Genomic DNA, 121,896 nt, shown 5'->3' on the forward strand with positions numbered 1-121,896 from the left:
TATTGGGACTATTTTTGGAAGATTGTTGCAAAGGAAGGAGTTTGATGAATGGGTCAATAAATCCAATATGAAGTGTATGGTTGTCAACTTTACTCAGATCTATTCTTGGAGATTTATCGCATGTTGGAAAAATGCTTGAATCCGTCATCAAAGAAGAAATAGCGAGGCACCTTGAGAAGAATTGTTTGATAGAGCAGACGCAGCACGCATTCATTAAGGGGAAGTCGTGGCTGACAAATTTATTGGAATTCTATGAGGATGTGACTAGTGCGGTAGACAGAGGGGAACCGGTGGATGTGGTGTTTCTCGATTTTCAGAAGGCGTTTGATAAGGTGCCACACAAAAGGTTGCTTCAGAAGGTTAGAGGGCATGGAGTTGGGGGTAAGGTGGTAGCGTGGATAGAGGATTGGTTATCTAATAGGAGGCAGAGTGTTGGTATCAATGGGTGCTATTCGGATTGGCGGTTGGTGACTAGTGGAGTGCCCCAGGGATCGGTGCTGGGGCCTCAGCTATTTACCATTTATATAGATGATTTGGAGGAGGGGGCTGAGTGTAGGGTGTCGAAATTTGCTGATGACACGAAGATAAGTGGAAAAGCAAATTGTGCGGAGGGTGTGGAAAGTCTGCACAGGAATCTAGATAGGCTGAACAAGTGGGTGAGGACCTGGCAGATGGAGTACAATGTTAGCAAGTGTGAGGTTATCCACTTTGGCAGAAATAATAGTAGGAGGGATTACTATTTAAAGGGCGAAAAGCTGCAGCACGCTACGGTGCAGAGGGACCTGGGGGTCCTTGTGCATGAGTCGCAAAAACCCAGTCTGCAGGTGCAGCAGGTGATCAAGAAGGCAAATGGGATGCTGGCCTTTATAGCGAGGGGGATAGAATATAAAAGCAGGGAGGTCTTGCTGCAACTGTACAGGGCACTAGTGAGGCCGCAGCTGGAGTACTGTGTGCAGTTTTGGTCGCCGCACTTGCGCAAGGATATTTTGGCCTTGGAGGGAGTGTAGAGGAGGTTCACTAGGCTGATACCGGAGATGAGGGGGTTGGACTATGAAGAGAGGCTGAATAGACTGGGTCTGTACTCGTTGGAGTTTAAAAGGATGAGGGGGGATCTTATAGAGACGTATAAAATAATGAAGGGGATGGATAGGGTAGAGGTAGAGAGATTCTTCCCGCTCAGAAAGGACAGCAGGACTAGAGGGCACAGCCTCAAGATAAGGGGGGGACAGTTTAGAATGGAGTTGAGGAGGAACTTCTTCACTCAAAGGGTGGTGAATCTCTGGAATTCTCTGCCCGTTGAAGTGGTGGAGGCTACCTCGCTAAATATATTTAAGACACGGGTAGATAGGTTTTTGGTAGGCAAGGGAATTAAGGGTTATGGGGAGAAAGTGGGATAGTGGAACTGAGCCACTTCAGATCAGCCATGATCTTATTGAATGGCGGGGCAGGCTCGAAGTGTTGGATGGTCTACTCCTGCTCCTATTTCTTATGTTCTTATGGCCTCCAAATATCAGCCTTTCTACCCCATTCAGTCTCCAGCCCAATATATATTTGTCTATTATATATTAAACGTAGTTTGCCTGCATGCACCTCATTTCAATTTCATTATGTGTAACTAAGGAACTTTTGATCCTGTAACTGGTGATATGATGTGCATTTTTAATATTTCAGGCATCACAATGTGCACCAATGGTTTCTAAATTTATAGTGAGAGTGTGTCACATTGTGATTGTACAATCTAACCATCGGGTTCCCACAATTTGCTTAAAATGTTTTCCAAAAATACTTTTCATTCATAATTCTTTCCCTCTGCAATTGAAACACCTGAAGTCTAAAATAGACCTTAAAAAAGTAAAACATCAAAGAATGATGTAGTTCCAAATAATATGATAAATATTATTTTTCGTGTCTTCTTAGACAGTAGTTTTTACCTAAAGGGCTCAGCATCTCCCAAAACAATTTTATTTTTCTCTCACAACTATGGCTCTGAGCTTGACTTTGGATTATACATTGTGAATATGTTCAATATGCCTGATTTCCTATGGTGGATCAGTATTGTTCACTTGGCTGTAACTCAGTTGGTAGAATATTCACATCTGAGAAGCTTGTGGGTGCATGTTCTATTTCAGAGGCTTGAGCACATAACCTCAGCTGTTCCAATGTTGCAATACTGAGGAAGTGCTGCACTGTCAGATATGCTATCTTGATGTACTTTTCTTGGAATTGGAGATGGCACCAAAGAACTGCAAACAGATGCTGATGTTTCTAGGCTAAGATGTTATTGGGGAATTTCTCAGAGAAATCAGCAATGATTGATGTAGAGTACTTAATACCAGAAGTACCAGTACTTTGATGAGCCATCCATTCAGCTTTTCTTCTATGTAGAGTTTGCATGTTCTCCACATGAATGCATGGGTTTCCTCCAGGTGCTCTGCTTTCCTTGCAATGATGTGCAGACTAGGTGAAGTGGCCATGATAAATTGCTCCTTGATGTCCCAAGATGTGAATATTAGGGGGATTAGTGGGGTAAATATATGGGGTTGTGGGCATAGGGTGGGTGGTGGACCTGGGGTAAAATGCACTTTCGGAAAGTCAATGCAGATTTGATAGGCTGAATGGCCTTCATCAGAAATGTAAGGATTCTATGATTCAATGATCCTCCTTCAAATGAGGTAGGCATTGTGGAATGGTGTGTAATTAAAACATTTCTGAGTGTTCATTGGAAAATGATCACTGATATGGGTGATGGTGTCTTTGTGTTCAGCTACTACGTGAACCTTAACTGGGTGGAAACTACTTTTCAGGAGGGCCATAGAGTTGATGTAGATCCCTGGTGTCAACATGGGGACAACTTACGAAAGCTGAGTTGCCTGCTCAATTGTTGCTCCTAATTCACAAGAAAACTGATCAAAATTTTCCTTCTTGTAGCAATAGTGGATGTCAGTTCCCTGAAACATAATTTTTGCTTCTGTGAGGACTGCCATCCATGATCTCAATGTTTTTAGTCCATTGTGCAACAGACATTTTTTTATTCAACCAGGGAAATATAAAAAAAGATAAAATAATTGGGAAATTGCTTAGTCATATTTCCCTTATTATGTTGTCCTTTCTGTAACTCCTTTAACCCTTCCATATAAGTTCAATGTACATCTATTGTTCTACACATTTTTTAAAAAGTTTATTTATTACTGTCACAAGTAGGCTTATATTAACATTACAATGAAGTTACTATGAAAATCCTTAAGTGGCCACATTCCGGCACCAGTCTGAGAACACTGAGGGAGAATTTAGCATGGCCAATGCACCTAACCAGCACGTCTTTTGGGAGGAAACCGTAACACCCAGAGAAAACCCACGGGGAGAACATGCAGACTCCGCATAGACAGTGATTCAAAGCTGGGAATCAGACCTGGGTCCCTGGTGCTTTGAAGCAGCAGTGCTATCCACTGTGCCACTGTGCTGTCCAAAACAGAAAATAATGTCCAAATGATACCTATCCTTCAAATTAATATTTGGATGATTCTTTCATTGCCACTTGTCCCCAATCCCTTGGAACCATGCTGTGAATGAAATGAATATAGTTCCAATAGGATGGAACACCAGTTCATTTCCCACTCCTGGATACTGGAGGAGACTAAGCAATGATGAGCAGAATGTATAGGATTCTGTGGCCTATTAATGCTTCAAAATGTAAGTGCTGTTAAGCATATGCTGGATGGGACCAGAATATAAAACTTAAGGTCAGACACAGTCTTTTTTGTAGGGGTCATTGAGGACCTTAAGAAACTCTGGATCATCAGTTAGGGAAATAGTTTGAATTGGTGGGGGATTTTGTTACTTCCAAATAACTCCATCATTTCACTACAAAATGTGACACAGAAATTTGCAGTATTATACTTGAAATGTGATGAACAAATACCATGTGATGAATGCATTAAAAATTTCCTTCCAAATTTCACCCAATTTGTAAGAAAACAGAATATGCAGGAAATACTCAATGAATCTGGCAGCATCTGTGGAGAGAGAAACAGCGTGAATGGTTGGAATTCTCCGATCAATTCCAACTACACACATGGCTGTGATTCTCTGGTCCCACTGCAGTGAATGAAGATTTGGCTGAGTGCCAAATTCTTCATTCGCGCCGGCTAGCATTGATAGTGGGACATACTTCAGAGAATTCTGGCCAACTTTTTCGAGTTAAATATGACTCCTCTTCAGAACTAAAGGAGGGTGGAAATTTGATGGGTTTGATGCCATTGAAAAGAGGAATGGTGTGGAAGGAAGGTTTGGGATAAGGTAGAGGGCATGAGAGATTAAATGACAAAGATGGCATGGACCAAAAACAATAATTGTAGTAAAGAGATAAAATGTGAAAGCTAGAATAATGGACAGCTCTGGCAGAAATCAAAAGTATGAAAAACAAGATTCAAGCCTCACATGGAAAAAAAAGAATGAAAATGGGAACAGAGTTCACGGTGTGAAAATTTTAAAACTCAAATCCAGAAGGCTGTACAGTGTCTAATTGAATGAGGAGGTGCTGTTCCTCAAGCTTGCATTGAAGATCAAAGGAACACTACCACAGGTCAAGGACAGAAATATGAGCATGACAGCAATGAGGTGAATTAAAATGACAAGCAACTGGAAGCTCTTAGTCATGCTTGTGGATTTATGTTCTGCAAAGTGGTCACCCAATCTGCATTTGTTCTCCACAAGTTAGAGGAGACTGTATTGTGACGAAAAAAAAAACAAGTGAATTGCTGCTTCACCTTAAAGGAGTGTTTGGAGCATTGGACAGTGAGGAGAAAGGAGGTAAAAGGGCAGGTGTTACACCTCCTGTGATTGCATGGGAAGATATCATGGGAAAGGGGTGAGATATGGGTGGGGTGGAGGGGAATTGAGGAGTGGAATTGAGGAGTGGACCAGGGTGTTATGGAGGGAACAGTCTCTTCCGAATGCCGTCAGGGGAAGGGAAGATGGTGTTCGTTACTGGCATTATGTGGACGTGGCAGAGGATGATCCTTCAAATGTGAAAGCTGTGGAGTGTCAAGGGAGAACAAGAGCAATCCTGTTGTGGTTCTGATAGGGAGGGTAAATGGTGAGAGCCAAAGCGTGGTAAATTGGTCACAGTTGAGTGTTCTGGTGGGTGGGTGGGGATTGTAATCTGTGGATGGGGAATTAGGTTGTGGCAGATTCAGGGTGAGTGGGACAGGTATGCCTTGTGTCACATCCCTACCTGTGAAGAATCTGCATAAAATTTCCTTCAATCATACTATAGATAGTCATGGACACTGATCAGTATCTGATCAAAACTACATCTTAATGAATCTCTAATGCTTGTCTCTCCATTTCATTCCACTAATGTCTATAGCTCAGTCCTAAAAAGCATATAAATCTAAGAAACATGCATATAAGGGAGGGGAAACATCATACAGTAATGTTAAGGTTAGGATTTTGAACCTGCGCAAACTTCAGATTTCAGTTTGAATTTCATTACTTTTTCCCTCTTCATCTTTCTGAAAGTAGAGTAGATGACACTACCATAAATATATGTAATATTCAAGAACATTGTATGACAGACACTGGGGACTGTGTGAATGTGCAATTCTGACCATAAGATTCCAACAAATTACTCAGACCACTTTCTGAACTTTTTTTGTCACTCAAACTTTCTTTTCAGCAACTGATTTTTTTAATGCTCAAAATAGCGGTTTAAACAAAAGAAGAAAATCCAAAAACCAAATGGGTGTAAACAGGTAATGAGTTAATTGTGGGTCAGCATCCTGGATATCAAGACCAGCTTATTTGGGGTTCATACAGAAAGATGGCATTTTCAAAAGGGAGATTGCAAAGTTACAGAACAAATATAAAGGACACTATTTCATGCTGCAGAATTCTACTGACAAATAGAGTTTAAAATCAAGCTAAAATTGAAAACAAAAATCTGGGCACACGTGTAGGTATGATTTTTAAAAATGTGGGTAAAGATGAAAGGAGAAAAGTCAAGGAAAAGAATCTCAAAAAATATTTTTTGAAGAAACAGATAACGTGCACACACAATGTCCCATATACAGCAATGAGGCTGTGGTCAGGCAATCTATTTCTGTGATACTAGTTGATAACTAAATATTGGACAGGGCAGCAGGGTCTTCTTTGAAACAGAATAGATTTTAGTCACCTGTGAGGGCAAAAGGTGTCAGTTCAATATGGCGCTCCCAACTGTGCACCAAAAGTGTCACATGTTGTGGTCATGTCTTTGGAATAAGACTGAAACTCATAACCTGTTGGCTTAGAATTGAGTGCTCTACCAACTGAGCCATAGCTGACAACAATATAGATCATGTTATATGGTAGGAGGAGAAACAAAGAAAAAATTGAAAAACTGGAGCTGTTTTTGTTACAGTAAAATAAATCCAGGCATGATTTGATAGAAATGATGAACTTGATAAAGAAGTCAAATAGAAATAGATTATTTCCAGTAGCTGACAAATCTAAAAGCATTAGGACAGAAGGAAGGAGAAACTTATAGAGAGGATTGTGATTCTGTGAAAAGCACTGCCCATATTACAGACTGTAGTAGAAATCATATTAATATTTAAGAATAGCTGATTGAGGGAAAGAAAATTAAAGTTGTGTTAGAAAAGATCAGGCACCTGTGATGAAGTCTTTGCTCATGTGGAAAATACACAGACTAATTGAGCCAAATGGCTGGCTTCCATTTACTATTTCAGAACTAGTTCTAACAGAGAGGTGCAGACAAATTGCACAAATAAGTAAATGTCTTCACTCAATGAAAGAAAACAAAGTTTCTTGAAGGAATAGATGGGGGGAATGGAGTGGAGGGAGGTGGTAGGAAAAAAGGGAAACTTTGTTGAGGTTGGGATTGATGGAACTTCTGATGGGGCCTTTAGCTACTGACCCTTCTGTTGGAGAGGATTGAGGTTTAGGCTGAAATGATTGGTAAATGCTGTAAGGAGGAAAGGGAATATGGAAGCCCAACATGCAATTCAAAATGGAAGAGGTATGGTGAGTAGTTGAACAGTTAGAAAGGGAAATTAAGATGGCAAGAGAGGCAGCAAAAGCCACAAATCCTCCACCACCCTCACCCCAAATGCTTCTTGCAGCCATCGGTGCTTCCTTTCTTCACGCACTAATAACATGCCATAGTCACGCAAAGGGGAGTAGGAACGAAAGGGGGTGAGAACGTGACTTGAGGCGCAACAGCAGATTGACAGAGAAATTGAAACGTGGAACGAGGCAGGTAAGGGAATGGCAACATTCTCTGACGCAACTCAATTTTACATTTGTGATGAAGCAGTTCCAAGTAAATGTTCACTTAATCAGCAACTTGGGGGAACAAAATGTAGGTGTTGGGAGAGTTTCTGAGTGTTGGGCCAACAGTGACAGAGAATAGATGTGCATTTCTTCCTTTCTCATGGAGGCGGAAAGTGACATTTTGCAGTTGCGACTGACAAAACGACTTGCAGCAAATCTGCCTGAATGCTTGCTCCACCTAGAGTCCAGTGGCTGAATGCACAGAGAGAGAGAGGGGGTAAAGAGAAGAGAGAGAGCTGTGTGCACAACTTCACAGCGCCCGCTGTTCCTCCAGGACGTTTGGGGATCCTGTGGAAATGGATTAATAGTCGGACACAGCTCTCGCTGAGGATTTTATATTGCAGCAGCAGCAGCGAATGTTCGTGGCCGTAAGTTGGGAGATCAGTATTGTGTGCAAAGTAAATCAAAACGGCGGCTGTGTTGACAGCTGAGCCCACAGCAAACCGTTGCACACCCACTGTGTGGGGTAGAGGGAAGGAGGCTGAGATCTATCTCTGAATAAATGGTTACATTCTTGTCGTTGCCATTTCTTCCTGAAGCGGGGTCGGGTCTATTTGACGGGACTGTGGGGTGCCCAGGCCTCGACTCAGGGTTGAGTTATTGACAAGGATTATTTATTTTGATTGTTGCGGAAGTGGGTTTGCTTTCCTTTCACTCCTGTCTGTCTCTTTTTGTTTAGCTCCTCGATTTCTTTGCCGTCTCCCTCTCAGCGGAAGTTTTTGATCTTTACCTTTTGGGAGCCGGGTGTGCACGTCTCTCAAACAACAACACCCCCCCTCCCTAAACTCCAACCACCCCCAACCCCCAACCCCCAACCCGCTCCTTAAACTCGTAGACACATATAGAGCAAAAACTTGGCTAATACCATGGGAATACAGTAATGGGAGGGGAAGGAGTGGCCAATAAGAGGGGGAAAGTTGCACGTTGCCAATGTGTTTGCTGAATGCGGTGGATCCATGTCTTAAAGTGGCCTCCCTACAGCAGAAAGTTTTTGACATGTCAACTATTTTGAGGTGTCCAACTTTAATCCGCTGCTGTCTCGATCGTTGCCCTCAGTGCAATATCAACAGCGGATCTTCAAACGTAAAGGTTTACAGATAGATTGAAGGCGTTTGAGATGTTTTGGGTTTTTGTTTTGCGTGTAGGGGGAGAGGGACCCGGCTTTAAGCTCGCTGACCGTCACCGAGGCCGGGGGGGGGTGGCGGCCGCGTTAGGGGACGTGCTGGGTGATTGGCTGCGCCGGTCGCGCGCTCGTTCGGAGGGCACCGTGACCGCGCGTGCGTATGCGCGTACGTAGGGCACCGTGACTGCGCGCGTGCGCGCAGGGCAATGTGACCGCGCGCGCGTCCCCAGGGCAGAGAGTCTGTTGAAGGGAGGAGGACATTTTAGGATCTGAAAGGAGAGCGAACAGCGGCGGCGAAGAAGAGAGAGAGAGAGGGAGAGGGAGGGAGCGACTGTCCGGCGCCGCGGGGAAGACAAGTGACAACATGAGGTCTGCAGGGGGCTGGGGGCGGCTGGTAAAGTAGGCGGGTACCGTTGGGCTGTCACTGGGTTCGGGGGCTGCGATCCAGGGGGCAGCCCACCCCCACCCCTTGTTCTTCCTCCAGGCCCCGGCCGGGAGGTGTTGGTGGTGGAGAAATACTAACAGAGGCAAGTTTCACACCGGGGTGGGGCGGGGCACCCTGAGAGCTCGACCCGGTTCCTGGGCTGGGGGGGGGGGGGGGGGGGGGGGCAGGCAGTTCCTCCTCCTCCTCCTTCTCCTCCTGTCAGTGTCCCTCCGAAGACGGTGCATCAAAACCTGATTACCCAGAGGGAGGAGTGCAGGCACTTGTTTCACAAATTGGTGAAATGAGCGGCATATTAATTCATAGAATAATAAAGTTTATGGACAGAAGGGGAGAGAGAGAGAGAATCAGTGAGCTAACCAGCCCCCACTGACTGATATAGAGTGAATTCACTTCTTAAGGCATTTCTGGGATTGTGCCTTTCTTTGGCAATTAGTAATCCCATCCACCTCCCCCCTCCATCGCACCCCCCCCCTCCTTCCCCCACCCCACCGTGGGTTTCTGTCATTTAATGTGTGCATTGTTAGTGCTACAGGTTTTTGATTTGATTTATTATTGTCACATTTATTAGTGTACAGTGAAAAGTATTGTTTCTTATGTGCTATACAAAGCATACCGTTCATAGACAAGGAGAGAGCGCAGAATGTAGTGTTATATTTGTAAAGTTTTAGAAGCATAGAGCAAGAGTAAAAGATAGAACTGGGCACAGCTTGCATGAAGTTGCCATGCTCTGGCACCATCTTGGAAAATCTGGCAAAAGGTGCCAGGATGCAGAGCTGTTGGCAGCATTTGAGCCACAGAGAAGGGTCTCCTGTCAAACTTTGAAATCTCCTTGCACTGTGGGCAGCATTTTCTAAAATAAAAACAGGAAATGCTGGAGAAACTCAGCAGGTTCTGACAGCATACGTGGAAAGGAAATAGAACCAGTGTTTCATGTCATGATGACCCTTCGTCAAAGCTGAATGTTGGCTGTGAAAATCACTCAGTAAATGCCTTGGTAATCAAAGTTCAATGCCAGGATACGTGAGTTGAATGCAACGTAGGGATAGGAATTTGTACAGTCCTCTCTCGCTCTTCTCTCTCTCTCTCTCTCTACCCCCCCAGGCTGGAAAACTCTGCTCTAGTTTCAAATATTATGCTCTCTTTTTGGAATTTTACCATTTCAATATTTTGACATTTTAATAGTGACTAAATTAAAAAAATTAAGTTATTCTCCCCTGTTAGGCATGCTCTCTTCTGAGTAGGTTTGTTTTGAAATTCATTAAAAATCTTTTGTTTCGTGGAATTCATAGAGAAACCCTACAGTGCAGAAGGAGGCTGTTTGGCCCATCGAATCTGCATCGAACAATCCCACCCAGGCTCCATCCCCTCTTAGTATCCTGCTCAATCCCACTAACCTATCATACCCCAGAACGCTAAGGATTAATTTAGCATGACCAATCAACCTAACCCACACATCTTTGGACTGTGGAAGAAAACTGGATCACCCGGAAGAAACACATGCAAACACTGGGAAAATGTGCAAACTCCACACAGACACTGACCCAAGTCAGGAATCGAACCTGGGTCCCTGAAGCTGTGAGGCAGCAGTGCTAACCACTGTGCCACCATGCCGCCCCTTGAGAGGGTGAGATTAGATATTTTTTCCCAGTTGCCTATTTAAGCAAAAGCTAAATAATTTACAGAGATAGACAAAAATGTCTCGTTAGGAAATGCAAATTTAGATAGTACATAGAAATGTAACCAGAAAATCAGAGCCATCTGTAAGGAGGCCACAACATACACCACCCCCCCCCCCAAAAAAAAGAGAAAGAATGGAACATAGGGGATTGTTTAAAAATACACCAATAGATGATGAAAGATTGTTCCAATAGCTATAAATAAATATTTTAGCACCAGTATCTATTTGTAGACTATTTGCTAGGTACAGAATGGTAGGATAGAAATAGAAAAGTTAACATAATGTATACATTATAACTGAAGCATTGACCATCCCAGACAATTAAGAAACATTATAACATAAGTTAACCACAGCGTTGTTTCCTATTGCAGATGACTGATGCACTTGCGTGTAAATTCAGTAGTAAACACTTGGCGTTGAGCAATTACCCAAAGTTACTTGAAGAACTTTCTTTATGTTATTCATTAAATATGCTTGCTGGTTCGGACCAATATTCTATCAACATAGCAGTTGATTTGATTGGGGATTTTGAAGTGGTTTGAAACCTAGTTAATTTTTAAAAATAGTTTAGTCACTCATATTTGCTGTTTTGTGCTGAGATGCTATACATATAGACCAAACAGTTCACCAGACAGAAAACATTGTTGGGAAAAGAATTTCAATAATTTATGGTGAAAATTATTACCATCATTATATTGCAGTTTGGATTTCAATTCTCTCAATATTGCAGTAAAAAAATACAAGTTTGAATGCTTGTAATTTTTTAAAGGTGACAAGCACAGATATGGACATTGGCTCCATGGCTATGCGGGATCTTGCTGATGGACAGCATGTAAATAAGAAAGGGGGCTCTCAGGAATGGAATTTGGGCTGCAGTGAGGTCGAGAGAATTTCATTTCATGAAAGCAATTTTACTGCTATGGCAGGGAAGTATCAGTTCTGTTCCTTACAAGTCAGAGGTTATAACAGATGGAGTGGAATTGTGTTAATGATTTTTCAGACTACATGTGATTAGTGGGAAATTGAATTTACATCTGAGATTGGTATGTATCATTGCAAAAGACTGGATACAGTTTGAAGTCTTTTGGAAGATGCTGACAGCTAGTGCTTATTTAATTTTCTTGGTTTAGTTTGTGATGTTAAGTGCTCCAGCTGAAATGTCATTTTCTTTGTTGCAGGTTGTGCTGTGAGTGCCCAGCTTGGTGATGGCGAATTTGGCAGAGGATGAGAAAATGAAATCAGGAAAACAAATCTGGAATGTGGTTGCTGGCCTAAATGAAGGGAGTGGCAGTCTGAAAGACTGTGAAGGAGTAATGGAAGGTGGGGAGATGGTGACAGCCATGCCTGGGTCCATAATGCAGTTCCGACCACATGACAGCAACAATAGTAACAGGCAGCAACTTGATGGAGTTGGGATCACAAATGGAGCTAGTGGCCAACAGGAGCACCTTTCCCAGGCAGCCAATGACTTGTCTGAGTTGGAACAGAGCCTTGCTGCCCTGAATGAGTTGCAGGATGCAGGGAGTAGAGTAAAGAGTGACACAGATGTCGGCCTGTACACAACTGGTTGTGAGGATGATCTACTGGGGGTCCTTGAGGATGGCGGCTCAGTGGACTTTCTGCCTGACCTTGAGTTCTTCCCATCTCCAAGGGAAGAAAAACAGCAAGGCAGTCCCTGGAGCCTGACTGCTTTCTGTGGAGATGAGGGGTCAGCTTTGCCGTCACCTCTGTCTTCTGAGCCTCCGCTGCTCAAGGACGGTCTGGTGGATCTGCAGACGATTGAAGAGTGTACTGCTCCTTGGCCAACTTCAGAAGGTAGGCCTACTGAGAACAAGGAGAATATTTGGGCCCCTCTTCCTGCTGCAAACATTGTCCCCATAGAAGTGAAACAAGAACAAGAGAGCTACATTGAATTGGTTACTCCTGGAGTCATCAAACAGGAGCAAGTCAACAGGGGTTTCTGCAGAGCAACTAGTGGGGCAGCAGGAGCCCACGGTGCAGGCAAGGAGCCCATTTATCTATACAGCACAAAATCGGCGCAAAACAGCAGTGATCAGAAACCCATCTTTGGCTTTGTTCCGCCTTTTACAGCGGTCTCTCAATCCTGGGAAATATGCCAACACCCCAGTGCAAATCTGTCTGAAAACAGAATGGGGAACATCTGTTCTGGGAGAGGCGTTTTACCAGCCAAGTACAATAGGTAAGCATCATTTTTGCTTTAAATCTACAACCAGACATTTTTTTGTGCTACTGGTATTGGTCATTGTGAGAGCAGGGCATACTTGGTGGCAGAAATGCAACACAGAAGTTCCTTGGCTATGAAGTGCTTTGTGACATCCTGGGCTCATATAAATTAAAGTTATTTTTCTTTTTTCATTTTATCTACATTTAAGATTGGTAATAAGATTTGTTGTACTGTAATTACATTCAGTGTCTCAATTATGCCTGAAAAAAATCTTTATTTTCCACCTTGCCCTAAACTTTGATACATTAAGGAATAATGATAGAATATTTGGCATCAAAATTGAGCTGAATTATGGCAGCATTCCTTAGCCCAAATACCCTTGTAGACTAATCTCTTTACAGCAAAAGATTACACTTTTCCAATATGTAGATGCATTGACATGAGGGAACGGTGAGTATGGGTTGATGGTTTTTATATTTATGATTTTAGAAAATTGAGAAATTTTTGGGTAAACTTCTGTATTTAGTTTATCTTACATCAGAATCGGTATTTAATGTTACTTTGGGTGTATTAAGTTCACTAGACCAAAAACATTGCCCTGTTGAAGATGAAAATGATTGATTTTGACCCAAAAAAACTTCAAAAATTCCACTGTAAAAGATTATAGGATCAGCTGAGCCCACTGACTAGTAACAAAACCTCTCCGTTAACTTGATTTTGAGAGCCATCTTTGCAGGTTTAGGTTGGGGTGGGTGATTCAATCAGAAGTGATACAACAACCATAGATTAAAATTTGCTGAGAAACTTAGAGGATTTGTTTTCTTCGTTCCTGTCCACAGTTATGTAGTTTGATTTATTTTGCAGAAATAAGTTTTGAAGTTGAGCCAGAGTCCAGGCTTCTTACCATTACTTTGAAAACGAAACTTGATGTGGGGTTACAAAGGTTAATTTTACAAAATGCAAAAGTTGCTGCGTTAATTTTGACAAGAAATACCAATATATAACATATTATTGAATAGTAATCCATTTGCGTTTTAATATTCGTAACAAAGTGCTATTTCCAATTGGGGACGGGGAAATATTTTTCTAGTTTGCAGTTTCTCCAGTTAAAAATAAATGTTGCTGATTATTTGAGTATAGAATTGAAGTACGTTGCTGGATGTTGACAAGGGAAAACATTGTTTTTGTTGCTGCAAATGAGAAATCAGTTTGACGGAGTTGAACATCAATGATGTTTCATTTAACCCTTAAAAAATCTGTTGGAGTATGAACACTGAAACTGTAATTCAGACATAAGCTGTGCTTTAAAGTAGATACATTAGCTAATAATTATATGATTGCACTCTTTAAAATGTTTCGTTGACCTCTTGTTAGTGACTGGTAAACGTGTGCAGACTTGATTGATTCACGTTTGGTTGGCAATAAAACCTCTGGCCGATGCCAGTAAAGGCAGACTAGATTGGAGTAGGGGTTTGGTGTTTACATATCCAGAGTAATATTGATTAGTTCCTTTCCAATTTGCATTGACTGTCATGGAAGCAAAATCAATGGATAGCAATAATTAAAAACATTTTACAACTCTGAACACTTGCAAATCACACTGCAAATCTCAGCACTTGTTGTCAAGGGCCCATCATTGCTGTATTCAGAGGCTGACAGCAAGCTCTAATTTAACGGCCGACACAGGAACTAATTGATGAGTGGGATGAGTTACAGAGGAGAAATACTGTCAACATCTGAATTTACTGCTCAACTGCTGCAAAGTGTTTCAAGTGGGTGCACAAATGCACATAACATTGGACTCTGCAGATCAGCTGATTTCCTGAGAATGGATCTGTTCAGGAAATCCACTAATCTGGCAGTCCCTGAGAGAGTGAGCCTGTATATCTGCCTTTCTTAAACTCAAATCTTACTTCTGCTCTGAAGGAACACAGACAGTGAGTGGCATTTTGATTTTTTTAAAAATTGGTAGTTTAATTCCTTCAAGAATTTGCATTTGGAGAAACTAGAGTGCAAGTCCTTCAGTGGCAGATTGTGATTCTGATTTTTACTTTGTGCTTTTTGGGAGGTTTCAATAAGACCAGCTGTTTTTGTTATTTCCTTCCATTAGAATTACAAATGATTCCTGTTAAGGGATTCCTTTTGCTTGGTTTGTGGCTAAAGATTTTCCTTTTCATACTGAGAAAGGCAGAAGAAACACTTTTACAGTGGATATGTATGCAAAGAATTAGATAAGCAATTTCATAATATTGGTTCTATTCTTTTTTCCCAATGCATTATTAATATTTATTTTATGGTGTCCATCCTCCGAAGAAGGCAACTCACCACAGCCTTCTTAAGGGCAACTAGAAATGGGCTATAAAGATGACCTTGCCAGCAACATCCATGCCCTATGATTGAATTTTGTAAAATTTGTATTGTTTCACTGAAATAGTGAGCCTGTTTTGCAGGAAAAATGTTTTACAGATTGTGACTATCACAGGGAAAATGACCTAGATTTCATGTTCAGTGGCAAACTAGCGTTTGCTTGCCCACACAGATCTTGACTGTCTCTTTGCCATGGGTTTTCTCTTTGCTGATGTCAGTTTGAATCTGATACAGAGTCAGGAGATGTACAGGAGTCCAACAACAATGATGTTGACAAGAAGGATGTAAACCCAATTGCAAAAGTACTTAGGAGTAGATAGGTTATATGACTTGAGAGGCCATTCAACCCAAGTGGTTTATGTTCCACTTGAGCCTACTCCCATCTTTCCTCATCCAGATCCATCATTGTAACTTTCTATTTCCTTCACCCTTGTATTTGCCTAGCTTCCCCTTAAATGAATCTTTATTTCACTTCAGCCACTCCCTGTGATAGTGAGTTCCATATTCTCACCACCCTTTCAAGTATTCTCACAGACAGCAAACCAGGAAGTGAAATGAACTGAACTTTTCAGTTTTAGTTACCACCTTACAGCGAACAAAATAAATGAAGAATACACTTGAGATAGAAGCTGAAATACTTAAAAAAAAAATCTAATCTTAAATTTGTGGATTTTTTAGCACAGTGGAGAAATTTGACATTTTTCAGATTAGCCCTTCAGAGTCAATGAGGTTATTTAACAGTAATTAAGAACTTAGTACACTATTAAAGATCCATTTACCCTTCATTCGACTAGTGTAATTCTTTTCAAGGAGTAACACCAAATTGAATCAGTGGCAGTGGTACAGATCATGGTTGAGGCCAAAAGTGATGTTTTTATCTTTCCAATATTTATCTGGAGGAAATTACATATTGTTGAAAACTGGATGTCAAACCAATAATCTGACCACAATAGAGTGAAAGGGTTGAAAGAGGTGGTGAAGATGTAGAACTCAGCATTTTCAGCATGGATGTGCAGCCTGCCTCAATGTTTTCATTTTCCAATGGGAAGCATGTACATAAGAAGGATAAAGGTATATCAAAGTCAAGTGGAGGTGAAAAAATATATATCTGGGATAACGAGGTGAGGAAAGAACAGTCAATGCTAAATGTGTGTCAGCTGTGACGGAATAGGTAAGAGCGCAAACAAGAGAGGGAAGTATCATTGATCTGGACAATGGAAGAGAAGTTTTAGAGGGGGAGAATGTAGTTGATGATGTCTGAAGTTCAATTGGTTGTAGAGGGTAAACGCACCATGATTATATGGGTATGCCCCTGTTTCATCAATGCAGACGAAACAGAGATGGTTGAGAGCTTCAAGTTTTAAGATGTCGAGATCACCAACAACCTGTGTTTGTCCATCCATACTGACACAATTGTTAAGAAAGCCACCAACACCTCTATCTTCTTAGAAGACTAAGGAAATTTGGCATGTCCACTACGGTTCGCACCAACTTTTGAAGATGCACCATAGAAAGTATTCTTTCTGGTTGTTTCACAGCTTTGTAAGGCTACTGTTCTGTCCAGAAATTACAAAGGGTCACGAATGAAGCCCAGTCTATCACTCAAACCAGCCTCCCACCCATTGACACTGTCTACACTTCCCACTGCCTCAGAAAAGTAGCCAGCATAATTAAGGATTCCACGCACCCTGGACGTACTGTCTTCCACCACCTTCCATCAGGAAAAAGATACAAAATTCTGAGGACACATACCAACTGACTCAAAAACAGCTTCTTCCCTGCTGCCATCAGACTTTTGAATGGACCTGCCTCACAAGTTGATCTTGCTCTGCACCCTAGCTATGACTGTCACTATACATTCTGCATTCTGTCCTTCCCTTCTCTATGAACGGTATGCTTTGTATGTATGGTGCGCAAGAAACAATACTCACTGTATACTGCATGTGAAAATGAATCAAATTGAATGATTGAGGATGTGATCTGACTTAGCATTGAAATGAACTCAAATCAGTGGCAAAGGGTGAAAAGTAAGGTGGACCCAAATTTGGGACATGAGAACATGTTTATGGATTTTAATGAGAAAAGGGAGGTTGCAGATAGAGTGGTAGTTTGCAAGGGCACAGAGTTTGAGGATACAGTTTTTCTAATCTAAAGAAATGAAGTTTATTTGTAGGGAAAAGTACCTGGGAAGAAACTGTCATGCTATTTGTACCTTCACTTAACGTTTTTAGTATTCTAATTTACACTATCACATTTGAAATTGCAAGCATATTTGCATTCATTGCGCTGTTTGGAAAGTTATTTGTGCTAACCATGTTAAATGCACTAATTAGCTGTTTGTTTTGCTGAATCTGTAAATGTTGTTTTGGAAAGCAACTATGTTACATGTGTGAATGCCTAGATGTGGGGAAGAGTACTCTTTCAGTTCAGTTTTAACTTGTAATGCTTCCAGCTAATTCTTAGGACCTGCACAATGTTCTCTGCGTACATTCATAGAATGAATTTATTTAAGTATTTAAAGAAAATTAGATTGTCTTTGCAGCAGGCTTGAGGGGTTGAATGGCCTACATCTGCTCCTTGTTTGTATATTCCCTGAATAAAGTTATTTAACTTGCAATAATTAAACTTGGCCTTTTAACAGTAATCTCTGGCTTTGAGTTTCTCTTTGTTCTTTGAATCCTTGCTATATTTTTCTTATTATAAATAGGGTAAGTGACTAAAACTAGGCTTAATGCCTGCCTATCACAAATGGTTTTTGCTGTTTACACCTCATTTTGTCTTGAATGGATTTGCTTGTGTACCTAAACTGTTGACACTATATCGTTATCAAGACTGACTATAAGATTAACAGCTCTTGTTATAAGTGGTTAAAAAAAATTTTAATGTCCAATTAGGACTCAAATTATAGATAGCAAATGCAAAATTTGACAATTTATTGGTCCACATTAAAACATTTCTAAATGAAAAAAAAATATTATTCCTGTGGTTTTAATATTTGGGTGTAAATTGGAGATGATTTGCAATCTAGCAGTACAAGTTTTGTGAATGAGGGAATGAGCTGTAGGGACCTCTTAGAGGCACATTGTTGTACTCACTCAGATTAATCAGACTCCTGGTCTTTAGTCCTCATCTTAATGTTGGACAAGTATTCATTTATTGTTTCCCAAATGGTTACTTCAGGAGAAGAGTTGCAATCAAAATTCAGGATGCTTTAGGCACAACTTTCCGTCAGGTGAAATTTGTAGCTAGTCTTGAATGTTCCAGGCTGCTGCAAATGACATAAAGGAGGGAGAATATGAATATTTTTAAAGATTATACATTGGGAGATTTATCTCATTTTAAGCTGAAATCGAAGAACCTTCCAGGAAATTAACGTGGGAAAACTGTTAACAATAAATAACGTTGGATATGAGTCCTTAGATGAGGCCTGACTGCCTATACTGCTAAGGTATAGGATTTGAAGCTGGAATATGATTTGTGATGTTGGCTTTATTAGTGAGCTCAGTTAAATAATAAAGAATGTTTTGCAAAACAATAACCTCACCTAAAGAGGGTCGTCAAAGCCTGTGGGTGTATTAATTAGCTCAAGTTTTCTGTTTGAGGGATTAACATCTTTTTTTAAAAAAAAATTCTTTAAGGTTTGTAAGTGGGAGAAAGAACACTTTTTCCCAGAAATTAAGTGATATCCAAATATTATCTTTGAAGTGAGAAGGACAGAATATTTGCATAATTAAAATGGAAACAAAGTTGTTTGATTATTTTTCCCTGCATTTTTTTTTTCATTTTGAAAATATTTATGAACAAAATGCTCAATGTTCTCCTTCCAACTGGTAAAGCAGCATAAAGGCATTGTTATTCTTTCCAGACAAAAGTAGTAATATACACTAAGCTCAAAAAAGGGCTCATTTTGTTCACCATAGCAAATTGGTGTGGATAAAAGTGGAGTGGTTGGTTGCCACCCTGCCTTGGCACAATATATTATGTAGGCATGTATAACCCATGTGCTATTCTTCAGCTTTTATGTTTGCTTGGACATTCATATTAATTGCCACATGGGCTTTTGTTCATGGCTCAACACAATGGTTCACACATAAATAAAATTGATTTTCTTTACCTGATTGTAAATCCTGATTTTGTTGGTCTATTTTTCTTCCTTATGTACTCTATGAATGGTGTGCTTTACGTAGGGTGCAGGAGGCAGTGCTTTACACTTTATCCCAATGCATGTGACAAATCAAATCAAACGCGCAAGCGACTGCAGAGAAGCACCTTTGCATTGCAAATACAGTTTGAAAGACTTGTGCATAACTATGCAAATTCAGGACACAGGTCATAGAGTCTGGCAGTAAAGTGGCAAAATACTGCTGGTGGAACAGTGATTAGTGCTGCTGCCTCACTGCACCAGAGACCCGGGCTCAATTCCAGCCCGTCCCTTTCTTTGCTATGGTCAAATAGGCTAGTACCAGTCACAAACTGAATAATAGCAACTTGGGTATGGTTGCTAAAGGACACCTGCCACCTGTCATGCCCTTGAGAGGAGAAAATAACAAAAAAGAGATGGATTGAAAAAATCTTGTTTCTCTGTTATATATATATGTTGAGGGCACGCAGTTCCCTTTCAGAGAATGATGTAGTGCAGAAGTAGCTAAATGATATTGCCATTCTGTAACTTTGTGATGGGGCTTTATTGTAAAGGAACAAATGAAGCAATAATTCCAATTTTTCTGAATTAGGTTTGTAAGCTTTCAGACACAAGTTTAATTTTCCAACTCATTGTAAGTATGCACTACGTACAGCATAAACAATTTTGATGACGTTCTGTGATATTCATGCTGAAACTGACCTATAGTTTGCACAATTAATTTCAATAGATTTCATTTACTGTGTTAAAAGTATTTGCAGATTTGTAGTGAATTCCTTTTGTTCTTACTGTCAGTTGATGCAGCTAAAGCAGTTGAGGTTAAAGAAGTGCACTTAACTGATTTGGCGCTAAACATAGTGTTCTGAGTCATTTTTATAATCTTCTACATTTCAACAAAAATCAGTGTTTAACTACATCAAGTCCAGTCATTTTCACTGCCAGATATGGTACAGTAGCGCAATGTAAGCTTTTATCATATTGGAGGCGTTTCCTTCTGACAGGAATTCCATAAGTGCATCTGCAGTATAGTATAGCTTTCTGCATTGTTCATTATTTTGACATTATATTGATCATTTACAAATATTGGTTTAGCATTAGAAATGTCTAAACATGATCTGTTTACATAAATAAACTTTATTTGATAATGTATTGTAGCCATGAAGGTCCTTGCAGAATGTATGTAGTTCCCAAGAAAAAATACTTCTGTCTTTGAATCCACTTAATCTGTGTCAACAATAAAAATAAATATTTCTCTAGTTAGAGCCATACACTAATTTAAAATATATCCAATGGAGTACAATATCATGTTTACCTTGAAACATGACTTATATCTTATTCAGTCTGTTTTCTGCCACTACACTCTATTTACTAATTTGTTAAACAATGGGCCCAATTTTACCATCAGGTTGCTCCTGTTTCCAGGCGCATAAACTTGGTAAAGTCGGACATGAGGCAAATACTGCCATCCATGACTGCCTCAGCTCCGTGCTCCCTTTACCAAGCGCCTGAAATAGCCATGATGGGGACCATGCTCGAAATGGGCATGACGGCAATTTAAATGCATTTGCATGCATTTAAATTGACTCAACTTACATCCAATTTACCGGCATTTCAGCCTTTACCACTGCGTTCATCCGTCCAGATTTGGCGCGAAACAGACATGGTCTGCAAAAGTCCAACTCGGGGCTCCAACTTCTGAGGAGGTAAGTTCGGAACTTCCCACGGCCCTCTGCCCTGATTGGGGGTGGGGTTGAGGGGGAGGAAGGTGGGTCAGATGGCTCTCTGGTACAGGGGGAAAAGGTGGGTTAGATGGCTCTCTGGTGGGGGGGTAGGGAGGCATGTCAGATGGCTCCCTAGTTTGGTTGGGGGGGGTGGTGTCTGCTGCCACTGCGTGCAATCAGTGGGAGGGCAGAGGGCCACAATCTGGGTAACGGCAGGTGGTGGAGGAATAAGCGGGACAGTTATGTTGTAGGGATGGGGCAGTGTCTGGGGGCATGGGGAGGCATTATCTGCCCTGGGAGCGCTGTGGGAGTATTTTATTTACTGTGCATGCTCAGTTGAAGGCTGCAATCAGAGCTGCAGTTTTTCAGGCGGGTTAAGCCTCATCCACAGGCGTTTGCAGTGCAATTCTGAATCTCTGCTTTTATTTCAGGCAGAGTGTCTATGGGGGCACCTGAGAACAGGTCTAAGGTTGGATCTCTAACTCTCCCAGATTCAGCACTTAGAATCAAAACGGTAAAATCGGGCCCAATACGTTCAGATTATATTTTAATTCATTCTTTTTTATATTTGTTTATTGGATGTGGGTATTGCTAGATAGGCCAACATTTATTCCTGTCCCTAATTGCTGGTGGTGAGCTGGCTTCTTGACCTGCTGCAATTCGCATGTTTTAAGAACACTCACAGTGCTGTTGTGTCAGTGGATATTAATAACGATTTGTAAATAAGATTCAGATCTAGTGAGATGCATGTACAGTCATGTAATGGACTAACAGTTATACATTGCTTTTAAAATTAGAAAACATCTCAAGGCAGTTTATAGTATAATTGGACAAATATTGGCACCAACCCATACAAGGAGAAATTTGGCAAGGTTATACAAAGAGGGTTAATAGAAGGGTCTTGCAGGAGGAGGAGAGGGAAGTGGAGAGGCACTGAATGGAAGTGGAAAGCTTTGGTGAATTCTAGAGTTTGGGGCCTAATGATTGCACAACTGCCAGTGATGGAATGAAGGGTGTGGTGGATGTATATGTGGCCACTTGAATCTGGGAACTCTTTGAGAATTTTAGCATTGGAGAAGGTTACAGAGATGGATGAACGAGGTTCAAGAGCCAGTGTAGTCGGTCAGCACAGAAGTGATGGGTGAACAGGAATCGACCTGAGTTAGGATACCGGAAGCAGAGTTCTGGATGAGCTTAAGTTTACAGAGGGTGCAAAGTGAGAATCTGGCCAAGTGCATTGGACAAATCAAGTCTGGAAGTCACAAAAGCGCATAGGAGGTTTCAGTAACATGTCAGTTGAAGCAGCAGTGGAGGTTTGCACTTTTATGAAAATAGAAACATCGACATAGAAACATAGAAGATAGGAGCAGGAGGAGGCTAATTGGCCCTTCGAGCCTGCTCCACCATTCATTACTGATCATCCAACTCAGACTACTCCTGCTTTTTTCCCCATAACCTTTGGTCCCATTTGCCCCAAGTCCTATATCCAGCCACTTCTTGATTACATTCAATGTTTTGGCATCAACCATTTCTTGTGGAAATGAATTACACTTTGAATTAGGCAGTCTTTGAGAAGACAGAAGGTGCAAAACTCAACTCTGAGTCAGATAGGATGCTGATGTTGTCACAGTCAGTTTAATGTCCATGGTGGGAAAGCTTTTAGAAATGATAATCTGAGACAAAATTAACCAGTTATTTGAACAAATGAAGATTAATTAAGGAAATTTGTTAAGGACAAATCATGTTTCTCCAATTTTTTATGGAGTTTTTTTGAGGTAATCAGAGTTGCTCATTTAGTTGATGTGGGAAGCAATGGACTTTCAGAAGTTTATCATCAAAATTGAAGCCCATGGAATAAAAGGGACAGTGACTGCGTGAATATGAAGTTGGCTAAGTGGCAGCAGATGGAGAACAGTGGTTTTTCGGACTGGAGGAAGAAATACAATTGAGTTCCTCAGGGATCAGTAGTAGAACTATTGATTTTCCTGATAGTATATTCATGTGCTAGCCTTGGATGTGCATGGTACAATTTCAAAATTTGAAGGTGACAAAGAAATTGGAAGTAGTTTGCAGGGTGAAGAAAGTGAATAAACTTTAAAAAGTCATAGGTTAATGTAATGCGCAACACGTGGCAGTTGAAATATAATGAAATGCAAAGAACAAAGAAAAACAGTAAAATCTGAAGGGTACAATTCTAAAAGATCTGCAAGAACAGAGAAGTGTTGAAGGTGGCCGGGTGGATTGAAAAAGTGGTTAATAAAGCTTATTGAATCTTGGGCTTTTTAAAAGAAGGTCTAGAGTAAAAATAAGGAACTTATCATGAACCTTTACAAAACACTGGATTACTGTGTTCAGTTCTTTAGGAAAGATGTGAAGGCTTGGACTGCAGGAAAGATCTCGGAAAATGATTCCAGGAATGGGTGACTTTAGTTACATGGATAGATTGAAGAAGCTGCAGAAAGTGCCTTCAATGTTTCCCAACATGTTGAGGCAATTGCAGCTTACTTAAAATCAAGGCAGTGCTGTGAGGAAGAGAGCTGGTGATGAGATAGTTGGGTGCGGTCAGAATATAAATGGAACCTAATCTCATGTGTGTAAATAATGTCGCTGAGAAGCAGCATGTAGGGACCAAAGATAGATCCCTGGATTGCTCCAGGTAATAGTACAAGGCATGAAGAGAAGCCATTGCATGAAATTCTTCAGTTATTACTGGGTAGTTAAGAATAAAACTAGACAAAGGTGATTTTACTCAGCTGGATGATGGAGGGAAGAAATCTGTTGATGACAATGTGGCCAATAGTGTCAAAAGCAGCAAACTGAAAGGATAGCGCACTGTTGCAGACAGCAGAGAGAGAGAGTCAAATTTCACTGATTTTTCTGTTACCTTCTGCTCACAGGTGGTATTTTGAATTTGCTTTTAAAGAATAGGAAATGCCTTGTTTTCCCAATATCTTTGAGGTTTTTAATGTGATTCAATTTTACTGATAATCCACAGTGAACTTGAGTTAAGATTAACTCCCAAAAGTTAGTTTATTTTCCACATTCAAAACCTGGAAAAATGAATTTTAGCAAATTCAAACTCCACACATACAAGTGAGTGTGAAGTAAGATGGCAGGGTGGAAGAGCTGGAAGTGGAAGGATAGAAAACTGCAGTTTTACAATACAAGGGCCACAGAAAAAGAATGTTGGTTCACGTGAGTTTGAGCCCAAAGTCAGAATCCAATTAAGAATTCTTTTGTGTGGGTATTTGAGTTCAGCTGGGGAGTTGTAGCATTCACTTTTCAGTTGGTGCTAATTCTGCAAGATGGAGTGGATATGCAGAGATTAAGTCAGTTCTGTAGACGATAGTACCAGATCTTCCAGCAGTGCCATGCTAGTTGGGCTTGGAGGATACCATTTCTTGGCTCACCAGTTCCATATTAAAGTAGCAAACTGACTGTGAAGTCCAAAGATGTGCTGTTAAAGCTATCCAAAAAAACCTGAAGTTTGTGTCATGTAACGTTGCAGCTTAGTAATCAGTTTTATTCAGTTTTGGCCAAAATGCCATTGCTTCTCTCTTGGGAGGGGGGGGAGGAGAAATGATTAATAGCATCTCCCAGTTTGAGTTCTGGTCTCTTTTGTAATTGTTCAGGATGAATGAGCCAATTTCTGTGCTTTTCTTGATCACAGGAGATTTGTACAAAGGACTAACCCTGTGCTCAGATGACGTGCAGCAGCCATCTTGATTTTATTTGTTCATCAGGCAAAGTCTAGTTTAAAAATGCAGTAAGGATGAAATTTTGAATGTACTGTGTTGGGTTTCATTCTGTGCTGTAGGAACCCAACAGCATCAATTTCACACAGAAATATGTCATTAATACTTTTATGTTTCAGTGGCAAGATGAAACCTTTGAGAGGGTTAAACATGGAGTTGTAACAAAATAGGTACTGATTTGGATGGTGCCAACATGTTGAATGATTTTGGAGAGGAAAGGGAAATTGTAGATATGGTGAGAATTTGCATGGACTGAGGGATAAAAGCTGTTCGGAGGTGGAGTTGCTGTGAGGTCATGATAGCATGATGTCAGCCAGCATGGGGGCGGAAATCGTGGATAGCATGAGATCAGAATGGGAATGTGTCTGTTCAGGATAGAAACTAGAGAATGACGTTGCTTTAGTATTAAGGTGATGTTTAGTATAGTTGGCAAGGGGAAAGAATTGACAAAGAAGCTACTGACCAGATGATTTTGATCTTGGTGACATGCAGTTGTTTGAGGATTAATATGTATGGTTAAGAATCCAATAGTGGAGAGAAGAAAATAGAGAATTTTCTTTGCATATCCTTTTATACTGAGTAGTTTCAGCAGAGAGGACAGGGCTCAAAATCTTTTACTACAATTTAATATTTTGACCCATATTGGAAACTTTCTAAACTAAATAGTGCAGTAGCCTATTTCTGAAGACGGTTCATATTCAAATTGTTTATGGTGCAGTTATTATTTGCAGTTGGTCAAGTGGATGCATCCATCTAAACATGTTAAATTGTGAGAAACAGTTAAAAATTAAGGATGCTGGAAATATTTTTCTTTACAAGAAGAACATCTGACCCTCAGGAGATTGTTATGTCCCATCTATATTTGAATAGCTTTGTTGTTAGATACCTAATTATGTATAGTTACCCCCTTGAGTTCTGTAACTGTATATTTCCACCATATCCACTAAAATACTAGACATTTATTTTCCAGTTCCACTTTTTTTAAAAAAAGAGATGCTTGGCCGTACAGTGATAAAGGCATATAGTGCATTTTTATTTTCTAAGCTTTGTATTTGGATTGACATTGTTCAGTGTTCTGTCATGAATGAATTTATTATCCCCAAATGTATGCACCTAGTAAATGTCACAAAAACACATTATAAATTGATTAAAATGTACACTGTATTGTGTCTGAACAGAAATTATGTGGTACCTTGAAATGTAATGTTGCTTGCAGGATGTGGCAACATATGCTCTGAATTACACCAAAATGGAAACAGTTTATAAACCCTGGATGGCAGCATTGAAATAGAGTTAACAATTTCTGAAATAGAAGTACCTTATAGTTGAATGAGGTAACTGGTCAGTTAAGAGGTTGAACTACCATTGGGACATAATTTGCTGTGAAATTATGATGAGACTCACAATGCTTTTCATTTTCATGTACAGATGTTACAAATGCTTCAGGTGTGAGGAACATATCCAAAGCATATTGTAGATAAAAGATTGCAGATAGTCCAACTATAATATTTCAAAGCCCTTCAGATTGAAAATCACATATTACTCCATTATTTAAGGAATGTGAGAGTAAGAAAATGGGGACCAGCATGGATTTGCGAAGGGCAGGTCATGCTTTATGTATCTGATCAGTTTTTTGAAGAGGCAACTAAAGTATGGAGCAGGGGAATGTCTGTGGATGGATTTACTAATGTCCCTCATAAACTGTTAACTGTTAGCCTCGTGAAATTGAAGGCAAGATCTGGTGAAGAAGTTGGCAGAGAAGCAAGAAACAGAGTAGGGATAATGGGTCAGTATTCTAATTAGCAGGAATTGATTAGTGGTGTTCCACAGGAATTTGTCTTGGGCTTCAACTTCATGAGATTTATTAACAACTGGAGAGCCACATATCTAAGTTTTGCATAACGTAATGGCAGACATCATTGTAAACATGTTGATGGAAACATAATATCACAAACAGATATTAATTGAGTGTGAATGGGGAAATCTGTGGAAAATGGATTGCAATCTCTGCAAATATGAGACCATCACTTCAGATCAAGAAAGGATAGCACAGAGTGTTTTCGAAATGGTAAAAAGTTCAACATATTGGAGCTTCAAAGAGATGAAGGGGTCTATGTACGTTAATTATAAAAATGAACAGAAATGGAAAACAATCAAAAGGGCTAATGGAATGTTGGACTTCATATCTAAGGATTAGAATACATTGGGGTAGAGAAATCCCTAGTTACACCACAGCTGGAGGACAGAGTATTTCTAGGCATCACACTTTAAGAAAGACATACCGGCCTGGGAGGGAGTACAGAATGGTTTGCCAGAATGATACCTGCATTCTAATGATTAAATTAAAATACAAGGTTACACAATTTAAATTCCAGAAACTGGAACTATAAAGATTTGAAAGTTGATTTGGTTGGGGTTTTCAAGATATGACGGGGAAGAAATATAGTAGATATAGATAAACTATTTTTGCTGGATGGGAAGACGAGAACCCAGGGGTGCATAGTCCAAAAATTAGTCAAAGCATTCATGAGAGAGATTACGAAACACTTCGTATAAAAAATGGAAGAAGTGTGGAATTCTCTTCTGCAAGTGATGATTGATACTGGATCAACTGTTAATTTTGAAAAGGAGATTGATTTTTGTTAACCAAAGGTATTAGGGCTCTGGGGGCAAAAGCTAGTATTGCAACTAGTTGCAAATCAACTTCTGTTCCTGTGTTTAAAAAAAAATTGTCTGTGTTAGCTTTGAGAATACAGATCTTGTGGTATACTTCACCATTGAAATTCATTGAATGGTATGACATTGCTGTATTTGTACAAACATCATTTGCTACAGCAAGTTAAGCTTTGTCAATTTCAGTCTAGGCATTGTTTTAATTTAATGATGAATACTAATTACTACCAGTTAACCTTTCATTGACCGAATATTGACCATTTCAAATGTGAATATCTATTTCTTTCTGTACCTGGTTTGACACTGAATTTATCCATTATACAATTGCTTCTCAGTCCTTGTAACATTACTGTCACAATCCTTACGTCGGATTGATTAAGATCACTTGGGTCCGGAATCCTGTTCCTCTCATCGACATTATCAACTTGTACTTTCAACAACTCGCAATGCAAAAAAATTAAAGCCGAAACAGACAAGGTCAAGTCTAACTAATGGAAGATGCAATAGGAATCTTTGCTTCAGCCTGTTATGGTCCATTGTTTTAGAACAGGATGTTGTATGTTATGTTGTGTACATTCTTCTGGAAATGGTGTGAGCGAAAACTTCAGCACGGAGGATAATTCACGTACTTGCGTGTATTGTTTAGTGAAGGCTTACATTGTCAACGCACAATCATTAGCACTACTGAGTCATAGCACCAGGGACCTGGGTTTAATTCCAGTCTTGGGTGATTGTATTGAGTTTCCTCCAGGAGTTCCTGTTTCTACCACAGCCCAAAGGTGTGCAAGTTGGGGACAATTTAGCATGGCCAATTCACCTAATGTCCCAAGGTGTGTAGATCAGGGAGATTAACAGGATAAATGTGCAAGGTTACAGGGTTAGGGCTGGGAGGCAGGGCAGGTGGGGTGGTGGTGCGGTGATAGTGGTTGTGGGCCTGAGTAAGATGCTCTGTCAGAGAGTCATTGCAGATTTGATGGGCTGAATGCACTCCTTCTGTACTGTAGGAATATCTATGAATGAAATTTGAAAGGACCTTTCTCCAGCAGTGCACTCACCAGGCAACCAATGCCTTGGAGAATTTGTAAAAGTAGATGCTTCTACCCAACAGTTTTGGTTCTTCCGATTTTCTGTCTGCGTAGATGCTGATTTGTACTCTGGGGTTGTCCTATTGACATTTGTAGGCCTTCAGCAACTATAATTGATCTTTGTTTGTGAACCTAGATGGTGATGCAAGGTAAAGAGATGCACCTGATCTTAACCTTTCCAGGAAAATTCAAAAGGGCAATGCTGACTTTTTGTTATTTAATCCTACCCCCAGCAAGCCAGGGATGTTGTAGCTGATTTTCAAAATCTATCACTATTGTTGCTGAAAACAGCCAAATTACCTACAGACCAGGAATTGAAATCAGGACCTTTCTGATCAGTGTAGTTTAATTCACACATCAGACTGCTTTTTTTCACTGATCCGTTGGAGTACTAAGTAGTAATTGTAAATTGCATAACAGAGTAGTAGTGAGATGACAAGAGACATTAAATATATTCTGATTCTTAAGGGAGTATCGCTAAATGCTAAGTTCTTAAAGTTTGTTTATTAGTATCACAAGTAGGCTTACATAATTGCAGTGAAGTTACTGTGAAAATCCCCTAATTGCCACATTCCAGTGCCTGTTCAGGTACACAGAGAGAATTTTAGTACGGCTATGCACCTAACCTGCATGTCTTTCAGGCTGTGGGAGGGAAGCGGAGCACCTGGAGGAAACCAGCGCAGACACGGGAAGAACATGACCCAAGCCAGGAATCAAACCCGGGTCCCTGGCACTTCAAGCAGCAGTGCTTGCCACTGTGCTGCCCTATCTGGTGCTATCAAGTGATGCATTTGCATATAAAGAACAAAGAAAATTGCCACCCCTGATCTCCAGAAAAACTGTCACCAGTCTACATCCTAAGATGCCTTTATTACCTTATTGTTGGTTTCTGCAGTCTCTTGCATTTGTGATGCACTTACTTTGATTAACTCTTGCTATTACTTTAATCTAGCATGTTGTTGGCTATTTTTGCACATATTGCCATCTATATTTTACAAGTTCACTCTTTTCAAAGCGTTCTATTACAGTCATCTATCCTGTGGAATTAATAGGTTCCAGGGGTTCAAAACTAATTTTAAATTCATGCCAACATCCAAAAAACTGGAAAAGGAAAAGAAAAAGATCTTGCGGAGGAGGTTGTCGGGTTTGGCTCTGCGTGGCCTGGACGTATGGGTCATCCCGTCGGCTCACGCAGATGACGTGCTCCTCGTGTTCACAGGCCCGGCTGACCTGCGGAGGATGCAAGAATGTCAGGTGGTGTACTCTGCCGCATCCTCCGCCAGGATCAAGTGGGCCAAGTGCTCCAGACTTCTGGTTGGTCCATGGGAAATAGACCCCCTTCCAGAGGAGCTCAGGCCTTTCATCCAGAGCAGGACCAACCTCCTCTACTTGGGGGCCCATCTCTGCCCAGCCGAGGAATCCTGGCCGGTGAACTGGTGGGAGCTGGAAGCCAAAGTCACTGCCCGCCTGGATCGCTGGACAGGACTGCTCCGAGTGCTGTCTTACTGGTTGTGAGTTCTCATAAATTAGCTGGTCCCCTGGCTTTGTCGCCAATGTCCGGAGAACCCTCCTGCGTTTCTTTTGGGACAACCAATTGCACTGGGCCCTTGCCACGGTCTGCATCTCCCGCTTGAAGAGGGCGGTCACGGTCTGGTGTGCCTTCACACTCAGATAGCGACCTTCCGCTTCTAGACCTTGCAGAGATACCTTTTACATTGAGCCCTCTCCACAGTGGTGCACCCTGGCGACGTATTTCTTCAGCCAGTGGCGCGGCCTCAATCATGACATGCAGCTCCTGCATATCAATTTGGGACATGTTTCGATCTCCTTGCAGGAGTTGCCCGTCTTTTACCAGGACCTCCTCACTGTCTGGAATACGGTCGCCTCGCGACACAACTCTCCCCCTCTTGTGCGAGAGCCACTGCTCAGGAATCCGCTCCTTCAGCCATATAACTTCAGGTGGCTGACGGAGAAGGAGGCTGTGGATGCCGGGCTGACCAGGATCGGGGACGTGCTGGATGGCGGAGGGGCGGGCTGGCTGAGCCCCCGGGGGCGTCTGTCCGGTGCACAACCAAAGCCATCTAAGACCTTAAGACGGTCGTGCTCGGCCCTGAAAGTGCATGCTGTCTTGACGGCGCAGGCATGCGGTGGGATCCTGCCGAGCATTCCCCTGATCAGACGGAATTCCACATTGGCCGAAAGTCTCAGCCCCCCACCCTCCTTGAGTCAGGTGCTTCACAGCATGAGCCGCCTCGTGGAAATGTCCTCTGTCTTTTTCCAGTGCGCAGAGGCATTTCCTGTATGGGCTGCTGCTGCACACCTTCCACTACTGCATCCTCGCCTGTCACCCGGATAGACCTTGGCGGGCCTTGTTGCCCTCGGGTGGCAGAGGTCCCCGGTGGAGGTCCCTTTTATGGAGGGATCTCCCCCAATTACATCAGGGACCTGGGGCTGAGGGTAATGCATGCAGCAGTCCCTCATAACTGTAGGATTCACTGGTTCACGGGCTCCAAAGCTTGCCCTTTCTGTTGCCTTGTGGAGTCTGTGGACCATGTCTATGTTTCATGTCTTAGGTTGCAGTCCCTTTTTGTTTTTCTGAAGAACCTTTTAATGTTTTGTTTGCACTTCAGTCCTACACTCCTGATCTATGGACACCTGATGCGGAGGGTTGGGATGGCAAACTCCTCGTGAACGTGAACCTGACCCTGGGCCTGGCGAAGCATGCCATTTACAGATCCAGACAGCAGGCATTGAGGGGGCTGTCCATCCTGACTGTCAGCCCCTGGAGAGGGAGCATGCGATGTCCACGGGTGCAGTTGATGCCTTCCGCGCTCGTTGGGCACTGCAGGGGCTGGAGTGCATAATTGACCCTATTAATCATATTTTAATTTGATGTTTTCAAGTTTCCTTTGTACTTTGATTTTGTTCAGGCTGTTCCCCCTCTTTTTGGGGAGCTGCCCCTTTTACTTTGTCCGGATTTTGATGGTAAAGAAGGACTGTTGGAGAAGGGATGACCAGCCGTGGTTATCGAAGGAAATAAAGGAGAGTATTAAATTAAAAACTGATGCGTTCAGAGTGGCTAAAAATAGTGGGCGATTAGAAAATTGGGAAAGATTTAAAAATCAACAAAGAATGACTAAGAAGGTGATAAAGAAAGGAAAGATAGAGTATGAAGCTAAACTAGCTCTAAATATATAAAATGACAGTAAGAGTTTTTACAAATATGTAAAGAAGAGGAGGCTGGCTAGAGTGAATGTTGGACCCTTGGAGGATGAGAGGGGGGATTTAGCGATGGGCAATGAGGACATGGCTGAGGCTTTAAATAAGTGTTTTGCCTCGGTCTTCACGGAGGAGGGCACGAATAGTTTGCTGGATATTAAAAGATAGAAGGATGGTAGGAGATGAGGGCCTTAATACGATTACTATCACTAGAGAGGTAGTGCTTGATAGACTAAAGGGACTGAAGTGGACAAGTCCCCAAGACCGGATGGAATGCATCCCAGGGTTCTGAAAGACATGGCAGAGGTGATAGTGGATGCCTTAGTAATTATTTATCACTGGACTCCAGGAAAGTGCCGGAAGATTGGAAAACAGCTAATGTTACGCCGCTGTTTAAAAAAGGTAGCAGGCAAAAGGCAGTTTAACATGTGTAGTTGGAAAAATGCTAGAATTCGTCATCAAAGAAGAAATAGCGGGGCACCTAGAAAAGATTGGTTTGATCAAGCAGACGCAGCACAGATTCGTTAAGGGGAAGTCGTGTTTGACGAATTTATTGGATTTCTATAAGGATGTGACTAGTGCGGTAGACAGAGGGGAACCAGTAGATGTGGTGTTTTTAGATTTCCAAAAGGCATTTGATAAGGTGCCTCACAAAAGGTTGTTACAGAAGGTCAGGGTGCACGGATTTGGGGGTAAGGTGTTAGCATGGATAGAGGATTGGCTGTCTGATAGGAAACAAAGAGTTGGTATCAATGGGTGCTATTCTGGTTGGCAGTTGGTGACTAGTGGAGTGCTGCAGGGATCAGTGCTGGGGCCTCAACTGTATACCATTTATATAGATGATCTGGAGGAGGGGGCTGAGTGTAGGGTGACGAAATTTGCTGATGAAACGAAGGTGGGTGGAAAAGCAAACTGCGTGGAGGGTGTGGAAAGTCTGCAGAGAGATCTGGATAGGCTGAGCGAGTGGGCGAGGACCTGGCAGATGGAGTATCATGTTAGAAAGTGTGAGGTTATCCACTTTGGTAGAAATAATAGTAGGAGGGATTATTATTTAAAAGGCGAAAAGCTGCAGCATGCTACAGTGCAGAGGGACCTGGGGGTCCTTGTGCATGAGTCGCAAAAACCCAGTCTGCAGGTGCAGCAGGTGATCAAGAAGGCAAATGGAATGTTGGCCTTTATAGCGAGGGGGATAGAATATAAAAGTAGGGAGGTCTTGCTGCAACTGTACAGGGTACTGGTGAGGCTGCAGCTGGAGTACTGTGTGCAGTTTTGGTCGCCTTACTTGCGGAAGGATATTTTGGCCTTTCAGGGAGTGCAGAGGAGGTTCACTAGGTTGATATCGGAGATGAGGGGGTTGGCCTATGAAGAGAGACTAAATAGACTGGGTCTGTACTCGTTGGAGTTTAGAAGGTTGAGGGGGGGATCTTATAGAGACGTATAAGATAATGAAAGGGATGGATAGGGTAGAGGTAGAGAAATTCTTCCCGCTTAGAAAGAATAGCAGGACTAGAGGGCACAGCCTCAAGATAAGGCGGGGGGGGGGGGGGGGGGGGGGTGGTGCAGTTTAGATTGGAGTTGAGGAGGAACTTCTTCACTCAAAAGGGTGGTGAATCTCTGGAATTCTCTGCCTGTTGAAGTGGTGGAGGCTGCCTGGCTAAATATATTTAAGTCACGGGTAGATAGGTTTCTGATAGACAGGGGTATTAAGGGTTATGGGGAGAAAGCAGGAAAGTGGAACTGATCCACTTCAGATCAGCCATGATCTTCTTGAAAGGCGGAGCAGGCTCGTAGGGCTAGATGGCCTACTCCTGCTCCTATTTCTTATGTTCTTATTTAACTTGTTTGTTTATTTAGTTTGACCTTAAAAGAGGTCAAACAGGAACCAAACCTGTTCTGTTCTGAAGATGTGCAGCAAATCAGAACTTGATGCATGAATGGCAACTTGTTCCATATATCTAATAGCCTGTGATATCTAACAGAGTTCCAACCATGAATAATTTAAACATGTGATCCTGTACCTTCTGAATCTATCTAATTAAAAAAAACTGTTTGCAGCCTCAACTCCATGTTCATGTCCATCCCAATAATGCTTGACTCCCCTGTCCATTAAAAATATATCTCAGTGTATTCGACTGTATTCAGTGACTCAAAGTCTCCACTGCTGTTGACGTTTCCGGTCAGAATTGTTTTATATCTTCTGTTTCAGACTCTGCTCTGTTCTGCTCATTAATAATTATTCATTATGATTATGAAGTTGTAAAGTCGTTTGCTCTGTTTGTGCAAGTCCCTGACTCCCTACAAAGGTTAAAATAAGCAAAGTACTGCGGATGCTGGAATCTGAAAAAAACAAAGGATGCTGAAAAACACCAGCAGGTCTGACAGCATCTGTAAGGAGAGAAAATAGAGTTAACATTCAGCTCCTTTTTTCCTCAAAGCGTGCATAATATATTTAATATTGAGAATGTATAGTTATTCCCTTTCACAGAATCCTCCAGTACGAAATCATTACTATCCAAATAATTATCCCTTTTGTTCCTTTTAAAGTTATGATTTCCTTCTTGCGACTAAATTTTTATAGTAATTGAGGAATGTTTATAAAACTAGTTTCCCATTTTGTTATATTCCTTTCTAAGTTTGTCTTAGTACTCTGATCTCTTTTAATCTCTTTCTATATTTCAGTATGGCCAACACTTCTCCGTACCAGTTCTATTAACATCATTTTACGTTTCCTTTCAGCTCATTTGAAGCAATTTTATTTCTTTGTCAGTGCTGAAGCTTTTTATACACACATCATACATGTCTCATATTTTTGGAGATTGACGGATTTATCCTTATGGTGCCCTTCCCCACTAGCCTATAATCAAACTTGGTGATCTCCTGTATCGTTTTATTCCTTAAAGTGAATATTCTGCTTGTGTTCTGCAATACTTGAGAGATCAGCATAAATTATAGAATCGCTACTGTGCACATGGCCATTCGGCCCATCAAGTGCACCAATTATCTGACAGAACACCTTATCCAGACTTTATCCCTGTAACCACACGTGTTTACTCTGCTAATCCCCATAACCTACACATCCTGGGATACTAAGGGGCAATTTAGCATGGCCAATCCACTCAACCTGCACAATTTGGATTGTGGAAGGAAACTGGACCACCCTGAGGAAACCCAGACAGGCATGATGAGAATCTGCGTACTCCATACAATCACTCACCTAAGGCTGGAATCAAAACTGGGTCCCTGGTGCTATAAGATAACCGCGCTAACCACTACACCACTGTGCTGACCTATATCTAATGTCTATTTGAATGTGATGTTTGGCTGAGTGGTATGTATCTCGTCTGAGTCAAAAGACGAACCACACATTCCAGAGACATGAGCTCATAGTCTAGGCTAAAACTTCACTGTAGTACTGAGAAAGCACTACACTGTTTATATGGCACATTGAACCTCATCCTTCCTTCCCCGACCGACGTCAAGATCTCATTGCAATATTGGAAAGAGATTAGTTGAGAGTTCTCCTGGTCAATATTTCTCCTTCAACCAACATCACAAAAAAGTTATCTAGTGATTTATGTCACATATAGGACATTGTTGGGAACATGTTTACTGTTGTTGTGATTACACTTCAAAAATACTTAATTGGTCATGGAAGTTGCTATATAAGTGCAAATTTTTATTTCTTTCATTATAAAAATAAGACTGTTGTGAACAGCTTATATCTCTGTAGTGGAATAGTTCTTTCTGTTTTGCAAATGGATCGTTGGATTGACTATTGAAGCCCTTGAATTCTCTTACAATGCGAAATAAATTTGGTTTGCTTGGCATAACTGAGGAATGATGATAAATCTATGCATCTATTTTGGGTTACAAATTTTTAAAGAAGAAGAAATATTAAAAGTAGCAATCTCCCCTTTCAGCATTTGGATTTTCATAGAATCCCTACAGCGCAAGAGGAGGTTGTTCAATCTATCGATCCTGCACCGTCAACAACCCCACCCAGTCCCTGTCCTGTAACCCCACGCATTTGTTCTGTTAATCCCCCTGACATTAAGGGGTAATTTAGCATGGCTGACCAAACTAACTTGCACATCTTTGGACTGTGGGAGGAAACTGGAGCACCTGGAGGAAACCCATGCAGACAAGGAGATTTGTCTTGCTGCAGCAGTTCTATTGCATCAAGAAGCCTAAGCTGACAGCAAGGATTTTACCAGTTACATCCATGCACATGACACAGTAGCACAGTGGTTAGCACTGCTGCTTCACAGCTCTAGGGACTTGGGTTCGATTCCTGGCTCGGGTCAGTGTCTGTGTGGAGTTTGCACATTCTCCTCGTGCCTGCGTGGGTTTCCACCAGGTGCTCTGGTTTCCTTCCATAGTCCAAAGATGTGTGGGTAAGCTTGATTGACCATGCTAAAATTGCCCCTTGGTGTCCTGAGATGTGTACATTAGAGGGATTAGTGGGTAAAATATGTAAGGATGTGGGGGTAGGGCCTGGGTGGGATTGTGGTCGGTGCAGACTCGATGGGTTCTTTCTGCACTGTAGGGTTCTATGACTCCATGACAACGTTTTCATTGAAAGTCTATCATTTGAGTCTCTTGCAACTGTTTTTCATTTTCACATTTCTGCATCCTCGGAGCATAGGAACGGAAGTAGGCTATTGAGTTCCTTGAGCCTTTTCCGTCATCCAGTGAGATCATGGATGCTTTGTGACCTAATTCCATATGCTGTGTACATCCCCTCCCTAAACGAAAGCATACACACTTTTGGCATAGTTTTCCAAAAGGAAAATGCCTGTAAAATACTTTGTGTTAAATATTTATTTCTGTTAGTTTATTGGAGGTTTTGGTAATCTAATATTTACTTGAATTATCAGTAAAATGATAAGTTTTGAGCATTAAGGTGCTATGTGCTGGCTTTTTTCATGACTCTTTTTAAATGGTCCTTTCTTTCCGACCCAACCCCCGTCAATTTTGGCGCCAAAATGTTTTCAAGTTTCTATTTTGGTGTTTCCCAGACATGTTTAACTCACTGGGAAGTGAAAAATGCTGCTGACGGTTTCCAGGGCTCGCAAACTCCTGCAATTGATAACTTGCCAAGACCTGTAACCACCATCAGTGTTATCAGTGGAGAAGTTCCGAAGTTCAAAATAACAACCATGCATTGACATAGACTGAAATGCTATGCTGAGTCCCATTGTTGGGAGGTTGCAGAGGAATCTTAGATGAATTTTAAGGTAGTGAGAGCTTACTGAGCACCAAATGGTTTCCAACTTGTAGGATTTGCCAAATGCAACAATTGCTAAAATTATTTACCTTCATCTTGTTAATTCTAGATAGCTTTTTTAAATTACTTTTTGAAATCCAAGAATGTTTCTGGTAGAGGACACAGCACTTGTGAATAAAGGGACATTGATCAGCAGTTTTATTCTGGTGTTTCTCCAGCTCTCATTATTAAACTGTAAATATCCAGTCACAGATCAACAGATAAGGTGTCTTTTCAGATTCCGGAAGTAACTAAGAGGAGAGAAAGTAGTAGAACAATGAACCCTGTTTTATTCTAGCTAGATTTACAGGAAAAGAATGATACCAGTGTAACTGGACAAGGGCAGTCACATAGCAGAGAATTTTTCACGCCAATGGACTGATGCATTTTGCAAATCTTTGAAGGTGGCAGTGTACATTAATAAATGTTACTTTTTTAATATGACGTATCATAACCTGGGTCTGACAAAAAATATACTGTGCCAATAGATTGTTGCATTTTTTCAGTTTGAATTATTTCAGTAATTAGTGGAGTTAGTTTGAATCCATATTTCTGTTTGAAATTGATTGTCATGCATTTAAAAATGTCACGTGGCCTCAAAAATGATGTGTTTTGGTTGTATTTCCAAAGTTATCCAACAGCGCATGCGAGTATGTAGAACTGGTTTGGGGCCAAGGTTTTGTAGTCAGCTATATAGACCAAAAAATTCCCAAGTTACAATTGCTGATCTATATTTGGTGGTATTTATTGCATTTGACTTCAGGGCACCATGGTTGATGCTGTGAAAGAGAAGTCAGGAAAGGTAAAATCCGTGTAGTTCCTGCACAGATCAGTTTTGATGGAAAGTTGTCTGGGGAAGGATTGGCCTTTGCCATGATACCATTCACTCGATCTACAAATGAAGTTCGAACACTTGGGTGCTATACAAGATGACTGTTGGCCTTTAAATAATGGTGTAAATACAAGTTACAGATTTTAAGAGTTTTGTTTTGAATTGTACTACAGCAATGCATTGGCGTTCAAACACTGCATCTTGAAGCATTTGGGTTATTTATTTGTGCTCTTGATCCTTTCTAAACAAGTTCCCAATCTCAGATACACTATTTAATTATTTAAAAGAGACTAAGAATGAAGGCTGTCAACTGTGCTACTCCTCCCCTGCTGTCTGTACACATCCAGGCAATTGTGATCATGATCAGGAGTGCGAGCCCTGCTTTTTCATTTTTTTTCCCCTTTCCTTTCTAACTTGAAGTGCTGAGGACAACTGTTGCCCTGGCTGAACTGAGCAATGTGATCATAGACCAAGAATGGCCAAACCTTTTGAACCACAGCCTCATACAATAATCTCCAAACAAATGAGAGCTGCAAAACATGGAAAACCTTTTACTGACTTTTTATTACTGGTGCACAATTATTTGCCCTCCCTCCTTATTTAGGCTCCACACACTCACGTCTTCTCCTCCTACTCCACCCACCTGCTATGTCTTCACCTTGCCTGTGTGTGGGAACACAGAATGGGCCCTTCAACCCCATTCCTGGGCTTGGGTACCATTCTTGGCCTCCCTGGCCCCATCTACAACCTAGTCTGGCTGCAGGAGTTGCTACCAAATTTTAGAAAGTGGAATCAGGGAGATGATCCAGTACAGAGAGGCACCCTACATGTGCAAGCAATAGGGACTGGGGCATGGCTATAAATCACCCAATCACAGAAATTAAGCTGTAAAAGTAAGGATAGAGCTGAGCTAATGGATGCAGTGGCACCATGTGCCCAGCCAGGGCCCTGCACAATTATTCAGAGTGATCCAGATTAAATCCCTTGCCACACGTTACCTGTAATAGAGAGGAATGTGGCCTGTGAACATAGACCATGGATTAAAAGTTGGACTTTATACCAATTTAATTGGTAACATGCATTGTGAATGTCAGGCTGGGTTGAGTACCATTAATCCCAAAATTTGAGATTTGAAGCAATTTTTGATTGAGAGAAATTTCTGACCTCAGTCAGGTTTCACAAATATTGTTCACAGCTGTTGTTAAAGTCTGTCTTCCTTACCATTGAACATAAGAACATAAGAACTAGGAGCAGGAGTAGGCCATCTAGCCCTTCAAGCCTGCGCCGTCATTCACTTTCCCGTTTTCTCCCCATAACTCTTAATTCCCTTGTCTGCCAAAAACCTATCTACCCGTGTCTTAAAACATATTTAGCGAGGTAGCCTCCACCACTTCAACGGGCAGAGAACTGCACACAGTACTCCAGCTGCGGCCTCATCAGTGCCCTGTACAGTTGCAGCAAGACCTCCCTGCTTTTATATTCTATCCTCCTTGCTATAAAGGCCAGCATCCCATTCGCCTTTTTGATCACCTGCTGCACCTGCAGACTGGGTTTTTGCAACTCATGCACAAGGACCCCCAGGTCCCTCTGCACCGCAGCATGCTGCAGCTTTTCGCCCTTTAAATAGTAATCCCTCCTACTATTACTCCTGCCAAAGTGGATAACCTCACAGTTGCTAACATTGTACTCCTCTGCCAGGTCCTCGCTCACTTGCTCAGCCTATCTAGATCCCTCTGCAGACTTTCCACACCCTCCACACAATTTGCTCTTCCACTCATCTTTGTGTCATCAGCAAATTTCGACACCCTACACTCAGCCTCCTCCTCCAGATCATCTATATAAATGGTAAATAGCTGAGGCCCCAGCACCGATCCCTGGGGCACTCCACTAGTTACCAACCGCCAATCAGAATAGCACCCATTGATACCAACTCTCTGCGTCCTATTAGACAACCAATCTTCTATCCACGCTAACACCTTCCCCCACCTCCATGCCCCCTAACCTTCTGAAGCAACCTTTTGTGCAGCACCTTATCAAACGCCTTTTGAAAATCGAGAAACACCACATCCACCAGTTCCCCTCTATCTACCGCACTAGCCACATCCTCATAGAATTCCAATAAATTTGTCAAACACGACTTCCCCTTAACAAATCCGTGCTGCGTCTGCGCTATCAAACAGTTCTTCTCTAGGTGCCTTGCTATTTCGTCTTTGATGACGGATTCAAGCATTTTTCCAACAACAGACGTTAAACTAACTGGCCTATAATTCACTGCCTTTTGCCTGCTACCTTTTTTAAACAGCGGCGTAACATTAGCCGTTTTCCAATCTTCCGGCACTTCCCCAGAATCCAGCAAAGTTTGGTAAATAATCACTAAGGCGTCTACTATCACCTCTGCCATTTCCTTCAGAACCCTGGGATGCATTCCATCCGGTCCTGGGGACTTGTCCACCATCAGTCCCGCTAGTCGACTCCGAATCGTTTGTAAGGTGCATCCAGTCCTGGATGCACCTTACAAACTCTGCCCCATCCAAACCCCTAGCATTAAGTGACTCCTACTTATATATGACTCACTTTTTATCGAGATCAATACAGGTTATCTGCAAAATGCCAAACCACAGCGTTCAACCAGAAACATCATTGTTGATCACTTAGTGCTTAATAAAGAAATCGATGAAATTGACTAAAGTTGCAAAGAGACTCGTACAACTGCCAATGTTAGAGATCTTGGCTGAAAATTCAGATAGATAGATGAAGTTCAGACAAAAAGTCAGCTGGGTTGAACAAGCCGTTAATGATGGAACAAAGAATTAAGATACTGCAGTCAAATGCAACCGAATCAGCCAGAATTTCTGGATCTCTTTAACTCATGAGTTTTAAGGATGTTCTGCTTTATCATCTGTACAGTGTTGTTTTGAACTTTGATGGACAGATAGCATTCTGTATTGATGTACTGCAGTCTAAACGTGAACTAAGCAGTAACATTTTTTCTTTCCTGGTGGTTGTGCATTTAAGTCCAGAAACACAAGTACAAAATTCATACTGACATTTCATTGCAAGAAGACAACGCTCTGGGAAAAATCTCCTGAGCTACAGACACTGCAACACGTCAGGGAAGGGGAAAGTTACCTGGATACTTGTAACAGGAAGCAGTCACGTCTCTGAGGACAGGGTCTTCTGACTTGGTCAGGGGCAGGAGAGTGTGACTGTTAATGAGGCAAGTAAAGTAACCCAGGAGCACATGAGCCTTAGCCTCTGCTTTTGTACAACGATTCTGAGGTTCTTTTGGCTTGTTTGGATGAGTGTGGGGCCTGCAAGATGGATGAGTTGGCCGATCATGGCACAGTGGTACAGGGAGTCATTCAAGTCAAGGGAACAAAAAGGAATGTAGTGGTAGCAGGGGACAGTATAGTGAGCGGGACATACACTGTTCTGTGAGCAAAGAGCAAGAATTGGGAAGGTTGTATTTTCTGCTTGGTGCCAGGTTTCAGGACATCTGAGAGTTGGAGATGAACTTGCAGCAACAGAGGGAGGATCCAGTCGTCGTGGTCCATTGGTAGAACTAGGAAAAAAATTCTGCATAATCAATATGAGGAGATAGGTACCAAATTAGGAAGCAGAGCCTTGAAAGTATTAATCTCTGGATTATTGCCCAAGCCACACGCCAATTGGAATAGGGCAAACAAGATTAGAGAAATGAATGCGTGACTCAAAAACAGAACCTGGAGAAGCGAGTTCCAGTTCACAAGCATTGCCACCAATACTGGGAAAGTGGGGTGTCTATCTTTGGGGCAGTCTATACCTGAAACCTGCTGTCACTGGTGTTCTTGCAAGCCACGTAACTCGAGGGGAGAGAGGGTATTAAACTAAACAGTGGGGGCACCGAATCCAATTTGGAAAGATGTGGTAAATCAAAGTGTAGAGATTAGGCATAAGAGAAAGGTAATGATTTGGGAAATGATAAATAGACCATGAGAGGAAAGGATAGAGGATACAAAACTAAGAGTACATCAGATTAAGGTAGAATTTACAAACATAATAAAGACACAAAACTAAAGGCTCTGTATCTGAATGCATTGTGCATTCATAACAAAGCAGATGAACCAAGACATAAGTAGAAATAAATGAGCATGATCTGATAGCTATTATTAGAGACATGGCTGCAGGGTGAAATAGAATGAGCCCTGAATATTGAACAGTATCTGACATTTAGGAAAGACAGGAAGTTATGAAAAGGTTGAGGGGCAGCTCTGTTAATTAGTGATGGTAATAACACAATAAAGAGGATGATCCAAGTTCCAAGACTAGCATTTTAAACATAAATAGGGGCAATTATGAGGCCACAAAAACAGAACCAGCTAAAGTGAACTAACAAATGAAGTAAAGGAATATGTCAGTAGAGATTTGATCTCTATTGTGGTAGACATTTAAAAGGATGTTTCAGAATACTGAAAATAAATGTATTCCAATGAGGAAGAAAAAGTCCAGGGGAGTCTGGCAGAGCTGACTTGATTTTGTGAAAAGCAAATGTTTGTAGAAGGATCATTTCAATCCAAAACATTTACTTTGTTTCCCTCCACAGATGTTGCCTGGGAGCTGGGGAATCTGGCATTGAACAGGCTATGCATACAAGTGCTGCTTTAAACATGCTTTCGACCTGTGGTTTGCACTAGTAGTATGGGATCAGGATGATTGCAAAGCGTTTGGCACTAGGCTTGAAACCGATTTTTAGGCCTGTGTGTTTTCCGGGATTGGCATGATCTGCACCAGGCATGGTGAGGTCATAAAAATCACTGCTCAATATTTCTTATTTGCAGATTTAAACATTGAGACCAGTAAGTCATGCAAAAGTAGAAACATACTCATTACACACAATCCTACCACTGCACTCCGGATGTTCTTCTATTTTGCATATATGCGCCAAAAAGTTACGACCTTGCCCGCAGCTGGGATTCTCTGATGACACTGCAGCGTTGAATGCCAAATTCGCCAATCTTATTGGCAACGAGGTGGGAACAAACAAGATGGGAGAATGCCACCTACAGTATCTGCGATGCCATTAATAAACTAACACTAAAGCTGAGTCACAGGACCTGACAGATAATCTAAGGAAAAAATACTCTCACCTAAAAAGCAATTTTAAAGATTCAATTTCTTCATTTTGAAAAGTTGACCTACAGAAAAGCAGAACGTAAAATGGAAGCCACACTTGCCGAACAGAAGAGACTCTTTTACAGTTGTTATGTAGTGATGAAAGCTTTACATTCATGTGCCACACGTGATCTTCATAGCATCAAAAAAAAACAGTTTTGTTACTCAGGACTAACATTCATTATCCGCTTGAACACTTCCATACAATCAGATGGCATTGGAGATCATTCAATTCTGTGCTCATTCGTTAAAAGTATTCAAGTTGTCCCGCACGCTTGCCCTTTCCACAGCAAAAAATTTTCCTTTTCAAATAAATCCAATTTCCTTTTGAAAGTTAGCATCAAATCTTCTTTCTTCATCCTTTTCGGTATCACATCTCAGATCATAATAACTCATTGTTTTTTAAAATTCTGATTCTTTTGCCAAGTATCTCAAATCTGTGTCCTCTGGTTATTGATCTTTCTACTCCTAAAAACAGTTCCTCATTTACTCTTGTAAAACCATTCATAATATTAAATTGTCTGGTAATCAGCTCTGCTCTGATCATTTCTCTAGTCTTTCCATATAACTAAGTCCATCATTCCTGATGCGATTCGAGTAAATCTCCTCCCATGGCCTTGGGCAACACTCCAATTGAATATTTTATAAAGATTTAATATAATTTCCTTACTTTTGATCTCCATGGCACCATTTAGGGTTACTACCAAAGCAAATAACCTCACAATTCCCTACCTGCCACCTTGTTGGCTGCCCACTTAGCCAGTCGATACTTCTTTGTAGTCTCTTTAGTTTGCATTCCACCTTGCCTTACATCTTTAGCAAACCCTTAGATGTATTTCCAAATCATAAATGTAGATTGTAAATCGTTATGATCTCAACAATGATCCTTGCAGCACTCCAAGTCTACCAACTTTAAATGTCATACTGTTTGCCAGTGCATTAATCAATCATCCATCCATGCTAATAGCTTACTATTACTCCAGGATCAAGGGATGTTTCATGTCAAGCTTTTGTCAGGCACCTTATTAAATTTTCTTTTTTGAATTCCAAGTATTTACTGGTTCCCATTTATCTATCCTACTAGTAACATCCTCAAATAAAATTTGTCACGATTTCCCTTTCATAAAACCATTATGACTTAGTTTGATTATACTATGATTTTCTAAGCACATTGTTAGGGAATCTTAATAAGTCTCAGCATTTATTTTGCATCCGACTTTACAAAGGAACATGCTGCCCATGTCATTGTGCAAGAGGAGGTAGGTGAAACACTTGATTGGCTAAAATTAATATAGGGGAGCTATTGGATAAGGTGGTTGGGATGGGGGCAGGGTTTGATCCTGGTTTTGACAATGAGATCCATAGTACTTGAGGGAACCATTTACAATGTTAGCTAACATGAGGGTTAGGAAGGGCGAACAGCAATTCATTAGGAATGCATTATTGGTACATGAAGTGTAACTTGTAAACAAAATCAGTTTGATGAGTTTGTGAGTAAATTGGAGAGAAACTTAAGAAAGATGCTGATTCAAGGCTCAAGTGTAAGTCTGAGGAGAATAAGTAGAAGGCTCAGTAAGGTGCAGGAATGGTTGGAAAGTTATGCTATTTTACAAACATTCTTGTCTACTCTTAACAGTCCAAATGGCATGTGACTTCTTCCAAAAGGCATTTTACTGCTCCCAAAGTCATCCTGAGACTTATGAATACCCTACTTCTCCAATGAACTTTCTTAAGTTTAGATCTTATCCTATCAGGTTTGAAGTGCACAAGCTGTGTTCTGGATATCTCTGTCAATGTGAAACTTCAGGCTACATTGTCCAATGGAATGAGTTTGTGCATCCTGTCCGACTCCTATATTCAACTACTTTCAGTACAATAAAACAAATGAATTATTTATTTATCAGTAGTTAAGTCTGTAAAAGTTGGAAAGATGCAGGTAATAACACATCCCAATTATACATAAGCAAGTTAAATGAGCTGAGGTTCATTCCTTGAAACGTTACTTTAGAAAGCGCAAGAAACTTGTTATGAGAGAAGGTTTTGGTTTATAGTATTTTCTTCACCTTTCTCACAAATCTCAATGTGAAGGTTATCTTTCATATATTAAATCACATATCTGCAGGCCATTCTCCACTCGGCAGTCTCTGACCTTTCGACCGCTACTCCCAAGGTCTTAATCAGTTCTCAAACCAGTTGTCCTGACCCCCTTGAAAATGCTTCTTTCAAAACTCCTAAACAGACACACTCATTACTACAATTGCAGGTCAATGTCAGGACTACTCTGTCTTCCTTACTTACGAGAAATCCCACACAAGAAGAGCAGTTAGTAATAATTGCAAATATTGCAGAAGGTCAGGGGACATGGAGTTGGGGGTAGGGTGTTAGCGTGGATAGAGAATTGGTTGTCAAATAGGAGGCAGAGAGTGGGGGTCAATGGGTGCTATTCGGATTGGCGGATGGTGACTAGTGGAGTGCCCCAGGGGTCGGTGCTGGGGCCTCAGCTATTTACCATTTATATAGATGATCTGGAGGAGGGAACCGAGTGCAGGGTGTCGAAATTTGCTGATGACACCAAGATTGGTGGAACGGCAAATTGTGCGGAGGGTGTGGAGAGTCTACAGAAGGATCTAGATAGGCTGGATGAATGGGCCAGGAAATGGCAAATGGAATTTAATGTTGGCAAGTGCGAGGTTGTCCACTTTGGTAGGAATAATGGTAGGAAGGATTATTACTTACGTGGCGAAAAACTGCAGCAGGCGACGGTGCAGAGGGACCTCGGGGTCCTTGTGCATGAGTCGTAAAAACCCAGCCTGCAGGTGCAGCAGGTGGTCAGGAAGGCGAATGGGATGCTGGCCTTCATCGCGAGGGGGATTGAATATAAAAGTAGGGAGGTCTTGCTGCAGCTGTATAGGGCATTGGTGAGGCCGCAGCTGGAGTACTGTGTGCAGTTTTGGGCGCCGTACTTACGCAAGGATATTTTGGCCTTGGAGGGAGTGCAGAGGAGGTTTACTAGGCTGATACCGGAGTTGAGGGGGTTGAGCTATGAGGAGAGGCTGAATAAACTAGGCTTGTACTCGTTAGAGTTTAGAAGAATGAGGGGAGATCTCATTGAGACGTATAAGATGATGAATGGGATGGATAGGATAGAGGTGGAGAGACTCTTCCCGCTTAGAAAGGACAGTAGGACTAGGGGGCACAGCCTCAAGATAAAGGGGGGGCGGTTTAGAACAGAGTTGAGGAGGAACTTCTTCACTCAAAGGGTGGTGAATCTCTGGAATTCTCTGCCCGTTGAAGTGGTGGAGGCTACCTCGCTAAATATTTTTAAGACGCGGGTTGATGGGTTTTTGATAAGAGAGGGGATTAAGGGTTATGGGGAGAGGGCGGGAATGTGGAACTGAGCCACGACAGATCAGCCATGATCTTATTGAATGGCGGGGCAGGCTCGAAGGGCTAGATGGCCTACTCCTGCTCCTATTTCTTATGTTCTTATGTTCATGGCTGTTGTCTATTTTGGCCACGGTTCTCTTGTAATGCAAGGTGAAGATGAAGCTGTAACATTGCGATGGATAAATATGTTTGAATAAAAACCACAAGAATCTGCCAGGAATGAATTCGCAAGCCAGCAAAAGACCTGGTTTCAGATCATTTTTTCTTGTAATACAATTTCCCAGGTTGAAGTAACTATAGTGACATTAGCTTTTCTATGATTGGGAACACACTTCTACTAACCCAGCCTATTGATCCAGTGTCATCATGTGGATTTGCTTACGCACATTCCAAACAGCAGTTATGATAAATCAAGTAAACAGCCAATAAAACAAAACAGGCAAGATATTCATGTTTTTCAGAAACTTTAGGGTTTGCTATTTTTCTCCATTGCAAACACAAATGACAAATATCCCAGAACTGAAAGTGGTCATGGTCTCAGATGACCATAGAACTGCTCTCCCCTTTGAAAGAGAGAGTTGACTGGTGGTGATTTAACCCGAGGATTACCAGGTTACTGGAATACTGTCAGAGCCCATGGCATTTACAGTATCCAGTCAGAGGGGCAAGTTTAAGAAGGCGGGGCCTCCATGAATAACCTCAGCCCAAATGGGAATTGAACCTGCACTATTGGCACTGCTCCACATCACGAACCAGCTATCCAGTCAACTGAGTTAACCGATCCCCCAATTCCAGAATTATATCCTCACTAGAGGATGCAGGTTCACAAATATCCCCATCCTCAATGATAGGAAAGCTAGCACATCAGTGTAAAAGATAAGACTGAAGCTTTCACAATAACCTTCAGACATAAGTCCTAAATTAATGATTCAACTCGGCCTCCTCCAAATGCCCCAGCATCACAGATGCCAGTCTTCAGCTAATTTGATTCATTGCACATTACATCGAGAAATGGCTGAAGACACTGGATACTGTAAAATGCCATGGGCTGTGACAGTATTTCAGCAACTGTTGAAGACAGAACTTGCTGTTCCCCTATCCAAGCTGTTTCAGTAAATCTACAACATTGGCATCTACCCGTCAATGTAGAAAATTACCTTGGCGTGCCTTGTGTGTGAAAAGTAGACAAACCTGACCTATCCAATTACCATCACATCAGTCTACTCTCAATCATTAGTAAAGTGATGAACATAACATAAGAAATAGGAGCAGGAGTAGGCCATCTAACCCCTCGAGCCTGCCCTGCCATTCAATAAGATCATGGCTGATCTGTCGTGGCTCAGTTCCACATTCCCGCCCTCTCCCCATAACCCTTAATCCCCTTGCCTATCAAAAACCTATCAACCCGCGTCTTAAAAATGTTGAGCGAGGCAGCCTCCACCACTTCAACGGGCAGAGAATTCCAGAAATTCACCACCCTTTGAGTGAAGAAGTTCCTCCTCAACTCCGTTCTAAACCGCCCCCCCTTTATCTTGAGGCTGTGCCCTCTAGTCCCACTGTCCTTTCTGAGCGGGAAGAGCCTCTCCACCTCTATCCTATCCATCCCATTCAATATCTTATACGTCTCAATGAGATCTCCCCTCATTCTTCTAAACTCTTAACGAGTACAAGCCTAGTTTATTCAGCCTCTCCTCATAGCTCAACCCCCTCAACTCCAGCATCAGCCTAGTAAACCTCCTCTGCACTCCCTCCAAGGCCAAAATATCCTTGCGCAAGTACGGCGCCCAAAACTGTACACAGTGCTCCAGCTGCAGCCTCACCAATGCCCTATACAGCCGCAGCAAGACCTCCCTACTTTTATATTCAATCCCCCTCGCTATGAAGGCCAGCATCCCATTCGCCTTCCTGACCACCTGCTGCACCTGCAGGCTGGGTTTTTGCGACTCATGCACAAGGACCCCGAGGTCCCTCTGCACCGTCGCATTTTGCAGTTTTTCGCCACATAAGTAATAATCCTTCCTATCATTATTCCTACCAAAGTGGACAACCTCACATTTGCCAACATTAAATTCCATTTGCCAGTTCCTGGCCCATTTGCCCAGCCTATCTAGATCCTTCTGCAGACTCTCCACACCCTCTGCACAATTTGCCGTTCCACCAATCTTGGTGTCATCAGCAAATTTTGACACCATACACTCGGTTCCCTCCTCCAGATCATCTATATAAATGGTGAATAGCTGAGGCCCCAGCACTGACCCCTGGGGCACTCCACTAGTCACCAACCGCCAATCCGAATAGCACCCATTGACCCCCACTCTCTGCCTCCTATTTGACAACCAATCCTCTATCCACGCTAACACCCTACCCCCAACTCCATGCTCCCTGACCTTCTGCAATAACCTCTTGTGAGACACCTTGTCAAACGCCTTCTGAAAATCAAGAAAGACCACATCCACCGGCTCTCCTCTATCCACCGCCCTAGACACATTCTCGTAGAACTCCAATAAATTCGTCAGACACGACTTCCCCTTAACGAAACCGTGTTGCATCTGCTCTACCAAATAATTCTCCTCAAGTTGCCTCGCTATTTTCTCCTAGATCACGGATTCTAACATTTTTCCTACAACAGACGTTAAACTAACCAGCCTATAATTCCCTGCCTTTTGCCTGCCACCCTTCTTAAACAACGGCGTAACATTAGCCGTTTTCCAATCTTCCGGCACTTCCCCGGAATCCAGCGACGTTTGGAAAATAATCACCAAGGCATCCACTATCACCTCCGCCATTTCCTTCAGAACCCTTGGATGCATTCCATCTGGTCCTGGGGACTTGTCCACAATCAGTTCCCTCCAGTCTGTCGAGCACCGCCTCTCTAGTAACAATAATGTCATTCAGGCCCTCCACTCCTACCATCTTTCCATCGCTAACACCCGGCAAATTACTCACGTCCTCCTCCGTGAAGACCGAAACAAAAAAGTTATTCAGGGCCTCAGCCATTTCCCCATCCCCTACCACTAAGTCCCCCCTCTCATCCTCTAAGGGTCCAACGTTCACCCTAGCCAGCCTCTTCCTTTTTATGTATTTATAAAAACTCTTGCTATCCTCTTTTATATTAAGTGCTAGCCCAGCTTCATAGTTTATCCTATCCTTCTTTATCAATTTCTTTGTCATTCTTTGTTGACATTTAAACCTCTCCCAATCCTCTTCTCGCCCACTACTCTTAGCTAATCTAAACGCATCCACTTTTAATTTAACACTTTCCTTCACCTCCTTCGTTATCCACGGCTGATTACCTCTCCTCCTCCGATCCTTTTTAACCATCGGAATAAATTTCTGCTGAGCACCAAGAAAGATCTCCTTAAAGAGAGCAGAAAGGTAGTGCTAATAGGGGACTCCACAGTGAGGGGGGCGGACAGGCGTTTTTGTGGACGTAGACGGGAGTCGCGGATGGTGGTTTGTCTCCCTGGGGCTGGGATCCGGGATGTCTCTGGGCGTGTCCCAGACATCCTGAAGGGGGAGGGTTAGGAACCAGAGGTTGTAGTGCATATAGGTACTACTGACGTAGGCAAGAAGAGGGAGGCAATCGTGAAAAGGGACTATAGGGAACTGGGTAGGCAGCTGAGGAAGAGAAAAGCGAAGGTAGTAATCTCAGGATTGCTGCCTGCGCCACGGGAGAATGAGGGAAGGAATAGAATGAGGTGGAGGCTGAATGCGTGGCTGAGGGACTGGTGCAGAGGGCAGGGATTTTGGTTCCTAGATCACTGGGACCTCTTTAGGGGCAGGTGGGACCTGTACAGTAAAGACAGGTGGCACTTAAATCCCAGGGGGACTAATATCTTGGTGGGAAGACTGGCTAAGGCTACCAGGGGGACTTTAAACTAGAAAGGATGGGGGGAGGGAATTGTGATGGGGAGACTGGGACGGAGGAGGTTAGCTCCCAGGTAGGGGAGGACTGCAGGCAGTATGAGAGGGAGGTTAGACAGGGGCTGGAGAAGGGAAATGCCCAGACTGAGGGGCTGAAGTGTATATATTTTAACGCAAGGAGTGTAGTGAATAAGGTAGATGAGCTTAGGGCGTGGATTGCTGCTTGGGAATGTGTTGTGGTGGCCATTATGGAGACTTGGATGTCTCAGGGACAGGACTGGGTACTTCAGGTGCCAGGTTTCAGATGCTTCAGGAAGGACAGGGAGGGTGGCAGAAGAGGTGGTGGAGTGGCACTCTTGATCAGGGACAGTGTCATGGCTGCAGAGAAGGAGGATGCCGTGGAGGGACTATCTACAGAGTCTCTGTGGGTGGAAATTACGAACAGCAAAGGGTCGAAAACTTTGCTGGGTGTATTCTATAGGCCGCCCAATAGTGACAGGGAAGTTGAGATGCAGATAGGGAAACAGATTCTGGAGAGATGTAGTAATAACAGAGTTGTCATGATGGGAGACTTCAATTTCCCAAACATCGACTGGAATATCCCTAGGGCAAGGGGTTTGGATGGGGAGGAGTTTGTTAGGTGTGTTCAGGAAGGTTTCCTGACACAGTATGTGGATAAGCCTACGAGGGGAGAGGCTGTACTTGACCTGGTACTGGCGAATGAACCAGGGCAGGTGACGGATCTCTCGGTAGGAGAGCATCTTGGGAATGGTGACCATAATTCTATCTCCTTCACAATTGCATTGGAATGAGATAGGATCAGGCAGGCTAGGAAGGTGTTTGTCTGGAGTGAGGGGAGATACGAAGAAGTCAGGAAGTTACTTGGACAAATAAACTGGAAGGAGGCGTTCTTAGGGAAAAGTACCGAAGGAAGGTGGTGGATATTCAAGGAATGTTTGTCTGGAGCTCTGCATGACAACGTTCCGATGAGACAAGGGGGTTTTGGTAGGTTGTGGGAACCGTGGTGCACGAAGGCTGTGGTGAACCTAGTCAGGAGGAAAAGGAAGGTGTACAAAAGGTTCAGGGAACTAGGAGATGTTAAGGATCTTGAGGAGTATAAGGACTGTAGAAAGGAGCTTAAAAGGGAAATTAGGAGAGCCAGAAGGGGTCATGAGAAGACCTCAGCGGGTAAGATTAAGGAGAATCCCAAGGCCTTCTATAAATATGTGAAAGGTAAAAGGATGAGAAGAGAAGGGATAGGACCTATAAAAGGTGAAGGGGGAAAGGTCTGTGTGGAACCAGAAGAAATGGCAGAGGTGCTTAATGAGTACTTTGCCTCAGTATTCACAGTGGAAACTGATCTGGGAGATTTTGCTACAGATTTGCAGCAGATGGAAAAGATTGAGTATGTGGATATTAAGGAGGAGGATGTGTTAGAACTTTTGAATTCTATCAAGATAGATAAGTTGCCGGGACCAGATGGGATGTACCCCAGGATACTGTGGGAGGCGAGGGAAGTGATTGCAGAGCCCCTGGCGATGATCTTTGCGTCGTCAATGGAGACGGGAGAGGTTCTGGAAGATTGGAGGATTGCGGATGTAGTTCCTATTTTCAAGAAAGGGAACAGAGATAGCCCGGGAAATTACCAACCAGTGAGTCTGACTTCAGTGGTTGGTAAGCTGATGGAGAGGCTTCTGAGGGACAAGATTTACGAGCATTTGGAGAGGTTTGACATGATCAGAAATAGTCAGCATGGATTTGTCAAGGGCAGGTAGTGCCTTACAAGCCTAGTTGAGTTCTTCGATAATGTGACTGAACACATTGACGAAGGAAGTGCAGTGGACGTGGTGTACATGGACTTCAGCAAGGCGTTTGATAAGGTCCCCCATGCAAGACTTCTTGAGAAGGTGAGAGGGCATGGGATCCAAGGGCCTTTGGCCTTGTGGATCCAGAACTGGCTTGCCTGCAGAAGGCAGAGAGTGGTTGTGGATGGGTCTTTTTCGGCATGGAGGTCAGTCACCAGTGGAGTGCCCCAGGGATCTGTTCTAGGACCCTTGCTGTTTGTCATTTTCATAAATGACCTAGATGAGGAAGTGGAGGGATGGGCAAGTAAGTTCGCTGATGACACGAAGGTCGGTGGTGTTGTGGATGGTCTGGAAGGATGTCAAAAGTTGCAGCAGGACATAAATAGGATGCAGGACTGGGCGGAGAAGTGGCAGATGGACTTCAACGCGGATAAATGTGTAGTCGTCCATTTTGGCAGAACCAACGGGATGAACGAGTACACTATCAAGGGCAGGAGTCTTAGTAGTGTTGAAGAGCAGAAGGATCTTGGGGTCCGGGTCCACAGGACTCTTAAATCGGCCTCGCAGGTGGAGGATGTGGTCAAGAAGGCGTATGGTGTACTGGCCTTCATTAATCGAGGGATTGAGTTTAGGAATCGGGAGGTAATGCTGCAACTTTATAAGACCCTTGTCAGGCCTCATTTGGAGTACTGTGCGCAGTTCTGGTCGCCTCACTATAGGAAAGATGTAGAAGCTATTGAAAGGGTACAGAGGAGATTTACAAGGATGTTGCCTGGACTGGGAGGCATGCCTTATGAAGTTAGGTTGAGGGAGCTGGGACTCTTTTCCCTGGAGAGACGAAGGTTGAGAGGCGACCTGATAGAAGTTTATAAAATGTTGAGAGGAATAGATAGGGTGGATTCTCAGAGGCTATTTCCCCGGGTTGAAATGGTCGCTACGAGAGGACACAGATTTAAGGTGCGGGGAGGAAAGTACAGAAGTGATGTTAGGGGTAAGTTTTTCACTCAGACGGTGGTGAGCGAATGGAATCGGCTGCCGTCAGTGGTGGTGGAGGCAAACTCGCTGGGGTCTTTTAAAAGACTTCTGGATGAGTATATGGGGTTTAATGGGATTGGGGGTTATAGATAGGTCTATAGGTTGGTAGGTGTTGATGTGATCGGCGCAACTCGTGGGCCGAAGGGCCTGTTTGTGCTGTAGTGTTCTATGTTCTAAAGATCCTCCACTGTTCCTCAGCAGACCTACCTTCCAACGCACTCCCCCAATCAACATTTGCCAATTCCTCTCTCATCCTACCATACTCCCCTCTGTTCAAACAAAGGACACATGTCCAGGAACCCACTTTCTCCTCCTCCATCTGCATCAGAAACTCCACCGTACAATGATCACTCTTCCCAAGAGGATCCTTCACCACAAGGTCCCTAATTCTACCCGCCTCATTACATAACACCAGATCCAAGATAGCTCGCTCCCTCGTCGGCTCCAACACACACTGTTCGAGGAAACTATCCCGGCAGCATTCCAAGAACTCCTCCTCAAGCCCACCACGTCCAACATGGGTCGACCAATCAATATGTACATTGAAATCCCCCATGATTACCGCCGTTCCATTCCTGCACGCCGCATTTTGCGCGTTAACAGCCCGCCCCACCTCCAGATCATTATTTGGGGGCCTATAAACGACACCCACCAGCGTCTTCCTCCCTTTGCTGTTCCTAATCTCCACCCACAAGGATTCCACGTTCTGCTCTTTGGTTCCTATATCATCCCTTACTACCACCCTGATGCTATCCTTAATCAGCAGAGCTACGCCCCCCCCCCCCCCCCCTTCCTATCCTTCCTAAACACTTGATACCTCTGGACATTCAGCTCCCAGTCCCTGTCACCTTGCAGCCACGTCTCTGTAATGGCCACCAGATCATATCCATTTGTGCTGATCTGCGCCACCAGCTCATCCACTTTATTTTGAATGCTTCGTGCATTCAGATAAAGTGCCTTCATCCCAGCCTTCACCTGTACCCTATTTGCCAGAACGCCACCAACCATACTCACGCCTCCTACTCCTTTTATTATTGGGACATCCTTGGCCTCCCCCCTTACCTGCACCCTCTCCTTTACTTTAGACCCCGTAATGTCACCTACCCTCGCACCCTCCCCCCCATAATTAGTTTAAAGCCCTACCTACAGTCCTATTTACACGATTAGCCAAAGGGGGTTATCATAAGAACATAAGTAGTAGGAGCAGGAGTAGGCCATCTAGCCCTTCGAGCCTGCCCTGCCATTCGATAAGATCATGGCTGATCTGAAGTGGCTCAGTTCCACTTTCCCGCTTTCTCCCCATAACCCTTAATTCCCTTGCCTACCAAAAACCTATCTACCCGTGTCTTAAATATATTTAGCAAGGTTGCCTCCACCACTTCACCTGGCAGAGAATTCCAAAGATTCACCACCCTATGAGTGAAGAAGTTCCTCCTCAACTCCGATCTAAACTGCAACCCCCCCTCCCCCCCAATCTTGAGGCTGTGCCCTCTAGACCTGCTGTCCTTTCTGAGCGGGAAGAATCTCTCTACCTCTACCCTATCCATCCCTTTCATTATCTTATACATCTCTATAAGATCCCCCCTCATCCTTCTAAACTCCAACGAGTACAGACCCAGTCTATTTAGTCTCTTCATAGTCCAACCGCCTCATCTCCGGTATCAGCCTTGTGAACCTCCTCTGCACTCCCTGAAAGGCCAAAATATCCTTGCGCAAGTGCGGCGACCAAAACTGCACGCACTACTCCAGCTGTGGCCTCACCAGTGCCCTGTACAGTTGCAGCAAGACCTCCCTGCTTTTATATTCTATCCCCCTCGCTATAAAGGCCAGCATCCCATTTGCCTTCTTGATCACCTGCTGCACCTGCAGACTGGGTTTTTGCGACTCATGCACAAGGACCCCCAGGTCCCTCTGCACCGTAGCATGCTGCAGCTTTTCGCCCTTTAAATAGTAATCCCTCCTACTATTATTTCTGCCAAAGTGGATAACCTCACACTTGCTAACATTGTACTCCATCTGCCAGCTCCTCGCCCACTCGCTCAGCCTATCCAGATCCCTCTACAGACTTTCCATACCCTCCGCACAATTTGCTTTTCCACTTATCTTTGTGTCATCAGCAAATTTCGTCACCCTACACTCAGCACCAATCCACTAGTCACCAACTGCCAATCCGAATAGCACCCATTGATACCAACTCTCTGCGTCCTAGTACACAACCAATCCTCTAACCATGCTAACACCTTACCCCCAACTCCATGCCCCCTAACCTTCTGAAGCAACCTTTTGTGTGGCACCTTATCAAACGCCTTTTGAAAATCAAAAAACACTACATCCACCGGTTCCCCTCTATCTACCGCACTAGTCACATCCTCATAGAATACCAATAAATTCGTCAAACACGACTTCCCCTTAACGAATTGTGCCATTGGCACATTATCATATTTTTGTTGAAAATTTTTCCATCCTGTCTATTTTGTGGAGTTGAGAAAAGAATGGACTTGCACTTATATAACTCCGGTGTAAACAGCCACCAAATTACTTTGGAATTGTAATTATTGTTGTGATGACATAACTGTATTAGCCAATTTGCAGACAGCAAAGTCCCACAAAGAGCATTGACATAAGGCACTAATACAAAGAATAAAGAAAATTACAGCACAGGAACAGGCCCTCCAAGCCTGCACCGACTATGCTGCCCGACTAAAGTAAAACCCCCTACCCATCTGGGGACCATATCCCTCTATTCCCATCCTATTCATATAATTGTCATGACGCCTCTTAAAACTCACTATCGTATCTGCTTCCACTACCTTCTCCGGCAGCGAGTTCCAGGTACCACCACCCTCTGTTTAAAAAAATTTGCCTCGTCCATCTCCTTTAAACCTTTCCCCTCTAACCTTAAACCTATGTTTCCTAGTAATTGACTCTGCCATCTTGGGAAAAAGCTTCTCAATGTCCACTCTGTCCATGCCCCTCATAATAGTGTACACTTCTATCAGGTCACCCCTCAATCTTCGTTGTTCCAGTGAGAACAAACTAGGTTTTCCCAACCTCTCCTCTTAGCTAATGCCCTCCATGCCAGGCAACATCCTGGTAAATCTTTTCTGTGTCCTCTCCAAAGCCTCCACATCCTTCTGATAGTGTGGCAACCAGAATTGAACACTATATTCCAAGTGCAGCCTAACTAAGATTCTATAAAGCTTAACATGACTTGCCAATTTTTAAACTCAATGCCCAGGCTGATGAAGGCAAGCATGCCATATGCCTTCTTGACTACCGTTGCCAATTTCAGTAACCTGTATAGCTGTACACCCAGATCCCTCTGCCTATCAATACTTCTAAAGGTTCTGCCATTTACTGTATATTTTCTAACTTTATTAGTCTTTCCAAAATGCATTACCTCACATTAAACTCCATCTGCCATCTCTCCGCCCAAGCCTCCAACCTGTCTTTATCCTGCTGTATCCTCTGTTGGTCCTCATCGCTATCTGCAAATCCAATCTTTTGTCGTCTTCAAACTTATTACTCAAACTAGTTACGTTTTCCTCCAATCATTTATATGTATATATTACAAACAGCAATGGTCCCAGCACTGATCCCTGAGGAATGCCACAGCCCTCCATTCAGAAACGCATCCTCCCACTACTACCCTCTATCTTCTATGACTGAGCCAGTTTTGTATCCACCTTGCCAGCCCACCTCTGATCCCATGCGACTTCACCTTCTGCACCAGTCTGCCATGAGGGACCTTGTCAAAGGCCTTACTGAAATCTATGTAGATATCATCCACTGCTCTACCTTCGTCAATCATCTTTGTCATTTCCTTGAAAAACGCAATCAAGTTAGTGTGACATGACCTCCCCTTTACAAAACGTGTTGCCTCTTGCTAATACTTCCATTTATTTCCAAGTGGGAGTAAATCCTGTCTTGAAGAACCGTCTCCAATAATTTCCCTACCACTGACATAAGGCTCACAGGCCTGTAATTACCTGGATTAGTCTTGCTATCCTTCTTAAACAAAGGAGCAACATTGGCTATTCTTCAGTCCTCTGGGACCTCCCCTGTAGCCAGTGAGGATACAAAGATTTCTCTCAAGGCCCCAGCAATTTCCTCCCTTGTCTCTCTTAGTATTTTAGGATACATCCCATCAGACCCTGGGGACTTGTCTAAGAACATAAGAACATAAGAAATAGGAGTAGGAGTAGGCCCTTCGAGCCTACCCCGCCATTCAATAAGATCATGGCTGATCTGTTGTGGCTCAGTTCCACATTCCCGCCCTCTCCCCATAACCCTTAATCCCCTCTCTCATCAAAAACCCATCAACCTGCGTCTTAAAAGTATTTAGCGAGGCAGCCTCCACCACTTCAACAGGCAGAGAATTCCAGAGATTCACCACCCTTTGAGTGAAGAAGTTCCTCCTCAACTCTGTTCTAAACTGCCCCCCCCCCCCCTTTATCTTGAGGCTATGCCCCCTAGTCCTACTATCCTTTCTGAGCGGGAAGAGTCTCTCCACCTCTATCCTATCCATCCCATTCATCACCTTATACGTCTCAATGAGATCTCCCCTCATTCTTTTAAACTCTAACGAGTACAAGCCTAATCTATTCAGCCTCTCCTCATAGCTCAACCCCCTTAACTCCGGAATCAGCCTAGTAAACCTCCTCTGCACTCCCTCCAAGGCTAAAATATCCTTGCGCAAGTACGGCGCCCAAAACTGCACACAGTACTCCAGCTGCGGCCTCACCAACGCCCTACACAGACCTTAATGTTTCTCAAGAACTCCAATACCACCACCTTTTTGATCTCAACATGACTCAAACTAAATACACATCCTTTCCCAGATTCATCATCCACCAAGTCCTTCTCTTTGGTGAATACTGATGCAAAATACTCATTTAATATCTCGCCCATTTCCTCTGGCTTCATGCATAAATTTCCTCCCTTGTCCCTGGCTACCCTCTTGCTCTTTCTATATGTATAAAAAGTCTTGGGATTTTCTTTAATCCTGCTGGCCAATGATTTTTCATGGTCCCTTTTAACCCTCCTTATTTCTTGCTTAAGTAGATCTGCTTATACTGACTTTGCTTGAAGGGTATGTGTCAGCTGGCACTTTATATGTTGCAGTGCAGTGAGTTGAATCTCTGTTGTGTTCTACTATTGAAGACATTTGCTCTTCTTAGGAAAGGCCCCTGTTATGATCTCCTTGGTGACCGGCACCTTCTCGGAAAAAGTGTGTTGTGGATCAACATTTTTTATTTGATTTCCAGATTGCAACTTTTTTTTGTCTTAATGGTGCTAGATAACGCACTGCCTGTGACCTCCAATCAATGTGAATTTTGATTTTGTTAATAAGGAATGAAGTTAAATCGATAGCAAGAAGGGATATAGCATCAGAAGGCGTAGAATCTCTGTAGATAGAATTGAGGAATCGCAAAGGTAAAAAGACCCTGATGGGAGTTATGTACAGGCACCTACCAGTAGTCAGGATGTGGGGCAGAAAATAAATCAGGAGATAGAAAAGGCATATAAAAAAAGCATAATTACAGTAATCATGGGGGACTTCAATATGCAGGTGGAGTGGGAAAATCAAGTAGGTAGTGGACCCCAAGAAACAAAATTTGTGGAATGCCTAAGATAGTGTTTTTTTTTGGAGCAGCTTGTGACAAAGTGTACTAGGGAACAAGCAATCCTGGATTTGGTGATGTGTAATGAGGCAGATTTGATCAGGGAACTTAAGGTGAAGGAACCCTTAGGGAGCAGTGACCACGATATGATAGAATTTACCCTGCAGTTTGAGAGGGAGAAGCTGGAATCATATGTAGCAGTATTGCAATTAAACAAAGGTAACCACAAAGACATGAGGGAGTAGCTGGCCAGAATTGATTAGAAAGGGAACCTAGCAGGGAAGACAGTGGAAGAGTAATGGTAGAAGTTTTTGAAAGGCGGCACAACAGAAATTCATCCCAAGGAGGAAGAAACACGCTAAGGGGAGGACAAGGCATCCATGGCTGATGAGGGAAGTCAAGGACAGTATAAAAGAAAAAGCACACAAAGTGGCAAGAATTTGTGAGAAGCCAAAGGATTGGGAAGCCTTTAAAAGCGAGTAGAGGACAACTTAAAAAAAGCAATAAGGGGGGAAGAAAAAGACGAAATGAGCTTAAGCTAGCTAGTAATATGAAAGAAGATAGGAAGAGTTTTTTCAATATATAAAAGGTAAGAGAGTGGCAAAAGTAGCCATTGGACCACTGGAAAATGAGTCTGGAGAAGTGATAATAGAAAACAAAGCAATGACAGAGGAACTGAATAGTTACTTTGCGTCATTCTTCATGGTGGAAGATACCAGTGGGATGCCAGAGCTCCAGGAGAGTCGGGGCGCAGGTGAGTATAGTGGCCATCACAAAGGAGAAGGCTCTGGATAAACTGAAAAGTCTGAAGGTGGATAACTCACTTGGACCGGGTGGACTACACCCCAGGGTTCTAAAAGAGATAGGAGGAAATTGTAGAGGCATTGGTGGTGATCTTTCAGGAATCACTGAGGCAGGGAGGGTACCAGAGGACTGGAAAGTACCTAATGTAACGCCACTATTTAAAAAGGGAGGGAGGTAGCAGACAGGAAGTTATAGGCTGGTTAGCCTGACTTTCGGTGACTGGCAAAATTTTAGAGTCCATTATTAAAGATGAAATCGCAGAGTACTTGGAAGTGCATGATAAAGCAGGACTGAGTCAGCACAACTTTGTCAAGGGCAGGTCATGTCTGTCACATCTGTTAGAATTCTTTGAGGAGGTAACAAGGAAGTTAGATAAAGGAGAATGAGTGGACGTGATTTACTTAGATTTCCAGAAGGCCTTTGATAAGGTGCTGCATTGGAGACTGTTAAATAAGTTAAGTGTCCATGGTGTTAATGATAAGATCCTGGCATGTATAGAGGATTGGCTGACTGGCAGAAGGAAAGAGTAGGGATGAAGGGGCCTTTTTCAAGATGGCAGCTGGCGACTAGTGGTGTGCCTCAGGGGTCAGTGCAGGGACCACAACTTTTTCACGATGTACATTAACGATTTGGAGGAAGGAACTGAAGGCACTGTTGCTAAGTTTGCAGATGATGCAAAGGTACATAGTATTGTGGAAGCAGGGGGCACTGCAGAAGGTTTTGGACAGGTTAGGAGAGTAGACAAAGAAGTGGCAGATGGAATACAATGTGGAAAAGTGTGGGGTTATGCATTTTGGAAGGAGGAATGGAGGCATAGACTATTTTCTAAATGGGGAAAATGCTTAGAAAGTCAGAAGCACAAAGAGTCTTGGCAGTCATTGTTCAAGATTCTCTTAAGGTTAATGTGTAGGTTCAGTCAGCAATTAGGAAGGCAAATGCCACGTTAGCATTCGTGTTGAGAGTGCTAGAATACAAGAGCAGGGATGTACTCTTGAGGCTGCATAAGGCTCTAGTCAGACCCCGTTAGGAGTATTGTGAGCAGTTTTGGGCCTCATATCTAAGGAAAGATGTGCTGGCCTTGGAAAGGGTCCAGAGGAGATTCACAAGAATAATCCCTAGAATGTTGTGTGAAGCTCATTGTATAAAGAATGGTTGAGGACTCTGGGTTTGTACTTGGAATTTAGAAGGATGGGGGGGGGATCTTAATGAAACTTCAGAATACTGTGAGGCCTGGATAGAGTGGACGTGGAGAGAATGTTTTCAGTAGTAGGAAAAACTAGAACCAGAGGGCATAACCTCAGGCTAAAGGAATGATCCTTTAAAATAGAGATGAGGAGGAATTTCTTCAGCCAGAATGTGGTGAATCTGTGGGACTCTGCCACAGAAGGCTGTGGAGGCCAGATCACTGTCTTTAAGACAGAGATAGATAGGTTCTTGATTAATAAGTGGATCAGGGGTTATGGGGAAAAAGGTAGGAGAATGGGGATGAGAAAAATATCAGCTATGATTGAATGGCGGAGCAGACTGGATGGGCTGAGTGGCCTCATTCTGCTCCTATGTTTTATGGTGTTATGATGTAGGATACCGAACCCTGCTGCTTTCAGTCAGTATGTTACTGAAATAGGATACATTGTTTATACTCTTGACATAAAAAGTTACAGCATAGGAGTAATGCAATATGCCTAATGTGTCAGGGTAACAGCTTCATTTTTGCTTCCAACAATAGATTTCAGCTTGCAACAAATTGCAATTATTTTGCATTTTTAACATAAAACTTCCCAAGGAGCTTCACAGGAGTATTTTCAAACAAAATTAGATACAATGCTACAAAAAGAGATAATAAGGCAGATGAATAAAAGCTTGGCCAAAGAAGTTGTGTATAAGGATTGTCCAAAAGAAGGCGAGAGCTAGGAAGGCAGTAAGGTTTAGCGAAGGTATTCAGAGTTTAGCGACTTGGCAACTGAAGCTACTGGTGTTTGGGATCTGCAAGATGCTAGAATTGGGTGATTGGCTGATATCATGGAGAGTTATTAGTTTGGGGATGACAGAGATAGGAAGGGAAGGCTACAAAAGGTACTTATAGATGAGGATGGATAGTTTGCCACTGTTGCAGCCATCTTTGATGCTGTTTGTGACTTGACTGTTTTGTGCTGTGGCAAAAGTGGAAGATAGATTAGAGGAATTCCAAGAAAGATATACGCAGATTTTGGAGTTACCAGCATATTCAAGGATCTTGGAGAAGAAAGGGATGTTGAAGATGGACTGACATTTTGCTGGGGTAATGGGTTGGTTTTTGAGGAAAGGGATGATAATGGTAGATTTGGGTAGGAGGGTGACAGTGTCACAAAGGAAAGAATGGTTAACAATATCAGGGTAATATGTGGGTCTGAAAGGAACTTGGATAGTGGCAGCTTTGTGGGAATAGGATTGAGTGAGCAGGAACATGGTCATTAGGACAAGGTGAGGTTTCATAAGTATTACAGATGTGGCAGGGGAGCAAATATGAACGAACTCCTTTATTTTCTAGTCATCTGTCCATAGGCAGAGGTTGGGTGTGATAATTGTTTTGTAATGGTCCTGTGAAGTGCATTGGGATGTTTCATTATGTTAAAAGTGCTAAATAGATGCAAGTTTTTTTTCATGTGATCGGATTAAGCCCTAAAAAATTCTGACATCAATTGTAGCGACAGATCGGTAAGACAGAGGAGAAAGAGAAAAAAAACACAAGCCAAATGATAACAATTATCATTTATCATTCATTCCTTACCAGTGGTTGGAAAATCCACAGTGCTCAGTGTAACCCATTCAGATTAATTTGTTGCACTGTTTCAGCAGAACCAGTGCAAAATATTTTCATATGAAGCCAACCGCTAGAACAAATCAATTTTGTATTGATAGTTCTATCCCAATTTTCACTCAACTCTGCTTTACTTGAATTTCTGGAACAGTTTTCAGTTAGAGACTATTACTGTCTCTTTGTTACTGTTATCTACTACTTGTCCCAATTTATGTTAGGACAACATAACGTAATGAGTAGATATTGAAAACATTGGTGTACTTCGCTGTAACATTCTAAAGCAGGAGGCCAAAGAGTATTAAAATGCTGAGTTATGAATACTGACTAGTTCAGCTACAAGTCCAGATGTATATGTGTTTCTCAGCTGTATTTTTAAAAGGATCACTTTCTATTTTAATGGCAGCTTATTTACAGCAATGCTTAATCCTGTCTATTTCATGTAGCAATATTGGTTAGTCTGCAGGCTTCTAAGTGACAATTACATATTAAATGGTCAGTATACTGAGTGTTTCAAATTAGAGTTGTGCAAAGCATAGTTGGATTACATAATTATTACTGTAGGATTACATAATAAGTTATTATCCTTGTTCAGCTAATGGAACTGTAATGCATATGCAAAGCAATTTATTGTAGTAACAACTAAGCCTCCCATGCAAAAGAAAATGAGCAGAAGTTGTTGATGTTGCTGGAGCGTGTGAATTGGAAGATGAGTTTTGAATTGCAACTCTGACCTTTAAATTAGAATTTTATCACCAGCTTTCTGTCTAGTAATATCGTGATTGCATCAAATATGTTTTTGCACCATGCATGTTATCCCATTGTGAGAATTTCTGAAAGAGGAATGTTTGGGACTCTCAGCTAAAAGACCACGAGGAAGTTTGCAATTTGGACTTTAACTCCTGTCATTATTGCAACAAAATTCTGATTAGTTTACAGCTGTAGAAGGGGAACTGGTGTAAGCTAAACAGCCATCTCAACGAATGGACTAATTGCTGAATCATAAACATGCAATACTCAACACTCCTATTTCCCAAATTCTGACATTAGTAACCCTTTGAAGATTTTAGTAACTCATATATTTTATGTGATGTAATTGTCTATTCATGCGCCTTTAGTATGAAATTAAAGCCAAAAAATCTTGAAATAGACTTCCAGTCAGGCTGCATCTGTGGAAAAACATAGCAATCCACGTTATAAGACTTAAAGCATGTCTGCAAGGCACAAAAATATTACAGATATGCAGCACTTGTGGAAGGCAAAAAGGGAATATCACACAAAAAAAAGGCCTCATGTTTTTAGGAGGAGAACAGGAAATGATTAGTGAGAAGTCAAAGAAATGAAAGATCCAAATAATGTACAGCAGTATAGAAAGTGAAACTTGAGAAACTGGCAAAGCACAACTTCCAGTGGGCTGGGATTTCCATGGAAGAAGTAAAAAAAGAAGCGCGTCAACATCATGGTGGCAGGCTACCTCAGCTTTAGTACTCCAATAGAGGTGCTCATCCCAGAAACTTTTTTTTCCCCACTTCCCTCCTCTCGTTCCCAGAAATGCCATCTCATCCAGCATTGAAAGTTACAGTTATAGCCAAAAGGCTGAAAAGTGCGGCATAGTAAGGTCAAATGCCGATCATCATTTGAGACTCATTGAAGTTGTGTAAAAGGTCTAAACTAGAGTGGGATAGAAAATTGAATTGACAAGTAATGGAGTGTTTGAGTTTAACATGCAAATAGGAATGAAGTATTTAACAACGCAATCGCTGTCCATTAGTTTTATATTTTTCAGGGTAGAGGAGACTACACTGTGAACTGCCAATATAATAAGTTAAATGAAGTACATATAAATTGCTGTAAATTATTTGTAAAAGGGAATGTTTGGAGCACTGGTTTGTATTGTGGAGAGGGTTGAATAAACAGGTGTTGCACTTTCTGTACCTGCATGGGAAACTGCCAGGAGAAGGTCATTGGGAGTGTCGGAAGATTCATGCTGGAGGTGGCAGAAATGATGATTTATGTTAAATGTGGTGGTTTGTGAGATGAAAAATGAAGACAAAGGAGACCTTGTCACCATGTTGAGAAAGAGGTAGAAGAGGAGAGGACAGAAGGAAGGAAAATGGACAGACTTGGCAGAGGGCCCTGTTGACCACATTGGAGGAAAATCTCAAAAAGGGAAAAGAAGGTTTGTTTTGGAATATTTCAAAAAGAAGATGGTGACCTCAGAACAAATGCATGGAGGTGGAGACACAGGGAGCAGGAAATAGAGCTTACTTGAAGTGTACAGAAGTATAATCTTGGTAGTAGGACAAATTAACAAATTCAGCTCTTCAGTTGACTCCTCAAAAAAGACAACAGAAATTTCATCTGGATTGGCAGTGGAGTCAGAGTATAATGAGATCTAGGACCTCGGCTTCTGATAGATCACTTACTTCTGCGACAGCTTCCTTCTCATGAACCCTGACCAAGATTTTCCAGCCCTGCCTGCCACTGGGATTTTCTGATCCTGTTGAAAATCACTGGACTTTGGCTGTCCCCCCATATCCCATACAGTGGGTCCTACCATAGCAGAGCTGGAAAATCCTGGCCTTTGTGGGAAAAAAAACAATCAAGGTCTGTCCATGCTGGACAGTCTTCGCAGCAGTGTTGTCTGTTGGAACATTTGAATGTGAATGGAAGCGCTCACCCTCCCCTTTGGTGACTTTGGCAAGCTTTATCATGGGCTTTTTGGTGGACAGCACTCCTGACCTTGGGCCTCTGTACTGGATTGATCCCTTTCAAGCCTGAACTTCACCCAAATTAATGTCTCAACTCTGCCTGTCTGGTGATCTGCTCAGCTTTCACTCGGGTTAGAATTGGATTATATCACATCCTGCAGCACATTGTCAAGAACACAAATTACAATGCAATCTTGAATCAATTTGTGTTTTCAGGCTTTGTAACAGTAGGTACTTGCCAACTAATATAAATAATTAATGAATAATCAATGGACTCCGTTGATTTAATTTTGCTCTTTCTGCTACCAAATTCCTTCTGGTGTTGAAATATTTCTCGAAGGTCTCCATCACTTCATAGTATGATGCTGAATAATCCTCAATACCTTGCCATACAAGGACATCATCAGCTGTGGCTCCCATAGCACATATAAGTGTACAGATCTAGTGTTTCTGAGGTTTCCTTGTAAACCTGAAGTTATTCAATACTTTTAAAACTCTCTTCCAGAACTACCATCACTGTCTTTGCTGTGGACCTTTGACATGTTTGAAAGGGTATGGAAGGGGTAGTGGCTGCTCAGTGGCTATCGGCATCATGTGTCTCTTACTGTCCCCTCATTTTGGATCTGATTTTCGTTACTATGAAGTCAGTTTTGTTCTTCCACCCGTCATCTCTCCATGAGCCGATCTGTGGCTGCAGTTTGCTAGACTGGCCTTGAGCGCTGCCACCATGATTCAATGTTGTTGCTGATTTTAGTGAGGTTTTACTAACACCATGCATTCTAGTCTTACCAAACCTTGATGAGACTTTGCTTCCCCGTTACAGTGTTGAAATAGTCAGTTTAACTTCAAACAATTCATTAAGACTGCTTTGCAAAGACCTCGGGGTAAACACATGGTATTTAGGACAGAGACTATTCTGAGCCCAGCTCTCTTGGCGCCTCTAAGTCATCTGACTATTAATGCCCCAATTATATCATTAATATACTCATGATCTCATTAACATATCTGAACCCATTACGCCACTGAAAAGAAGAGTTATAATTATTTGCTAAATTGTGAAAGTGAATTTCCTCCAGATTCTCCGTTTTCTTCCCAAAGTCCAAAGATGTGCGGGTTAGGTGGATTCGCTGTGTAAATTACCCCTTAGTATCAGGGGGATACTAAGGTAAATGCACGAGGTTATGGAAATAGGGCCTGAGTGAGGTAATCAGTGCAGACTCAATCGGCTGGATGTCCTGCTTCTGAACTCTAGGATTCTACAATTCTATGATAGAAAATGAAGTAGAACTGAGAATCAGGCAAGCTCTGAAACTGTGATTTGGAATTGCTGAAGAGATAGGTGATTCTTATCTGCATTATATGGTTGTTGCTTATTGCCCTCAAGAAATAGAGATGGACAGTAATTGCTGTCTGTGTCATTCATTGCAAGATTAAACATTCAGAGAAAAATGCTACTTTTTTGGTTAAATGGTCTTTTTCTCTTATTTCCCCTCATTTGAGACCTAATTTTATGTCCTACTTTCAATCTAGAAATCAGTGCACTCAGTTCAGACAGGGGATTGGGGCAGGGGGGTGGAGGAGGCTCAGTGTGGTTTTAGATACTCATACAATGTGCAGTATTATTCCAAATGAAAATGCATGAAATACTGATAACTAATAGAGATTGTTTTGTCACCTGTTGGGTATTCATAAAGGCGCAGCAAAACGTAATGATTAAAAGGACTAACTCTGCACAAGGCTAGGGACTTTGGGAGCAGCAAAGAACACAATGTGCGTTTATGGAACAAGCACGGGAGTTGATTGGATAGTGGCTGTTGCTATGCCTTGAACAGAAATGATTGAACACAGACCCTTGTGTGTCATGTTCCTCAACCCATCAGAGGCACAACTAGCATTTGTGACCAAAAAGACAGTTATTGATTAGTGTCCATCTTGCATGTGACTGGAAGTATGATCAGTGCAGCAATAGCTGTATAAGAAGGGTAGATCTGGCGACATCAGCAGCAGTAACCCAGAATTACTACTGCAGAAGAAGCAGTGTAACTCTGAGTCTGGGACTTGGAGACGTCGGAAGGAGGTCCATCAGCAGGGAATCTGATCGTTCTGCCTCACCAAGGGTAGTATTTCTAAGTCCAACTCGAGAGTTTGGATATTTTGTGAAGTTTTGATACATTTTGAATACTCTTATGTATAACAAAGTAGAGCAGAGCTTAGTTACTTGGTGTAGAATGAAGTAAAGACAAAGGTTGAATACTTTGTGTACCCTAAGTAAATGCCTTGGTTGAAATGTTAAAGTTTTGTAGTAGAGTTTGATACTTTTGTGGTAATTTGTTAGAGTATGCTAAAGGAGATTTGTTGTACAATAATTTAAGAATTTGAGTGTCTTTGTCCACAGTATCGTTGACCTGAGTTTGAGGACAACAGCGTAGTAATTTTGAAGTCTCTGTGTAGATTGTAAAGCAACTCAAGTCCAGGTTTCCCTCAGTTTATCATTGGATCCAAGAAAGTATATACATTTCTAAAAATAATTCTCAGTGTTGATGGTGTGAAGCAACTTATTCCAAAATGAACCAGATTATGTTTGGTCGCGACCACGATTGCCTTTCTGACGTTTATTGCTGAAGAATCTTGTCCCTGTTTGCTTTACAGTAAGAACCAATAGGAAGAGTCATTGATTACTGTTAATTGGCCTATTGCCAGCTAGCCCACTGGAACCTTCAAGGTTTTGAATATCAAAGTTATAAAAGTGCATATTGTTTTCCTGTGTTTGTCTGTTGCTTTTTGCTTAGTATACTGAACAACACGATAGCGCCACAAAGTGCATTTGAATCTAAGAGTGAAATGTTTTCCAAATTTGGTCTCCGACAGTTAAACAAAAATATATCATTTGGTTCATGTGCAGTGGCTTTGCAAACTTTTCTGAATGTACTTGTGCACTTCACACATTACACAACTTCTGTTTCTCAGAACGATATCACGTGTACACAGCAGAGAAGGGAGTAGCAATATGCTTGGATTTAGCTGTAGTTTCTAACAAGCAGACACATCAACTTGCAAAGCAGAAATTTCTCTCAGTGCAATAACTGAATTTGGTGATGCCATTGTACTGTCACTGGTACTTGTTAGTGTTCATTGACATTCAAAGTTCTACTTTGATCAAGATTTCAAGTGTCAATTCCCATCAAGGTTTTTTGTGTTTTGAATTGCATTAGGAATTTCTGGTACGCTGCTGTCTCATTACCAGAGGATCAAACTTGTCTGTACCCCAGTAGGCATCCTCCATTTTTGGATGGGGGGGTGGAGGGGGAGGATGGTGTGGGCATTGGCAGATGCATAAAGGGAAAGAAAGAGAATCACAATCTTATTGAGATTCACGTGCCAATGGAAGATTGGCATGCAGCGTGTTCTCTCTGTGTCAGACTTGGTAATTTGATATCTGAACCAGGCAGATCAACAGTACTCCGCAAACACTGTTGGTAGGCTAGATCAGCGGTTCCCAATCCTTTTTGCATCATGGCACGCCTTTGTACTGGGAAAGAATTTTGAGGCATAGTTCCTGTTTTCTGTAGAAGAACTCTCCTCGTGCAAGAGCCTTTTATCTTTACCTCCTAAAAATACGTCAACCCACCATTTAATACAATTTTCATTTATTTAAATATTTACAATGACTGCCTTATCACCATTTGAATGTCAAATACAATATTGGATCCTGTTTCTCCTTTTTTTTAAACTTTATTGGTTCCTTTTCTTAACTTTGTCTTCTTCCCTTACTGGGAACTTTTTAAAAAAACTTGTTCATGTCTTCTCTCTCTTTTTTCAACCTCTATCTGCCTCCTTCACTTCTCCCAGATTTTAACACCTATTTTGTGTTCTAACTTTTGTGTAGGTGCATGGAGCCTTTGTCTTCAACTCTATTGTTGGCATCTCCAATTTCCAAAGAACCTGGCATTTCCTCTGTGTGCATCAGCCAGGAAAGGACTGCATGTGTGCGGTTCAGAATGCTTGATATTGGTTATCTGAACCATGCATGCAGTGAACAGGAAAGGACCACACCTGTACAGTTCTGATTTTGACCTGACCAAAGATTCGAACCATGCAGGTGACCGACTTCCATTGGGTGCATGCACAGATCAGATTACTAACAAAATAATCCAAACTTTGTATGTGCAGCCCATTCCCAGCTGGTGCATCCGTGGGAGGCCTGAAGCTCACTGGGACTTTGAGGTGCTAACCACAAAGATGAAAACGACGCTTGGATTGAATTTATTTACATTAATGTTTAATCATTTTAATTCTTATTTTGCAGCATACTTTGGGGCGATGCCATGGTACAGTAGTTGGGAACCTCTGGGCTAGGCACCAAACTCAGTTATAGATTTAGTGTTCCATATGTTACTACTGAGGACTGGATTTCTTTCTACTCGATCTAAGCCAATGCAGAAATCTTATTAGTGCTCTGTCATTGTGCAGATTTGTGAATCCTTTAGTTATATTTTATTTTATTAATCTATATGTGGCCCACGAACAGGCAATGAGGAATAAGTGTTGATGACCACATTCTGGAATGAAGGAAACTTTATGTTTCAACAGCATAATAAAAACTTACCATCAAGTTTTACCTTGTCAATAATACTATCCTTTTCTGACTTAACTTATTCATTATGAATGAACAGGTTAATTACACATCAGGCCTTTTGCATGTTTGTTTTTTTTCAGTTTGAGGTTGCCAAGAAACTGCTAAGTTATATGGCTACTCTGAATGTGCTGAGCATGCAAAGTTGTGTTGCATAGTTGTGATTGGCTGACTGTTTAAACAACACCTGTCAGCTTTAAAATTAAAATTCACCAAAGGGGCAGACCAAGGCTGTTCCATATTTTCAGCTGCTTCTGCTTTTGTCACCTTCTCTTCTGCCCAATAATCCCTGCCCCCATGTTCCTTTGAGGCCTTTGACTAATTTGTCTCCATTGTCACTGCTTAATACCCAACTTCTCTCCTAGTTGTCCAGACTTCTGACATTATAAATTATAACTTCTGCTTAGGTCCTGTCCCTCTGCTTTTAAAAATCACATTACTCACCCCCTCAAAAATGCCACCCTTGATCTCTTTTGTCTTTGTTTTACCCAACTGATGATATGTGTTCTTGCAATAGTAATCCTGCTCAGTATGAGAGAAACTGCAGGTTCAGAAATCCTCAATCTCCCTTTAGTCAAAGTTTTTAAGCATGTGGCTCAAATTAATATCCAAGCTTCCTGCAGCTCCCTGTGGGAATCTCTTCAATCAGGATTTCGGCCAGTATTGAAACCACTCTAACTAAAGTCTCAAATTATAATCTGTTATGGTCACCATTGTGCATCATCTTCATCTTTTTGTTAAGAGGGCTACACAATCCACTTTCAACACTGTTCTCTTGTCCAGCTTGAAGCGATTCTCTTTGCTTAATCTCACTCTTAGCTCTCCAATCAGTTACAATGAGTGTCTTCAATAATCGTTTCTTGTCCTGCACTGCACAGTTACCTCAGAAGGCACTAAGGGATCAATTCTTGGCATCCTTCCCCACAATAACGTTATCTGCAGAAATTGAACCATCTTCTACAGAAAAGTTGCTCACACTGTGTTCTGCGTGTCCTATTATCTATCTTAACTCCTGCAGTCTCACTGTGTATCAAACATCCATTCTTGGATAAAGTGCAATTTCTTACAACTAAACATTGTTGAGGTCATTGTCTTCAGCCACTGCCACAAGTTTGTACTTTAGTGAATTATTTTCCACTCCCAGGCATGTTCTCAGGCTAACCCATACTTTTCATAACCATGGCACCCCATTTGAGCCAGAGCAAAGTTTCAGACCCCAGATGCTCTATGTTACATAGGTCACTACCTTGTACTTCCGTAACATCACCTGACTCTACCTCCATTGCTATCCCTTCACTGCTGAAATCCTCATCCACTGTCACCTCCAAGCCCAACTAATGCAATATTCTGCTGGCTATTATCAATCTCTGGGTTCTATAAATGTCAACTCATCCAAATCTCTGCAACCCTCGTCCTATCACAAGCAGTTTCATTCAGCCATCATGTAATCTTTGCTGACCTACATTGGCTCACATCCCCCAATGTCTCAATTTTAAAATTCTTACCTTGCATTTCATCATGGCTTTCTGTTTATCTCCAACATTCTGCAGCCTCGCATAGCAGTCTCAGCTGTTTTGTTCCTCTCAACATTACTTCATGGATATTCCCCCATTCTTTACTCCACTATGGGAGTATACTATACTGTAGCCTTTCCTTCAGCTGCCTAGGTTTTGCCCTTAGGTTTGGAGTATCCTTCCTAAATGAATGGGTCATATCTGAACAGAACTAGGATCAATGTCCTTGTGTTGATTGACTAGAGTAGTTGACAGAGTCTAACCAAAATTGTCAGGAGGATGGGAAACAACATGTTGATTTAGAATCGAGAAATAAAGTACATTAAGTGCAATAGAGTTGGTAAGCACAGAAGTAGGAAGTAGCTCCATAATACATAAAAGACCAAGAAGGGCTAAGAAGCTTGCAAAAAATGAATTTCAAGTAAAGTCATTCAGTGAGGAATACACAATGTGATGAATAACGTTATTGAGATGCAAACACAGACAACTGACTTTAAATTATGAAATAGTGATAATAACTTAAATGCCTCTTAAAATGGTGAGGACTAGGTCTTTATTATTCAAGGGTGTAAGGTGTTCAGAAAAGACAGTGAAAAGAAAAATGAGGTGGAGTTGTAGTACTGATTAGGAAACAGTGTTGGGAAGAGAGGATGTCCTTGAATGGCCATGGACACGATCAATTTGATTAAGGCTGAGAGCAAAAAAAGGATGGATCATGCTACTGCAGATATTCTATAGGCATCTATATAGCGTGAGAGATGGGGGAGCATATCTGTCGAGGAATCGGATATGTGCACGAACAATAGAGTGATGATATAGGAGGATTTCAATTGCCCAAATATTGACTTTTATGTTAAAGAGTAAGAAGTATGCTCAGGAGAACTTACTTGACAATTACTTCACCAAGGTGACATTGCTGGATCTGGTGCTTGGGAATGAGATGGACCAATTGTCTGCGGGGGGAGTACTTGGATAAAAGTGATCTTTGTATCATAAGGTTTAGATTAATAATGAAGAAGTGCTAGGTACAGTCTTATCTAGAACTTCTAAATTGGAAGAGCACTAACTGCATTTGGATAAGAATAGATCTAGCCAGGGTAAAATGGAAATAAACTCTGAGCGGGAAATTGTAATAGAACAATAGAGAAGAAATGTTTCTGGTACAGCCTAGGTACATTCAAAAAAGAGTGGAAAGTAGATGAACTAAAGCTGAATTAAGATTTCAATGGTTATTAAACCAGCCAGCCCTACGACTGTGGGATTTCAAATAAAGTCATTCAGTGAGGAAGACCATAGCTGGAATGTTAAGATGTCAGATGTTTTCCCATTGTGTGTTAATTACATCCATGTCAACACATTGTGTGGATAATGAAGTACATTTTATAATGTCATCACAAGGCTAACTGGCTGAAAAGGTTGCTGATATCTTATTGACCCACAAGGGTAGCCCAGCAAGGCAGCCCAGGGCCAGCACCTCAAAGTGAAATTTAGCCCAATAAAAGGAAAGAACCCTGCCTCAAAAAGAAATTCATCTTAGCAATGAAAAGGGGCCATTTGTTTTGCCTGCAAGATTTGACTGCACTTTTGACTTAAAAGCCAGAAACTTCTAACCTCCACGTGCCTTTAATTAACCAGGACGTAATATTTCCAGCCTGCAACATTTTCAGCCAACGTCTTAAGGGTGACAAAGAAGTGACTTTTGTTTTGTTTTACCATTCTAGTAATTTAACCATGCTGCATATCTAGAAATCCTCTTTTCTTGTGTGTGTGCCTGTGTGTTTGGGGAGTATTTGTTGCATTAAAATTTTGGGTGTTGTGGAAATCAACATTTTTTTATCTAAACTTAAAAGGAAACCTGTTTGCATCAGTTCTTGAAAGCCACAGCACTCCAGGGGTTAAAACACTGCTCTTAAAACAGATGTTATTGCAGTTGGCCAAGAGAAAAAGGAAGAAAATTAACACACACCTTTCCCCATCTGTAACAGTCCTATCTGAGACAAAGAGAGTGACAGATACTTAGAGGCATAGGGCAAGGCAAGAAAACCTAAAGTACTTTAAACTGTCAATAGGATGCTGACAAAATATTGGAGAAAGTGGAAATTCAGAGGCAAGATGTGTTGGAAAAACTGGCTACAAATGGAATGGATAAGTTGCCTGACCTGGATGAATTGCTTCCCACGTTGCTAAAGAGAGAGAGATGGAGATAACAGGAGAGTTTGCCGGAGTGGGGTGTACTTGGAGAATGGAACAATAGCAAGTGTGATACAGTCAACTCCTGTTATTTGCAGGGATTCTGTTCCTGCGATTTTCCGCAAACTGTGAAATTATGAACTGCCAGCTTGTACATGCATAGAGTTTGTGCGTGCACAGAGTGCTGTTTCTATACAGGAATGATGTGAGAAAGGTGAGTGTTCCACATTCGAAACCGTGCAAGCCTGAAGATTTGGGGCTGTGAACCTCGATTGTGTACATTCGTGCAGTAAGCAAGTTCACAATTGATGGGAGTAAATAAACTTTCAGGGCTGTGGGATGGAGTGAAAAGATGAGACTAAGTGGATTGTCCTAGAGAATGGGCTTATTTTGTGCTGCAGTTATTTTATAACTCCATGACTGCACTAATTCTTTCTTGAACCCTAAATGTGAATCTTAAAATATCGCCTAAATTATTTGAAAGATTTCAAAAATGATCTCCAGCTTTTCAAAACGTTGTGTGAGGACATGTGCTGGGATTAATAGATGGGTTATTCGGAGGCTTCTTTTTTGTGGTTACTATTTATGCCAATTAAATTGACTCAGCATAAAGCAGATACGATGTTAGAACATGCTCATGGAATTTTCCAGGATTTTACAACCTAAAAGTTGACTGAGGCCAAGTTACATCACGTGCATATTGAGGTTAATTTTGCATGAGATATTTGCAGCAATCTGTTCTTGCTTGATTTTTAAGAATACAGTGCCAGCAGAGCATTTAAACTAAATAAATGCTAAAGTGTTCTGTTGATTTTGAAGCAGCAGTCCTGTTAGGATCTGTTTAGTTAATTGCTATTTTTATCTTTAAATTCCTGTTTGTCTTTCCACAATAATGATGCCACTAATAGAATCATTTAATGCACAGAAAGAGATTATCTGACCAGTTCTACTCGAGCAAATTATTTGGAAAAGCTGCCCAAATTAATGGCAAACCTCAGCCTTTTTCTTGGCAAATGAGTAAAAGTTACTGTGCAATCTGATTCCACCACCCTTTTCAAGTAGTGCATTCCAAGTTTAACAATGCTGTGTGAAGAAGTTTCTCCTCATTTCCTCTAGTTTTGTTGGCAGTTATTTTAAATTTGTCCCTTCTGGTTACTGATCTATTTACCAATGGAAATAGTTTCTCCTTATTTGCTCCATCAAAGCTCCTCATAATTTTGAATACCTCTATTAGGTCTTCCTTTAATTTTCTCAGCTGCAAGAACAAAGCCAGCTTCTTCAGTTTGTGTGATTGAAATAATTTATCATCAGCTAAGTCTCCTTTGTAACCTCTCCAGGGCTTTGACATCATTCCTAAAGTGTGATGTGCAGAATTGCATGCAAGGATTGTGCAATTCTAAAATCATAACATTAGAGGTCAAATGCACTACCTCCTTTACCTGATATTTAAGCATTGAAAATATAAAGTTAAATAGTGATTTGCAAAGATGTCGTATTGTTTCCTAGTTTATTTTTCATTAAATGCCTCCAATTAAAGAGCCACATATTTCATTATGATTTTTTAATCATCTTATCTAGTTCTTTTCAACTCGTTCTGCCATCTTCAAAGATTTGTGAATATGTGTGCATATGTTCCTCTGTTCTTGCACCCTTCCTGCAACTATTACCAAAATAGCACATTTAGATTATATTATTCCTGTTGTCTCATTGAAAATGCACCACTTCATTTTCTTTAAATTTGCTATACGTTTGTCTGTTTCAGTCTATGTCCAGAAATCTCTCACTTCTGCTTACTATTTACTACGTGCAAAGTTTTGAGCCGTCCATCTTCATTTCACTTGAAAACATGAGGTTCCATTTCCTTAAAGGAAAAAAGTTCTCACAAGAAGAATGTAGCATATAATTTTTTTGGCAAGTAGTGTTTGTTCCCTGCTGTTTTCTGATTGATTTCTAATGTATTTTTGTTAATCTCTGTTGTAAATGCTCTACCTGAGGTTTCTGCAGAATAATAGATACCATATTAATATTTTTACATTAGTGAAAAGTAATTGTGCAATCTGCATATTCTGTTGTTGTACTCCAGTTATATAAAATGCAATTCACAGTGATAGCTGCGTTATATCTACTATAAAATTGTGATAGGTAACGTGAAAGCACAAATAGAATATGTTTTGTTCCGTAAGTCGTGAGCACACCAGAGCCTTGGTGATTGACAACATATTCAGTTCGATATTCTAGGTCCAATTTTTGGATGAAGTTTGGAAGATTAGTTGCTGCCAATTGAAGATGATTTTTCCTCTTATCCATGTTTCATTTGAGCACATAATGGGAAAGTGTGGTTTTGCACCTACGATTTTGTCCAGGTTCCTGATCTCAAAATTTGATAGAATCCCTGTTGTGCAGAAGGAGACTGCTTGGCCCATCACATCTGCACTGACTCTCCAAAGGAGCATCTTAACTGGGCCCGGAGTATCTCTTTGCTCATTTTCCCTTTCTGATACCTGACATTGGTTAGAATACTGAAAAAAAAAATAGAGTAAGCCCCAATAAAGACTTCTTGCTAGTTGCTTTGTCGTTAAATGTGAATTTTCCATCAACCAGTGGATGCTAAATTGCAATGTGGAACAATATAAAAGAATGGCAGAGAGTTAAATGTGGTTCAGTTGTTGTTGCAGTGACTGGATATTAACATAAGTGGCAACTGATCTTGAAGTAGAGGAAAGTTATTATGGTGAAAGGGTGCAAACTGATATTAAATTCTAATAAGAACTGCCTGTTTGAAAGTCTATTTTCAGCATGCAATTTTGGTCCTAATTAATGATTACCATAAAATGAACTTGTCTGGAGATGCTAAAACATACACCTACAGGTTTAGTACCAAGTGCAGATTAGAAGTAGTTTTCATAAAACAACTCCTACAGCATTGTAACAATGCCAAAGGGGGCCATGAGACTCATCACGTCTGCACCATTTTTGTCAGATGAGCAATTTATTTAGTGCCATTCCCCTTCTCATAACTGGACGCATTTTTTTTTTACAGATAACTGTCTAATTCCCTTTTAAATGCCCCAATTGAACCTGCACTCACAGGCAATGCGTTCCAGACTGTAAACGCTCTGTTCGAAAAAGCTTTTCATGTCACTTTTGTTTTATTTTCACCAATTGCTTTGAATCTGTGCCTTTTTGTTCTCGATCCTTTAACGAGTGGGAACAGATTTTCCCTATCTTATCTCATGATCTTAAATACCTTGATCAAATCTCCTCTCAGCCTTCTCCAAGAAAAATTATCTGAACTTTCCCAACCTACTTGCGTAGCTGAAATTCCTCATATCTGAATCAATTTGTATGAATCTTTTTTGCACTTTCTAATGATGTCAGGATGCTGGCGTTGAACTGGGATGGGCACAGTAAGAAGTCTCACAACACCAAGTTAAAGTCCAACAGGTTTATTTGGTATCACAAGCTTTCAGACTGCTGCTCCTTCATCAGATGAGTGGAGTGTTGGGTTTACAAACAGGGAATATATAGACAATGACTCAACTGCAAGATAATGGTTAGAATGCAAGTCTTTACTGGTAATCAATTTTTTTTACAGGTACAGACAATGGGAGTGGGAAGAAGAATAATCACAGATTAAAGAAGGGTGAATTGTCTCAAGCCAGGGCAGTTAGTAAGATTTTGCAAGCTTAGGCCAAATGGTGGGGGTTACACATAGTGTGACATGAACCCAAGATCCTGGTTGAGGTCATTTTCACGTGTGCGGAACTTAGCTATCAGTTTCTGCTCAGGGATTCTGTATGTCATTTGTCTTGAGGTGTTGAAGAGACAGCAAATTAATTACTCACCTTCGGATTCCTAGCCTCTGACCTGCTCTTGTAGTCCATCTAGTCCAGTTCAGTTTTGATTAATGGTAACCCTGTCCCAGGATTCAGTGAATAGGAACGCCATTGAATGTCAAGGGGTGGTCGTTAGATTCTTGCTTGTTGGAATTGGTCATTGCCTCGCACTTGAGTGGTACTACTTTTCAGCCCAAGCCTGGATATTATACAGGTCTTGCTGCATTTAGACATAGACTGCTCCAATATTTGAGGAATCGTGAATGGTGCTAATTATTGTGCAATCATCAACAGACTCCCAACTTCTGATCTTATGATGGAAGGAAGGTCATTGATGAGGTTGGGCCTAGGACACTACCCTGAGGAGCTTTGCAATGATGTCCTTGAACTAACATGATTGACCTCAATCTCCAAATCATCTGTCTTTGTGTCAAATATGTCTAAACCAGGTCAACTTCAATGAGGGTCCCCCCCCCCCCCCCCCCCCCCCCCCCCCCGATTCCCATTGGCTCCAGCTTTTCCAGGGCTCTTTAATGCCATGCTCAATCAAATGCTGCCTTGATGTCAAGAGCAGTCACTTTTACCTCACATCTGGAATTCAGCTGTATTGTCCATGTTTGAACAAAGGCTGCGATGAGGTCAGGAGCCAAATAACTCGCTGGAACACAAACTGAGCATCAGTGGGCAGGATTTGCTGAGCAGGGGCCGCTTAATATCACTGTTGGACCCTTAGAGGATGAGAGGGGGGATTTAGCGGTGGGAGATGAGGAAATGGCTGAGGCCTTAAATAAGTTTTTTGCCTCGGTCTTCACGGAGGAGGACGCGAATAGTTTGCCGGATATTAAAGATAGAAGGATGGTAGGAGTTGAGGGCCTGAATGCGATTACTGTCACTAGAGAGGTAGTGCTTGATTGACTAGCGGGACTGATGGTGGACAAGTCCCCAGGACCGGATGGAATGCATCCCAGGGTTATGAAGGAAATGGCAGCGGTGATATTAGACACCTTAGTGATTATCTACCAAACTTCGCTGGATTCCGGGGAAGTGTCGGAAGATTGGAAAACGGCTAATGTTACGCTGCTGTTCAAAAAGGGTAGCAGGCAAAAGGCAGGGAGTTATAGGCCGGTTAGTTTAACATCTGTTCTTGGAAAAATGCTTGAAACCGTCATCACATAAGAAATAGCGAGGCACCTAGAGAAGAATTGTTTGATAGAGCAGGTGCAGCACGGATTCGTTAAGGGTAAGTCGTGTTTGACAAATTTATTGGAATTCTACGAGGATGTGACTAATGTGGTAGACAGAGGGGAACCGGTGGATGTGGTGTTTCTCGATTTTCAGAAGGCATTTGATAAGGTGCCGCACAAAAGGGGCTCTGCAATCACTTCCCTCACCTCCCACAGTAACCTGAGGTACATCCCATCCAGTCCCAGCGACTTATCCATCTTGATAGAATTTAAAAGTTCCAACACATCCTCTTTCTTAATATCCACATACTCAATCTTTTCAGTCTGCTGCAAACCTGTAGTACAACCTCCCAGATCACTTTCCACCGTGAATACCGAGGCAAAGTACTCATTAAGCACCTCTGCCATTTCTTCCGGTTCCATACAGACTTTTCCCCCTTTGCCTTTTATAGGTCCTATCCCTTCTTTTCTCATCCTTTTACTTTTCACATATTTGTAGAACACCTTGGGATTCTCCTTAATTTTACCCACCAAGGCCTTCTGGCTCTCCTAATTTCCTTTTTAAGCTCCTTTCTACAAGCCTTATACTCCTCTAGATCCTTAACATCTCTTGGCTCTCTGAACCTTTTATACGCCTTTCTTTTCCTCCTGACCAGGTTCACCACAACCTTTGTGCACCACGGCTCCCGCGACGTACCAAAACCTCCTTGTCTCATCGGAACATTGTCGTGCAGAGCTCCAGTCAAACATTCCTTGAAAATCCGCCACTTTCAGTACTTTTCCCCAAGAACACCTCCTTCCAGTTTACTCGTCCAGTTGTCTGCCTGATGTCGTCATATTTCCCCTTACTCCAGACAAACACCTTCCTAGCCTGCCTGATCCTGTCTCCTTCCAATGCTATCGTGAAGGAGATAGAATTATGATCGCCATCCCTGAGATGCTCTCCCTCCGCAAGATCCGTCACCTGTCCTGGTTCATTAGCCAGCACCAGGTCAAGTACAGCCTCTCCTCTCGTAGGCTTATCCATGTGCTGTGTCAGGAATCCCTCCTGAACACACCTAACAAACTCCTCCCCATCCAAACCCCTTACCCTAGGGATATTCCAGTCGATGTTTGGGGAATTAAAGTCTCCCATCATGACAACTATTATTACTACATCTCTCTAGGATCTGTTTCCCTATCTGCACTTCAACTTCCCTGTCACTATTGGGCGGCCTGTAGACAACACCCAGCAAAGTTATCGATCCTTTGCTGTTCCTAACTTCCACCCACAGAGACTCCGTAGACAGTCCCTCCACAGCATCCACCTTGTCTGCAGCCATGGCACTGTCCCTGATCAACAGTGCCACTCCGCCACCTCTTTTGCCCCCCTCCCTGTCTTTCCTGAAGCATCTGAATCCCGGCACCTGAAGTACCCAGTCCTGTCCCTGAGACATCCAGGTCTCTGTAATGGCCACCACATCACATTTCCAAGCAGCAATCCACACCCTAAGCTCATCCACTTTGTTCACTACACTCCTGGCGTTAAAATAGACACACTTCAGACCCTCGGTCTGGGCACTTCCCTTCTCCATTACCCGTCTAACCTCCCTCTCATACTGTCTACAGTCCTTCTCTACCTGGGAGCTAACCTCCTCGCTCACAGTCTCCTCATCTCTATTCCCTCCCCCCAACCTTTCTAGTTTAAAGCCCCCCCAGTAGCCCTAGCCAAGATATTGCTCCTCCTGGGATTCAGGTGCCACCCGTCTTTACTGAACAGATCCCACCTGCCCCTAAAGAGGTCCCAATGATCCAGGAACTGGAATCCCTGCCCTCCGCTCCAGTGCCTCAGCCATGCATTCACCCTCCACCTCATTCCATTTCTGCTCTCACTCTCCCGTGGCACAGGCAGCAATCCTGAGATTACTACCTTCGCGTTCCTCTTTCTCAGCTGTCTACCTAATTCCCTATAATCCCTTTTCATGACCCCTTCCCTCTTCCTGCCTATGTCAGGGGCACCTGTATGAACCACAATCTCTGTCTCCTCACCCTCTCCTTTCAGGATGTCTGGGACACGTCCAGAGACATCCCGGATCCCAGCTCCAGGGAGGCAAACCACCACCCGCGACTCCTATCTGCATCCACAAAAACGACTGTCTGATCCCCTCACTATGGAGTCCCCTATTAACACTGCCTTGCTGCTCTTTTTTGGAGTACTGGGTCAGGCTCAGCTTCAGAGACCTGGCCACTGCTTCCTCCCCCAGGTGAGCTGTCCCCCCCAGCAGTACTCAGACAGGAGTACTTATTTTGAAGGGGGACATCCACCAGCGTGCTCTCCATCACGTGAGCTTTCCCCTTCCTAACCGTTACCCACTTGCCTTCTTCCCATTGCCCCAGTGTGACCACTTGCCGGTCAATTACCTCCTCATTCTCTCTAATGAGACGAAGGTCCTCGAGCTGCAGTTCCAGTTCCTTAACCTGGTCCCTTAGGGACTGCAGCTCCACACACCGAGCACAGATATGGATGTCTGGGAGACCAGGAGCCTCCAGGACCTCCCACATATTGCATTGGCAACAATATACTGGCCTCACACTCATACTTGCCCTTTTTAGAAATACAGAGAAAAAAGTAATAAAAACTTATAAACTTAACTTGCCTCACCCTTTTTGCTTAGGCCATGTGAGTCAAAGCTCTTCCAGCTCACACAAAAAAAACAAGCTTACCTGTTCTCACTCCAAGCCCCTCTCTCTTTTTAGATTAGAGGAGGTGGGAGGGTGGGGTACTCTACCTGTGTAGAGTATCGGGATTCCTCACCACTCCAATTTATGATAAGGAAGAAAAAACTACCCAAGTCCCTTTGCAAACTACCTCCGGTTTCTGGAATAAAATTTTAAAAAAGAGCAAAGTTAATTTTAAAAATCGCTTTAACTTAGCCACAAGCTCTCCTCTTACAAATCACTGCCTCTCTTCAGTGCTCCCAAGGACCAATTTCATTAAAATTAATTTGAAAACCATATTTTAAAAGTTCTTACCACATCTGCCCTGTGATGCAATTAACATTTTATAAAGAAATCTAACTGTATCAAGACAGATTTTAATGTACAAAGTTCAATGAAATTATTTACTCAATTCAGACTGGTATGTGTTGTATCCACACGTAAACTGTTAAATATGGAAATCAGGACATTGCTGCCTAACTTGTGCAAATATTCCAAAAGCTCCACTAATATGATAGCTCGCTGAGAGACTATGCATTGAATTACATGAGAGGGTGTGAGGTTGCAGAACTTTTATGATATCTATCCAATAAACTCATCAGAAAAGGTTAGGGCTTGTTCATTGCAATGCAAGTACATTTTTAATTGTGTGTTTATTACAAAGCAACACCTGTGACACTGAAAATGATCATTTGCAAGTGTGGGGTCTGTTCCTTCAAATTTTAATTATAAATTTGGGCGGCATGGTGTCATAGCAGTTAGTACTGCTGCATCACAGCGCTCGGGATCCGGGTTGAATTCCAGCCTTAGGTCACTACCTGTGTGGAGTTTGCACATTCTCTTTGTCTCCACATGAATTTCCTCCCACTGTCCAAAGATCTGCAGGTTATGTTGATTGGCCATGCCAAATGCCCCTTTGTGTCAGGGGAACTAGCAGGGTAGATGCATGGAGCTACATGGATAGGGCCTGGGTGGGATTGATGTTGGTGCAGGCCTATTGGGCCAAATGGTCCCCTACTGCACTATAGGGATTCTATGAAGATTTTTTTAAACTAAAAATTAAACACCAATAACATTTTCTTTCTGTCTTTCTTATCTCTCCTAATCCTTTCTCCCTCCATCTACTTTGATTTCTGTATCTGAATTGGCATTGAATAAAATAAAAGGTTTCTTCCTCATTCAGGAACCATTCTTTAGTTGGATTGGTTAAGGAAATATGATTAAAGAAATTCATAGCTAACTGCCCTGTTCATACAAATCCATTCTAAAGGTTGTTGCACCAAAATAGCTCTCTAATTACAGTAAGTTCTACTGCAAAATAGCATGGAAAGTCTGTGGGTATAATGCATGTCTGGAACCATTTGTTCATCACTGAGAAAAATCAAGCCCATACTGTTAACCATCATCTGAATTCGGGTATTCTTGTTGCATTACAAGTTTTCTTTCTAATCAGGAAGATTAATTTTTTTGCCAAAATTTAATGAGCTGTTTATGATTGCAGGAGTCATGGAGTGAGCTTGCAGGGTTATCAAGAGAACCCAGTTTTTGTTTTAAAATCTCTGTAGCTTTATTCATTCCACAGCTGGCACAAACATTTCAATAAACCAAGTGTAAATATACAGTTTGCAGTGAGAATCCTTTGAATGGAGAGTCTCGTGTCAACTGTTCAAAATACTACTGTGATTCTTCTGTGCTGAAGAATTTGATGTTTAATGAGCTGTGAACGGTAAAGTTATAAAGATGTAATGAGATGTTTATAAGTTGCATGGTTATTCTGTAGCGTGACATCTTTGATTTTTGACCAGCTCAAACTAATGATCTATAGCCATTGCTTAATATAATTGTTAAGGATGAAATATGGAATACTTGTAGATACTATGAAATAGGTGGTCATATCTATTACATTTTGTACATAGAGCCTAGTGGTCGCTTTGTATAATGCCCAAATGCAATGTGTGATAAGATCATATTTAGATTCTAGTAAGTAGGTTATCTTTCTTTATATATATTTTTCAAATAACCCAATTCAGAAACAAAAAAGCATAGATTTGTTTTTATATAGCTCAATGGACACTTTTTTTAAGAAAAACGTCTCAAAAACTTGAGGTGAAATTCTGAGATGCTCATGAGAGAAATAGATTTATGTTCATTTAAAAGCTTATCATTACCCATGTCATCTTAATATGCTGCACAGTGTCCTGTTCTGTAGTGGCCGGGCATCGGGTTCTCTATCTGGTCTGTTCTGGAGTTTATACTACTAGAACCTCCTACCTGCCTGCTTCTGCTGTGATCTTGTATTCCTTGTGTTCTTTTCTCCTTCATGTGCCTACCTAGCTTTCCTTTAGTTTATCTATGCAATTTGACTCCCCTGATCTGTGGTAGCAAGTATTACATTCAAAATACTGAGACAAAATTTTGCTCCTGAATTTTTTACAGGATGTTTTTAGTGACTATCATATATTTATGACCTCTACTTCTGGATTCCCTAAGTGAACATATTACCTACATCTACCCTATCAAACCCTTCATAATTTTGAAGACTTGTATTCAGTCTCCTTTTGGCCACCTTTAAAGAGAGAAAAGAGCCTCCACTTATTTAGTCTTTTGTGATGCTTAGAACCTCCTCAGTTCAGATATCATCTTTGTAAATTTTTTTTCATCTGCCTTTTGCAACTTTCTTGCAATATGGAAACCAGATCTGTGCACAGAAACACAAGTATGGTTTAACCAAGGTTAATTTATGTAGCTGGTTTCTTATTGGCCTTGTCTAGTCTCTGTAGCCAGTTCTTTGACACTCTCGTAGAATTTTCCTGTTTTTCAGTTTGGATAAAAACCAAGAATCTTCTCATAATAGGCATGCAGAACTAAAGCTGCTTGGTTGACAAAGGAAATAGAAGTTAAAATTCAGCAAAAATCAAAGGTTAATAACTAAATATGTACAGAATACAACTGAAAGCAAGGCAGAATACAATTGAAAACAAGGCAGAATGCAGAGCTCAGATAAATTAAATAAAGACAAAAGATAATTTGAAAAACATTGGATAATGAAATAGAACCTTAAGATGTATTTATGAACAGAAGAAGTGGAAGGATCGTGAAAGGAATGGTGACGCTTATTAGGGAAAAAATTAGCAATTCTTTAGTGGGCAGAGGACATGACTGAGGTACTAAGTGAGCACTTTGCATCTGTCTTCACAAAGAAAAAGATGACATTTTTAAAGGAGAAGGGCTTGAGCTATGGGAGAGGATGAAAATCATAAGCAAGCAGATGCAAAATAGATTGACATTACTCACTGCTAACAAGCTTTTGTTTCAGGTGGAATGCATCCTAGGTTTCTGAGGGAAGCTAGATTTGTAAGAGGCAAATCATTAACCAGGTTAAGTTATTTGAAGTGATAGAGAGGGTTAGTACAGGTAGTGTTATAGATGTTAATGTATGGACTTTCAAAAAGCATGTGATAGAGTAGTCAGGAAGGCGAATGGGATGCTGGCCTTCATAGCGAGGGGGATTGAATATAAAAGTAGGGAGGTCTTGCTGCAGCTGTATAGGGCATTGGTGAGGCCGCAGCTGGAGTACTGTGTGCAGTTTTGGGCGCCGCACCTGCGCAAAGATATTTTGGCCTTGGAGGGAGTGCAGAGGAGGTTTACTAGGCTGATACCGGAGTTGAGGGGGTTGAGCTATGAGGAGAGGCTGAATAAACTGGGCTTGTACTTGTTAGAGTTTAGAAGAATGAGGGGAGATCTCATTGAGACGTATAAGATGATGAATGGGATGGATAGGATAGAGGTGGAAAGACTCTTCCCACTCAAAAAAGACAGTAGGACTAGGGGGCACAGCCTCAAGATAAAAGGGGGGCGGTTTAGAACGGAGTTGAGGAGGAACTTCTTCACTCAAAGGGTGGTGAATCTCTGGAATTCTCTGCCCGTTGAAGTGGTGGAGGCTGCCTCACTAAATATTTTTAAGACGCGGGTTGATGGGTTTTTGATAGGAGAGGGGATTAAGGGTTATGGGGAGAGGGCGGGAAAGTGGAACTGAGCAGCGACAGATCAGCCATGATCTTATTGAATGGCGGGGCAGGCTCGAAGGGCTGGATGGCCTACTCCTCCTATTTCTTATGTTCTTAGATGTTCATAAAATAGAAGCAACTGGTGGTAAAGAGACACTGGTAACTTAGGTATTTAATTGGTTATCGGATAATAGGCAGAGAGTAATGGTGACCTGACATTTCTCTGACTTGTGCAGTGGGGTCCCTCAGAGGTTGGTAATAAGACACTGTTTTTCTTGCCGTGCATAAATAACCTGAATTTCAATGTAGGGACTAGAATTTTGAAGTTTGCAAATGATACAACGCTCATCAAGGTAGTTAATAGTGAGCAGGATGGTAGAAGATTTCAAGAGGACATAATTAGTGAAATGGACTGACGCATCAGATATAATTTAATGAGGATGTGTGAGGTGATGCACTTTGGGAGAAATAACATGGTGAGAAAGTATAATCTAAACAGTACAGTTTTCAGAGGATGTGAAAGCAGAAGGACATGCAAGTGCATATTCATGGTGGCAGGGAAAGTTAAGGTAACACAAAACTTATGGGGTTTATAATAATTCATTTGTGGGATGTGAGGGTCGCTGGCTGGGCCACATTTATTGCCCAACTCTAATTACCTTTGAGATGATAGTTGTGGTGAGCTGCCTTCTTGAACTGTTGCAGCCTGTGAGATGTAGGTACACCCACGGTGTTGTCAGGGAGAGTTCCAGGATTGTGACTCTCCAACTGTGAAGGCATGGTGATATACTTCCAAGTCTGGATGATATGTGGCTTGGAGAGGAAATTCCAAGTGGTGATGTTTCTGTGTCTGCTGTCCTTTTCCCTCTAGATGATAGTAGTTGCTTTTTTAAGGTGTTGTCCAAGAGTCCTGGTGCATTTCTGCAATGCATCTTACAATTGTATAGCATCTTCATGTTGATGGTTCAGGGAGTGAATATTTGTGGATGGGATGTCAATAAAGTGGGCTGCTTTATCCTAAGGTGGAGTCAAGTTTCTTGAGTGATGTTGGAATTGCACTCACCCAAGCAAATGGAGAGTATTCCATCACACTCCTGACCTGTGCGTGGGCTTAAGGAGGTAAGTTACTGACCAACGCCTGGCCTTTGACCTGCTGTTGTAGCCACAGTATTTATATGGCTAGTCCAGTTCAATTTTTAGTTAATGGTAACCCCCCAGGATGATGTTAGTGGGAAATTTGACAATGGTAATACCTTTGAATTTCAGGAGGCAATGGTTAGATTCTTTCTAGTTGGAAATGGTCATTGCCTGGCACTTACATAGCATAACTGTTACTTGCCACTTGGCAGCACAAGCCTAGTTACTGTCTAAATTTTGCTGCATTTGGACATGGGCTGTTTCAGTATCTAAAGAGTCATGAATGTTGCTGAACATTGCAGTCATCAGTGAAGATCCATATTTCTGACTTTGTGATGGAGGGATGTTATTGATGAAGCAGCTGAAGATGGTTGGGCCTAGGACACTATCCCAAGGAACACTTTTTAAATAGGGGCATTGAAAATAAAAGCAAGGAAGCCATGTTACACCTTTTGTAAGTCACTCATTAGACCTCAGCTTGATTATTGTCTGCAATTTCAGAAGGATGGCAAGGCCTTGGAAAAACTGCAGAGGACATGTGATTAGTTAAAAGATTTTTTCTCTCGGGAGTGTGGCATGAATGGCAGGTATGGTGCCTTTAGAATTTTTCCAGGCTAGATGCAGAATATACAGTGGATGTGGGTGATAAGAGAAACAAGAAACAAGGAAGTTTTCAGAAATGGCCTGGTCTCTGAAAACAGTGTTTGTGGAATTAGCAACAGATATTTACTTCTGTGCTGAAGTTGGACAGAGGTAATGTTTTGCCCTTGTTTGGCAGTCTGTTTCTCTGTACACATCTCAGTACTGAATGCCCTCTTCTTGCATGTGTCCATCCAACTTCAATTTGAAGACTAACTGGTATAATCTACATGAAGTAGCCATATATTTTCTGTAAATGTTGGTACATATTCTATGATCTCATTCCTTTTTTTTGCCTTTTATGATATTTAGATAATTGAGGATTTTTAACAGTTTGGCTGCAATAAATTTATAGCTGTTACAGAATTCTCCAGTTCTGCTTTTCATTTAAAGTCGGCTTTCAAGAATCGGTCGGGAAAGAAATGTGAACTTGCTGAAAGGCATAGTGCAGACAGAATGGAATGTCAGAGAAATGAAATGTATTTTGACTCTTAATCAGTCGATAATTTGGTAAAAGAGAATTAACAATAGGCCTTAAACGCTCGATCAGGCGCCAGAGTTTGGCGACTAGGGGAATTTCACAGTAATTTCATTGCAGTGTTAATGCAAGCCTTACTTTGGACTAATAAATAAACTTTAATTTTTAATTGGTGCTGGGGTCACTAGATAAAGCAAGTATTCATTTAACACATTGAAAGCAGAAAAATGATGCAACAGCCTGGTCTCCCTTAAACAGTACTTGTCACAGCTACTGAAACTTTGAAAAAGAGATTCTCAAAATGAAAAGTCCGATGTTTCATTAGTTTTATAAGATGAATTGTAATGCTACCAGCAAATTCCCAGTAATAGTTTGGTGAAATTTGTACAAGACTTTTGTGTTTAAATATTAAAATTTGGAGTGATCCTTTCAGGAACTAAATTGAATCAGTGCCAGATAAGATGTCATTGGCATGTCATACAAATTTGACAGGAAACAGTTTAAATTGAAACATTTATTTGAATATTTCTGTTTGCCAAATCTGACTTTTGATTTGAACCGAACACCCTTTCTCTCCCAGTACTGGTCTGAAATCTGAAGGAAGCTCATCAACAGCGTCCACCTCTACTGCCTCCTCAGGGCCACCTGCCAAAGTCTGTCTGGTTTGCTCAGATGAAGCATCTGGGTGTCATTACGGTGTTCTAACATGTGGCAGTTGCAAAGTTTTCTTTAAGAGAGCTGTGGAAGGTAAGAAATGAATCGTTTTCTTGTATGTCCATACACTTCAAATGTATGCTCTTATCTGTCTTATTTTGTTATCACTTGTTCAAAAAAGGACTGAAGAGAAAGAAATAGCCAGTTGTTTTAAATCCATGCTGACCAACTTTGTATGTGTAAAAGCAAGTTGTTGAAATGCAAGTCCTCTTTTAATTATTTTGTGCGATTGTGCAACGTAGAATGAACATTTTCCCTTCTGTGCTGTCCGCTGAATGTTCTGAACTGAGTGGTCCCAAGCTTCCTGATTGTAAAGCTTGGAAATTCACCCATTCACAGTTTCTTTCACACTCTTCCCCTCCTCCAGTCTACCCAATCTATCGATATGTGCGTCTCTTTTATCTCTACCTTTGGTTTTATCACAAGTTTTTATTATTTATGGGTTAATGGCTCACCCTGCAAACCTTGAAATTAATAACCTTGCCAACTACAATCAAATCTGAAAACATTTCTACTTTACAAAATTATTTTAATAGTTTTTCCTTATTCAATCAAAGCACTTCAGAATTTTAATCACCAATTATTATCTCCCCTAACAATCCCTTCCCAGAAGAAAACAACACCAGTCTCTCGTTTCTCCAAATAACCAAATTCCCTCATGCCTGCTGTAATTCTGTTAAATCTCTTCTGTATGCTCCCCAAGGCCTTGACATCCTTCCTAAAAATGTGGTGCCCAGAGTTGGACACAGTACTGCAGCTGAGGTGGATCCAGTGATTTGTTAATTTTAGTATAATGTCTATTTATAAAACCTAACATCCTAAATGATTTTCTTAACAGCTTTACAACTAGCTGTTTTCAAAGATTTTTATATGGGTCCTGCACCTGCATTAAAATTACACTATTTAGTTTAAATAGCCTTTCCTCGTTCCTTCTTCAAAAATGTATTTTTGTGTGCTTTTCTGTATTAATTTTCAGTTGCCATTTTTCCGTTTGTTCTTCTGAGATTTGCTACTATACTCTCCCCCTCACCTGCTGTGTTTAAAAATTACAGTTGATCTGGATTTACACTGCTTTCTGTCTCTTACCAATTTCATATCAATGTTGCCTTTGCCTCTAATTCCATGGCTTCAATTTTTCGAACACGTCTAATACGTGGTACTTTATCAGACTCCTTTTGTAAATTCACATGAAGTTCATCAACTGCAGTACACTTATCAAGTCTCTCCATTACTTCATCAAAGAGCTCCTATCAGATTTGTCTAATAGCTTTAGCAAATCCATATTAGCAGTCAATTTTTAATTCACATTTGTTCAATTGACAGTTAATTTTATCTAGAATTATGGGCTCTAAATGTTTCTCCAAAACTGACCCTTTATAGCCTAGGTTCATGAATATAGAATTGCAAGGTTAACTTCACCAGGTAATTGGTGATTTTATAATTAGTTTGTTTTATATTTATTTCTACATTGAATTGAGGTGTATAAAATTGTGTGGAGCCTGGATAGAATGGATAGGGAGGAGAGCCAGTGCAAACATGATGGACCAAATGGCCGCCTCCTGCACCATAACAATCTGTGATTCTGAGATCACTAACCCAAAGAGCATAGATTTAAGGTAATTGGCATAAGGATCAGAGGGAAGTTGAGGGTTTTTTTCGTACAGAGATCGGTGGAAATCTGGTATTCACTGGAATAGTAGTAGAGGCAGAAACTGTCATCACATTTAAAAACAAACATAGGGTTAAGCACTTGAGCTACAAGGCTGTGCACCAAGAGCTGGGCTGCATGGCTCTTCAACTGGCACAGACATGATGGGCTGAATGACTTCCTTCTGTGCCATATCTTTTCTATATTTTCGTATGGAAATTCCAGTTCAGCCCTTTTTGGGTTTAATCACATTAAGCAAAATGTGTTTGGGTACCTTAAAGACAGCAAAGATTCTAGTGTTGCTGAAAACCCATTGTCTGCTTTACCTAGAAAGCACTTAAATGCGCTCCACCTCCTTATTTCTGAACTGCAAACAGCTAACAACAAAACATATTAGAAAATTGTGTGAAAATGCATTTGTTCAGTGGAGCAATGGTGTGCTTACTTATAAGATTGAGCATTCCTTTTATTTGTGAGCAAGTCTGTTTTCACTTTGACTTAATTGTTTTCACACAGACAGTAATGTGTTACTGGGAAGCAATCAATTAACATGCATATTTAATTGGAGATGAGAAATCAACTTTTAGAAAATGGCTGCATTGGGACAACTTCAGTAAACCAGGTGTTCAACCAGACTTCTTTCTTGAGTGATTGTTGGCACCAGCTCTAAGGAAACAGATGGGATTTATACTGTTAGTGGTAAAGTATGTTGGTGTATGTTATTAATATCAATTATAACAAATTATCAGTTCAAAGTAACAAAAAATAAAAATTGTCAGTTGTTTTTGCTCAGAGTTAGCATCTGGAATGCACTGCCAGTGAGTGTGGCAGAGGCAGCTTCATTTGGGCTTTCTGAAGGGAATTGGATAATTATCTGAAGAGAAAAAAAAATTGCAGGGCTTGAGGAAAGAACAGGAGAGTGGGACCAGATGAATTGCCCTTGCGTTGGTAAAAGCAAAACGCTGCAGATGCTGGAAATCGGAAAAGAAATCAGCATTTGAAGAGAGTTGGCACAGGCATGAAAAGCCATATGGCCTTCTTCCTGTTATGAAGCCATTCTTTGATTTTAGTTAGCCAGTTCATTGTTCCATTGTTGCTGTCATGGGGGAAAATACCTACGAAGCTTGTGGTGAACCAGAATCCTGGAACATGAACTACTTGAAATCAAACCATGATTTGTTGTAGCTTGATCTCAGTATTACAGAGTAAAACCATTGTGGAGAGCTCCCTTGTCCTCTGTCACTGCACTTAGAATTCTATTTATTCTACTATTTCCATTTTGTTGAAATCAAAAAAGATTATTTTCTGAAGTTCTGCTGCTACCATGAAATGTATGTTTCATAAACAATCGTGTTTTTTGAATCGAGTGTAAACAATCAAACTTGTGTCTGAAAGAAAACAATACTGAAAACTAGTAAAATAAATTGAACAATAAACAGCTCACATTTGTTTCCGTGAAAAGTCTTTGTGAAAAATTCTTCAAAGTAATGAATTAAATAGTTTAAATTTATTGTCTGTTTCAATGTTCTATGATTTCCAGTTGTTGATTATCAGCAAAAGCTTCTCTAAGGTTGGCTTGAGACAGAATAGTGCTTAAAACTAGCTTCTATTGACTAGTCTTCTCAAACTAATTGTTGGGTAACGTTGGGGAGGGAGGTCCTCGTCCTCGTCCTCGCCGTGCCTCCACCCCATCCCTGATGGCCAACAGCTTCACTTCCCATGACCATCCATTGGAAACCCCTGCTATCTCATGTCCCCATCCATTTCCTATAGCCCTTCATGCCCACTATACTAACCCATGCTCCATGGCCCTTTATAGCCCCTCTGCTGACCTAATGCCAGTTCATGCCAACCCAGTGCCTCACCTTTGCCCTTACGCCCTCCATGCAATTTCACTATCATGGGTAGACCTGAGGGGCCTATGGATTAAATAAAAATCTTAATTATCTATTGATGAATTCCAATTGAAAAATATGCACTCATTGAACCCATTCATTATATTTAGCATCATTTAATCCCACACAAGAATAATGACTGTATTTGTAGTTCCACTTCAAAGGCTTTATACGCACATGAAACTGTCAATCAAACTGAAAACATCCCATTGCCATACTGATATGTTGTGAAATCAGTCGTGCAGCACCAATTTTGTAATGGCAGCCCTCAGGAATATGAGAAGCACTGATTTTTTTTTTCCCAACATTGCTGGCAGATTTTAATGCCAGTTCTAATGCATTTATCTATTTATTACACACATTCATGTCTACTTCTAACAATCCCAAAGGAAACCTTGCCTCTCCCAAAGGGCACTTGACCTTTCCCAAAGATGTTTCGAGGCCATATCCAAAGGATGCCATATCTCGTCAAAATGTCTCCGAGCACAAATCTTATTTCCCATTCCGTCCTTGTAAAAAATCGGATCAGACTGAAGGCAGCTGTAGTGTAACAACTGCAGCTGCCTCCAATATACAGCTACCTTTGTGAACCACAGAAAGTTCTGCTGAAAGTTCAACCTGCCTCCATTTCCACTCTCCCAGCACCCCTCTTGTGATAAAAGGGTGGGGACTTCCAGATTCAGTGTTCACATGCCATTTTCACAAAGACTGAGATCCTCTCCGCCTCCGTACCAAAGCCTCATCTGAATCCATGTTTCGTGACCCAATTTCTCATTTAACGCTGTTAGCTTTGATTTTTGTTTTCCTATTCTGTTTTTGCAGCTCTTGCTAACTTCTAGTGTCCCTTTGTTGATTTTTATACCTGGCCTTTTTTCTTGTATTTGAGTACGGTGTTTTTTTCGCTTGATGTCACAGTTTGCATCATTTATTCACTGTGCTGATTTACTTATACAAGTTAATCCTTTGCCTGTTAGGGATGCTGGTTTTGTAACACATCAAATATTTATTTTAGCACTTCCACTCCTTTTGTTTGTATCATTGCCTATAATTCAGCTTGCTACTGCAATTGATTTATTAATTAGCCCTTTGAAGTTTGTCTTATTTAAATTTAAAATCTTTTTTTGACATTCATCTATCTCTCAAACTTGATATTAAATTCAAACATGTATGGTCAGATTTCATAAGGTATTTTGAGAATGTAACTAGTAGAATTGACAGAGGAGACTAAGTGGATGTGGTTTATTTAGACTTTCAGAAGGCTTTTGACAAGATCTCACATAACTGACCACTATGTAAAGCTAAAATACATGGGATTGCAGAGAATGCCCCAAGATGGATAGAAAGCTGGTTGGCAGATAGGAAGCAGAGAGTTGCATAAATGGAGCTTTTTCTGTTTGGCAGTCAGTGACTAGTGGGGTTGCGCAAGGATCTGTGCTGGGACCCCAATTGATCACAGTATATATTAATGATTTAGAACAGGAGAACCGAATGTATTATATCCAAATTTGCAAATGATATAAAGTTGCGTGGTAGGATGAGCTGTGAAAAGGATGCAGAGATACTTCAGCGTGAATTGGATAGGCTAAGTGTATGGGCATCTGCATGGCAAATCAGTATAATGTAGATAAATGTGAGGTTATCCACTTTGGTAGCAATAACAGGAAGACATTATTATTCAAATGGTTGTAAATTGAGAGAGGAGGATACTTAACCGGACCTTGGAGTCCTCATGATCAGTCGCTGAAAGTAAGTGTGTAAGTACAGCAGACAGTAAAGAAGCCAAATGATATGTTGGCCTTCATAGCAAGAGGATTTGAGTGTAGGGATGGGGATGTTTTGCTACAATTGCACAGGGCATTGGTAAGGTCATACCTGGAATATTGTGTACAGTTTTGGTGTCCTTATCTGAGGAAGGATGCCCTTGCTATAGAGGGAATACAGTGAAGGTTTAACATGCTGATTCCAGGGAGGGCAGATCTTTTCTGTGAGGAGAAACTAAGTCAGTTAGGATTATATTCACTGGAGTTTAGAAGAGTGAGAGGGGATCTCACAGAAACTTATAAAAAAACTGACAGGATAGACAGGGTGGATTCAGAAATAATGTTCCCAGTGGTGGGGGGTCCAGAACTAGGGGCCGTAGGTTGAGAATAAGGGGTAAACCTTTTAGAACTGGGGTGAGGAGAAATTTATTGACCTAGAGAATGGTGAATGTGTGGGAATTCACTATCACAGAATGTTTTGGCCTCAAATACATTGTCTGATTTCAAGAAGAAATTAGATATAGCTGTTGTGGCTAAAGGGAGCAAGGGATATGGGCGGGGGAAGGGAGGATCAGGGTATTGAATTTGATCAGCCATGATATCAAAATAATCAGGCTCAAAGGGCTGAATGGCCTACTCCTTCTATGTTTTACCATTAGCTTGTTAATGAGCTAACGATTTATTATTTGTCTCTAAAACCAGTATAGCCTGTTCTCTTATCAGCTCAAAAACTTTTCTTAGTTCACAGAATCCCTACAGTACAAAAGGAGGTCACTCAGCCCACTGAGCCCACACCAGTAACAATCCCATCCAGGCCCTGTACCCGTAACCTCACATTTTTATTTGGTTAGAACCTCTGATACTGAGGGAGAATTTAGTATGGCCAACCCATCTAACCCCTGCATTTTTGGAGTGTGGAGGAACCCCATGCAGTCATGGAGAGAATGTGCAAACTCCACACAGGAAATGACTGAAGGCTGCATTTCAACCCTGGCCCCTACCACTGTGAAGCAGCAGTGCTAACCACTCTGCCATTGTGAAAAGCTGATCCCAATATTTGCTACATACCTCCCTAATCTTCATATTTAGATAGCTGTCCACCCTCCCACAATCCTTTGCTATTTGTTAATTCTGTCCTTTGTGCCTTCACTAGCTGATCACCATTGCTGAAAATAATTACTTTTAATACAGCGATTGGGTCATTTATCAGCTTTGCTATTTCTCTTCCTCTCCAAGTTTTCCTGTCCTTCCTCAGGATCTTACAGCTTGGAATTTTAAGCTCCCAATCATGTACAACTTCAAGCCAGACCTATAAGGTCCTGTACAAATTGTTGTAGGTGTAATTTGTATTTGTCAGAAGTCTGTAGCTTCTTCCCTTTCACCCAAATTCTTGCGTTAATTATGATAGTGGTGTACTCAAACATAATATTTTCCTGTTTTTATTGTAGGACAGCATAACTACCTCTGTGCTGGAAGGAACGACTGCATCATTGATAAGATTCGCCGGAAGAACTGCCCAGCTTGCCGTTTTAGAAAGTGCCTCCAGGCTGGAATGAATCTTGATGGTAAATTTAATTAAATCTACATGAATGTTCATACCATAGTAAAGTGCTGTGGTCAAATGGATAAAAAGTTATTTACACAAACTCTGGACTGAATTGGCCGGAGGTATCAATGTTTGTTTCTGCTGGATGAGTCAGCAAGTGCAATGCAGCATGATTTGAACTTGAAACAGACGTGGGTGCTATTCTATATATGCCAATGTTAACTTGCTCAAAATTAAAGGAGCAGCAGCAGCATATTTGGGTGATGACCTGTTGAGCAAATACACTCAGTACTCAGTAGGCTCCTTGACGATTCCAGTTCAGTGTTGCCTTGTAAGCTGTATACAAGATATAATCTGCTTTGCAGAATTTTATGCTGCAATTGGGATAGATTGGGAGCTACTGACAGAGCTTGGATTCATTGAATGAAACAAGGAACATGATGGGAGAGAAGTCATTTTAACCAACCACTGCAGTGGGAACATTGCAGAACAGTAGGAGGAGTGAGATCTCAAGGCATAGCTAAGAGGGTACAGTAAAAAGTCTAACAAGACCAGGTTAAATTCCAATAGGTTTATTTGGTAGCACAAGCCACTAGCTTTCGGAGCACTGCCCCTTCATCAGGTAAATGGGAGTTCTGTTCACAAACAGGGCACATGAAGACAAACTCAACTTACAAAAAATTTACAAATTAAGAGGATTAAATGAATTGTATTTTAATGAAGTGGTACAACTGTAGCCCCTTCATCAGGTAAGTGGGAGTTCTGTTCGCAAACAGATCTACAAATTGTAAATTTTTTGTAAATTGAGTTTGTGTATTTATGTGCCCTGTTTGTGAACAGAACTCCCACTTACCTGATGAAGGGGCAGTGCTCCAAAAGCTAGTGGCTTATGCTACCAAATAAACCTGTTGGAACTTAACCTGGTGTTTTCATACTTCTTAAAGTGTTACCCCAGTCCAACGCTGGCATCTCCACATCTGAAAGGGTACAAGCAGAGCACTAGTCAAACACTTCGCAGGAAAATAGTGGGGCCAAGAATTGAAACACCCATTTTGTTCTGTCCACTGTGGGCAGTATTAAATGTGGATTTTTATTTTTGGGCCATTGAAACCAAAATATTTGACTGCTCGTTGTTTTTGGTATGCTGATACCTTGAGACAACCTGAATTCTGGGTAATAAAGATCGAACAGAAAAAGGAACAATAGTGCCATCTATTGTTGAGGGACTTTCAATTACAGCGTGTCTGGAATGTTGACATAGAGGTTTTCCATTATTAGAGTGAGCATAAAGCATCAGCCAAAAATCTTCACACACAAGGTTACAGAGTTGTATCTGCAGCAAATACACAGCATTCACAACTTTTAATGTATTAATGATCTTCTTTGTCATATATTAAACATCTTGCATTTGCATGCATCTTACCAACTTGGCAATTAATTCAATCTGTTTCTGTCATGGTGCTACAGTTGTACCACTCCACTAAAATACCATTCATTTAATCCTCTTAATTTGGCCTCCAGCTTAAGTGGCACAACAGCATCAGTCTTCTTGATGGTTGTGTTGAGAACAAATCGTGTTTCTATGATTTCCCAAGCCTCGAACTTCAGTTTAGTAAGGCTTGCAAACTCTACTAGTTTTCCACCTTCTCACTCACTTATAACCTTTACTCTATTTATCTGCTGCCTGAGCGGGGACTTTCAATGGCTGTTCCATGAAAATTTGAAGCTTAGGACCACCAGCTATTCCCAACACCCTACAAACTTTAACCTTTCCTTATCTCTTTTGCATCCCACTGCTCCCTCCATTTCTCCATTTTGCAGCCTCAGGTAGTCTGCTCTACACTTCATAAAGGGTCAACAAGATGGAAATATTGAACATCACTGTATTGGCCATAGCTGAGCACCATAAATCAATGTACAAATTGTTTTATATGATATATTGTATAGCATAAAACAACGTGATGTGCCAATGCTACTGTCACAAAAAATGTATTTTGTTTCTAATTGTCATCTATTAGTTCGTCATGTATTTAAAAATGTAAAAAAAATGAGCGAATGTGAGTTGCTTACTGTTGTGTTAAATTTGGGGCAAAGCTAGGAATTTACAAGCCAATTAATGGAAAAATTACCCCAGCAATAGTAAAATAAATCCTCCTATTTATAGCATCCAAACATTGTTTATACGCTTAATTGAACATATCTTTTCTGTTGCACACACTGGTCCCAATCAAGAACTGGTTTTGTTATTTTAACACAGTCCCATTTTAGGAGCAGATGGTTACATAATGTCTCACATGAAGGATGGAATTCCCATCCTTATAAAACACTGCATGTTATTCTTGATCAATGCCATTAGAAATGCACTAATATGAAATAATTATTCAATAATACTAAAATACACTGAATTGGTTCATGAAGATACTAATCCAAAATATGTGTTTCTTCATTATTGAAATGTATTTTTGGGAATTCATGCTTATCTTCAATTATGTTATGCCTAACATCTGACTAAAAGCATTTCTGCTTCATATTATATCAGACTACACATAGTCTTGGTTGTTTCTTTCGTGGTAGTGTTCTGTTTCTTGAGCATTGTTCAGTAATTTTATAGTTTTCTATTTTACTGTAATAAGAACGTGCTAATTTATATTGCTGTTAAAAAAAACTAATTCTGTTGAAAATTTACAATACACACTGACCATCCTTAATAGTTTCCAATAATTTTTTTCTACTAAGCCATGATCTATTAACATTATTTAATCAATCACAAAAATGGGCTTTCTGGTCAGGCTTGAGTTTTTTAAACCAAAAGGGAAAATGCTGGAATATCTCAGCAGGCTTGACAAAGGATCACCTGGACTCAACGTTAGCTCTTTTCTCTCCTTACAGATGCTGCCAGACCTGCTGAGATTTTCCAGCATTTTCCCTTCTGGTTTCAGATTCCAGCATCCACAAGTTGCTTTTACCCTGAAATTTTTAACGTTTATTTATTAGTCATAAGTAGGCTTAGACTAGCACTGCAACTAAGTTACAGTGAAAATCTGTGAATTGTGGTTTAGATGAGTGTTTCTTCCAAATGACATTCTAAACTCTGTCAGTAAATTTATGATATTCCTTACAGCTCGGAAGACAAAAAAATTGAACAAGATGAAGGCACCACATACCACCACCTCAGAAACTGCAACAAAGGCACCACCACAGGACACTTCTTTAGTTTGTTCTCCATTGCCCACATTGAATCTTCCCATTACGTCGATCCTTGAGGTGATTGAGCCAGATCTTCTATATGCAGGATACGACAGCTCACTGCCTGACACCCCCAACCGGCTCCTTTCAGGACTGAATAACTTGGGTGGGCTACAGATGGTGTCAGTTGTGAAATGGGCAAAGGGTCTACCAGGTAAACAACAAAGCACTATGCCTCATGAAAGCTTTGAAAATTGTGGTAAAAGGTTTTAAAAATATTCTTGTTGGGCAAAAATACTTTCATTTTTAATTATCTACCATGCCTTTCTTAAAATGTTAAGTTCTGACTGGGGTACATTTTCATGGGTATCTGTTGTCCTTTTGTAGTTTGGAAAGTATTGATATGCTATTCAATCACAAGGAAGCTCTCAACTATGTTCGATGCTGCCCTTCATTTATTTCAAAATCTATACTTAAACAAATCAGGATCAGGAGTCTTAGACCAAAATCAGGAACATGAAAGTCATTTGTAGGAAATCCCAAGAATCTATATTCTGATGTGTATAACTCAGTCTCCTATGTCTTTCTATTGTTAATTATAAAGGATACTGGATAAATTAATACCTTGCCCCTAAACTCTCTTTTTTGCATTAGTGCAATAGCGATCTTTATTGCTATTTAAGGCACATCATGAGAATTGTACAATGTGGCGTTTACTTTGCATCTCATGCGATTTTTATTTTGAGAGGGTATAGTGCTGACATTGTGTGCAAAAATTTTCTTTTTGTTTACCAGCATTTACACCTCACACATATTCACCAACAAAAATAAATATATTCTCTTGTGTCCTCCTAGAAAATGAAGTCAAGTTGGTTTTTAAGTGTGTTGATAAATAAATACTTTTTAAAATCCTGTAGTTGCAGTCTAGGTTAAAGAACTAATGTATGAGCATAAAACTGAACAGATGTGGAATAGGGAAAGCCATTCAACATATTACCCCTGTGTATTATCATATGCTGTATCTCTGGCTCTGGCCAATCCAAGGCCTCCTAAGAAAAGCTCAAAGCATGTTTGTTTTATTTTAGTTCTTGACACAGATAGCAAGAAAAATTCCAGGCTACTTGTCCAGGCATAAAACCTTTATTTACCACCGGGGTTAATTAACATAGCATAAACTTCAGCTGGAAACCTGGACCACATATTCAGCAAACCCCCAGTATCATGCGGAACATTTGTCTGTGAAGGTGATCTACGTGCCTTTTAAAACTGTTAAATATATTTTAGTAAATGCACAGAGAATACTAGCTGCTAAAATGGACTGGTGAAAACTTTTCAAGAGAGACCAAATAGGCTCGTAGTCACACAATAGTCGACAAAGTGGGCAGTGGAGAACATCTACTTTTGATGATGGGGAAAACATAGCAGGGAAAATAGATACTAAACTGTAGTCATGCAATGGCTGTATTTTGAGATTGCCTCGGAAATTTTGCTGGAAATTATTTGAAAGGCACACCTAAAACTGTGTTTTTGAGCTTTCCTTTAATACTTAAAATTCTTCAGACACATTGGGATTCTAGGTTTATATACAGTAGAAAAAAAAGTTCATTCAGTTCTCAAAAGGCACTGTGAATCAATTCTTCCCAGATGTGGAGTAACAGTTCTTGTAAGAGATGGTTAGACTTCTTTTAAACAAAATTATACCCAAGATGAGGAATGCACTCTTGTCTTTCAATAACTTTTGCTGGCATCGAAGTAGAACCATACTGATGAGTATTGATCTGCTTCCACAGGATTCAGGTCCTTGCACCTGGATGACCAAATGATGTTGCTGCAGTATTCCTGGATGTCTCTAATGGTTTTCAGTCTTGCCTGGAGATCATATCAGCATGTCAATAGCAATATGCTCTATTTCGCCCCAGACCTAGTCTTCAATGAGTGAGTATTACATACCAACTTTCCTTCAAAGGTTCATGGAAAATGTTTGCAACCGCAAAAGCTATGAATGTGAGGAACTCCAAATGGCCACCTACGCGTTGACTTTCTGAGAAGAAAGTTTATTGTTGTATCACAGGGCCCAGGTGGTTATAAAAAAAAAAGTTTTATGTTTTGTCTCACACGGCAAAGAACAGAAATCTGAGTCAGGAGTAATGTGTTTTTATTTTAAATAGAGGATGTGAGTTACACTAAACCACATTATAAATGGTATCAATAAGTTATATACCCACTAGCGATGACATTGAACTGAAGGCAGAAGGTTCAACTTGTACTTCTGATTTAATGATACGCAGAGATTCAAATCATTTTCAGTTTTCCTTGGGCATAGTGTTTAGTACTTTTAATTGACCATCTTCCTGTATTATATGAAACTGGTGCACCTTAATACTCATCCATTTCTATTTATTGGAGTCATGATCTTTAACTGTAATTTCTGGTGCTTCATGTATCATATTAACAAATAGTTGGAAGGTTGTGGAGTTTTTGTTAGAACAATGCTTTGAGTTCACTTGATGGAAGTTTTAAATTATGAAAGAATGGAATAGTGTAAATAAAAGCAGATCTGTTAGTTCATTCATTCATTGAATCTCTAGACTGCACAAGAGGCCATTTGGCCCATCGAGTCTGCACTGACTCTGACAGAGAATCTTATCCAAACTTTCTTCCCATAACCCTGACGTGGCTAATCCATCTCATCTACACAGCTTTGGATGCCCAAGGGGCAATTTAACCTGGTCAGTCCACGTAAGATGCACATCTTTGGCATTGAGAGGGCACAAGATTAAATATGATATTCTGTGTTACTCTGTGATTCCATTTAGAACTGAGGGCAGCAAAAACGTCTTTATACAAAGAACTGGAATTCACTTCCAGGTCCAGTGGTTGAGACAGAAGCCATGTCAATTTATAAGATTAGATTGGCTAAGTGGATGGAAGATAAGGAGTTGAAAAGATATGGGAATTTGGTGATTAAATGACCAATTAGATGTTTTGGGCTGAATAGTCTGTATCTCCTTACTAACCTCTAATTGCTTCTGTATTCACAAAATAAACTCCATAATATGATGAATGTTATGGTCACTGTTCTCTTCTTACTTTTTACCTGCCTGTAATCCAACTAGGACCTAAATAGTCTCATTGACATGGTCATAATGTGAAACAACTCTAGTTTCATAAATTGCTTATCATATACTTTTCAGATTTTATGTGAGCCATAACTAATATATAATCTGACAGTAAGGCAATATCTTGCAAATAATTTGATGATTTAATTGAATTTAATACAAGGCTTAAAAGACAAATAGGCAAGATATGAGCCAGTTTTAGATTTAAATAAACTTTAATGGGATGAGAAATAAATGGACTAAAGCAAACTGAGTTGAACCTTTTTAATGGATAGATCTGCAGTAGCAAATATTCAAAAAAATCTTATGATTAATCAGTATGTACGCCTCTAAGTGCAGTTGAATTCTTTGATCAGATTGCGTAAGAGACAATATTATGCCTGTGTTGAAACATTGCTGCAATGGGAATGATGGGAAATGCTTATGTTCTCATTTTTGATATATAGTCAATACTACTAAAGCTACTCCTCGTATCCAAGCCACTTTATTTGTGTAATATTATTATTTTCTCATGAGCTGAAAATATAATCTTAGATCAGGGAGACTGGCATTTCCTGGGAATGCCAAGGGTGTAAGGTAATAATTGCTTCAAGATTTGAGGTTTTCTTTCTCCAGAGTTTGGCAGATACTCAGCAGAATTGCTATTTCTCCCATTATGTGTTTTATAATGGAAAGTGAGCTTTATTCAGTTGCTATAACGTGGAAGAGACAGCTCAGAAGAGTAGTGTTCACTGTTATCTCCCTGACTTGAACTCTTAGTTTACATTTGAAATTTTTTGCCTCAACATTTCTGCATTATTTTTGTCTGTGATGTTGAGTCATTGTCATTCTAACGGTCAGTTCTTTTGTTTCATGTATCACATTTTTTCTCGTGCTTATTCCATTATGTGGTTGAATGTTTTGTTAATATCTATAGCCATTAAGTAGGTAAATTTGTGTAGAAGTTATTTGGCACCATGAAAAAGAACTGCACAAGTGGACATTGCCCAGAAACATGATTGATTATGTTTAGATGAGTACATATGAAGCAGAATGTATTGATTCCAGACTCATGGCTAGTGTACGTTGTAGCTCATCATCAGGTGTACACTAAAGGTTAAGGGCACATGGTGGAGATGGAAAAATGCAAAATTCTCCCAAATGGCAAGCAGATTGAATACATAAGAACTCCATTATATTTACACAAGTCATATAGCAGGAACGGTTTCAAACAGAAGTGCAACCAACTTGGGAAAGATTCTTATCTGTTTTGGAACTGCGTTGCATGAAATAAGTCCAAAAGCTGAGACTGGCAAGAAGCCATGGATAACAGCGAAATGTCTGAAGCTGATAGAAGAACGTCAAGGAAGAACGCATATGGGCCATCAAGGAGTGGTTACCAAAATCTGTAAAAGTGAAAAAGCCAAAAGGACTGTGCTTAAAGAAAAGGCCCAGACAGCTGAAGATGCACCATCTCAAGAGTAATTAGGGATGCACAATAAATGCTGGCCACATCTCATGAAAGAATAAAAAGAACAGACCAAAGTATATAAGGTTGCCACAGGTCTGTCAGAGAAAAATGTAATAGCTGGCATTAGTATGAAAGGGGTAGACTGAAATATGAGGCACGAAGTTGATCAGATAAAGGAACGGTGACAGCAATACTGCACCCAACTCAATGGATCAGATCTGAATGCAGGAAGTATGCAGCCTGCAACTTGAGAAGAGATGAAATTGAAAGTGCTGATTGGTGAAAGTAAACATATGTAGAAACATAACATACGTAGAAAACAGATGTAGAAATAGGCTATTCAGCCTTTCAACCCTCACTGCCATTCATAATAACCTGGATGATTATCAAATTCAGGACCTTGGTCCTGCCTCCCCACCCACCCACCCACCCACCCATCCTTTGATCTGTTTAGCCCCAAAAGCAATGTCTAATTCCTTCTTGAAATCTCACAAAGTTTTGGCCTGAACCACTTTCCACAGATTCATCGCTTTCTGGGTGACAAAATTTCTCCTCACCTCAGTCCTAAAAGGTTCATCCCTTATCCTCTAGTTATGACCCCTACTTCTGGACCCTTCCACCACTGGGGACGTTCTTTCTGAATCTAACCTGTCTAGTCCAGTTAGAATTTTGTAAGTTCCTATGAGATCCCCTCTCACTTTTCTGAATGCCAATGAATATAATCCTAACCAACTTAGTCTCTCTGCATTTGACAGTCCTGCCATTCCAGGAATCAGGTTGGTAAACCTTTGCTGTACTCCCTCTTTAGCAAGGTCAGCCTTTCTCTGATAAGGACACCCAAAACTGCACACTAAACTCTAGGTGTGGCCTCACCAATGCCCTATACAATTACAGTTAAACATCCCTATTTCTATACTTAAATCCTCTCCCTATGAAGACCGGCATACTCTTTGCCTTCTGCTATACTGACATACTTACTTTCATAGAGCATAGAACATTACAGCACAGTACAGGCCCTTTGGTCCTCAATGTTGCACCGACCAGTGGAACCAATCTAATGACCCTCTAACCTAAACTGTTCCAATGTTATCCATATGCCAATCTACTGACCATTTGAACACCCTTAAAGTTGGCAAGTCCACAACTGCTGCAGGCAGGGCATTCCACGCCCTTACTGTCCTCTGAGTAAAGAACCTACCTCTGACATCCGTCCTATAATTACCACCCCGTAATTTAAAGCTATGTCCCCTCATGTTAGCCATCACCATCCGAGGAAAAAGGCTCTCACTATCCACCCTATCTAACCCTCTGATCATCTTGTATGCCTCAATTAGGTCACCTCTTAACCTTCTTCTTTCTAACGAAAATAACCTCAAGTCCCTCATAATCAGCCTTTCCTCATGAGACCTTCCCACCATACCAGGCAACATCCTGGTAAAGCTCTTCTGCACCCTTTCCAATGCCTCCACATCCTCCTTATAATGTGGCGACCAGAAGTGTACGCAATACTTCAAGTGCAGCCGTACCAGAGTTTTGTACAATTGCAACATGACCTCACTTCCAACTCGATGGTACACTCTGTGCCTACCATGATTACCACAGGTGACGGGGAATCAGGGTTCGATTCCAGAGAGTGAGCCTGAGAAACGGCTACCACATCCAAGGAAGGCAGCAGGCGTGCAAATTACCCACTTTCAGTGACATACAATTAAAAAGCCAGAGAATGGAAAAGTGACAGGCTTAGTTACCACATCTGCTGAATCTCTGAAGGCTAGAGGAATAACAACAGTAAAAACCGAGAAAAAAAATTTGTTGACCTATTAGAAATAAGTGGAAATTGGTCAGAAGATTGGTCAGTTTTAGAACTGGTGATATTGCCAAAAGTTCATAATGCCCAAGACTGCTCAAAGCATAAAACCTTGAAAAGCCATACCATGCTCAGACAAAGACTCTCATACTTCATCAGACCAGAAATAAATAAGAAACCATTCAGTTTCACTGTAAGCAAAAAAAAAACACCAGATGCCATTCCAGTGCTTTGCAACATAATTGAGACGCATGTCAAAAAGCAAAATGACAAAGAATTGTGGGTACTCTTTGTAGACTGCACAGAGATCTTTGACTCAGGCCACTATGCAGAGCTGTGGAAAACCTGAGTGGGGTTGCAATGCCACATCACTAATCTGGTTAACTTAGAGAGTTTATAAACAGGTAAAATGTATCGTGAGTGTACTTGAAGTTCTTAGTTTTGGGAATGGAATCAACCAACAATGACAAAAGGTGGAAGTCAAAAGAAAAGTCAATTCTGCTCTTCCAGAGCACTTTGGGAACAGTATTAATGGTCATGGCATCTGGAACATCAATATCCTAATGGCAGATTGCAAGCAAGAGCTATCCATGATGACTGAAGAACTGAGGAAGCCAAGTCTGAAGGTGAGGTAGAGAATTATAACAGCAAGATATGATAACTCATGGTGAGAGCAGTGTGACAGTCAGTTCCCAACCACTGCAAACTTAGATCAATTTTGATTTTTGAGATTAAAAATGATCACGGTGGGAATAGCTGCACTGCTAGGTTAGCAGTTGCCACACTATACTTATTCAGCTAAACAAAATATAGAGGACATCCAACATCAACCTGCACTTGAAGAGTAACTTGCAAAATCACTGGTGTGGAGTATTCGCTGTAATGCATGTAAGAATCTCAATAAAACTGACAAGAAGAAGGTTACAGCTTTTGAAATGTGGTTCTGGCAAATGGTCCTTAAAATCAACTGGGCACAACAAAGAACCATTGACCTGGTGAAGAAGTGGAAATTGAGAAAGTACAACCACTAGAAAATGTAGGGTAAGGGTCTGATGTTGACAACAATAGAAGGTGAAATATCAGGGAAGAACAGGTGAGGTCATAAAAGAATCCAATGAAATGGGCAACATCAGAAACTGGACTGAGGGAGGAATGACAGTGGCGTGCAGAGTAACAGGGAAGAGAGAGTTGCTTACAGTCTCTCATGGACTGTTGTTAATTATGAATGGTTGGTATACAGAACTTAAAGGGACAATGATTTCCTCCTATAAATTTTTCCTAGCAGTCTGGTGAAACTCAGGTAGCATTTCCCTTCTTGCTAAGCTGTTCTGGTATCTATGTGTGTCCTACAGCATGTTAATTGCAAACTTAAACTCACCTGAAATTTATTAGACTTCTTAGAAGAAAATTTTCTTCCGTAAAAGAAGATTGTGCATTTGAGCATCCCTCGGTTATATCTACTTCACTTAATTTAATGTTTTCAGCTGTAATTGTAAAGGAATTCAACTCCCATATGCATTTAATTTGTTGACATTTTTCATTTTAATCATGATCAAAGGGATCGGATGCAGCAGTCATCAATGTACGGCTTATGCAAAGGAATGAGCAACATTGCGATGGATTTCAGAAACCTTAAGGTTGCCTATGAAGAGTATGTATGCATGAAGGCATTATTGCTGCTTGGTACAAGTAAGTATTCTGCTTGAGGATAATAAATAGATTGGACATATCGAATTGTTTTCTGTAATTTGTAGATGTTAGGCTCAGTATAATGCCTGTTAATCATTGTAGCAATGTGGCACAGCACCTCAGAGCTTCATGCACTGTGCCAAGGAATAAGAACATAAGTGATTATAGCTGAATTCTCAATGGATGACTTTTCAATTTCAATCATCTTGTTACACACAGACAAAAAGAAACTGGAAATTTGCCTACAGGCTGGGAGAAGAATACTAAAAATCTACTCAAAATATATTTTAATTTGGCATTGAATTATGGCAAAACAGTTAAGTACAGATGCAAAATGGTTATTGATTATCAAAATTTTAATCTTGACTATTTGACACTTATACATTCAATCCACAATCAAATAATATAAAAGATAACTGAATGCAATTGTACATAAATAGACAGTTTAGATATTTATAAAATCTGTTCATGTAGTCAAGTATCACCTTAGCTCAGTGGTAACAGTTTAGTCTCTAAATCAGCAGGTCATGGATTTGAACCCTATTTCCAGACTAAGGCTAACATATCATTGCAATACTGCAAGAATGCCTGCTGCATCAAGTACTCAACTGCATGTTCAGGAATATTTGTTTCTCTTTTGAATAGTGCAAAGGGGCCATGCGTATGTACACTTGATGGCCTGACCAATGTATGAACATAAGAATAAGAAGCAGAAGTAGGCCATCTGGCCCCTTGAGCCTCCTCCGCCATTCAATAAGATCATGGCTGATCTTTTCGTAGACTCAGCTCCACTTACCCGTTCACTCACTATAACCCTTAATTCCTTTACGGTTCAAAAATTTACCTATCCTTAAAAACATTTAATGAGGTAGCCTCAACTGCTTCACTGAGCAGGGAATTCCACAGATTCACAACCCTTTGTGTGAAGAAGTTCCTCCTTAACTCAGTCCTAAATCTGCTTCCTCGTATTTTGACGCCATGCTCCCTAGTTCTGGTTTCACCTAGCGGAAACAAATTCCCTGCTTCTATCTTATCTGCACCTAATACTTCATTGCTCTGTTGCAGTACCAGTAGATGGTTTGAAGAGCCAGGCTTTATTTGATGAAATTCGGACCTCCTATATTAAGGAGCTCGGGAAAGCCATTGTGAAGAAAGAAGGAAGCTCAAGTCAAAACTGGCAACGTTTTTATCAGCTGACCAAACTTCTGGATTCAATGCATGATGTGAGTAGAATTCTAGGGAATTTCAGTCCTGCAGTAAATGTATCATGGGTGAAGGTTTGCCTGTTAAATGTAATTAGATGTCAGTACAGTAACATCCAGCTTGTTCAAATTAAAAATTTTGTCATGATAAAAGATTGGACTGATAAAACAAAGACTTGCATTCATCATTTGTATTTCATAACCACTTGATGTCTCAAAGCACTTGACAGTTGAAGTGATTTTTGGACACGTAGCCATTGCTGTAGGAAACATGGCAGCAACAGCAAACTTGCAAAACAGCAATGTGATAATCACCAGTTACAGTAAAATTTCTGTTATCCAGCATTTCACCAACAGAAAATCTCTATCATTTGAAATTCTGGATTTAAATCTGTTTTTTGATCGGACGTGTCAAACTTGCCAGTGATAGTCAGGAATTCAAGCAGCCCTGTGTTATTTCCAAGTTCTTAATTACTTAATTTACAGTGTTTTCAATAATAATGTAAAGGAACTCCCATAAACAGTATTTTTTTTATTTTGATTATGATGGAAGGGCTTGTGAAAAGGAATGAGAACTATTGACCCTGACACTGGGGATACCTTTGCCAGTTCTTCTTCCAGATAGTGTCATTGTGCATTTTGCATCCACAAAAGCAGACAGATAAGACCTTGGATTAACCTCTCACCCAACAGTGCAGTGCTCTGTTAGTACCGCATTGATGTGTCAGCTTTGATTTTTGTTGCCCTGGAATGGGTTTGAACCTTGAACTTTGTGATGCAGAGGGAAAAATGCTACCAACTGAGCCACAGATTGTAGTTGGAGAGCAAGGACTGCAGTTGATGCTCAGTTCACAGAGGAGTTGGAGCGTTTCTTTAAAGTCCTAAATATCAATCTTCTGATAATGAGGCTCTCGACATTCAAGTACTAAACAAGCAGCAAGCTTGCAAGAACCTTTAGATGTAACTTGTTTCTTAGCTGCATAGGGATGAAACATAAAAGGTAGTTGCTTTTCCTGTCGTTCCAGCTGTGATTGGAATCTTGACATGAGAATTAGTCATATTCTTCTGCTGTGTTGTGTAATGCTAGCCTATCCTTGTGCTTAGCTTTTAATTAAAGTTTGTGTGTTGGTCAGACCAACTTTAAACTATGCAGTAGTAGAATTTTATCATGTGATGCGCTCCAGATCATAATCTAAACAAAAGTGAAATCAATATGGGCTGTTATTAAACACCTGCCCTGTTAGCTGGTTGCAGCTCCAGATTGACAGTCATGAAAGCAGAACAATGATGTACTACAAGGAAGAGATTAGGCCAACAATGGGTAAAATTTGCTGTTGAGCTCTGACCTGCCAGAGATCCCGCTGGAGCCTCCATTAGAGAAGATCTCCCAAAATTAATGCCCATTGGGCAGTTAACTGGCCAGCTTTGGACTTTCCCCAATCAAGGAAATACCATCAGCCCCCAAATAGCTGCTAGCCAATCAGTTCTCCATTTTTTTTCCAAAAATATACTTTATTCATAAAAAATTCAAATGAACTATTGCAAATGTACAGAGCTTTGAACTGCAAACAATGCAGAATCAAGACATTCTTTCAGGTCTATACAAATTACAATGACTACATTTCAATACTTAAAACTATATCCATGCCTCAATATTTACAGATTTGTACTAATTACAATGATTACATTTCAATACTTAAAACTATATACATGCCTCAATAAATTACTGTGTGCCATTGTTGCTCAGATTGGCACACAGTTACGCAGGTCGAGGGTATTCTGCAGTTCCCGGGCCCTCGGTCTGCCTCCATTAAAAGGCCTTACAGTGTAGCCTTTCTCCATTGTGCCTTTGCGGCGGCTGCCCCAAGCTTCAGCGCGTCCCTCAGCACGTAGTTCTGGACCTTGGAATGTGCCAGTCTGCAACACTCAGTCAAGGACAGTTCTTTCAGCTGGAAGATCAGCAAGTTTCGGGTGGACCAAAGTGCGTCCTTCACCGAGTTGATGACCTTCCAGCAACAGTTGATATTTGTCTCGGTGTGCATCCCCGGAAACAGCCCATAGAGCACAGAGTTCTGCTTCATCGAGCTGCTCGGGACAAACCTCGACAAATACCACTGCATCTCACTCCAGACCTTCTTTGCAAAGGCACATTCCACAAGGAGGTGTGTGACCGTCTCATCAGCCCCGCAGCCGCTTCGAGGGCAGCGTGCAGTGCTGTTGAGACCTCGAGTGTGCATAAAGGATCTGACGGGGAGTGCCCTTCTCACCACCAGCCAAGCCGGATCTTGGTGCTTGTTTCTCAGTTCTGGTGATGAGGTGTTCTGCCAGACGACACTGACAGTCTGCTCAGGGAACCATCCAACAGGATCCGCCGTCTCCTTTTCTCTCAGGGCCCCAAGGACGTTACGCGCTGACCGCTGCTTAGTCGCCATGTGGTCAACGGTGTGTTTGCGGAAAAGTTTCTCCATGAAGGACAGGTGCTGCGGTACGGTCCAACTACTTGGAGCATTCCGCAGCAGTGTGGCCAGACCCATCCTTCGCAACACTCGGGACAGGTAGAACCTCAAAAAGTAGTGGCACTTGCTGTTAGTGTACCGAGGAATCAGTTCTACATTGCCCATGATTGCCAGCGTGAGCAGCGGCTGCTGCAGATAATGCACCCAGCAGAGGCCTACAGTTGATGTGGGACCCAAGTCACAGTTAAGTGAAGGTGGGTTAGGAGTCACAGGGAGTGGTTCACTAAATGGAGTTGGCTTCACCCTCCTGATTTAATGCTCCCCTGCCTCCAAACTCACTGCCAGAAGGATTGCGTTCTGCCCAGTGTGCGAAATACCCTTAAGTAAAGTTTTGCATTCTCAACTACACCAAAGGTGGGCATTCGTTGTAATCTTCAGGGTCGTCAGCCTCCTTGGGCTTCATGATTTTGTGCTCATTTCCTTGGGCTCGATTATTTTGTGTGGTCCAATTCTGCTCAGATTGCTTGGCACTGTCATATAACCAGCTAGACAAGTTTGTCTAATCCAGAATTACCAGTGTACAATTTCAGTTTATCATGGGCATTGTTCTATGGAATTTGCTATTGACAACTTTGACATAGCTGAAATTTCACATCATCTGGGTTTGACTCATGACCACTTCACTGCATTGCTGGAAGATCTTTAATGTCCTTCTTGACAAATGGGTGAATGTAGGCTCAGCTTTATATTGCATCAGAAGGATGGCATCTGCATTAAATAATCTATTCAATTCCTGGACTGAATCTCAAACACTCAGCCTTCTGACTCATAGATGCTAGTGTTACAATAGGTTCAGGAAGAATCATTAACAATAGTGCAACATAAGATTTTGAAAAATAAAACTGGAAAAAAGAAGCAATGCATGGGGAAAGAAAGGGTATAAAATAAAATTTGGAAGGTGTAGAAGTCTGAATCTGTAATTTTTCACACAGCAAAATCCTGATTTTAGACTATGATAGAATTGGAGAGTGCTAACAAGATACCTCTTACAAAAATGGGAACCTAAATGCCTCCATGAGCAGTGTCCAAAAATTTCTAGCACAGTTAAGATAATTGGCTATTCAACCACTAGGGAATAGTGGGTAACCTCGGAAATTTCTACTAGAATACATCAATAATATATTTATTATATAATAATGATGATACAAAGATTGGAGGTGTAGTGGACAGTGAGGAAGATTTTCAAAGCTTGCAGAGGGATTTGGACAAGCTAGAAAAATGGGCTGAAAAAAGGCAGATGGAATTTAATGCAGACAAGTGTGCAGTATTGCACTTCGGTGGGACAAACCAAGGTAGAACATACAAGGTAAATGCTAAGACACTGAAGAGCGCAGTAGAACAGAGGGACCTGGGAATACAGATATATAGTTCCCTAAAAGTGACGTCACAGGTAGATACAGTTGTAAAGAGTGCTTTTGGTACATTGGCCTTTATAAATCAAAGTATTGAGTATAAAACTTGGAATGTTATGGCGACGTTGTATAAGACATTGGTGAGGCTGAATTTAGAGTATTGTATGCAGTTTTGGTCACCTAATTACAGGAAGGATATTAATAAGGTTGAAAGAGTGCAGAGATGGTTTACAAGGATCTTGCCGGGACTTGAGAAGCTGAGTTACAGAGAAAGGTTGAATAGGTTAGGACTTTATTCCCTGGAGTGTAGGAGAATGAGGGGAGATTTGATAGAGGTGTATGAAATTATGATGGGTATAGATAGAGTGAATGCAAGCAGGCTTTTTCCACTGAGGCTAGGGGAGAAAAAACTAGAGGACATGGGTTAAGGGTGAAGGGGGAAAAGTTTAAAGGGAATATTAGCGGGGGCTTCTTCATACAGAGAGTGGTGAGAGTGTGGAATAAGCTGCCAAATGAAGTGGTAAATGCAGACTTACTTTTAACATTTAAGAAAAACTTGGACAGGTACATGGATGAGAGGGGTGTGGAGGGATATGGTCCAGATGCAGGTCAATGGGACTAGGCAGAAAAATGATTTGGTACAGTCAAGAAGGGCCAAAAGGCCTGTTTCTGCGTTGTAATGTTCTATGGCTCTAATAATGTCATTTTTATTTGTAATTTCTTCATATTTCATTGATTTTTACTGCCTACAGAAACAGTGTTGGCTGTACAAATCTATGCTTTACTAATATACTTGTTTTCTCTTGTAGTTGGTTGAAGGATTGTTGCAGTTTTGTTTCTACACCTTTGTGGAATCAAAGACTCTCAGTGTGGAGTTCCCTGAAATGTTGGTGGAAATCATTAGCAATCAGTTACCAAAAGTCATGGCTGGCATGGCCAAACAGCTCCGGTTTCACCACAAATGACTGCCTTAAAACAGGAAAAAAAATGCCTTAAAATTATCCTGCATAGCTTTTTGCAAAGTGATCGGGATTTTGGAAATGCTTGTCCTGCAAATGCTTTGCCATTATGTCATATGCACTACATACAGTTTACAGAGAAGATCGGGCCTGGGCTGAGGAGAAAAGGAGATGAAGTTTTACAGCCCAAGGATTGTACATTGGAAAACATAGGTGGCAGAAAATCTGCATGTGTTTTGTTTGTAAACTTTATTTTTGTGTATTGTGATACAGATTTGATTTTATGCATGCATTCTAATGAGAAGTTTACAGTGTATATCAGAAAAGGGAAAATTGTGCCTTTTTTAGCTTTTTAAGTCTAATGTAGCCAATTTGGACAGTTTACTGTATTATTAATGCAGGAAAACTGCTAACTTAGTTTTTTTTCTCTCTGTACGCATTTTTTATATTAAGTGGAATTTGAGCCCGATAAAGTTTTCCTTTATAGCCATCATTGAATTCTGTGTTGTACAAGTGAGCCTGCTCATAGCTCTCATGTAAATATGCAGAAACTGGCCATTTTGAAAGAGACTGATCAACTATAGATGAACAAGCTGGTATTTGAATTACTCAACAAAAAAAAGGACAAACCTCTAATTTCTGGAGAGCGTGGATAAATGTTTGCAGCCCACTGCAAGCTTATGACCTGGATTAGATAGCTTATAGGAACATACAATGGCCACGTCTAAAGAAGTTGCAAAATTTCTGCCAATTATTTGCCCTTGGCATCCAAGTCACATTTTAAAATTTACTTTGTTTGATTCCGATGCTTGTTGGTTCATCATTGCTGTTAGATTTGTACCCATGCTCCATAATGGAGTTAGCACAGCTTCTGTAATAAGCACCTGGACCTTTTTTTTTAGGAAAATCCCCTCTCCGCTTCGACGGGGTTGATGCATTCCTTAATGTAAACATATTGTAAAGTTTAGACTGACAGAAGCTTATTGTGGTATAGGCTAATTCTGGTGATAAAAGTTTCTATTTTTTAACTCTTAACCTAATTGCAATCTACCTTTGTATTCAATACATTTCTAGTTGATATCAGTCATATCTATGCTTCCCTCTGGTGTGCGGTTTGTAATATGTTAGAGGACAATATTGCCATGGAATGGGAGTTCTATTCATGTTCACAATTGCAGTGTTGCGGTGGTAATTCTGGTTATTATTGTAGTTAAATGCAAATAATCAAAATGCACCTGCTGAAAGCAAGAAGGGCTGCTTTCAAAAAGAAATCAGGGAATGTAGAAGCAGTCACAGCTTGTAAATTTATTTCTCCTCTTACTTGCAATCCACTCACCTACAGTCTGGGCCGTGGAATTCACTGTGCCTGCCACAATTCAGTGTGATTCAAACAAAATAATTAAACATGCCACTTTCTGCTTTTGTTCAAAAGCTGGCACTCCACTCAGCTGGTGATCTGGTCAATAACTAGTAGTATAGTTAACTGAGTTGGAGCATTGAAATTATGCCTGCCTTTAAATCCTTTTAAGAAAGAGGAAACCCTCGCACCATTTTTGACACTGTCACATAAACACATTTAATTGCAGTAGCGAGTGTACATATAAGCCCAGAAAATCCTCTGTTCAACTTGTTTTATGTCTCATTAGCTAATAAAATGTTTGTCAAGCAACAGCATCAAAGCAAATCACAAGCATAAGTAAATTCAGCCCCAACATTGCTTATGCTGTATACCATCATGTGTCCAAGATCTTCAGTACATCTGTACTTTGGGATGGAGAACTGATATTAATAGGGCAAAAATAAATGTATGCTCTGACAATTATTCATTGTATTTGAAGACATTAATGCCAGTTAACCTAATTATAGCAGCCAGTTTAGTCAAAATGCTTTGCTTTTAATCACAATAGCACCAGTATTGCAGTAATTACATCTTGATCATAGGAGATCAATACCTATTAACATCCTAAGTGTGTGTAACCTAAGTTCGCTGTATTCAGCTGCAGATTTTTTGTTGGTTGCCATTGTGCACAAGAGGAGGCAACAGGAACATTAACTGTACTCACGCATTGATAAAGTGATTGAACCATGTTTTTGACATGCAAAAGGAAATGTTACATTGATGGATATGAATTTTCCTGCAATGTTTTAAATTTGACTCCAAGTCAATGAAAAGCAATAGTTGCCAAGACTTTTTAAGTAACTATTACTTCTGATGCTGCAGGTGGCAGCACAACACATGCCAGTTGAAGCTAACAGCTTTTAATGCCAATATATCACTAATATTATCTCTTCATTCAGAAAAGTCCTGATGCATGTTATCATTTAAATTCAACATATCTGTCTATTAGTATTTCTCCGTTTGTTGAATAAGGTTTGGTTTTCCATGGTGCAATGCATATACTGTTTGTTTATTTTGCAATGTGTTTTTATTGTGAAAGCATGCAGCAACCTCATATGGTCAATTTTGGAGTGTGCCCTTAATTGCTAAGGCATAGCTTGCATCCTGACTCATTTTGTGAAGTAATGTATACATTTGCTTTCAGTATACATACTTATTGCTTCATTACACTTGGCATATCTTAAAAACAATATAATGGCTGTGGGATTATAGGTGACTTGAAGCTTTAGAAAGCTAAAACCACCCTGAATACCCAGCACACGTGTCTATATCAGCACTTGGTTGACTCTACTCAACATGTGCCTCAGGTTGAAAGGCCTACACAAATATGAGATATATACACATCAATATGTATGTATACTGCATTCCTTCTGTAAGCTATATTGAATTCAGTTCTTTGCCAGCTTCCATTGTTTGAAAATGTATTCATGTAATTTGTTTTAAATTTCAGGTGATGCTACTTTTGATAATTGCTTGATCAGTGTTAACAGAGCAGAGATTATTCAGGGGCACAAGTCTGACTGGTGCTTTACATTAATTGATATCTCAAGGCAAGTTTTTTTTTAAAAAGTGAATAGTTTAACTAGTTAAAAAGAGACAAGTATTGAGCAATTAGATCAGAGCACTTGATTTCTCCAAGGTTATAATGTGGAAGTCAGTAATCTTTAAACAGATTCTTTACTGATGCTTTGTGTTACTCTAATTTCCATTGTATGTTTAAGAGGAGGACTTGCTTAAATCCATAGAAAATTTAATCCCATCCAATGTTTCAGGAACTGTTTCACTGATTAGCTCTCCAGGCAGGGAGCGGAACTAACAGGAATAGTTTCACAACGTTAGTCTTCAGTTTAGAGCTGTTGTAATCTTTAACTCCAGCTTGATGCTTCTTTGCTTGCCCTAGAAATGTTTTCCCCTTCTCAATCACCAATCCTTTTCAACAAATTTCAATTCCATGGCGTTACAGAACTGTGGCTTTTGGGAAAAAGAAACTAATCCTGGGTATTGGCACCAGATGTTTAGAAAAAGGTAATTAAAAATACACAATTGTATATCATTGAATTCCTATGCCTAGAAGGATCAGGTCTTGGTGTTGTAGGTGTCCCATGCTTTAAAGCTATCATGCTCTTGAAGGTCTGGGGCAGAGAAAATTTTACTTTTATGTTTTTGCTATTGCTTTGCCTGGCTTGATGCTACCTTCGGGCTGAATACAAGGGAGGGAGGACTGGTGCCCCCTGCCCCCCAGATGTTAAGTTGAAGTGGAGAATCCACTCCATTGCCAGCCTGTCCCACACTATAACTAGGGCAGTGTGGGGCTTCCACCCCTCACTGGGTGGAAGTCCCACCTTCTGGAGGTGCTGGCTAATCTAATTGACTGGCAGCTTTACCAGTCCCAGGAGCACCTCATGCACATTAGTGGCCACTGCCAGTACTGCAAGAAGAAGTAGTAGGAAGCCCTATAGAATCATAGAATGTCTACAGAAGGAGGCCATTTGGCCCATTGGGTCTTCAGGGACCCTCCGACAGAACATCCCATCCAGTCCCTATTGCTGTAGCCCCTACTCTCACACCCTGGGACACCAAGGGGCAATTTAGCATGGTCAATCCATTTAACCAGCATAAATTTGGACTGAAGCTGTAACTCCAGGGTCTTGGGCAGGGTGAGTTTCAGCAGATCAAAGAGACGGCATGGGTGGGTGTTGGGTTTAAAGCTGCAGAGAATTAGGAAGAAAGGTGGGATTCCATCTTAGAGAGGGGCTGTGCCTTCCCACTCTCCATCTGCAAAGGGCAGCATCCAAAGTTCAAACCTCTCCACCTTTTCCTGTGCGCTTTGAAGGATGGAGTTTAAAAAATCAGATTGCCTGCTCCCAACTGGCTGTCACATGAAATATTTTATGGGCAGTGTGAATTGGCTTGGTAACTCATGAATGAATAATTGAGTCCATTAATGATAATTTGAATATATGTAGCTCACAGTAGGGATGAAAGTGTTTTTAATAACATCATAATGACTGCAATCTAGCCAGTGTCTCTTTTTGTGAAGGTTCAGTATTTAGTGGGCAGCTGGAGGCCCCAAGCTAACAATGGGTTCAAAAACAATGCCAAAAACAATTTTTATTTTGAACATTTGGCTCGAATTCTTTTCCCAGAAGAAGGGAATGTGCTGTTTAAAAAATGACTGGGAATTCTCTTCAATGTTAATTATGTGCCATAATGTAGCAATGGAATATATTCTGATCAGGAACTCTTTTCACCAGTATTGTAGACGAGGCCTGATTTTAAATTGAAATATGTATTAGAGTAAAGTTTCTGATTACTTTTTTTTGTTCTAAAATATTTATTATCTTATCAGCACCCATCTAATATAGGATAAACAAAAGAGAATTGAAGTCCAGTTGTTATTTTATCAGTAATTGAAAAGAGTGATCGAAATGGTGCTTTTTTTTAAAAAAAAAGTGGGCTGGTCCTATTTTGGGGAGGAGAATATATATATATATTTGAATTTCTGCCCTAAACACAGAAAAACAAAAGAAACTGTCTCTAACATCAGAAAAAGTGACTTTTGCACTAGCCATCAATCAGCAATGGCAAAAATAGATTTCAGAACACAGCACTATATCCTTCCACAGTAAGGAGGCAGCTACAGGCAAATTTAGTCACCTTGCAAGATATTATCTCATGCATGCAGAGCCCCAGTATTTGTATTAAATGGACATATATATGTAGCCCCACAGGACATTTGTTTTTCTAATCTGCAGCAGATCCTTTAGGAATGCTGTTTCAGGTAACTTGTTGCATGTTGATTTTGGTTCCCTTGTCAATTCAGAAACTCACTCATCTTTGTTTTAACAAAGATAGTTGTAAAGTATATCTATCTCCTACATGTGTGCTTCACGCAGTTTTTAAAAAGCAGTCCCAATTCAGATACAAAGTTGAATCTATCCCTATCTCTCACAGAAACTAAAGTCCATATTTCAGTACACAGGATGCCCATGAAAAATTTCCAAATCTTGGGTACCTTCGATTTCTTCAGGTTTTGCGAGGTGCCTTTAAGAAGCAGTTCCCTCCAAAAATGAAATAACTGGTTGGCCTTTGCCTGAGTTCATTCAGAAGGAATGATAAATCATATGCTTTGAGCAGAACTGCAAGAGAAAAAGATGTTGAGTTGAGAAATAGCTCAAAAATTGATGAGAGAGTTTGAGTTGCACATTATTGTTGAACACAATGAACAGAAATCTGGTCCTCAAGCTGTCTTGTGATGGCATTTCTCCTTTTGATTACGAATTGACCAGAAGGTTATGAATAAATTTGAGAGAATACAATAATTGATGTTGGATAAACATAGCCTGCTTCATCAGAGTTAGATTTATTTCATACCGTACATAGTTTATTGCGTCTCATTCTGATTGAGCTTTGAAATCCATTGTCACAATGCAACAAAGTACCTACAAATTACCGATACAGAAAGGACAGCACAGGATATACTCTGAAAAGTGTCCTACACAAATATTTTCCAAAGACACTTATCAGGTGGTATTTCCCCTTTTATAGGTAAAACTCAAGGATTTATTATGGCAGGGTGATCAAAAACAACAAAATAAGCAGCCAAGTTTATAGAGCCCAAATCTATGAATTCAAAATTCACATGTAATTCACATGAGTTTAAGAACTATGGGACTTAGTGAAAATTTAGAACATGTACACCATGTAGAATTAGAGAAATTAACCAAACCTAAAAATATGTAATTCACTTCTAATAATAAATTTTATGCCATCTAATAATGTGAATTTATATAAAAAAAAGTGCTTTTAACAAAATCCAGATGAGCTGTTAAAATGACAATATATTTTATATATATATATATGAATATATATTTAAAAAGGATCTGCTTTACTGCATCCCGTTTGACATAGATTAAATTTACTAGAACACAATATTAATTTAAGTCCTTCAAAAGTTACCAATTTTGATAAGTTAAATTTGTAATGTTTAAATAGTTTTAATTAATATTTTCCTAAAATTGCTTCAATAAAGTATAAGATAAGGACACTGTCACTTTAATTACTCTAAAGGTGTGCCTTTTTCAAGAGGACGAAAGAACTTGCATCTACTGTATGCGGAGATGTGAATTCTTAAATATTTTTCAGAATTGCATCTAATTTTGAATGTATAATTTAATGTACATGCAATGTGATTCTGTGTAAAGACCAGACAATCAAATATGGCCCTCTTACCTCAATTTGCTTACATCAACTATACGCAGAATTGTGCATAGTAGATGTGCAGATTTTTAAAACCATGGAGGAAAAGAAGAACAAATGGCAACTTCATAAGAATGGGCTTTTTAAAAAAAAATCAATATTTAAATAAATATGTTGATGACTTGCTTAACCCCATGATCTCTCAACTTCTCAGTAGTGCATTGTAAGATGGCCTATCAGTAGATCAAAATTAATGTTTTTTTTAAGAAGACCTTTTCAATTTCCTGAACTTATGTAAAACCTGAAGTCAAATGCTTATGTAAGTTTTTTTCCTGGGTCCTGCTTCCCTTCTTTATTATGCTTTGAACTGGTTGACCTTTGTGGTACTTCTAAAAATGTCTCATTTACTCATGTTGTTACAAATGTAATTTGCTTTATTGTGCAAGTGTTTTAAGTCCAATAATTGTGAATAGCTTTCAAAACTGCAGGTAATGGACAGAAATTGGACAATAAATTTGCTTTTCCACTAACTGTCTCCAATTGTTACTTCAACAAAACAATTCCCTTCCATTTCAGCTAATAATGGCAAAAACTTTGGGCTGCGGAATGTGCATTGGAATGTTGGCCTGTTAAACCTATGTAATATAGAAGGATGTGGAGATTTTGTGATGGAGAACAACTAGCATGATGTTTGTAAATTACTTTCTATTCCCTATGTACTCTCATTTCCCCACTTTCTCTTGTGTTCTTTTATGTTCTCCCCTCTTTGCCCCCTTTTTCACCCCTTCCCTATACCCACTTCCTTCAAAATCACTTTGAGCTTGTTTGAAGTTACAAAAGCTATCCTAAACAACACAGAAGCATCGAATGTGCATTATTCCGCATGCTCAGAGATACTAAGAATGAACAGTTTGCAGAAGGACAACAGAATCAAGTCCAGAATGGGAGGCTGCTAATGGCTTAGGAATTGAGAGACCCCTCATTCCTACTTCCTCATTCACTGCTTTGTGATTTCATCCACACAGCATTGGGAGAGCACAGAATAGAGGCAATATCAGGGACAACTAGCAAAAAAAAAATCAAGTTTACGTAAAATTAGAAGGTGGAGATGTTTCAGATATAGATTGAATACGTTCCAACGAAGGATGAAATTTTGGGGAACCAAAAGTAGGTGACTAAGGGGATGGAATATATCAATATACAAGAGCGTATGGTGCGTGTCTGGTGAACTCTTCCAGAATAAACCAGGCAAAATACAATAAGTTGAGAGGGGAAGTGAAGAAAAATTACACTGGCAAAGAGAATACATAAATACAATGGTAGTCAAAAAAAATCAAAAATCATCTAAGTGGGTAGTAAGGGATGTGGGGACCCTATTTCAGACAAAGAATGTAACAAATGCTTAGCGCAACAGAGCAAGGCAAGAATACATAATCCTCAGTAAAAACATAATAAGTAAGGTGATGCTGACAAAACAGTCAAGTGGAAATGGTGGAGTTAATGGATTGGGTGAAAATTGATTGGCAGGATATATGGGAAAGACTGGCTATGTTTGACATAGGTGAGTCACCTGGTCCACATGGCTTGCATTCATTGTAGGAAATAAGGGTGGATATAGCGAAAAGGCATTCCATAATCTTCCACATGCATAGGGGACAATGACAAATGTTCAAAAAAGGATGTAAAGACAGCAACAAGAAGCCAGTAAGTTTAATATTAATAGTGGGTAAGTTCTTAGAAACAAAATACAGTAAACAAGCACGTAGAGGTTTGAGTTAATTCAGGAAAGCCAGCTCAGATGTCTCAAAAGCAGATCATGTTTGATCTAATGTGTTGGTGATGTAACAAAAAATTGATGGATGATAATGGATGTTGACTGCATGGATTTTAAGAAAATGTTTGACAAAGTTACACAAAAGCACTTGGCTTTTAAAAATGAGGCTATTGCAGTGGTGCCAGTGTCAACTTGGATTAAAAAGTTGACTTAAGGATACATTTCAGACCTGAGGAGGATGATCTGCAAGTGTCAATGCAAGGACCACATTTTTTTTTAAATACATATTTGACTTTGGCATTGGAATACAGAGCACAATCCCAAGATTTGCCAATGATACCAAAGGGAGAGGCAATATAACCTGTATCGCACAGTTAGCATGCAGAGCACCTGGGGTCCAGTGCATGTATCTTTGAAAGTGGCAGGACATGGAGAGAGCAATTAATAAAGCATATGGGTTCGAGAGCTTCACAAATAGAGGCATTTGCTGGGGTTTGCGACCACTTTGGCTGCAAGTGCAAACTGTGGCATGGGAACAATATACAGCAACATTCAAAAGCAAGAACCTCACAGTTGCAATCTCATTTTCCGATTCTCCCACCGGTGCCATGACAAAACTCCTGCCCAGGACACTTGGGAACTTCTTTTCAACATGTTTACATATAATTAGTGGATTTCCCCACCATACCACATATATAATTCCCCCTCACTAATATCACATTGATGTGGATTATAACTAAAAAATGGGAACCCGGTGAAGGGAATTCGCCGGGGAGCATAAAAGAGAGAAACATGGCCAAGCTGTGCCCTGGTATAGTTGCTAGGCATAGTACTAGGATGCAGGGTGGTGGTTGGGGGGGTGGGGGTGGTGCGGTAAAGCTGATTGTTGCCATTGAGTGCAAAAATATGGAAGTAAAACTGAATCTTTGTGAAAGTCAGCAACTATTGCTTTCTGTTCTGGTCACTATACTTTGGGAAGGATGTGAAGGTGCTTGAGAGGATACAGATTGGCTGTAGTAACACAATGACATCAATGCACAGTGATGGCAGGAAAACATACCAAATTATGTCCCCTAGTGTTTTATGCTATATTCAGAGGTGAGGCAGGCCAGGATACGTAGCCTGATCTTATGTCTGGATGCCCTATTGAAAAGATGTCCAACTTCACTGCCCACTCTTGAGAATGAAGATGGATCTCCGGAAATGCTCTGAGGGTGGAAGATGAACCCTGTGCAGGACACCAAATCTGGAAGGTCCATGTACAGATGCTTCCCAACACCCTGCCCCCTCCCACCACCCTCCCCCCACCACCCCCTCCACCTCCCCCCCCCCCCCCCCCCCCTCCACCCCACTGCCCTGACCCACTGCT

The 121,896-nt window shown here is 41.0% G+C and overlaps 1 protein-coding gene across 2 annotated transcripts; it reads left to right on the top strand.

Annotated features, from left to right (window-relative positions):
- Window positions 1-7,545: 7,545 nt before the first annotated feature.
- Window positions 7,546-119,394, top strand: LOC145351813 (glucocorticoid receptor-like). Of its 2 annotated transcripts, none has more exons than XM_080201474.1 (9): window positions 7,546-7,700; window positions 11,757-12,778; window positions 87,893-88,059; window positions 94,778-94,894; window positions 97,997-98,275; window positions 99,852-99,996; window positions 105,996-106,126; window positions 107,192-107,349; window positions 112,006-119,394. In XM_080201474.1, exons 2-9 carry the CDS (start codon window positions 11,784-11,786, stop codon window positions 112,159-112,161), a joined length of 2,148 nt encoding a protein of 715 aa, XP_080057600.1. In that variant the 5' UTR covers window positions 7,546-7,700; window positions 11,757-11,783; the 3' UTR covers window positions 112,162-119,394. The 2 variants fall into 2 exon arrangements, with proteins under 2 accessions (XP_080057600.1, XP_080057601.1); XM_080201475.1 differs by lacking the exon at window positions 7,546-7,700 and adding an exon at window positions 8,692-8,824.
- Window positions 119,395-121,896: the final 2,502 nt, after the last annotated feature.

Source organism: Carcharhinus amblyrhynchos, chromosome 13 (assembly GCF_965287045.1).
Source record: "Carcharhinus amblyrhynchos chromosome 13, sCarAmb.v2.hapA, whole genome shotgun sequence".
Lineage (NCBI taxonomy): Eukaryota > Metazoa > Chordata > Chondrichthyes > Carcharhiniformes > Carcharhinidae > Carcharhinus > Carcharhinus amblyrhynchos.

Bases quoted from the DNA above. Each gene is read 5' to 3' on its own strand.
- LOC145351813 (XM_080201474.1), top strand. From the start codon at position 11,784: ATGGCGAATTTGGCAGAGGATGAGAAAATGAAATCAGGAAAACAAATC. The intron at 94,895-97,996 runs GTAAATTTAATT...TATTCCTTACAG, and splicing joins GGCTGGAATGAATCTTGATG to CTCGGAAGACAAAAAAATTG. The intron at 107,350-112,005 runs GTGAGTAGAATT...TTTCTCTTGTAG, and splicing joins TTCTGGATTCAATGCATGAT to TTGGTTGAAGGATTGTTGCA.